The sequence below is a fragment of the Pagrus major genome, chromosome 15 (assembly GCF_040436345.1).
Source record: "Pagrus major chromosome 15, Pma_NU_1.0".
NCBI classification, from domain to species: domain Eukaryota; kingdom Metazoa; phylum Chordata; class Actinopteri; order Spariformes; family Sparidae; genus Pagrus; species Pagrus major.
This window is the reverse complement of record NC_133229.1, coordinates 27,900,967-28,043,073: the sequence shown is the minus strand read 5'-3', so window position 1 is coordinate 28,043,073 and position 142,107 is coordinate 27,900,967. Positions and strand designations below refer to the sequence as shown.

At 40.3% G+C, this 142,107-nt stretch overlaps 9 protein-coding genes across 13 annotated transcripts; 4 read left to right on the top strand and 5 right to left on the bottom strand.

The window, feature by feature from the left end:
- Positions 1-26,053: 26,053 nt before the first annotated feature.
- Positions 26,054-34,185, top strand: zc3h15 (zinc finger CCCH-type containing 15). Its single transcript, XM_073482169.1, has 11 exons — positions 26,054-26,269; positions 29,032-29,133; positions 29,487-29,589; positions 29,747-29,899; positions 30,162-30,253; positions 30,660-30,839; positions 31,428-31,508; positions 31,650-31,712; positions 31,822-31,941; positions 32,747-32,882; positions 33,028-34,185. The coding sequence occupies exons 1-11, from the start codon at positions 26,195-26,197 to the stop codon at positions 33,234-33,236; spliced, it is 1,314 nt and encodes a 437-aa protein (XP_073338270.1). The 5' UTR covers positions 26,054-26,194; the 3' UTR covers positions 33,237-34,185.
- Positions 34,186-34,835: 650 nt separating this feature from the next.
- On the bottom strand, positions 34,836-42,393 carry rbm45 (RNA binding motif protein 45). The gene is made up of 11 exons (XM_073482280.1): positions 42,067-42,393; positions 41,459-41,581; positions 40,909-41,035; positions 40,676-40,813; positions 39,104-39,274; positions 38,686-38,815; positions 37,892-37,985; positions 37,291-37,448; positions 36,956-37,031; positions 36,713-36,851; positions 34,836-35,409 (listed from the first exon to the last, which is right to left on the bottom strand). Exons 1-10 carry the CDS (start codon positions 42,340-42,342, stop codon positions 36,735-36,737), a joined length of 1,410 nt encoding a protein of 469 aa, XP_073338381.1. The 5' UTR covers positions 42,343-42,393; the 3' UTR covers positions 34,836-35,409; positions 36,713-36,734.
- Positions 42,394-45,187: 2,794 nt separating this feature from the next.
- On the top strand, positions 45,188-48,616 carry LOC141009883 (cytochrome c). The gene is made up of 3 exons (XM_073482618.1): positions 45,188-45,261; positions 46,851-47,025; positions 47,320-48,616. Exons 2-3 carry the CDS (start codon positions 46,857-46,859, stop codon positions 47,463-47,465), a joined length of 315 nt encoding a protein of 104 aa, XP_073338719.1. The 5' UTR covers positions 45,188-45,261; positions 46,851-46,856; the 3' UTR covers positions 47,466-48,616.
- Positions 48,617-72,598: 23,982 nt separating this feature from the next.
- LOC141009332 (gap junction alpha-5 protein-like) lies at positions 72,599-84,890 on the bottom strand. Its single transcript, XM_073481881.1, has 7 exons — positions 84,646-84,890; positions 80,221-80,365; positions 78,169-78,333; positions 77,694-77,984; positions 77,102-77,167; positions 76,858-77,006; positions 72,599-74,217 (listed from the first exon to the last, which is right to left on the bottom strand). Exons 2-7 carry the CDS (start codon positions 80,287-80,289, stop codon positions 73,731-73,733), a joined length of 1,227 nt encoding a protein of 408 aa, XP_073337982.1. The 5' UTR covers positions 80,290-80,365; positions 84,646-84,890; the 3' UTR covers positions 72,599-73,730.
- Positions 84,891-94,260: 9,370 nt separating this feature from the next.
- LOC141009052 (follistatin-related protein 1-like) lies at positions 94,261-99,754 on the top strand. The gene is made up of 10 exons (XM_073481461.1): positions 94,261-94,321; positions 94,961-95,035; positions 97,417-97,506; positions 98,287-98,416; positions 98,525-98,554; positions 98,660-98,790; positions 98,912-99,030; positions 99,199-99,311; positions 99,412-99,522; positions 99,639-99,754. The coding sequence occupies exons 1-10, from the start codon at positions 94,265-94,267 to the stop codon at positions 99,752-99,754; spliced, it is 972 nt and encodes a 323-aa protein (XP_073337562.1). The 5' UTR covers positions 94,261-94,264.
- A 1,125-nt stretch (positions 99,755-100,879) lies between these two features.
- On the bottom strand, positions 100,880-104,545 carry runx2a (RUNX family transcription factor 2a). The gene is made up of 6 exons (XM_073481997.1): positions 104,473-104,545; positions 102,281-102,474; positions 101,917-102,076; positions 101,636-101,740; positions 101,476-101,541; positions 100,880-101,226 (listed from the first exon to the last, which is right to left on the bottom strand). Exons 1-6 carry the CDS (start codon positions 104,519-104,521, stop codon positions 100,880-100,882), a joined length of 921 nt encoding a protein of 306 aa, XP_073338098.1. The 5' UTR covers positions 104,522-104,545.
- On the top strand, positions 103,032-120,536 carry supt3h (SPT3 homolog, SAGA and STAGA complex component). 2 transcript variants are annotated; one of them, XM_073481994.1, is made up of 12 exons: positions 103,032-103,067; positions 104,324-104,427; positions 106,924-107,008; positions 116,267-116,353; positions 116,510-116,606; positions 116,711-116,850; positions 116,953-117,028; positions 117,346-117,458; positions 117,558-117,662; positions 117,787-117,915; positions 118,059-118,148; positions 120,412-120,536. In XM_073481994.1, the coding sequence occupies exons 2-12, from the start codon at positions 104,336-104,338 to the stop codon at positions 120,451-120,453; spliced, it is 1,056 nt and encodes a 351-aa protein (XP_073338095.1). In that variant the 5' UTR covers positions 103,032-103,067; positions 104,324-104,335; the 3' UTR covers positions 120,454-120,536. The 2 variants fall into 2 exon arrangements, with proteins under 2 accessions (XP_073338095.1, XP_073338096.1); XM_073481995.1 differs by lacking the exon at positions 103,032-103,067 and adding an exon at positions 103,211-103,307.
- Positions 120,537-120,632: 96 nt separating this feature from the next.
- Positions 120,633-128,560, bottom strand: cdc5l (CDC5 cell division cycle 5-like (S. pombe)). Its single transcript, XM_073482124.1, has 19 exons — positions 128,358-128,560; positions 127,789-127,892; positions 127,453-127,614; positions 127,137-127,264; positions 126,797-126,896; positions 126,534-126,660; positions 126,341-126,432; positions 126,044-126,188; positions 125,758-125,949; positions 124,772-124,920; positions 124,508-124,679; positions 124,174-124,338; positions 123,971-124,051; positions 122,973-123,224; positions 122,759-122,866; positions 122,578-122,667; positions 122,336-122,467; positions 121,884-121,964; positions 120,633-121,031 (listed from the first exon to the last, which is right to left on the bottom strand). The coding sequence occupies exons 1-19, from the start codon at positions 128,400-128,402 to the stop codon at positions 120,918-120,920; spliced, it is 2,439 nt and encodes an 812-aa protein (XP_073338225.1). The 5' UTR covers positions 128,403-128,560; the 3' UTR covers positions 120,633-120,917.
- A 2,194-nt stretch (positions 128,561-130,754) lies between these two features.
- On the bottom strand, positions 130,755-138,935 carry napba (N-ethylmaleimide-sensitive factor attachment protein, beta a). 4 transcript variants are annotated; one of them, XM_073482236.1, is made up of 11 exons: positions 138,838-138,935; positions 136,392-136,394; positions 136,074-136,153; positions 135,484-135,600; positions 133,979-134,025; positions 133,808-133,885; positions 133,652-133,707; positions 132,376-132,460; positions 132,154-132,258; positions 131,559-131,627; positions 130,755-130,907 (listed from the first exon to the last, which is right to left on the bottom strand). In XM_073482236.1, the coding sequence occupies exons 1-11, from the start codon at positions 138,933-138,935 to the stop codon at positions 130,755-130,757; spliced, it is 891 nt and encodes a 296-aa protein (XP_073338337.1). The 4 variants fall into 4 exon arrangements, with proteins under 4 accessions (XP_073338337.1, XP_073338336.1, XP_073338340.1 ...); XM_073482235.1 differs by lacking the exon at positions 136,392-136,394; XM_073482239.1 differs by lacking the exons at positions 135,484-135,600; positions 136,392-136,394.
- Between the last annotated feature and the right edge of the window lie 3,172 nt (positions 138,936-142,107).

Genomic DNA, 142,107 nt, shown 5'->3' with positions numbered 1-142,107 from the left:
ACCCTAAAATGTTCCTTTTGTACCATCTTTCTGAGGACATCCGGCAAAGATGGAGCACCGAAACACACACACACTGATCCAAACACCTGCAGTTTGTTGTCTTTGGCCGCGCAGCCCTCGAGTTCGGTTCATATACATCCGCTCGTCTCATTTACCAGCAAACGAGAGCTTGTAAACAGCAGTGGAAACAACTCAGCAGCTTCTGTGCTAGAATGAAAAAAAAGTTCTGGTTAGCTGTCAGCTCGTTTTTCAGATTCTGGCAGCGGGGAGGAGGAGAGTTGTCTGCACTTCTTGCCATCATCTGCTGCTGAGGAAATAGCTGAATACGCATCAATTCAGGGTGTTTAAGCTGCTGTCTGTCAGGCGCCAACACCAATTTACGTTCAGTCATAAACTCCTGTGTTTTCTCTCTGTTGTTGTAGGTTTGCGTTATGTTTCCGCTGCTAACATCTGAGTTTGAATGTTATTGTTCTCAATCGCCCGATCAAACCCTCATAAAAGACACATTGTTCACATTCGACCACGTCTCTGCTTTCTTTTCGCTGTTTTTCTCTCCTTAAATTCACACAGCTGCCTTCACGGCCCACAACCAAAGATTTTCAATAGCACTTTTCAGAGTGAATTAATCCGACGACAGAACAGGGAGAACTTTCCTCCTCAGACACGACTGAGGCTGTTGTAAGTATTAAAAAGTACCTGTCACCTCCAACCTTCTCCGTGATCAATCATTTAAAACCCTCAATATACACGACAACACAGTCGGAGTCACTTAATTACTGATGCTAATTTTTTCAGATGAGACTATAGCAACGCCATCTCCTAAAAATGATAGTTTTATATATTAAATTATGTTATTAATGCGGTTTATAAAGCAGATAGCTCTGCTCTGTTTTGCCCTCGTGTCCCTGTGACTTCCTGTGGTGTGTCCTTGCTTTTTGGTTCCTGAGTCACTCTAATTATTTCTGGTTTGTACTTTTTGCTTTTTGGCTTGTATTTTGTTTTGCTTTTGTTCTCAGAGTTTTGTTTCCTGCCTTTTGTTGCTTCTACTTTGGATTTGAATTTTCAGCTTTTGTTATTAATGTTATCTCTTTTTGTTTAGCTGATAACCCCACGACAATACAGAGCTGAGGGGGAGAAGAGGAGTAAGAAGTGGTGAGTACAGAGTTCATTGAGAGGCTCAACTGAATTTAAACATACGGACGGTCGTTTGCTCGCTAGATAACGGTGAATAAACACTTGCACAAGTGCATGAAACAATAACGAATGATCCTGAAGTCAAACTCGTGAGGAACGCATTAACTTGGTTGAGGTCGGGGATAAATTGTGGTTTTGGTTTAATATTTCAGTCCACGATGACTTGAACTTCTCGACATGCCATGTTTTTTAACATTTAAGTGTTTTTCTAACCAAAGAATAATGATTTACATCTTTCATCAGATCGAAATGTCTTGTTTTCTTTCGACCTTCTCTCCTCTGTAGATCCAAAAATCAGCCAAGTTTTATTCAAGTGTTTTTAATCTTCGAATCTTCTTTACATTTCCGAAGTTTCCAGACTGAGCGGCTTCCTTCTCTCATTGACGCCTCAAGTACCTTCAGTTCTATAGAGGCCTTTCAAACAACAACTCAAGTAAAGTTTCTTCAGTATGTGCTAATCTCAACTACTTCCTGAAGAAGGACAAAGCTCCTATATCTGCCTTGATCCACCTCATCGTGATAATGGCTTTAAAGTAAAACTGAGACCAAGTTGGAGAAACTCAAACTTTTGAGTCGCCCCTGAAGTCCTTGTTTGTGAGAGAGCTTGAGGTAAACAGCTCCAGATGACTCACATGGACACACAAATAAAGGATAAAAACAAGAGGGGAGAGTCAAAGAAAAGAGGCCTGAGAGAGTGTTTGTGCAGGATGGTAGAAGGAAAGAGCAAGACGAGAGAGAAGAGATGGTGTCAGACAGAAAGGAAACAAGCAGAGGACCTGGCTTCACATGTCTGACGTCAGGAGGAAATACCGCTTATCCAAAACTAAAGTTTGGCCTCGGCAGAAGTGCTAACGCTGGAAGTTTTTTTAGCTCATGAGGTTTTTTTTCTCGGCTAAATGAATTATTGATATGAGGTCAAGTCAGCATGAGATTACACTAAGAGATGGTGGGGAATCTGTAAGCTTGAAACAGAATAGCAAAGCTACAGAGCGTATCAGATGTATGTTTGTGCTGGTGAGGAGGTGAAACTCTCTCCCCCTCTTCCCTTCGCTCCTCGAAAACACAAATTAAACTCTCCACGTTTCTACACGTTTTAACAGGATAAACATGATCCCAGACGGTAGAAAACCCGGCCACAGATACAGCCTGTGTTAGTGTGTGTGTTAGGGATAACTTGACTGACAAGGTCAGAGCAGAGTGTGTGTGTGTGTGTGTGTGATGCCATTGAAGAAGGTGTTTTGTAAAGATGAATATAAGCTCTTACATCTTTACAAAGCTGTCAGCTACCTGTCATTGTTGTGCTTTATTCAGCTTTAAAGTGGGAAGAATAAAAGTTTACAGTCATGCCAGCAGCACTGTGAGATCACAGGCTACTTCTGACATACTGGTGCTAAACAAAAAGCCTAAATACTGCAGAGCAGGTGTGTATTAGCATCTTAGTTGAGCCTGTTCTCATGCTAGCATTTGGCAATTATCACCAGTGTTCAGCAAGGTTAATAAAATACTCATTATGCATTACTTGTCAAAAAGTAATTACACTACATTAGCAATTACGATTACGATGTTTACTGTAATGTACAAAAATACAGAGGCGATTTCCAAATCTGACCCTAAATATCCGTTGCACTGAACACAAAGTTTAGCTGAAGCTGCTGAGAATTTCATTAGTTTATCAGGTATTTGGACAAATTAAAAATTTTAAACAACACACTTTATCCTCGAGCCCAACACGACAACATCAAATAGCTTTTTTTTTTGTCTGATGAAGAGTCCGAAGGTTGAATGTTTTTCAGTTTATTGTCACAAGAGACAAAAGAGAAGCAGATACTCACAATGACGCGGCCGTGTTTGGACATTTTGCTCGAAAAGGGGAAGTAAAAGATGAATTGTTACATTTTCAAACTAGTTAACCAAATAATCCTTCAGGTCTTAATTGCTTTTTTTGTAAAGCACTTCTGTGTTTGTATTTGAATATGCTCCTATTACTGTTTGCACTGTGGAATTTTAGAAAACAAATCTACAGATATCTGCTGCAGGCAATCAAACCCAGAAGACATCCACGAGTACCGAGCAGTGGTGTAACTTGTGTGTGCCCTCCAGCGAAATATTCTGCCTGAAAATTAAAAAAAAAACAGCTTAAATGCAAGAAGAAAATGTGGAAATGTGGATTGTAATGGATTTTTCAGCTGACAACAAAATGACCAGATCATCTCTGTTGTGTTTGTATTTCCTTATTTTCGATCCATCCTGAAATGAAGGAACTTGTTTTTCTGTGGATCCAAAACAACAAAATGAGTCACAAAGTTTTGAACCCAAAGTGTCTTTAAAGAGAGTTGTTCTTTTAAATCAAGCGCTCTTCACATGTCCACACCTCCCACGCCTGTTCGTTCACCTGCTGAGAGCTCCTAACAGGTGACGACAGCTCTGCAGCACCAGTGATTTACAAGGTTAACCTGTTAAGCCTGAGCGGAGCCCATATCGGGCTATTTTTTGAGCACCTTTGGTAACATATAAAATAAATATATAGTTTGGCACATGAGATATTTTAAATGACACAGATGGTGCCAAAGTGTGCCAAAGCTGTGTACTGAAACCTCTTTAATTTTGTTCTGATTCACTTTATTAGCGTCAAAGTTGGCAGAGGTAATGTTCAGATGTTTTGCAAGAGATTCGAAGCTGCAGCTGCATCATTCCTCAGGGGAGGAAACAAGAAAACGTAACATCGTCATTCCCTATGTCGCAAGAACATGTGAGAAACTCAGGAGGAGACACAAAAAATAAAGGCGAGTCCTTGACAGGTTAAGAGAGTTTATTAAATGCTTTTACCTCCAGGCCAGAGCCACAGACACTGTGAAGACTTCCTCGCAGCTCTGAGATGGTAAATATGAACCAGAAATACAGATTTCACATTCTGACACTCCAGCTTTGGTGTATCTGTCTTTATCGTGCTTTACATTATAATTAACTAAATTCTTTAAACACATTCATAATTTCTCTCTGTTCATTTCGTGTTTGCCGTCGATTATCCTGCACTTTAGTCATTTATGTATTCAGCTGAATCTGTCTGCAGGCCTGGAAAATTAATTTTCTTTTTCCATCCAGCCTGCTCTGCTTTCTGTGAGGAACATTGAATTTCATGGCCTCTTAGCGAACACTTAAAGGCATCGCACTCAGAATAAGTCCTCAATAGATTAATTTGATTTTTGCCGATGATTAAAACCATCTTTTGACAGATTTTCATAAACGTCCAATAACACCACTTCTAGGAGGAAATCAAGGAGCAAAGTTTCGAACGATGAATAACAAACTGTAAAAACATCTGAATGTACAAGTTCATGTTGGACACGATCTTTTGAAGAGATTGGGAATGAAACAGTTTTAAAAAATGTAATGTTGATGGTTTTATGTGTTTTAAAACAAATTCAAGAAACATCCTGACCAGTCCAATAACTTGAATATACAACAAAATTGTAGACGTTTTCCAGTTTTACCAAATGTAATGAAAAGATGAAACACAACATCAACCCTGGTAAAATTACAGATCAAAACAAATACAACTTGAAGTGGTTGTTGAGCTGTTCAGAGCCGTGTGTAACATTTGGTTGAAGCCTTTACTCGAGCTTCGTCAGACGTCTTTCTGGAGGCACTTTCAGAAACAACTGCTGCTGTTGTTCTTCTTGTTTCATAGACAATCACATCAGGTTGTAGTCATGCTGCTTCCTGCACGGGATAAGTTGTAATAACTGGACACAGGAGGTTTTTTTTAATTCCAACTAGATCTCGTGGCAGTCTGACCTGCTGAGTAACATCTGTCTCTACCCAGCGTGAGACATAAACCCTGAAACCAGAGCTGTTGGTGTTTCTAAAAGGCTTAAACAACAACAAAAAAAAAAAAGCAGGAGCTCAAAACGTAAATCTCAAACTAGGCTTGAAATAACAAAGACTGGAAATGTAACTTGGCACTATTAACAGGCCATTTATCGAGCGTTCGCATTCGGTCCCGGCTCTCTGCGGTTTTGACTGACGGCTGTAGAAATGATGGAGAAAGGAATGAGAAAACTCGCAGCTTGCCTCCTCCTCTCCCGGCGAGGGCCAAATAAATCATGCAGTCACAGTAAATGACACGAGCTTGTCATGAACTTGACTCCTGTTGGAGACTTTGCCTCCTGTCATGTGCATTTAATCTGATTTTTATTTGTATGTTGCTCTCTAACAGCAATGCAACAACCGAGCGAGTCACCACCAAGGGAGACGGCAACAATAATGCCTCCCTCCGGCTTTTGCTGTCACAGTATCGCCTCCCGTCGAGCGGTGCTGTTTCCACCTGCTTAAAATTCAAAAACATTGTGTCTTGACAAACCGGCCGCTTTTATTGAAGTGTTAATAAAATTCTGATCAATTTCTGTGTCTTGTTTTTGTTACTAGAGGAGGCCATGTACTCACCTGCATGTTATATTGTTCTCAAAGAGACCACAGTGTTTTAATATTTGGTCGACATTCAGTCCCACTCACAAAAAATACAATTTTATGAGTTATATTGTTGTTTTTTCCTTGTTAATATCTTTAATTTCATGAGTAAGTATTGCTCTAAAAATCCTGTGCAAGTGTTTTGATGCAGATGTTGATATATATATTTTTTAATAAATTCTCAGTTTTTAAAGTCCCCCTCCAGTGAAAAATGTGTTTTCTTCTCGTCCCTACAGTTAAATGTTTGAGCTCACTGATAATCTTATTTTATGGGCGTTATTTGTGACATCACAAATAGTTTGGAGGCTGATTCTGGTCCAATTTGCAACTTATACAGGTACGATGTGGAGACTTCACAGTAGACTTCCTGTGTCAAGAAGGAAAACTTATTTATGTTAATATTTATAGACATTTTAATGAGGTAGAAGGAGGATATTATGTGACTAATTATAACTTCTGTTTAAGCAGAAAAAAACACATTTGTTCCCAGCTGATTATTCATTTTTAAACGCCAAGAAGGGATCTTTAATATTTTATTTTCTAGCCCATGTATTAAAGAGTTACATGATACGATATAATCTATAGGCCCTTTGAGAAATGTTTCTTGGGCTCAGTGTCTCTGCATTTGGACTGTTTTCACATATATCCATTGTATGTTTGTGCAAGTGCCAATAAAAGAAAAACAAACAAACAAAAGCGACATACTGAACTGACTTTATATCATCGAACCTCTCAACGTATGAGCATTATTGCACTCAACATATTACACTGTATAGCTGGACTGCACTGAGTACCAGGTATTAATTGAGGCGCTATAGAAACTGCACATTGTTGACATAGTTAGTGTGAAGGCTGAGGATGCAAAACACCTTCACCTCGACTCCAAACTCACAATTAATGATCGACAACGTTTTGTACGTACAGTGTCTCTATGTTGGTGTTCAGTGTGTTGATAAAAACACTGATGTTTATGAGAAGAGATTCTCTAGAACGTTTTAATGTTTTGTTTTCATTCATGTAACTTGTATTTGAGATTTTTCTGATAAACCTGGAAAAGGAGGGAAAGCACGAGTCCAGAAGTAAAAGTTGACGGAGCTTCTGGATCCGATCAGTGAAGCCGGTGACCAGCAGGGGGCGACTCCTCTGGTTTCAAACATAAGTCAGATTGTATGTAAGCTTATGAGAAAATGACCCTACTTCTCACTTGATTTATTACCTTATTGGTCTCGGTCTCTAGTTTCAAGTCTTCTTCATCACAGCTTGATGTTCATTTTCTAACTTAATGTCCCCGTTTAGAGTCAAATAGACGATAAAGCAGGGTTTGATTTAGGGCATGGCCACGTTGTGATCGACAAGTTGGGTTCTCAGTCAGATCCAATCAGGATATCCTCTCCAGGCTCCACCCTCTCGTCTAAATATGGTCACTTCTGGCCCCCTAAAAACAAGATGGCGACGACCATAATGCCAAATTGAGGCTTCGCTAGGTACTCCACAAAACAAAGGGTGACATCGTGCTGAGTTTTATTGTTTGTGTCGCCGTTTAAAATTGAAACTCACCACAGTCGTCCTAAGATGTGTGTGTGTGTGTGTGTGTGTGTGTGTGTTCTGCTTGTGTCAGTGGATCTTTAGGACCTGTCCTCCCTCCATATGAGCCGAATTTATGGTCCATATTTTATCATATTTATCACACTCGTAACGCTACAACTAACCTCGGCTGACTTTGATAACTCTGCATGGTACTCATGACTAGGTGTGTGTGTGTGTGTGTGCGTGCATGTGTGTGTATGTGTGTGTGTGTGTAAGACTGAGTATGACTTTCAGAGCATCTGCTGGGTGCGGGCATGGCAGGGGGGCACAGGTGGTATATTGTTTGTACCCACGCACACACACACACTCACACACACACTGATGAAGCTCACAGATGCTGACCTTGTACGAGGCCAGGCTCCTGGACTGTCAGCACTTGTCACACACACACACACACACACACACACACACGCACACACACACGAGCACACACACACTAAAGATGAGGTGCCCATTTACTCAGGGCTTGTCAGAGGCTGCCATCCTTCCCAGTGGGGGTATATGTGCGCTGCCGGGGAGGGAGCGGGGTATCGAGGTGGGAGTATTGATGAATAATGCTGCAGGTAATGAGATGGGTGATGATGGGGACAGAAATGTGAGCAGCCAGGAACTTGTTTATATGTACTTTGCTGTCGGATAACTTCTTGAATTATTTGTGAAATTGGTAGAGAGATAAAAACTGCCGACTCACAGCAGGGTTACGATCCTTCAGGTGCTCTCAGATAAACACTGCATCGAGCACTGTGACAAAAAACCTCCGTATGTACAAATATATAAGTAGGCGTCCGAGAAGAAATCCAGGCATACACTATGATTTATCACCAGAATCCACTCCGGGAGATGAATGTGTATGCTGAAGCAAAAACAGTTTCTCCAAACTGCATTATAACTGTCACAGACGCTGTTCGACACAGAAATGCAGTTTTTTACTAGACACTGAATTCCTTCCACTTTGCAGCCTGCAGGTATTTCTTTTATCTACTTTTCCTGCTTATACACAATATTCTCTTTCAAAAAAACAGTGTGAGAGCTGTAAATGAGAGACAAAACACGCTCGTCGTCCGAAAAACTGGCTCCGTTCCAACATGCAGGACGTGAATCCCTGGAGATGAGTGCAGGTGATTCAACAGGTGAAGCGTCGGTCATGAAGTTAAGCATCCCTGACCAGTGCTGGTGAACAAAACCATTTAACAACTGTACAATCCACTTCAAATTGACTGCATGTGACAGATTTTACATCCATCCATCGATGCATTCATGCATGCATCCATCGATCCATCCATTATCTATAATCCACTTACCCTTTTGAGGGTGGCGGGAGGGCTGGAGCCGATCCCAGCTGTACCACGCAGCAGCCACTTTATTTACAGTTCCTTCTTACCACAGACCACGAGCAAAAAGTGGCACTAATTCCACTTCTCTTTTTCTTGTACGATATATAATTATATATATATATATATAATTCTTAGACCATATGAAACTCACTGTTACTTTGAGTAAACTTGTGCATTTCTCTGGTTTAAACATTGCTGGAAACATTTGGGATCATGTCAGCACACAACTCAACAAAATATATAACAAATGTCGTTTTTAGACGTTTTGATACAGAATTACAAGGTATTATATCTTTAACTGTATTCAGAGTTTGTGCAAAGTGATCCAGTAATGTATTTGACCTTTGCTTTTCCTGCACTGACACATTTGAATACAGACCAAGTAACTCGAGAAGTCCACTGGTTGCATTTGCATTGCCAAACGGCTCCCTGTGGTTTTGCGCCATGCTCCCTCGTCCGTCAACACCCACCGGCTGCGTTTTGAGTGCAGCACCGGGCAGCACTGCCGGACAGCTGGAGAGGCCGAGACCGAGCCGTTCCTGTGGTAATAACAGAATCACGGGCGATGGCAGGTATACATATGTGTTATAAACACAACAACAAACAGACAAAAGGTTAGCGTTTCCAACCAAGCTGTTGACTCCACGCCTGGCTCCGCCCGTTATATGGCTGAATTCGGCTGAATTGACACACTGTGCTCCGGCATCCGGCAAAAATAGAAGCCCTGGTATCAGACTGGACTGCCGGAGCTGCGACAGGGTAGTTACACAATGCAGCGGAGACACTCAAAGACACTTTACAGGTTAAAAAGCATAAACTAGAGTGAAACCTATAAGCTCGGCTTCCGTGGGGGATCGGAGACGGGCCGAACACGGATCCGGTGGGATTTGGGGGTAAACTGCCATTTACGAGCCACAACCAACTAATTCTGGATTGCAGCTTTAAAATGTGTTTGCATATATTTTGCCCAACTTTAATTTAAACCATTAACTTTTGTACTGAATGTGACTCTCTCCTGCCCTCTCCTTTGTACCCTGCTTCATTAAACTACATGTCGCTCCAACTGGACGCTGCGTCCCATCTGAAAGTCTCTTTATACAAGCGCGAGAGCAACTGACATTTTTATGACCCTCAGTATAAACCAGACATGTTAATTACACTCTTGGTTACAGGCGAGGTTCAAAATTACAGCGCATCAAGAGGAAAATGGCAGTAAAATTTGTCTTTGGCAGATAAATCAGTCAGGGTCAGATGAAGCTCTGTTTGACTCTAAAACATGGACGTTTGAGAAAAAACCGTCAGTCTTTGGGTTATATTAAAGTGTTATCATGGCCTGGTGTCAAAGAGGCTGCAGCTCGACACAAACCTGCTTCTCTGCCGTCAGGAAATTAACTCCAATTCTGTCTGACCAAATATTGATTTGCTGCCGTTCATGGTTTGGGGTTAAAGCACAGGTGATTTGGGCTTATAGTTATCAGTTAAGTCCAGTTAAATCAACTTTATTTATGTATCACCAGATCACAAATTTCTCTCAGAGCACTTAAAAATCTGTACAACCGACTCAGTGTCCCTAATAATCTTCATGCCTTTATTGGATGATTCTCCACCAGAAAGGGTCACGTGTCATGCCTAACCACACCTTAACTATAGTTAATCTGACATAAATTAAATCTTTCCTAAACCTTTCTCTTATTTTTACAATTTGTTATTATTCGTGTTTTTTTGCTGCCTGGGTCTTTTGTATTTTTCTGCTTCTTGGTTATATTGTAAATTAGTTCTCTAAATCAATGTGTTTCTGAGTTTGAAGCATCAAAATGTGACTTCCTGGAGAGTAATGGTTGGTTGTTGGTCAAAATTCATGAAATACTGAGGCTTCTGACACGAGCTGCCATCCCAAAGCCTCAGTATTTGATCTTGCTTAAAATTAAGGTTGAATATCTTCAGAAAAAAAACAACCTTTTAACCAGAAGACAAAATGCTAGAAACCTCCGTAGGGCAACAGAGGAGGGAGCCGTCTCCCAGAGGTCGATGTGGATCAGACAGAAGCAGCAGTATCAGAATTACAATATGAAGGAAATACAAAGTAAATTATGATTTAAAATAATGTAACATTAGGTTAATATTGAGTCCAGTAAGAAAACACATGTTTCCCTTCAGTTTATTTTGTCTTCTGATGTTGTGGGAGTTGCTCTATATTTCATCCAAGGTGTTGCTTTTCCACTAAAAAACAAGGAGGAACAGTTCACCTGGAAAATGTTGGCGAAATCGATGCAAAGCAACCGTTTTTAACCCAAAGTGCTCGTGTTGCTTAGTGATACATGCAGTAAATGTGGATATTTTATTTAAACAGGCTGCTGTTTATCTATTTTTTGAAGTGACTGATCTGCTGTTGGAACAGAATGAAATAGGCATTTATTTATTTATTTATTTATTTTTTACAGCTGGAGTGCTGGCAGCACAATGTGCCACAATAAACACTGAAAATGGATTTGGCAGGCTTTACTTCAATCATTACAATATGCGGCGATTGGTTCAGATATTGATCCAGCGGACCAGTTTCTAGATATAAAGCTGTGGGAGCTGCCCAGTGTAACCCTGCTGGCTGAAAGGGCTCTGCGGCTCTGATGGAGCAGCTGGAGGTGAAATATTTCAGTCAAGGGCAGTTTGCTTTATAAAGCACAATCCAAGACAACTGGATTTATGAAAAAAACATAAGCAAGAAGAGTCAAAAAAACAACCTAATGGATTTAATGCTTCTGTCTTCCTTTTGGCAGGACATTTGAACGTTTCTCTGCAGGAGGAATAATCAGCTGCTGCTCTGGGGACCTGCACTCACTTACATTTCTTTTAAAAACATAGAAAAACAACACTCCTGACATACCAACACGACAGAGCCATGTAATATTATTTCTCTGCGTGCCCAGGGTCATACTTTTCAACAGGAATGGTCCCCTGTCTGCACATATTGATATTGAAAGCTTGAGGAAAAAAAAGCCATCACAGTCCAACCTTGAGCTTCTGTAAAGGAAAAAAAAAGAAAAACACTCAGAACAAGATGAAACAGATAGAAATTGATTTTATGTACTATTGTGACTGCTTGGCCTCTCAATGTGAGACTTCTGCTGATATTACAAGTTCAGCTGGCCGCTGTGAATGAGAACAAAGTAAGAAGTGCTTAAGTCAGACTATTCAGCAAGTCGGTCTTAATTAACTTAATTATGATAAATAAAGACAGAAACACCAGGCTGTGTCTTGTATTTCATTCTGCATTTACATTACAAATAAAACACATAATTGTCATTGTATTATTTAAGTCTACAATGTACTCAGCACTATAAACTAGCGCTGTAAGGATTAATGCAATTAACAATGATTTTATTGTTGAATAAAGATGCTGAATGTCAAATTGTGAGGATTTCCTGTTTTTCTTTGTTGTACAATTACATGTTTTTCAGACTGGTTAGTCAGTCTCTGGTCGTGGGAGGCTATGATTGTGATTTTTTAATATTTTCTGACAAATTCAGACGAAATGATTAATCAGGTAATCATAAAAAAAATATTAGTCGATAAAGAAAATAACCATTATTTGCAGCTAAGACGAGTGTTCAGTGTGAAAGCTGTCTGCTGCGTTGGTATTTGTAAGGAGCTTTGTTGTCTGTGTGTGGGGGGGGAAAATGGTGTGAAATGTAATATGATGTATTTTATACCATGGCGATGGAAAATACTCATTTCTGAATGCCTGACAGGCGTCAATTAAGATCACATAGCGTGACATCTCAAGAAAATGGGCCTCATGCTGATCTAAATGGAAAAAAAATGACTCCAACACTTTTGTTGCCATGGCATTAACACGATAATACAGTGACAGAGAAAGTAGACAAACATTGTCATGTACAATCTCTGACTTCCTCCATGTCAGTAATGTGTTACTGGTATAAAGAGCAGCACTTTGTTTGTTTTTCACGAAGCAGCGACTTTTATTTTGAAACGGTCAGGTGCTGATGTGATGTGACGACTGTGTGGTGGTTCAGCACCACAGCTGTGCCTTTTTAAAACTTTCATTGCACACTTTCAGTAAAGGAAAATGACAGAAAATATTTGAAAGTATGCGTCAGATGTGTCAAGAATACAAAATGGGGATTATTGCTCTTTTGTTTTGTCCTTGTGGAGTTCCTGTGTTGGAAAGCATTTCCACTGTCTGCAGATATCTGCATCAAAATTTCAATCTGACAATCTATTTCTTTATGTTGCACCTCTGATTACCCGTGACAAGTGCGGCTGTCACACTGAGGTACTCAGCGACTGTGATCGCTCAGTCATTAGCAGCTGCAGCACTTACATGTCGGCTGATGATGGAAGTGACTGCTTCCCTCTTTGCGGCGGTTCAATTAGCAACATTTGCATTTTGCACCTACACCTGAAACACATCACTATGCGGTCGTCGTGCATTACAAAAAATCCTGCCATGTTCTGGTACGTCTGTTCTTTGCACCGGAGGGACACGTTACATATTCATGTGTGTTGAGAGACACATTAGCAGCTTTACCATCTCAGTAAGTGCTTTTAAATTGTGAGACGGAGCGCTCCTTTTAGTCATTTTTGACCTTGTGAGGAAATATTCTAAGCTTAAGGGGTCACAAGGATACACGAGTTAACACCTAACACAAACCATTCAACACCCTAGACATGAAGACCAGAGGGGTGTATGAAACACTTGCAGCAGCTGTGGGGAACACGACATGTGTGAAACAGCCAGGACCCCCAGGAGAAAGACTTGAAGAGGCTCGGGATGTCCCAGTCAAAATCTTTTGGCACCAGTCCTGATCCAAGTCCTTTAATATTGGGTGTCTTGAGTCTGATATTTATAGTGACCTGAATGTTGATTAGATATGTTTCAGACCAAGTATAAACCCACTGTGACGCGCCATCTTGGTTTTTTGGAGCCAGAAGTGACCGTATTAGGACGAGGTGATTGGTTCAGATTAGTGCTGAGGATGATGTCAAGAAGCTTTCCAATCGCCATCGATTAATCTGCCAATCCCCTTCCAACTTAATCGATCAGTCTTCTGGTCTCAAAAATGACGCAAAACAGTGAAAAATGTCCAAGATGAGGTCTTACAGTATATCCTGTTCAGTGTTGTATCAGGTTTTCTGAGTGACTCTCATCTTCCCATAGAAACTAGCATTAAGTACAGTATGTATCAAAGACCAAGACCTATCTCGAGTACTACAACACCAATCCTGTCGTCAATCAAAATTGCATGTTATTAGGTCCAGAGGAGTGGCTACAGAGTATATGTAAATATATAACTCACTCTGTCTTCGCCCTTCACACTCCTCCACGTGCCAAAACATTGACAGAAAGTTGAAAGCAAAAACCAAAAGAAAACATTGAAAAACTACCACTGGAAAGTACAGACATGAAGAAAAACACATCAGAAAACACAAATAACAAAATAAAATAAAATATTTTTTAATGTCTGTGTTTGATTTTTCAGAGGAACTTTTTTCCACAGCCAAAAAACTTTTTTCCAGTACCAGTGTTTCAGTGCCAATGTTTTTCTTTTTCAGTTCAGGTTTTTGTTTCCGATGCCAAATTTTCTTTGGCACTGACGATATTCAAGAGGTGTTGGGTGTGAATGCTGGTGGGATGGAGGACTGAGGCAGCAGCTTTAAAAAGTAGCTGGAAGCGTCGGGCTCAGGTGCTCACTGCACTGCATCACCAGCCCTGCATACAGGAGGTACGTGCCAAGAACAAAGACGGAGGCCAAGAAGGGCCGTCACAGTCGGTGTTCGAACTGAGTTTTGTCCTGAGTGAAAAAGGCAGACCCCTTTTTTCATTTTGAACGAAGTGGCACAGCAGGAGGGGGGAGCGGCAAAAAATTGCAGGGTCATCCGGCAGAAATGTTGAACCGGGCTCAATTTATGCCTCATTGTGCAGTGGCCAAGAAAATCACTCCAGTCAAATATGTGCATGTGCATATTTTTCCAGTTCTCTTGGTGAAACATAAAACAACTGAGTTTTAAAGTCCAGTTTCAGAGAATTAAAAAACCACTGTGCTGTGTTTTACTGTCTGAAAAATGCCTTCAAACTCATGGATCTGCTCCTCAAACAACACACACCACAGATGTAGACACTTCTGCTGCTGCTGCTGTTGTTGTTGTTGTTGTTGTTGTTGTTGTTGTGCCGGGCTGTTTCCGGTCCGAATGCTATCAGACACCCAAGTCTCTGGCTGCCTGTACTGATGTTCCTTCTGTGGTTGAGTCTGTTCAGGTTGACTATAGTTTGAATCGTCTAATTATCCTGGGGTCTTTTTTTGAAAATGTATAAATGCATGTTGGGTTCAGGTCAGTTTTCCATCGGTCCATTTTGGATGTGGTTCAAAATACCGGACCTGTTCAGGCCTCTACTACCTTCCAGTGACTGCACGCAACATGAGTTAGCATCAGCAACACAATTAGCTTTATTCCATTGTTTCCTATTGGAGTGACCTCACTGTTTCAATGCACCCAGCATACAGTACTGCCCTAACGTTAGCCAGCGTTAGCAACGTTAGCTATGTTAGCTTGTGCAACAAGCTGGCAACCCCTCGAGGTAGCAGACGATTCGAACAACAGCGATGTTGTGACCTGAATGCAATGAAAGGAGGTGAGATAAGACACATGTAGTGGCTGAATGATATCATTAACACCTTCAGGTAAAAGTACGTAAGTTGTTACTCCCCACCTCTAAAGATAACACACATTCTCTACTTGCTGTTGGCTATCTTATATGTCATTTCTAGTTGGAAACATCTTTGTTCTCTGTTTAAAAGGCACAAATGAAGGAAGGTAGGCTATCTTAGAAAACACTCCCATCTGTCACCTGAGTGGTTAAAGGCACATTGTTTGTTTACTTGACATAACACAATGAATGTTTATCAGAGTCAGCGTCCATTGCGTGGCATCCGACGCTCACATGCAGTCGAGACCGACTAAACAGAAAGTAGTAACTTTAATATCCACCCACCTGTGTTCTGTGATCGAATGGACTTTCAGTCTCCCTTCAATTTTCACCTCATCGGGGAGCTTGGACTGAAAACGTCTTTTTATCAGCTGTTTTGATGCAGCCTGCGAGCTTACACTAACAGAGGAGATTGTCACTCAGTAACACAAAGTGGCACACACACACACACACACACACACACAGATACAACTAGGTGAACACACACACACACACACACACACACTGAGAGAAACTGATACATGCATTCCCACATCCATTATACACACAATCAATGAAGAAGTACACGTTCTCATGCGCACAAAACACACACAAGAGAAGTGAACTGAAACACTCTCTCTCTCCTCACACACACACACACACACACACACACACACACACACACACACACACACACACAGCGTGCCATTGGGGGTTTGATCGCCCCTCTCTGTCAAATCAGTGCATTCCTTATTAACGGCCTTTTTCTTCTCTTCCCTTCTGTTTTCTCTATCTTCTTTTTTCCTCTCTTTTTTCCTCCCTCCCTTCTTGGCCTCCCTTTCCTCTCCTCCTCTCTCCTCCCCTCCTCTCCTCTCCTCTCCTCTCCTCTCCCTCCTCTCCCTCCCTCCCTCCCACTCCTCTGTCAGAGAGCAGATCTGCCTGAATAATTTCTTCCCCCTGGACCAGCTCTGCTCTTTAATTCATGAGCCAGAGCGCGAGAGAAAGTGTGTGTTTCTCTCTGTGTGTGTGTGTGAGAGAGAGGGAGTGTGATTGTGTCAGGGAACATGTGTGTGTGTATTTGTGTGTCAGCAAGTGAGGGAACAAAAAAGAGAGCTAGTGACAGAAAGTGTGACACCGCCTGCGTGTGTGTGTGTGTGTGTGTGTGTATAAGTGAGTTCAGATAAAATGTAATTGTGGTGTTTTGAGGCCTCTGCATCCCCACGTTTGCGAGTGTGTGTGTGTGTGTGTGCACATGCATGGCGACAGTACGTGTACCAGCAAGCATCTGTGCACGTGTGTGTGTGTGTGTGTGTGTGAGTGTGAGTGTGTGTGATCTTCTTCAACCACAGAACGTCTATTTTTAACTCCAGGATGAAACTGGCTCAGAGTCATATAGAACCGACTCCTCTGAATGAATCACTTGCTTCCATTCAACATTAAGCTCCTTCCACTTCTGCTCAGATGAATCATTTACTTTCTTCGCCACTCTCAGAATTAATCTTTTAGCGCCTTTCCCCAACATTTCCAAATTAATTATTTGGTTTATTTCCGTTGTTCTAAATTGAGCCATTTAGCTGATTGCAAATCTTAACTGAAACACTCAGATCATTAAAGCAGAGTTCATTTTAACTCTAATCAAAATAGTTTGAGCTGAGCGGCACGCTGTTCACACACAGGAACGTGACTGGACTCCAGAACAGGATCGTTCTCTTTTATTTATTCTAAGTTTAACCAACTAAGTTTTGTTTGAACTAACAGTTTATGAATGATCTTCCATGTTGCTTTAATACAAAAAAAAACAACAAAAAGATTATTAAAATGCGGACATGCCTGCGAGGCTCCGACAAGCTGTGAATGACAGCAGGTGAAATGTTCATCTGTATTGTTTTATTGGCAATAACAAGAGCCTCAGTCATGGATCTGAAGCTGATTTACAGGTTTCATTTCAAGCCGCAATAAATTTTTCTTTACTGTCTGTTAATATTTCAGAAACACAGTTTATTAAGTCCTTAAATCGTAACAATTTGCCGAGCAAACGTGACACGACTCTTAACTCTAATAGTGCTGAGCTTTACTGCCAGCAATCATCTGCTGGTAGGCGTGAAAAAAAAAGTGTATATATATATATATATATATATATATATATATAATTCTTGTGTGGATGTCTAATTTTAGAATGAAAGTCTTCATATTTTATTTAAGAGAAGTCTAATTATCAGTGGCAATAAAGTAATCTGTGAACACTGCTGTCATAATCTGACTCAGATTAGAATCAAACAGAAACACGAGTTTCTTATAGAAAGTCTAATTAGAGAAACTAAAATATTCCTTGTCGCCCTTTTCCCTCCTTACTGCAGCATTTTCTAAACACTTTCCATCTGCATAGGAGCTGCTCAGTAGTTTTTGGTGCATGATCCTTAACTGTGTCTTTTGCTATCAATAATGAAGGAGGGCTGCATTCAACAGTGAGACGACGTATACATTTTTAATGTGCAGACATTAAGTTATCTGTCATACATAATATAATCCAGAAGAGACTCTTATAGTCTTGATAAGTGGCTGATATGAGGGGATAGCTCTTTAATGAATGTTATCACATGTGAATTTTGGATTTATATATTTTTTCACCCAAGGGTGTCCAGTGCCTGCGTCCTAGACTTCCACTCTATTGAAATTCATCACTCAAACCCCACACATGCCTCCTGTGCCACCTCCAGTCGACAGTTTGTGACGACTGTTAGCAAAATATCACGTGCCAACATCGTAAAGATACAGACTAATAACCATTTATTTCACATGGATGGTCATAAATGAATCCAAATGGAGAAAGTAGTGTACCGTCAGTGCCGCCACTTAAAGGATAAGTTCACCCAAAAATGAAAATCCAGTCATTATCTTCTCACCAACATGCTGATGGAAAGTTATGTGAAGTTTCATAGTCAACAAAACATTTCTGGATCTTCACAGCAAAATAGCGTTGCAGCGTTCTCCTAAACACCTGAAGCATAGCTGGGGTTGGAAAAACATGCAAAAAACCCCCAAAACAACCGTAACAAAGAAAAAAAACATAAAACGGCTCCATACAGAAGCCCTGAGACCCCAAATTGAATTGAAAAGACATTGTTTACACTCTCGACTCAAAGATTTTGTCTTTAAATGTCATGTTGATAAAATTATTATGTGGAGAATTAATTCATCATTTTAAAAAAGAAATAGAAATACAAAGCTTGTAGAAAGGTGCTGAATAAAGAATCTCTTTTCCTTAAAAACAATATGATTGTGAGATAACAATCATAATTGAAATATATTGGGGTCCAATATGATTGTTTTGTTTGTGAGCCAATAGCTTAACGCCGTTGGTATCACATGGTATCTGTTTGGTCAGCGTCAAGAGAGGTAGTTGTCAGTTTGTGGGCAAAAAACATTAGCAAAGTTATCGTGAGCTAGCTCCCGGCAGCAAAGTTGACGTAAGCTGGTGTTAGCAATGTTGACATTAGCTAGGTAGCATAAGCAACGCTAATGTTTGCTAGCTTATGTAAGTAACGTTAACGTTTGTTTAACAGTTTAGTGGCTGATTGTCGTCAATAACATATTTTCAAATCAATTTGGGATCTGGAGGCCTCTGGAGACTTGGATTACGGCAGACACGCTGTATGGAGCCATTTTATGTCGTTTATTTCCGGTTGTTTTCATGGTGGTGAGTAGATAATGACTGAATGTTCATTTTTGGGTGAACTTATCCTTTAAATCTACCTGCTGTCTTTTGATTATCAGCTGACGGAGAGAACCAATTTGGATCACAGGAAGAATGATGTCAGACGTCTGGAACCAGGCTTATCATTCAGGGCCCTCCTCAGACTGTCTCCCTGCCCACTTCCTGCCACATTATGTGCAATCCCGAGCCAATTAGCCTGGAGTAGAAGCGGGTTGTAAAACCCTCCCACAGGGACGCCCAATCCCAGTGTCCACACTAACGGACTCACAGACTTTGAGGCCATTCCTGGTAAGTCTTTGAGGGTTTAAGGCTGCCCTGCTGTCAAATCATCAAAGTGCAAAAGGGCTCCCTCGCAGACATGTTGAGCTCTTTAAGGCCACTTTCCTTAAGTCTGCATTTCTGAAGACCTTGCCTGAGGGAATTACCCACAGTTCATAGCATTGTAATGTTAAACACGGGGTTACCATGGATGATGGCACTACTGAATATCTGATTAGAAAGAGAAACATTTTCATAATTATACTTAAGATCTGACATTTTTCTACTAGTACTGATTTTCTACTTCATTCCCTCACGTTGAGGTTTAAAGTTCAGGAGTTAAATTAATGATATTTTGATCATTTCACACGACCTTCATCAACAGATGGAGTTTGACGACGTTATCTTTGAATTGTAAATGTTCCAATTTCTGTTCAAGGACTCGTCAAAGATAATATGTTCCCGTGCCCAGAACAGTTACAAAATGTACCTCGTGGTGAGATTGTTTTCTGAACAACTCTTATGTTATCACGGCCTCCATTAACGCTCCCATTGATTCCAGTTATCTGCCAGTGCACCATCACCCTCCACTCCTCTCTGAGTGACTCGGAGCAGTTCAATTCAATCTTTATTGTCCCACGAGATGAATATGGTTTGCAGATGGAGTTAACAATAAAATAATGAAATAGAAGTGCACAATGAGAAAGCCTTGTGGGAATGCAATAAAATGAGGGAACACAAGTAAAATCACGAAAAGCAACCAACAGTTTTATGCCACACAGTCAGGCACGAGCTGATAAAAACCCTGCAGGGAGTCGATATCTGAATATACCGCAATAAAAAAACCCTCAGTCATCAGTGCTGCCGGTGCATCCACCAAAACGAATTGGTGGCAGCACTTATGACTGACAGTAATAAGGTTTACAAAAAGCTCTACTCAGTTGTGAGAAGGAGTCTGGACATTTTTTCTAGTGAGTGAATAATGGGACAGCTAGTTAAAGGGGAAAATCCTCCTGAGAACAGCTTAACATTGTTTAGAAACTCAAAAATATCTCTAATTCTTCTTATTTAGTGCAGCGCTTCTCTGTGGATAACTGTGGTTATTATTAGATGTTTCCACTGCAGATACACAACAAGTAAAAAGGGCCAGAAAAGAAGCACTTAATTCTTCTTAAACATAGGTTGAACATCCTGTCAGTCCCTCAGAAACGAATCTTTCAATTCAGTTTTGAGGAGTCAATTATTTATTTGGTGCTGTGTTTTTCTGTGGATATTTTTAGATATTTCCAGTGCAGATACAATGGTACAAAAAAAGTATAAAGGGCTGTGAATGCAGCACTTAATTCCTCTCAAACATCCACAGTAGGCTGTTCCTCAGCAACAAACACTTGAATTCAGTTGTGAGAAGGAGTTGGTACTTTTAAATGAATGACAAATATCACCGCTCTGCAAAGGTTTGGGTTCAAATCACTGCGTTACTGCTCTAACTTCTGTTACAAACATACCTACATTACATTAGTAACTTACGTCACATTATTTACAGTACATGATGTTACTTAACTACGGTGGTAAGTTAGAAGAGCTAACCGTTGACTTCTGAGACACTGGACACGAACAGCGGTCTCCTGAATGAAAGTCCTGTGTTTGCTTACTCCGACTGTCCATCCCCGACCTTCTCCTGAAAGACTTCTCACTCTTTAAGCTTGATACGTTGAATCTCTGCATAGATGCATGCCGTACGCCGTAGCCTGACGTGCACCTCCGCACAAATGTAACAGCATCACAGCGACGCTACGACTGTGATTAGTCCACTTGGTAGGATAACATTTTGCAATTTCTCCTCTGGTGCTAATACCAGGGATTGTGACCTGTAGTGTTCCCGGTAAACACACCACCCTCTTCAGCTGTTGCAGTATGAAAAAGTGTCTCTGGGCTAAAGAGAGCGGACGGGCCGGATGTTTTAAGGACGGCTGCCCGGTGGCAAACGGCACTTTGCTGAAACCGAGTCGTTCAAGCTCGGTATGTATGCATTCACTGCAGACACTCAGCCGGTCCACTCTGCATAGCCCAGAGACACAGATGTGAGCCGAAGGGTTTTATTAAGTTAAGTTAAATTAGCTGCTTGCATTTTCAACATATGGTTGTTTTTCTGACGAGGATATGGTAAAGATAGTTAAAGGAAATATCCTCCTGAGAACAGTATAGCCTGGAATATATCTCAAATTCTTGTTATTTGTTGCTGCGTTTGTCTGTGGATATTATTAGATATTTCCAGTGCAGATACAATGGTACAAATAAAGTAAAAAGGGGCACAAATGCAGAACTAAATTCCTCTAAAACATCAACAGTAGGCTAAACAGTCTGTTTTGGTGTCAGTCCCTCAGGATTATTGAGCAAAGCGCTCCTTTTCAGACTCTTCATTTTGCACACACTTTCAACCGTCACACAGGGAGAAAGAAATCCACCAAGAGAGGAGGAACACACAACAATCTCTCCGCCGACAGTACCCTCCAGGGACCCAGAGTACAATACATCCAGCAGACGAGTTGTGTTATCAGTAAAAGGATACGATTTTTCCCTTTTCTACGATGAAGAAAACGTGTTCTCTTGCTGTCACTATCACTGCCGCTCCCGCTATTGCTCATTACCTGAACATAAAACACAAAGCTAACTACAACAAGTTCACACCTGTTCTCTTCGGGGTTGTTTAGAAATGTAGGAAATCATCATCTAGAGTAAATGTAGACAAGACAGATTGAGGGGGGAAAGTGGGATTCACAGAAGAAGGAAAAAAAAGGGAAGAAATTACAACATCTTCAGCAGAAAATAACTCCTGGATTGGGAGAAGCATCACAGGCTGATGAGATCTCAGCGGTGTGCTGGGAAAAAGCCGCAGAGGTGATGGGAGGTCTGGGTCTTCATGCAGCGGTGTGCAGCCTCTCTCTCCCTCCACAGAGAAGTTTTCTCAGTCTGTGCTGATAGTTGCCTAGGTGGGCCGGCCTGGAGGCAATCTTTCCTGCCCTTTCCTTCGCCCCCGGTGTCGTGCAGCTGCTTGATGGGGAGCAACTGACAGCCGATGACCCGCTCAGCCGTCAGCAGTGCAGACAAGGTGCTGCTGCGTGTCCTTGGAAGCAGGAGGAGGCCGAGTCCGACTGAATACCAGGACACTTTCGATTACCAGCTCGTAAAAAACTGGGCTGTTACAGGCTGTGTGGTGTCAAGTTTTCTCTGATGTTGTGCTTTGCTAATTAAGAAGGAGGCGTTTTCTTTGCATCTGCATTCATGTGTGTGCGCTCGTGTTTGTGTGTGTGTGTGTGTGTGTGCATGACATGCGTGGCCTCTGCAGTAAGATCGATGTTCGTATGAATATGAAGGAGGCTGTTATAGGACAGAAATGGTCATGTAGCAGATATTGTGATTTATTAGACTGCCCTCAGAAGGAGAGAAAAAGAGGGAGTGGGAGCAAACAGAGAAAAAGTTTGCTCGAGGCAATATTACCCACCTCTGTTATCTTAAAATCCAGCCCTCAGCCGCATACACTCAAGAGTTGTGTCAATATAGGTTATTATATACAGACGCACGTATCCTTCAGCATGTAGGAGGGGCGCCATGCATGACAAATATGTTATAAATAAATATGTCCACATCAGATGAAATATAATAAAAGTCGCATCAGAGCGCGTGAGCAGGCGTAGAGACGGCAGAGAGCATGCAAACACACGACTTGTGATGACATGTTTGCAGCCAAGGACGCTGTTACTAGAGCAAACTCGTCGTCTCACTCTGGGACTCATTAAAGCGCACAACTAGTACTGTCATTATGTGGGCACCCAAACTGAGTAAATGTTGTCCCTTAAAACTAAGGCTCATTAAAACACACGAGAGTAAATGAGGAACCCAGAAGGAGCAGGCGTGTGTGACCCATTTTGGCTCGTGACTGCGCTGTGGTTCGCTGCACGACACACGAACGCACACCCTAAAAAGTGAACTGGCCGGCGAACTGAGACAGGATGTGGATGAAGGCCACACGTGTCAAATGTGCCAAATGAAATCACATTAGTAAGTTAAGTGAAATCTAATTCAATCAAGTTGAATCAGCAGCTGAAGCGGTAACACCACTGCTGGTTGGCTCTGCGCCCTGCAGCCACGACGCGATCGCACGCTTCTGGTTACAACAAAAAGGGGGTTTTCTCTTCTTAGCAGGAGATCAAACTCAAAGGACTGCAGCTCTGTTGTTGCAGAGGCTGTTGCTCTTCTTCATTTTCTGCTTTGCCCTAATTTACTCCCCAAAGCACTTAAGAGTTCAGAGAGAAACACAAGCTTCACATATAAGTCTGAAAATTTCATCCAATCCTCAGTAAGGGCAGTAAAAGTCAGACCAGGGGTGTCTTAATTGACCGGCGGTCTTTATAATCAAACTATTAAATGGAGGCAAAATGCTAATAAAACAGGCATATGCCCACTAGCCAGATGGTGGCTCTGTAACAACCTCTTTTATGCAGACAATTATAGACAATTATTTGTAAACCACCTATCGTAGAAACACATTTCTTTCCCTCATGATTTCTTTGTATGAACAACTGCACAAGGGAACCAGTTTCTGCAGCACACTGACTTTTTTTTAACAACATTTTTGTGTAAACTTCATCTCATCACCTTGGACTTTGCAATTTGCCATTAAGCTTCTCTGTCTCTCTCTCTTCCCATTAATGAAGCCATGATTTTGGACAGGCTTGTCTTAATCATGAGGTTGCTGCGGGTGCAAAGCTGCAGCACGAGTCTAACAAAAACTATTACTCGTTCACGTGATTTAAATGTTAATGAAACCTGGCAACACTTTCTGATTTTATCGTCTTATGTCTGCAGAAACAAACTGTAACGATCAGATACTCGTGACTCCACAGAGCTTTATAAAAACTGACATTTGAAGAAAACTGTTTAGTTGACATTCAATAAGATTTTTTCCAATATATACCGGAGAGTTCATTTTGATCCAGTTTACAATCAGGCGCTTTAAATCATCCAGTTGTTTCTGAGGAGCACGTTTCTTAATCTCGGTCACGTTTTGACATCAAATCTCTTCTCTCAGGATTTATGTTGGATTAATTTTGTTCATACTTGAACACTGAACTGTCCAGTTCCTCTGTCATCTGTTACTTCTCTCCTCAACTGGCAGATACTGCAACACTGCCACCTGGTGGTCAAATACCAAAACTGCAATGAAGAAGTTTTTCATTTTCATTTTTATCATCAGAAGCATTAAATAACTCTTCATTATAACTTTACCCATACCTCATATATTGCAATATTATTTTGGGAGTTACCTACTTAACCTATTTAACCATTCAGCTCGTCTCCTCAACCAACTCAAGATCCAATCAATCTTTAACATAAATAAATACCAAACTTGTTTCTTAATTTTCAAAGTTTTGCACCAGCCTGCTTCACTTTTCTGTGTGCGTTATGTTGTTGTAATATTTATCAGGATTATCTCCAGGATCGTTCTGTCTGTAAGATTTGTTAATTTCATCCATATGTGGTGTATAATACATGTCTTCTTTTCTTATTCTATGTTTTATTCTGTTTATTCTGATCCTATGCATAGTTGTCTGTATTTCATTTTTATGTTCGGGGCCACAGTGAGACTGGAGGCACATCCATGTGCTTCTGATGTGGATCCTGTAATAATCATAAACACTTCCCATGCCTTGTAAATTATTTTCCCAGTCCAACGCTGATGTACACCTCTATACACCTCCCAGTGTTGCATATGGGCTCTTCCAATTCTCTATTGGATACAAGGGGGACGGCTATGGAAAAGTTATATTTAAATAACAATCCAGTCTACTTCTCTCAAGAATTACAAATATAAACTCAGGACTTGCTTAATGAACTATACTTAACTATCTGAACCGACCATATATGACAACATTTGACCTTTCTCTAAGTACACACACCCTCATTGTGTTATTTTATTTGTTTTTTGTTATTGCTGTTTTATGTAGGCTACCTTATGCTTGCTTTTTGATCCTATGTTTACCCCTGCTTAGTTTTGTGGATCACATGACTATCGTATTTGTTTGTAATATGCATTAAGGTGAGATTCCTCATAATAAGCCTCTCGAGGGGTTTTCTATATCTCACCTGCACAATCAGCTTCTTTTCTTTTGTAGCTGCATCCCTGCTGTTTTGTTTTGCTGTGCAAAATAAATAAATATATGATATAAATATACTATTATGAATCAAAGTACAGAGGCATATATTTTAATATTGAGAATCCTTTTCTGGTATTGGTCATATATATGATTATTTCCCAGCAGCTTTTCACTTAAATCTATGATATTTCTTGTTACAAAAAAAATCTGTGATTGTTTGTGCTCTGTGTGACAGTATTATTGGCTTATTTATGTCTGTCTCGAGTAAGAGATTTTAACCTAAAATACACTTTTGTTGAGTTAAATGTTTACAAAATGCTAAGAAACAAAGTATTGTAGCGTAAATTAAATTAAATAAAAGTAGCAACGTAAATAGAGACATAGAAATTAAGGTCATTTCAGTGGGAAACACATTCAAACAAAATAAAAACGTACATATGTTTGTAAAAAATAAATGATTTATGAATATAAAACTCATAACACAAGGATTTCTTTGAGCCTATCCCAAAAAATAGATGTAGTTTTAATCTTTGTTCCAGCTGGTTTTCCTTAACTTGATAACTTCTATCTGTAAACTACAGTACCCGTCATGCATCTCGGGGCGCGTGATGACGTCACAGACCATCAACAACTCACATGTGGCCTAGCGCCGTTGCTGTGCCGCTGTGCTAGCAACAACTGGGTAATGTGGAGCTGAGTTCCCAGCCGAAACACCACATTGAAATAAATATATATTACTCGGCTATACGCGGTTTTTTTACACAGCTGTTCCTGAGCCAACATGCCTCCGAAGAAACCCGCCCAGCCCGCGGGGAATAAAAAAACTCAAGAGAAGAAAAAAGAGAAGATTATTGAGGTAAAACTAACACGAGTTAGCATGTCGGCGTTTAGCGTTAGCTGGCAAGCTAACGTACCGTTATCCGCACGCGCTGTAGGCTGGTAGGCTAATGCTAACCGGAGCTAACGCGGGTGCCAACGAGTTACACTGGCCTCTGGGCGCTTGTCAACGTTACCTAACTGTTCAGTAGCCACTGTGATTAATTTAGCTTCCTTCTGACTAAAACATTAATATCTGTAATTCAATTTTAAAGCGAGCCGAGCAGCTGTCAAGAAGCTAGCACAGTGCTAGCAGGGCCGTGCCGCCGCTCGGAGAGTTCATAATCCTTCTAGAAATTTTGATTTATGTCCCTGCAGCTAGCAGCTAAAACCAGGAGCCGCAACATAACATCTTCGTATTGTGTTGTATGATTTAGTTTGGTTGTTTTTTTAATGTATGAGCGGGCATCACGACGCGGAGCGATGGGCCTGCTAGCTGTTCCTGGTCGGCCCAGATCTGAGCCTGTTTCCATGACGAGCCGATAGAGAAGAAAAGTTAAACATTTATAAAGTTTATACGAGTGCTGTTAATACCGATGTTGACTCTGACAACCGGTAAACATCTTTATCTGTCTGTCAGTAGTCATTACCGGCTTGTTAGCGTTAGCCGCCTTTTGCTGTTGGACATACAGTCACATTATTGTACTGCAACGTGTTAATGTGCCAGATGGTTTGTTATCTTCTGAGTTAGTCCAAAGAGTTTATCTTCTGGTTATGTGACTCATCTGCCCTGAACATCAGAGTCACCTGTGTTAATTTCACAACAGGAAGTGTTTTTGTTGAGGGAGTTAGTGTGATGGCACTTTGTGTATCAACTAAGATGAACACTGAGTTGTTTCTGTGACTAATGTGTGATCCAAAGCCAACACTAGTATTAGAATAACAATACATCATACTTCTTTCCATACCACTGCAAATAGAAATAAAAGTCCTAGACACATACAAACAGACCCTTCTGGTGGACCAACATGGGACCTGACATCAGAAAAAAATACGCTTAGTGGTAAATTGAGAGATACAACTATGTTTTTGAGCCTGTTTCATTTGTACCATGAATTATACAGATGTTTGTCCACTTTAAAGATAATTCCTCAACTTTAAAAGTCAAGTAAGTGACGTTGTCTGGTTCAACGCTCACCAAAACCCATAGCTGAAACCCTGTAGAGTTGGTCCTGTACGTTAGCAGCTCATACAACTGATGAATCCTCCTTCCACATAACTGCAGCTGTCAATATGGACAGATTTATTGTTATTTTTGCCTTTTTAAATGCTTTTTGATGGCGTGTATTGAGCGAGACGATGTAGTTCACCGAGCGGTTTCACACAAAATGCATGATATTTTACTATCTTTACTACAAACTTAGACTATCTTACAAAATTATCTTTTTTAGTTGATGAACATTGTATTCAAACAGGATAAAAAATGTGTTAGTCTCTCCTCATTGACTACTGTACAGCTTTTTTTCCCGAAATTAGGACCCACGGGGAGCACCGGAAGGATGGGACTTAGCCTCTCTAAAGTCCAATAGAGCTAGACAATATGCAAAAACAAATCTTATTGTGATTATTTAGACAGATATATTTCTGTTTTGCTGGGTCTGTACCAAACAAGCCATGTTCCCTTCTGTCTGGAGAATATGACTTTCAGGATCTCTGTAGCATCGCAGTGGTTCATTCACAACAGCATGTCATATGTGACACGTTTTACCTTCATCAAAAATCGTAGCTCTTGTGATTAATATTTAGATTAATTGTTCAGCCCTAACCTCCATTGTTGTCCAGTAACTATTGAGAATTCATGTGCGCCACACGGTTGCACACGATGACATGTTAATCTGTGGCTGAATATAGTTCAATGAAAACACGTCGCCACACAACACCAGTGATCCTTCAGTTTAAACAGCAGTCTGTCTCTGAAAAGTCATCTTAATGTTAACACAGTGTGCGCTGGCAAATTTAGACCAGAGTCTGTCGATAGTTTTGCTAAATTAAAAACAGATCTGGAAACAATTCGTCTTGTATAATCATCAGCAGTGATTCCAGACAAATCCACCAGGGAAGGAGTTGTCACGTCTGATTTATTACAGCTCTCTCCTCCTAAACAGACTTGGACAATTGCTGAGACAGATTGTTGTTGACCCGGTGGTTGTAGACAGATTAAAGCAATGTAACATAATTAATCTTTCATGCTGTGCTTTTTTTTGCTCCTGGTGTGCTCAGAAAGTGTGTGAGCTTTGTGTTGCTGAAAGTTTCCCTGAAATCATTTATTAACCACTATCATGTCCACATGTTGGTGTTAATATAACCAATGAAAACAGCTGCATTATCTTTATTTTATGACTCCTATACATTGTGATAACCACAGTTTGTCACACTGGGGGAGCTGAGTCGACTAAAAGCCTGGCCGCAATCTGCGTCAAGACTGTAAGATCTGAATTTGAGGCATGTCAGAATGTGCAGTGAATGTCTGAATTGTAGCGCTGTGCTATAAAAATAATTGTGTAAGCAGAAACACAATCTCTCATGAAGTAAACTTTCATGCCTTCTCATGAAAATGCATCAAAAAGACGAGCAGCAGTTCAATCTGAACTTTTCCCAGTTTATCTCTTGTATTTTCTCAAAATAATTAACATAACGACTTGATTCATCTTGCAAAACCCCATAGCTCTGCTCCAGAAAGTTCTTCGTTATGCATTTTTGTTTTGTTGTTGGAAGTTAATTGTGTCTGACAATTTTTTCCAGGACAAGACATTTGGCTTGAAGAACAAGAAAGGGGCCAAGCAGCAAAAGTTCATCAAGAACGTCACCCAGCAAGTCAAATATGGACAACAAAGTGCCAAACAGGTTAGAAGGCAGCACTTGTTCTCAGTTGTTTCTCCACCAGGATGTCAAACATTCTTGTCTCTCTTCCTTACTGTCTCACCTTCTACTCTTTGTCTGATTCTACCAAATAATTATAAATGTCTGTTGTGAAAATTTCACATTTCTAAGAAACTAAAGAACAAGAAAATCTGATTATTGACTAGATTGTACCACCTGTCAGGAGGTTTTATCCACCTGGTTGTGTGACGCATATACTGCTCCATCTGCTCAGATATGTACAACTAATCACACTACGTATTTAAACCATTGTGAACTAATTTAATTGGATCAGATCATCTGTAAACACATGTAATTGACTGTGTTTGTGTTTGTAGGTTGCCCAGGGTGAGACCGGTAAGAAGACCGATAAGAAGAAAGAGTTGGACGAGCTCAACGAGCTGTTTAAACCTGTAGTCGCTGCCCAGAAAGTCAGCAAAGGTAACCAGCAACACCGTCTGTGAAAGTGACAGAAGATGAACTGATTGTAACTTTTCCATTCTTTTAGTTCTTGTGTTTTCCTTGTGTGTGTTCTTTTAAAATTGACCAGTGTACTAAAAAAGATAATCAATTGTTCCCTCTTCTCTCCTTTCTGCAGGTGTTGACCCAAAGTCAGTGCTGTGTGCGTTCTTCAAGCAGGGCCAGTGTACTAAAGGTGACAAGTGCAAGTTCAGCCACGATTTGTCAATGGAGAGGAAATGTGAGAAGAGAAGCGTCTACGTGGACGAAAGAGATGAAGACCTGGAGAAAGGTCAGTGTGTGGTGAAGGTTACTAGGATATATCATAATACAGCCTGAAACCTGAAATTCAGACTCCCTGCAAGCTCTAAGAGTCTCACACCCTGCTGATGAAGCCAAACTCCTCCTCACTAAATGCAGATTCACTGACTGCTAAGATGTTTTAGATCGATGCGTCTGCACCAGGAAGCACAGCTACAGTGTTAAACATTTGGTTTTATTTGTGGTAGAAGACTTTGTGTTAATGAACGTGTGGCCTGTTGTGTTGTGTTTAGACACCATGGACAACTGGGATGAAAAGAAGCTGGAGGAGGTGGTCAACAAAAAACACGGAGAGGCCGAGAAGAAGAAAGCCAAAACACAAATTGTAAGTCCACTCGGAGGATGAATAATGAAGACAGGCCACCGACTGATAATTGATAAAGAACTTTGTGAGGAACCCAAATTGGTTGTTGTTTTTCGGTGTTGACTGAAGAATCTTCAGGCAGAGCAAATAAGTCATTTTCTACACATGTATCAGAGGTAAATGAGATGAGAGAGGAATGTAGACGTCAAGAAGATGATGAAGAGACTGGGGAATAAAATCTACAAGGGCTTCCATGGACTAGGTTTGGGCTATAGTATATTTGTGTGTGTTTGTCCCCAAACATTTGGACCCACACGACACTCAAAATTCATCCAGCTGAAAACATTACTAATACAAGATGGTGTCTGTTTTCCCTGCTTCCTCTCTCTCTCACATTATCTTCTCTGTTGTGTCGTGTCTTCTGCAGGTGTGCAGGCACTTCCTGGACGCCATAGAGAATAATAAGTACGGCTGGTTCTGGGTGTGTCCAGGCTCCGACAACTGTATGTACCGACACGCCCTGCCGCCCGGCTTTGTACTGAAAAAAGACAAGAAGAAGGAGGAGAAAGAGGACGAAATCTCGCTGGAGGAACTGATAGAAAATGAGGTGAGGATGGATGCAGAGTCTCAGCTTTGTGATTTGTACTTAATAGATGCAGGAAAAAATACTTTGATCCAATTGTATTTCTGGGGGCTTGGATAGGATGTAAGTGAGGATGTTTCATCACTTAACTGATGTGCTAACAGTCTTCTTTCAGATTAACAGATTAAATGTGCTTCAGACATACACATTAACCAATACTACAATAAAATACAGTAAAACTATTGTAAGATTACTAAAACAGTTGGAGTTGGACAAGTTGTAAATGTTGTAAAATGCCCGTCCATACAGATGAACTGGAAACCCAAGAAAGATCATTGTTCAATAAATACCATATAAATAAATCAAACAATCAAGTGTGATGCAGCCAGATCCTCAGATATTATTGGACAGAAGGACCTCCACAGAGGCTACCAATAGGGCCTGATGTGAGACACTCCTTAAATACTCCATGTGACTGATGTTAGCCTGGAAGCTGTCGCTACTCTGCTCATCCTGATGTCTGTCTGTCTCTTCTCTGTTCATCCTGATGTCTGTCTGTCTCTTCTCTGTTCATCCTGATGTCTGTCTGTCTGTCTGTCTCTGTCCCTGCAGCGTGCTGCTCTGGGTGCTGATGTCACTCGGATCACCTTGGAGACTTTCCTGGCTTGGAAGAAGAGGAAAAGGCAGGAGAAGGTTGGAACATCTTCAGTCATTTCATTAGCATCTGTTTGTCACATGTTCCTGTGGAAATTACATCTTCTGATGATTCAGGACATGCAGTTGTTATTCCACAACTAAATCCTACATTTTCTACACTTTTAAATTGATTAATAGGTGGACAAAGCCAAAGAGGAGATGGAGAAGAAGAAGGCTGACTTCAAGGCTGGAAAAGCACTGGTGAGTCTCTTTTTATATTTCATATTTGTGTCTCATTTAACTGACAGCGTTTCCATAGCAGACATTTCCACAGTCACAGCAGCTCTAATTAAATCTCATGTATCTGCAGGTGAGCGGCCGTGAGGTGTTCGAGTTCCGTCCAGAGTTGGTCGACGACGACGATGCTGAAGCCGATGACACTCGATATGCCAACAACAATGATGATGATGAGGAAGAATATGAGGAAGAGGTAACACAGTCACAGATTCCTGAGACTCTGCTCTCTGTACAGATCCTACCCGCCTCCAGTCAATTTAATTTAGCTTTGTGTGACTTCATATTGATTTGCGCTCTGAGGTCCTCTCACCTGAAGAAAGATGTCTCAGCACAATAACTGCTCTCAGCATTGTTTGGTGTTGAATAGAGTTTGCATTGTTGGCACAAAATATCCACAGTATAAGAGTGTGTGATGCAGACTCAGTGTTTCCCTGAGTTATTTCTGTTTTGCTGTGAGGTCATTGTTGTCAGGCAGTTATCTGCAGGCATGAAGTACTCTGGAAAAAGGTTAACATTGATATGAAGTGTTGAAATAGTTTGAACACAGAGAACAATTAATGCATAACGAGTTTAATGCAGCAAGAAAACATTTCTCATTCATCTTAACTTAAACAAAATGTAGCTTTTTGTCCCTTAATTCCGAACTCCGGTTTCCCCAGTGGTTGTGAACATGGTACCGAACATCGATACTTCAAGTTATTGTGTCAAAGTTTAAAATTTCAATATCACTATTACTAAATATCCCCAAGAGACTTTCAGTAGATGTTCAGTGTGTATGTTATTAGAAGTCACAGGGTTTAACAACAGCACACTGGTACAATAAATCAAAAGCAAAAACAATCTACTTTTGTATTTTTGAAGCTGTTCATTCAATTGAGCTTTTTCCCACAACACACAGAGAAACTGTACCGGAGTTTACTCTCCCTGATTCTCTTCGTGTTATAACATCCGTCTTGTGTCAGACTCCTGTTAAACCTTACTCACAACTTTTATTTCAGATTAATACAACAGAAGTCCAGGACATAGACATATCCCGATTTGTTCCACAAGAAGTTGACCACACAGGCATTACCGTAGCAGCCACGGACCGATTCACATCTCGGAAGAAGACTCAGCCAAAAGGAACAGACGACGGTAAGAAAAACGAGTCGACGTCAACACTAGCCGATACATTTTGTTCAAATCATAATTTAAGATGACCTTAAAGAAAAACACTAAAGCACAGTATGAGAACTTTTGATGCACAAATATTAATAAAACATTTTCTTCGCCTCCACAGAGGAGCAGCTGAACGGGGCTTGCGGTGGCGCCGAGGCCAACGGGCTTTCGGGAGCGGAGGGAGGCGGGGAGGACGGAGAGGACGGGGAAGGGGATGACGACGACGAGGAGGAAGAGGAGGAGGAGGTACCGGTGGATGAGAACCTGTTCACGGGAGAAGATCTGGAGGAGCTCGACGAGGAGCTCAACACACTGGCGCTGGAGGACTGAGAGGGAGCGCGTGAGAGGGAGGGAGCGAGCGTGAGGTGGATGTAAGGACGGACTAAGTGACAAAGGGATGGACTGATGGATGCATGGAGCTAAACAACAAAGAGACCAGATGTTTGAACGATTTTAAAATTTCAGAGACTCCAGTAATAAAGCCTGATTATATCATGACATCACTGCCTGTCTCTGCCCCCTCTGTTTCTGTATCGCCCCTCTCACATGCCACCATGTCCTCGGCTTTCTGTCCATTGGGTGTCCAGATTTCCACAGCAAGTCCAATTAGGGTTAATCAGGGCCAGCTCCTCATGAATGTGTCAGAATTTCCATCACAAGAGAATCAGGCAGCGGTTGTTGCGCACTTGTTGTTGCATGACATCGAAACAGAAATTACTTTTTTAAATTAGGCTTGAAGTGCTTCTCGACATGATCAGTTGAATATTGAATTTGATTTGCAGAGTGAGACGATGGAAAGACTTCAAAATGAAAGCACTATACTCGTGAGATTGTACTGTGAGATAAGACTTAAATAAATGATCGATGGATGTTTGACAGAGCTGTTAAACTGTACAGGTTATGTGAAAAATGAACAGGAGTGATTCTGTTGTAAGAAACTGAATCTGTTCATCATCATCTTCATCAGCTCTCATACCAAAATCAAAGCTGTAGTTTGAGGATTGCACTTTCATCTTTCTGGGTTTTCCCCTCAGCAGGTCCATATCATTTATCTGAACTGAAAGCCCTGTTGAAAATTCTTGTGTTATGGAAATTTCATGTAACTTTTTGAAGGAAAAGTCCAGTCAAAGCCTCTAAGATGTCAACCCTGTTTCTCAGATCAGATTAGTGCTGTAATGAAGCCCCAGAGGGGAAACCAAAAGGTCCCATTATCAGCCCGGTATTGTAAATAATGTTCTCGAGTTGCCTCCTTAAGAAATAAAAAAATACTGTACATCCAGTGTGCGTCTCTTCTTTGATGACGAGTGACAACGGGGAAGGCGTGACATGTATTGATAATCTGAAGCTCCCCTCTCATTGTTCACAGCTCTAACTGCTATTCAGATTCTCTCTCGCAGTGCAGTTTTCCACCACGTGGGCAGCTCTATTCATCTAAAAACCCACCGGCTTAGCAGACTGGCAGAGTAGCAGTAAAGTATACAATATATTAAAGTCTTGGTGAGCAGTTGTCGATGTTGCTGAACCAGAACAAGTGAAGATTCAGATTTTTTAACCTGATCAATGAAAAAATGTTTCTCTAATTTGTGATTTGACAGACTTGTTATGTGTCTGATTTGACTCTGCATCTTCACAATTTGTTTCCCCTCAAACAAAAACTACTAGGTTTTCCCTTTAATACTATTTCCCAAATTTGTCCCAATCTTTATCCCACTTTTCTGTGTACAGATCAAAGTAAAACAGCAGAATGACTTTCAGAAAACAGACAAATAAGATTCAAAGATGAATTTTAAGCTATCGGGGAGCAACAAGGCCGGACAGCGCCCCTTGTAGATGTAACACCGATAACATCATGATGTGGAATGCTGAAAACCATAACTGTCAACGGTTATTTGTTAGGAAGCTTCAAATGAAGAGACGAGACAGGAAGAATGGTGTGTTCAAACTGATCTTTATTTTTACTGAGACAAAATAAAGTTCACATTTTGATAAATGCCTTCAAACTGAGCTCAACATTAACATACAGGGCATACTATGAGAGAAAAAAGGAACGAGAAAACAAATCCTGTTTTCTAGCTTATCAACAGCCTCCTGTACTTGAAGAAGAAAATGCTGCCAAACACCTGACCTACCATGTGAGATACTTTAACTTAAATGCTTTCATCAGTAGTATGTTGATGAATCATGGTGAACTACTGCTGTAGTTGTACATTGGTTAGTCCATCTGACACGAGCTAAAAGCAGTCTCAGGATTGAAAAATAAAATGCGTGAAAGAAGCGTGACACTGAGCACAGCTACACATACTCACATTGTCGTTCACAGACTATAATGATAAAGACTCCATTGTAGTAAGATGCTACTGTGGTTTTATGAGTGAGTCACAGCAAGGTCACTGGCCAGAGGTATGGTCAGACAGGTGTTAAAGGTCGTGTCAGAGGTCGGGAGACGGTCTTGATGTCGGTCGGTCTGTCAGGTCAGGTGTCATTGTGTCATGACAACAGTCGCCTAGGGAACAAGAAGCTGCAGTGTTATTCACAGGAAGAGAAACATCAGAAACTTGTTGACATCTTGTCAGCCTACGAAGAGCTTTCCTTAAAAATAGCAGAAACAGGTATACAGCAATGTGGAAGACTGCGGGCGGACATGTCAAGACGGGAGAAGCTCTCGCACACAGTCTACGCAGGTTTGCAAGTAAACCATGTTTGCTATTCTAGATTGTGTATTAAGGAATAACACACATTTATCACCCTCTAACAACAATGGTGCTACACTTGAGTATAATGGTGTACCACTGTACTATTATTATTAGTTAAGACCTGCTGCTAACGAGCTTTCTTTGTTTAACCTGTTCTCACCTCATTCTAGTCATGCCTCATGTTTTATATCATATATATGTGACACAAACAGAAAATGCACAGTGATTGTGAGTCAGTGTTCAGATATAGTTTCAAAAAGGATTTGGTAACACTTCATTTTACAGCTCCACAAATTTCATGGTAAGTAGGTGGAAATTACCAAGTAACATATATATAGTAACATTACAATTGTGCAGAACAGCTGCAGAAGTTGGGCAGAAACTAGCTGGATATTAAAGATGAAAAAAATCTTCTTAAAAACTGGATGATCAGCAGGAGTATGGAAACGCCACAAGGGGGAGACAAAAGTTTCATACTCCAGCTTTATGCAGAAACCAGTCAGACATTTCCTGGAAATTTATTAAAGAAATGACCCGCTATTTATTAACTGCTTGTTGTAAAGTAGCAGAAGATCATTATTAAATCATGTCGGGGTAAATTTCAATAAATATAAATCTGTTTAAATATATATACGTCCGTGTGGCAACAATAAACAGTTTGATGGGAGTGCTGTCTTTATTTTTCTTTTGTTTATTCACTACGAGAGGGATTCAGCACCCCGTACTCAAGCTTTATACACGAGTTGAGCGCGGTGTCTCTTATTTCAATAAATATAAATGAAATATATAATTTCAAACATGTTACTTGGTAATTACCACCTACTTACCGTGACATTTGCAGCCCTGTAAAATGAAGTGTTAGCCCACCTTTCATATGCTAAATTAAACTTGGTTGACTGTTTCGTTAATGTCTTTCCTGGGTGATCACTGGTTAGTTAACACGTCGACCTGAAGCATATTTTTCTACTCAACAATCGGAGAAATGTGCCTTTTCTGCTGTGTGTATTGTATTTATAGTATACAGTATATAATACATTGTTACCAAAATATTTTGGCACCCTATTGTCCAGTTATTAACACTGGTGTTCCCTGCAGCAGATATTTGGCACTTACCGGTCATTTTTGTCACGTGGTCCTAGTAGGTCCGGAGACGTTTGTGAGATTCCTCTCTGGGAGGATCAGCCAGCATCACCTTCATCTTTACTCCGTTGACGACCCGACCGTGGAGAAGCGCCAGGGCGTCTTCTGCACACTGAGAGGAGAGAGATAGGGGAAGATTAACAAACCAGGATGAAAGGGAAATTTATTGAGGGGGAAATACATGATTTGGTTTTAAATGCAGAAGTTCAGAGTCACCTGTTTGTCTGCATACTTCATGTATCCGACCTTCCTTCCAGGAACCAAATGGACCTCAATGAGGGAACCAAAGCGACTACAGAGACGGACAGAGACAACATTTAGTTGTAAAACAGGAACATTTGATGAAGCAGATCGTCTGGATCATCGTTTACACAGCAACATTACATCGAAGCTTGCAGTTTTCGGCAATTGAACCTCTGACCTTCTGGTACATGAACTATTATTTTCACCATATGCTCATTGTTTCATGCATTTTGTGACATTTATGGAAGAATGTATATTTACAATGTTATAATTAAGTAGAATTATGAGTCAACGCATGGGACATTTACCAGAAAACATCCTCCAGCACATCTGGGGGCAGCGGGGAGGGGCTGAACACAACAAACAAGCGCTCCTTCGCCTTGCTGTCGGGGGGAGCGAGCTTCTTCAGAGGGGGCAGGTTGACGTCTGTCTGAATCCGGGACATTGGGGCGATTGTGGAGAAGCCCTGGTGGATACCGACAAACACACCCAGGATCAGTGATTCAGCTAAAACATTTGGATTTGCTGTCCAAAACCAGTTGGTCAAATGTTGTTTTATCATTATGAACATCAGTTTCCAGGTTGGGCGTCTTCAATGTTGTGTAATTAGCTACTGTTATTACATTGATTATTTAATCTGTAAAGCGTTATAGGTGGCCTGAAGGAATAATTACCCAGGAGAGTAATTAACCTTAAGTTGTTATTTACAAGAAGAGTAGTTATGTTGATTACATCATCTCTCTAATATGTGACCACAGCAAGAAAAATGTAAATCTAGAACAACAGATCTCACAAACATAATTCTGATATTCTGCTGAATTATAATCAATTTGTGAAGAAAACAGTGGCTATAGCAAAAGTGGCATAATAAAGAGATAGAGAGGATCTGACACATCTTCATGTACTCACAGTGGGTTTCATTACTTGGCTGGTGGAGGGTCCGTTCCACACTGCAGACATCATCTGTGCTGCAACAAACTGCATCGCCATCCGACCTGCAGGACTGCACACAGAAACACACGGCCTGTTTCAAGCTGATCTTCAAAGCTTTATACCCATTCAGTTGTTGCTGTGTGACCAAATTACTTAAGGACTGGGCTGCATACAGACAGAACTGGAGACAGTCCATCACATTTCTAATTAAAACTACTTTGTGTCTCTCAGATTATTTTTAGGTCAGTTTAAACCTTGTAGGGTACTTTTACTTAGTATTTGTACACACACTAGTAAAGAAGAACTCAATTTGTGACAATGTGAAGTTACATGAGTGTAGAGATTCATAAACACTTTCTTTAACACAATGGTTCATGTAAGATAATCCTCCAAGTCTCAACTATGTGGTGCCAACAACCTTTACTGCTTCAGACTACGTGCTTCTTTGTTTACTACACAAAGACTTCCTGATTCTTTTCTTCTTCATCAGGGCTTCACACAGGGAGAACAACTACCCGGCCACTGTGGCCCACAGGGGGTAATAGTCACATTCAACCGTGAATTTTTAACAAATAGACCGTGACCCAGAAGACTTCTAGAGAAGGTTACTATTAATTACCAGTGGCATTTTGGTCCCAGTTTTTTAATTAATGTATGTATATATTAACTTTAAAGGGCATTTCTGCTTTGTGACCCTTCTGAAGTGTTTACTGGCTTTGTGTATTAAGTATACTGTACAGTCATGTGTGTGTGTGTGTGTGTGTGTGTACCTGCTGCGGTCCTCCCCGTCGTCAACAAAATTGACTGCCAGTCTGTTGCCAGGTGGGTATTCAAAGCCATTCAGCTTTTCTTTGGCGTAAAGCGCTGATCCAAGATTACTGTAGCGGATCAGAGCATGACCTGAGGGCAGAAAAACAGCCAGCAGGATGAGTTTCAAGCAGAATACTTCAAGTTTAAAGTCACATCAACATAGACTAGATGAATTACAATCTACAGTTAGAACTATTTTATTTATTTTGTGTTTCGTTGCCACAGGTGGAAAACATGTTGAAACAATCTCCTCTTCTTTAAATTAGGATATGAACATTTTTACAGTACTTAAATCTCAGCGAAGACGTCTCCTTTTCAGACAGCTGAGAAAAAGTTTCTCTGGATGAGTAAAGCTATACTTTGTGTTTAATCACTCACCTTTACTCATTCCATAAGCGTCTCTCTGCAGCTCGCAGTACTCCATGCCAGGAATGAGGTCAAATAGAGCAAATATCTGCTCCTGGGTAAGTGCAGCTCGCGTTGAGACCATCAGGCACCGCGTGAAGTCGCCCGAGCGGTAGTCCATGTTTTGGTAGCTGCCAGGGTCAGCTGTGGAGGGAAGACGGACACCAGGGTCAATAACAGAGACGACTGCAGCTAGGGATTCCCATCAGAGAGCTTCTAGAAGAGACTGTTTCTAGTTTAATCAAGTGTTTCTGTTAAGTGTCACTGAAAAAGAAAAATCCTAATAGAGACTGTGAGCCTCCTCATTCACCTCTTCAATCTAACCGGTTGTCTCTTCACCATTTATACACAAACATTTCCTTTATTGACATCCTGCACAAAACTAATAAATCCAGCTTTAAGTGCACAGTTGATTTGAATAACAATTAAGCAGGCTGACAGACATCTACTCTGATAACAATATACCTGCTTCCCTTTCTGGCAAGTCTCCTCTGAACTGCTCACCCTCCTGTCGGGTCGACATTCCTTCTCAATGACTGAGAAGTTACGACTGAGACTGAGAAGGAATGTCAATGAGCTTGTTCTCAGTACAAGTAAATGGCTTATCAACAGTGTCTTAAGCCACTTATCTTTATTAAAAAGTGTGACATGCATTAATTATATCTACGTTTACTTGCTAGCAGTCGTCTTCCCTGCCTTTGCTGGTGCATTGCTGTGTTTCTTGGCACGCTACTGCCACCTGTAGATCATTGGAATAACATGAAACTCCCCCGAAAACAGGGACCCATTCATGAAAACATTGCTCCATGGCACTACTAAATGTAAACAACTCCAGATTACATTTAAAACTAGCTACTGGTTACTTGTTCTGAACAGTCCTACAGCACATCAAAGGTTTGTAGTTAAATACTGATTCGACTTAAATGCTGGGGCCCAATCGTGGGCTTGAGATTAGGACTTCATATCCTGATACAGGTGATTTCATGAGGAGATAAAAAAGGTACATATCACTATAAAGAGCATTTTATATAAATTTAATGAATAAATAGATCAAATGATCACATGGAAGGGCCTTTTTCTTGATATATTTTGTCCTCCAAAAAACATATTTCACGATTGTCTTCGTTTATTTAGTAAATTTATGCAAATCTTCCTTTAAGGATGGAATAAAATATGAATTAATAAAATTAAAAAGGGGGTTAAGAAACACTTTTCAACTATAAATACGAACACAATAAATATAGGCCTTAAATTTTGAGGACGGTTCTACTTCTAATTTGCAAAGTACAGTTTTCTGGTCCGTGTCACATTCACTCCTCGATTGTTTTTATGCCACGCAGAAAAACACAAAACGTTGTCCAAATTACCAAAGAACTGGAGCCTAAGGGTGTGATTTGCAACACAACTAAATAAACAATAGAGCATAATATAAATCAATAGCTGTTTTTCTATGTCACAAGATATACACCGCCACATCACACAGCCCTGAATCCAGATAAAAAACAGAAAAGAAATACTGAATGAAGAAGTCAGAAAACTGCATACCCATAGGGAGAGCATACTGGTTCATCCCGTCGTTACCACCACCACCACCGCCCATGTAATCAACTCTGGCTTGTCCCCCGGAGTAGTCTTCTGTTGACGAAGCCTTGGTGCGAGGTTCAGCCAGGATGGCCCTGTAAGCTAATGACACCACCAACATCATCATCATCAACAACAGGACAGCTCTGAGTCAGTACATTTTCCTGCAGCAGTATAAGATTTGGACACTGGCTTACCTTTGTCACAGTTTTCTATAGCGATGGCAGCTTGAGAGGGTTTGTAGTATCTCACGTAGCCGAGTCCTTTACTTTCCCCTGTGGTCTTATTCTTGATGATCACGCAATATTCAATATCACCGTACTCCTGAAAGAGACAGACAGAGGCAACAGCCGGGAAATTACAGGATTTGTATTCTTCTTTCTAAACTGGTTATTTTGCATTACACGTTACTTACAACTGTTTAAAATAATCGGCAACTTTTTATGATATAATTGGAAAGTTTGAGCTAGTTTCAAGTCAGAAAAAAGTCAAAACTCTCCGATTCCAGCTTCTTAAATGTGAATAGCTTCTGGTTTCTTTCGTCCTCCATGACAGTAAACTGAAAATCTTTGGCTTGGGGAGAAAAAATGTCATTTGAGCATGTTATATTGGGCTTTGTAAACTCTGATAGACATTTTTCATCATTTTCTGGACCAAACAACTAATCGATTAGTTGGGAAAATAATCAATAGATTAATGGATAATGAAAATGGCTGTTGCTGTTAGTTGCAGCCTTAGTGAAATTACTTTGAATGTCTCTTTAAGGTCGTCCTCTGAGAAGGTTTTGGGGATCATGACAAAGATCCTGGTCAGCTCCTCGTCCTCAACGTCTCTGTGTCTTGTCGAAGATCGTGACTGAGCAATGAACACCTGCACAACCAAGAAGAGAAGGGGAAAAGGGTTACAAGTGCAGCCTAATAAAACAAACAGGATGTTGTTTCCTCAGTAGGGCGTAGTTTGAGAGGAAAGTGGAACAGCCTTGACAACTGAGACAAACATTTCTGGACAGACAAGACAGACAAGTTATTGAAGTGTTCATTTTCGTTTATTTCGGGCCCCAAATCAAAAGTAGTTTCACTTCAGCTGGACTGAAGCAGTAACAGACATATCAAATACTTCAGCACATGACCTACATGCAGTGCTGGACACCTTAGGAGTCTGTAAGACAATGTGTATTTTGTAATTAATGCGAACTAACCCTTTAAATACTGGAGTAGCTAACGTTAACGCCCCTTACGTAGCATGCTAGCAAGCTAACTAGTGAGCAGACCGAACGTCTTTTGTGTTTCGCCCGTGTAACTTAAACTTTAGAGATATTAACAGTAAACGTGATTAAACCTGTGAGTTAGTGGTACCTTAATGGGTTTGGTCCCCTCCATCAGCACTTTGCCGTGCATTTCCTCCATGGCCAAACAGGCCTGAGAGGACTTGGCGAACTTCACATAGCAGATTCCTTTGGACTCCTTTGTCTGCTTATCTTTGACCACCCAAACGCCCTGAATGTCCCCGAACACAGAGAAACTCTCCCGGAGTTCATCTTCGGTTATCGACCGACTGGTGACCGCGAAAAGCCGACTGTTTGGAGGGTCGTCGAGGTTCTCGGTCGCTTGTTTAGAGGGATACTCCTCCATCTTTGTTTTCTGCTCGACGGAGTACTGCCGGAAAGGCGTTTGTGCTGCCTTCAAGTGCTCGTCGGAATTTCCTGTTTCAATTTGGAACTTCGGGAATCGCAACTAAAAAAGAGGTAAAGACACCGAGATCCAAAGATGGCTACTTGTCGCGAAGCGTGAGTAAAAAAAATGTTTATAAGTCATTTGATATAATCTTTAAATGTGTTGACCACGAGTGTTTTGTGACTTAATGTAGTCTTGGCATAAATTAGTACGTTAATTGTGTTAATTCTTACAGTTGTGAATCTATCAGTGGACAGGAAGTAGATCGCAAAGACAGTGACCGATACTGCCACCTGCTGGACGGGAGGTGTAACTGCACCCCTGGGTGCTTACACAAGGATGCTGCAGAGAGCTTTTGCAACTCACCAGCTGTGCAGGAAGAAGTCACATCCTTTACTTAAGAAAAATACCAACATCATATTGTAAAAATGCTCTATTACAAGTAAAAATCCGTTTACGTAAGTCTGTACATACAATCAGAAAAATGTATCCTACTGAAAGTATTAAAAGCCAAAATAGTCAACGTAGAAATGACCCCTGTGACTGATATATTATTAGATATTATTTATTAAGATAACTATTACTCATGCATTAATACATAAGTGTCCATATTATTATGGATTTATCTGCTGACACCCTCACAACACTTTCCTTTTGTTCAACCGGTAGAAATTTTTAAATTGTTTAAAATTTATTAAAATAAATAAAAAACGATTAAAAGAAAAAGTAGCAAATCCTCATATTTAAGAAGATTGTTGTGTTCGCATGAAGAATTTGGGCCTAAATGATTTAAATGATTATCTAAATAGTTGCTTGTTAATCGATTGATTGACTAATGATTTCAGCTGTACTTGCACATGTTTTAATGTTTTGCTGTGCTAAAATCTTAATCTGTTAAGACCAAATTCATAAAAAAAAAAAATGTAGTGGATTAAAAAGTACAATATTTCCTTTGTGAAGTAGAAGTAATAGTAGGAGAAGAAAATACAATCAAGAAAAAGTATATCAAATGAGTAAATGTACTTAGTTACCATCCACCACTGTAACTCATGTTAAGATACAAAAATCTTTCTACATTTGTCATGAATGGTATGTTGAATTAAGTATGGGCTATTACGTTACTAACCCACATATAACACACACATAAGTCTGTCAGCTGATGTTATGGCGTCAGAGGCATGTGACTCTTTTGTCGGGTTGGGGTGAGGGTCTCAGGAATGATCTATAATTGTGCCACCATATCCTGTGTGCGTGTGTGTGTGTGGGTGTGTGCGCGCGTGTGTGTGGGTGTGTGGCTCTGTGTTATAGCAACTGCTGAGCAATCCTCTTGAGGACAAATGTTTAACCTCGATTCCAAAAGGTAAATAAAGACATAATTAAATAATTTGCAAACAAACTGTGTTTACGTGTGCCCCATCCTCAACTGTGAACGACTGAGCCTTTTTAGCATGCCCCTTTCATACCCAATCATAAAACTATCACCTGTTTACCTGTGAAATGTTCCAAACAGGTGTTTTTGAAACATTTCACAACTTTCACAGTCTTTTGTTGCCCTTGTCCCAAATTGTTTGAAACATGTTGTTAGAATCACTTTCATAATAAGTACATAGTTACAATAATTATTGAAGTTGATGAGGTAAAACTCTTAATATTGTCTTTGCACTTTTTTTTCGTCCCAACTTTTTTGGAGTCTCACAATGTCAGCATTTCCACTGTGTAACTAATATGTTGTATAGACCTGTGTTGAGCTATGTGATATTGCTGTTAATAGTCTTGTACCAGACAGAAATATTAGAGTTGTAGCGTACAGAAGATAAGTCTGACCAAGTCACCTCAACTGAACTCTGACCCAGAATGAAAACGTATGGAGCACTGTACTCTGAAGGTTGTTAATTATATTTTATCATTTGTCTTTATTAATAACATTAATAACGTGCGTGTGTCTTTTATCATGCAGAGCTTTGAGAAGTCTGCTCTAGAGTGGTAATGTATGTATAAACTTTTACTGTGTGATAGAGAATAGATCATATTTGACCTTGACTTCCTGTTTTTAAAAGGTTTGTTACAGAGAAGATTGGAAGTTTTCTGATGTTTTTTTTTTGTGAAATGTGAATTAATGAATTACTGTCTGGACTTGGCATCCTATTAATAATAATAATTTTTTTTAAAAATCATTCAACCACCACTAGAATAGCTTGGATGCCCAGCAACATGTGTGCCTAAACTTTTTTTTATTAAATAGCGCCAAAAATATTAAGATTTGTTGAGTTTTTCCTATATACCCAACATCTTGGAACTGTAATACAATGGATAAACTAAATTTTCTATATATCTAAAATGATAATGTAATTTGTCCATTTTGACAGTAAAGAAACGCACATTTTAAAGTCCTTATATAGCCTGTGCGCGCCTGCAGGTGCCTCTGTCGTCACAATGGAAGTTGGGGAATGCGACAAGTTGCGGGACCAGTTCCACTCCACTCTTTTCGCTTCCTTCACTGGACCCTTGTTCCATCCCTTACGGAACCAGCGACAACGGCAACATCGTGTCGCCATTTTTGATTTATCAGAGTTCATCTGAGCTTTGTCCCCTCAAAAAACCAGCTATTTATTTATTTCTAAAGTAAAACGAAGCACATGAAGTCGGGTAAGGAAGCGCCTCCTCATAGAAACGGGACGCGGCCGGATTGAAGTCACCGCGTCAGGATTCGGAGGATAGCGCCCGCCCGGCACGTGATTGGATGATGACGTCAAAAGCCGGTGCCTCTAAAGTGAAGTGACCTTCTTTACGACCGACAGAAACCGCTCACCGGCCGAGAGAAGCAGCCCTGCACCCGCACCCCGAGTGATTTTATCCCCGCTCCTTTTAACCAAAAAGGTAAGCTTTCGTGCTTCTCATTGAGGGGATGTATGAAATAAATTGTGGCTTTATTGGTCAAAAATGATGCTGAGTTAGAAGGAGGGAGATGCTCAACGGAAGATTCTAGTAACGTCGGCCGCCATGTTGGTGAATAGCTCGGTTTGCTCTCTTTACGTGCGTTCGTCGACGTAGCCCGTTATTTAAGTGTAATGCGGTGTGGTTTTTTAAAGGATTGTATAATTGTTGGAAAGATTTATATATACGCTCATAAGTCGTCCCTGTTATCCGCTTGATTCACCTGTTTAAGGTGATACCTCTGGCGCCGAGTGCGAGCTTCTCCTACGCCGACATTGAAGCATCCTTGACAACCTGGATGGGGTGACACATCTCCGGCTAGCCAGACCAAGCTAACCTAGCTCTGTGAGCTTTGCCCTTTCATATAGAAAATGTAAAAAAACAAACATATTAGTTGTCTGCTTTCAGTTTCTAGTGACAGTGCTGTGTGTCCTTGGTGCTTCCCTAGAAGGATGTGTAGCCCGCCATGTTAAAGGGCTGTGACATGTAAGCTAACTTAACCTTCCTCTTTACCTCAGATTGTGTGTATATATAAACATCTGTATGCCTTAAGTTATAGAGTGAGTTACATGTTATTATATAACTCCAAATCCACCTGCTGCAGTCCTTTTTAATTCACGATCGAGCGGCCTTTAGCTAATAAATGCGATAAGAAGTCATTGTTTGGTAGATAGTGTACCTAATTCAGATATGAGTGTTGTAAATCGCTCTTGATATGCCAGCTTTTCCCAGCTTTAAGTGTCACATTTGGCTGGTTGACAAGTGTCAGTCACGACCGAGGTCACGTCAGGACAGGACACACCGGCTGCGCTACAATCTGCAGCGTACCCCTTAAAAATGTTGCCTGGTGATTTATTAAAGCTGTATGTCAAACAACGAAACATCAGTATTATTGTTACAGCGGAGGTCAAGCTAATTAGTTAGCGTGTTAGTCGCGCATTGTAAAGGCTTCCTGGTTGGTATTATGAGGAAGGGAAACACCTGTCCGTCCTCTGCCACACTGGCACGTATCATTAACCCACCTTTAGCTAAGTACATCAATAGTAGCTCGTTTAAACTCACTGGCTTCCCTCTTCAGCAGCGACGTGTTAAAGCTATACCCTAATGGCGGGATACCGTTCAGATAAACCGCATTTACTGGACAAGCCTGGCAGCTCTTCTTGGTAAAGTAACCCGAGCTGAGGCTGGCTGTTATTAACTGTGATATAACGGGAGCGAGTGGAGGCTAAGCTAATGTGTTTTTTTTATTAAGGGGTGGTTTCCTGCGAAGGTATGTTGTTGGGTTTCCTTGAAATGACCTCGACAGCAGGGGAATGTCACTACTTGCCAGAATGCAATATAAAGAAAGCGGTGCAGAGAAAGTTGTGTCCTTACACGACCTTCACAAGATGGCGTCGGTCAGAGCAGAGCTGTGAATGAGCTTCCTGTCATAACTGTGGTGTCTATGAATAGAAAAACATCTTCCAGTGTGGATAGGATTATTACAATTTGCTGACTTTTTTTCTTTCTGTTCTCTTTTCCTTTTTCTTCAGCTGACTATGGGAGACATCGCCAAAGGAAAGAAGGCTTTCGTCCAGAAGTGTGCACAGTGCCACACGGTCGAGCAGGGCGGCAAGCACAAGGTGGGCCCCAACCTCTGGGGTCTGTTCGGACGCAAGACCGGGCAGGCGGAGGGCTACTCATACACAGACGCCAACAAGAGTAAAGGTCAGTTCGCTAGTGGTTGGATGCACAAGCGAAGAGTGTGTTCTGGGTAATAATGGGACATAACTGTAATATCTCCAGAAAAGCCACTTAGCTACTGAGCTAAATCCTTCATTTAAAACTAAAGTTGTGAATTAGCTTTCTGTCGATAATCTTTTCTGCACTAGTAACCTTATTGGTTTATAGAAAAGGCTTTTAAGAATTGCCTCTTAGTGTTAATCTTTAACAAAAACAATGATTCAATAATTTATCCTGCTTTCGTCATTATTTGATCATTTCATTTTTTTCTCTGCGCAGGTATTGTGTGGGGTGAAGACACCTTGATGGAGTACCTGGAGAACCCCAAGAAGTACATTCCTGGCACCAAAATGATCTTCGCTGGCATCAAGAAGAAGGGAGAGCGCGGGGACCTCATTGCATACCTTAAATCAGCGACATCATGAAGAAGTAGTCATGAAAATCAGAATATTTAATGTCATTTTATTGTTTTTGTTTATTTTTAGGCTTGCACATGCTTAACATGGTTTTATGTTTAGTCATTTGTACATAAGATTAATATATATTGTCCAAGGTTAGAGAAGTGGCACATCTTGTGAGCCAGTGAGTTCACAGCAAGTGTCACTTTCTCTTTTAATGTCAGGGTGCGAGCAATAGTTCAAGTGGCTTAACATAAAACCACAGTCCTTTTTTCGTTTTTTGTCAATCGGTACTTTGACTCTCATGAGAAGAACAACAAACAAATCACATCATTTAAAATGTATAAAGTGATAGGTTACCTGGCCTGTCACTCATTCTGTTTTCCATGACAACACTTGTCCTGTACTTTCTGCTTGGAGAGCCGCCCGCCATCAGCCTCATTTGTAATACTATGACGGTAAAAACATCTAGTATCAGTTACATCAGAGTGATAACGGTTGGAGAGCGTGGGACTTTTGGTGGTTAACTGGTGCTGATTATCAATCTACTGCCAGCTTTCATGACAGCTGGAGTTTCTAACCTTACAGGAAGTGACAGCGTTATTAACCTGCACTCCCTCTTATCTAACCCTGTGGTTAGAAACTCCCACTTGATGTGAATGCTCCTTAAATTTAACACACTAAATATTAAGTTAGTGAAGCAGCCCCTCTGAGCTCCTGTTTTTACCCCCTGCTGTCGTTAGACTCTGTACGAGTTTTTTAAACATTGTACAAAGTGTGACTCACTGTTATCTGCCTCTTTACAGCTAAGAATTGTGGGGTTTGAGTGCGTATTTAATGCCTGAAACCATCACCATGCTGAGATCTCTACAGTGTGAAATCGGCTGCAATTCAATCACCATGCCTAACAATGTTGTGGAGCTACTGTATTATAAAAAACCCATCGAGGGCACCATCTGGAGGGAAGGAAGACTTTGTTATTTACCTGGTTTCACAGGCCTGGAAGAGTGTCGTTTTAACTTATTTTACTACAATCTGAGACTGAATCTATACAATGTTTTGATGGGGCTGCTTGCTCTTGGTGCACATGAATAATATTATAATGTGGTAGCTATGTTGTGTAGTTGTGGGCAGGATGGATGATGGATCAATTAAAAGAAAACGTCCAAAAATATAAACCCGACTGGTTGTCTCTTCATTTTTTGTCTCCAAGTAACACTGCCTGATATTTTCTAGTCACAAGTGGATTAAATCATTCAGAACAATGATACTAAATGATAATTATTCTTTCACTTGGTGAAATAAAACTGGTATAAAGACTGGGTGTAAATGATTGAATTCCCTTCAAATGAAATTATTTAATTTGCTTCATTATATTTGATTTAACCATCTTTATTAAAACCATTTTCTTCAGACAAAACCAGACCGATTCTCCAATGATCTTTTTGCAGCTGTATTGAATTTTGACTGCTATATTAAAGGGAAAATGATCATTCTTATTAAATCTTTTCTAAAATCATTTACTGAAAGGAACAGTTCGCCCCAAAAATGAGAATTCAGTCATCACCTACTCACCCTCATGCTGATGGAAAGTGTAAAACAACAATAATAAAAGCATAAAATGGCTCCAAACAGCTCGTCCAGTATAATCCAAGTCTCCAGAAGCCCCAAATTGATTTAAAAAATATGTTTTTTACACCCTGTTTAAAGCTGGTATCTTTATCCGACTTTCCAACGGCTTGAAAGTGAGGAGATAATGTCTAAATGTTAATTTTTGGGTGAACTTATCCTCTAAAATGTCATACAAGAAGACCTTCACTGTCTTCTCTTTAGATCAAACCAGAGCAACTTCAATCTGGCTCCTGATTCTGGCATTGTGAGTGTGTTATCAGTGTAATGAGGCGAATGTAATCCTCTAATAACAAAATAGTAAACTCATTAAGATACTGTTTCAATAGACAAAACAACTTAGGGACTTAATTGTTTCCTGTTTAGAAGGCGTGGATCAGATTAGATTTCACCACAGCTCATGAAAACATCATTTTCTGTCCCTTCGTCCTGTGTTAATGGACGTCATGACTTCTGGCTGAGTTGGACTTAACTCCCCTCTGTGACAGCCACGCCTGCTCATATACAGCGTAATGTTATATAATCCTCCACTGCTCATGAGACCTTTCTAGGAACTGTGCCAGCTGAGGACAGCTCAGGTCCTGTCCCCTGTCACATTTCCTCCACCCGATCAAAGCTCAGTGTGCAGCAGGGACGTGACTGGATCAGTCCGGATCAGTCTTCAAACAAACTGCCTGACTACAGCGGGCCGCGTACATTTAGGTTATTTGTGCTGCTGGGCTGTAAACTCATTAAAATTATATGAGGAACAAGTTTGCGGAAAAACCATAATTAAGATAAACATCTGTTATGGAGCATTATGTTCCACCTAATTACATACTTTCATATGGAGGAAGCCATAAGTACAGTTGATTGTGTCTGTAAAGTAGCTCTGGTGATCACAATGGTTCTACATGTCTTCATCCTTATAAAATAGTCTGTATCTTTGTATAATATACAGAATATGAAGAAACACAGCAGCCTCAAGGACAGACTCACGAGGAGTTAGTAACACCTGGTGGTCAGAGTGGGTGTTATTATTATTAGAAAAAGCATTTTGTCACACTGACACTGTTGTAATGAAAGACTGAAGAACGTGGCTCTCGTAACCGGCACAGGAAATACGACCCAGAGGCAGTTTAGTTGACGTCATAGGCTGCACAAGCAAGGCGAGGGTCAACAGACAGCAGATGAGCAAAGGCAGTAGTAACGACAAGGTCACTAGATAACCAGGAAACAAAGGTGGGCCGACAGGAACGGGTGGACAGAGAGAGGGAGAGATCAGGTGAGCAACTGATATGCTTTAGTCAAATTCATTATATCAGGATAAAACCTCGTCGTATCATCTCATTTTACAAGGTGTTCCCAAACTATACACCTGCAACAACAGCTGGAAAACAAACCAAGTCAACGACAAAGGAGTCTTAAAGGGGACTGTTACGCTTTTTCGTTTTTTTCCCTGCACTTAAAAGTTCTTGAAAGTTAAAAAGGTCAAAGTCCGCACGAACTGAAGCTCCTCTGCTCCTGAAACGCCTCGTCGGCAGTCCCGCTTTTAATTCTGCGACTTTGTGACATCACACTACCTCATGGAGTCACACATTTGCATAATTTAAGGGCTCGTGGGTTGTTACTGATCCCCGGTGGTCCAGGTGGGTTTCTCACAATGCATGTTTGTGTTCACGGACAACAGCACAAATTATTCAAAGTCGTAAGTGCAATGATTACAAAACTAAAACATTTACCGTAAAATTATATATGCAATAAGAGAGACAGTAGGCAGCTATATAAGTCAGATAAGTAAGTGAGAAAATAGGAACGTTTTATGATATTTGTGATATATGTGTATTAACTAGAAAATCAATCAATAGATCAATAAATCACAGGTGAGAGCGCATTAAGATTGTGGAGCCAAGATTTGATAAATGATGTCATAAATGACAATGTCACTGCTATGTTAAAATAGCTCTTAATTATTGTTTGTAATTTATGGTGACATTTATACAGAGCAGCATAAGGCGAACGCACACACACACACACACACACACACACACACACACACACACTTACCCTAACTATAACCACTGCTTGTCCAACATTGAGCCTGACAAATACACTATTTATTATAATCACTAGTACTCTAATGTTGTTATTTAATCGCTGGTCTGACCTCTCAAGTGTTTTTAAAGGGGCGGGACCTTTAAGATTAGGACCAATCAAATTAGGATCTGACCTTCTGACCAGGGAAATGATTCCTTCATCAGCTGCTCGCTCCTCACTTGCGCACTTACAATGTCCGTCTGAGGACGCGACAAACGTGGTGAATCGTCAGCGACTGAACTGGGACACAAGCTACCTTCCCTGAGCGGTACATTTGGAAAACAGGGAATTTTTTGTCCCCAAGATTTGGATTTAATACTTTTTAGCCAAATAAGATAACCTTTTCTAACCTGAACTGAACACTAACCTCTCACACTGAGGCAAAAATCAACTGTTTTCCAATTGCTTTTGCCCCCTGATTGCACCAGCTGCCCCAAATGAAATGGTCATCAGGCTGAAATGTGTCCTGAAGGTAACCTAAGTCATAACCACACACACACACACACACACACACACACACACGCACAGAGCCAGCTGTAAATGAGGGTCTCCCTTATGAGTTATAAATACAGCTGACCCAGATATAGGGTTATGGATGACAAACAGGTGTGTGTGTTTGTGAGGAGACGTTGGATGTGACAGAGCCTCACCAGCTGGATTACTTTGTTGGTAAAGATGATACAGAGACCTTTAGTGTACACCTGAGGTCATGTGAGGCCTCATGAGGTCACAATATTGTTGTCAACTGCTTTGACTACAAACACAGACGTTAAATTATTTGTACTTGCGAGCTCCTGCATTGACATAATGTATTCCCTCGCCAGAAACCCAAACCTTAAAATCCCTATAATCTATATTTTTTATAATAAACAATCGACAGAGCTTATTTCAGGCATAAAACCAATTCAAAACATCCATTGACTTTGAGACGATGGAACCCGATATGCAAAAATGCTGACTGATTTCTGGGTTTTAGGACCACAAACCCCACCACCACAGTATGGGGTGCACTTGAAAAACTTATATTCCACGTGTATTTTATTAGTAAGTTTGGAATTACTTCCTTCGCTTCATGCACAAACCATGACCTAGTAAAAGAACTGGTGAACTTAAAACAACTTCTCATCCAGAATGCTGTAAACACACTGTATTCAGGTCATCCTCACTTTGAAGAAAGCAGCATGACTTCCGCATTATGTGTGATTAAACACATCACATCACAGGGTGCTCATAACGAGTTCGAAAAAAATTGTCAAACTCGCTTCAGGACATAGTTTTTATGATACCCACTTTATCATTTTTACAGCCTGTTGCACTTGTGACCATAAATAATGTTTTCTTTGGTTATGGCTTTACTTCTGTCAGCCTGGTGTTCATGTTTCATTCATGGTTTATTATCATAGACTGGTTGGTAGTGAGGATACTGGTGGACAACTACAACCTATATACTAATTTTAAAAAATAGAGCCACACCAAACCACATATGACCACAAACCAAATATGACAAAAACACCATAGTGTTTTTGTCATATGTGGTTTTGTCATACTGCTGTAATATATTCGGCCACAAGAGGGCACCCTCGTCCACACATATTTGTTAAGCATGAGTGACGTTTGCCATTGCATTTTTCCTTTCCAATAATCTTGTGCATTTTTGTTTCCTGTTTTAGTTATAACCTTTAATCTAAGCTTCTCCAAGTAGACTCTTCCATGACATTAATTTGACATGTTCATCTTTATATGCTTCATATACTGTCATTTCCTTTTCAGTTTCTATTGCCATTTTAAATGTAAGCTTTTTGCCATATTCCTTTTGACCTGTCATACAAATTGTCATATCACAATTTTAATTTGATGACTAGTTTCCCTTTTCTTTTAATCGTTTGAATATGGAATGACTATCCTAAAAGTAGAGCGAAATTATTATTTTATTTACCTTTTCTCTTGCCTTTTTACAATTATTGATATTAAAATGATTCCCTACATATAGGCTTATGTTGTTGATTTTTGGCATTGAACCCAATTGTAATTGATTCTAGCAAGTGATTTCACCAGCTGTGGAATATAAAACAACTGCCTGTTATATTATTTAATTCCACTGTCATTTAGGAAGTTATATAATGGTGGACTATTTTAGTTTATTCTGAATTAAAAAGCTGTAGTATCCCCTCTCAAACAGCAGGATTGTGGTGTAAACACTGCTGCCACAGATGGGAAAGAAGACAGTTAACCCCTCAGTGCTGCAGTTCTCAAACATTCCTGATGTATTCAGATGACCTTACTGGGAATTCTCCCATCAGCTCCACTTCCAAACTGGACATGTGCCATGGGAATCAAGCAAGACGTTTTTAAATATCTTGAGTGCCCTTTCTTGAATTATCCAGCATTTCTCAGCAGGCAACTGTCTTGATGTCTGTCTCTCCATCAGTAAAGGGCTCTCTTGTCTAGCTAGCAGCTACACCTCCTGAAGAACGTTAACTGCTTCCATTAGTGTTTAACATATATTTATTAAGTATTTTGAAAATCTCTGATCTACTTTTTTTTAAACTGTTACTGTACTCATTCAACTATATATTCTTTGAACATTAACAATGTCAGCTTGAGTGCGGCGGGAAAGTATTTCAGCTGTTTCACCTTATCCAAAGTTTGAAGAAAGCATCTCAAAATGTATAAAAAGTGTAAATTTGCAGCCTTTTTATTTTTATATTTTACAATTAACCTAAGTTGCATGTCTTCGGGTGGGAGGAAACCAGAGCACCTGGAGAGAACCCACGCAGACACGGGGAGAACATGCAAACTCCGCACAGAAAGGTCCAGAATCTGGAATCAAACCCAGGACCTTCTTGCTGTGAGGTAACAGTGCTAACCACTGTACCACCGTGACGCCCTATGTCAAGCCAATTCGTACATTTTGACATTTCAATTTTTATAGGGAGAGAGCAGAGACCCAACATTCCCCCATGAGCAAACACTTGGCGACAGCAGCAAGGAAAAACTGCCTTTAAAACGGCAGAAACCTTGAACAGAACCGGACTCTAGGTGGGCAGCCATCTGCCTTAAACGGTTGGGTTGAAAGAGAAAGAGGCAGGGGCAGGAACTGTCCGACCCTGCATGTTTTGGGGTGGGAGGAAGCCGGAGCACCCGGGGAGAACCCACGCAGACACGGGGAGAACATGCAAACTCCACACAGAAAGGTCCAAGAATCTGGAATCAAACCCAGGACCTTCTTACTGTGAGGTAACAGTGCTAACCACTGTACCACCGTGACGCCCTTTGTCAAACCAGTTTTGTTGAGATGGCGCCTAATTACAGACGTTATATCTCATGGCACTTTTTGAATATCCCCATGAGCATCACTGGACTCAGGGGGACAGAGGGGAGAGAGAGAGAGAGTAAGAGAAAGGAGGGAATAGGGGGATAGTAGGAGGGGGGAGGACGGGGTAGTAGGCACCAGCTGGGAATCGAATCCAGGACCTACTTGCTGTGTGGTATCAGTGCTAACAACTGCACCGCTGACAGCAGCAGCAGCTGAAATGGATTCTCTTTAGCAGCGAGGGCCTTTTGGTCTGCATAGCCTGATCCTGAGCCTCATTATTCTTCTGACCCTGACGAAAAGCTTTTCACATCGCTCCAACTTCTGGTTGGGTCTTCTACGCTACCTGAAACATAACCCTGATCCTCCAGAGAAACTGGGGCGGCGTGGACCTTCTTCTTCCAATATTTGCAAAAGCGGCTCCACCACGACGACTTTTTCTTGTGGACTTTGTCTCCAGTGGTCTTTGTCTCTGTGTCCCCGATGATTTTGGGTGATATGCTTACAGGTGTTTTTGCAGCAGCCACATCACAGGAAGCCTTCCCAAAGGAACCGTTCAAAATCTGCCTCATGTGTTCATCAGTAATGTCCAACTCCTTGGTAAATTTTGAAAGTAACTCTTGGGCGAGTGCCTCTTTCTCACATGATTGGCAAGAGGTGGTACTCCATATGTGCGAGCTACAGTATTGGGAAGCAGATCCTTGGAGGGGAAATGAAATCTCAGCTTCGTGCCCTTTCAACAAAACCTTCATCCCCTTTACAAAGCTGTCAGACAGCTTCTTCTGCACATCCATGCTATAAACACCTCTGCTCCATTCCTTCCGCTGCTGTTTAGTAAGGCCGTCAATGAATCCTTTGACTATGTTGTAGAGAGCACTGTTGTCCTCTAGGGAATCTTCAAGATGTCTGTCCTGTGCTGAATGTCTTGAGGTGGAGTCCGCGTACATGATCTGGTTTTTCACTTCAACTGGAGACTGGGAAGGTGCCTCCATCTTGGTGGAAGTGGGAAATGGAGATCCTGGTTTTGGCAAATTAGCATCGGTGTTGGATGACCCAATGACCTCACATACATGTCCTGGTGCCGGCAGCACCATAATGACTGTAGTGCCTTTAGCCATGCCTGTGACGTGTTCTGCTTTCTCAGCAGTCCAGATGTCCTCACTGGATCTGATTGAGAAAGTGTTGCACAGCTCTCTAGGAGATGCACAGCCGGATGTCAGGTTATTGCTGCCAGTCTCGACATTTTCATCCACATTTTGCTCAGCTCCCACATGAACCTCTGAAGGTTCAAGATGTCCATCCTGTCTGGAGGGTGCTGGTATCGAATCCACGTCTGTGACAAGGTCTTCCTCCATGACAGGAGACATCACATCACAATGCTCCACTGCTTGAAATGAGCTGATTGAGGCAGTATGAGACCTTTCGTCATGAAATGTAGAGTCACATGTCGAGTAGCTGCTTTCTGATACGTCATCCACATCCAAGCCTTGTTCATCAGTCACCTTTGTTCTTGGATGACGATTGAAAAAACACTTACATGCAGACTTAAACCCCTTAAAGATCTTTTTGCCCTTCCTTGGAGGAGATTTCTTATCTGCCTTCGGTGATTTTTTCAAATTAGAACTGCTGCTGGCTGATCCAGTGACCTCATCCACATGTTCTGCTCCTGACAGCACCATGGAGGGTTCAGGTGTTGCATCAATGTCTGTGACTGCTTCCTTACCAGTGATGGTGTCCCCACTGGAACTGATTGAGACAGTGGTAGACAGTTTTCTAGTAGGTGCAGAGTCAGACATCAGGTCGCTGCTGGCAGTGTCAACATTTTCATCAACATTTTGCTCAGCTCCCACATGAACCTCTGAAGGTTCAAGATGTCCATCCTGTCTGGAGGGTGCTGGTGTTGAATCCATGTCTGTGACAAGGTCTTCCTCCATGACAGCAGACCAGGCTGGCTGGCTGTTGTAGAAACACCTCCATGCAGATGTAAACCCCTTAAAGATTTTTTTTTCAAACCTTTGTCTATATTTCTTATCTTTCTTCACATATTTTTTCAAATAAGTGCCGTTTCTGGCTGGTCTGTCTCTGAAAAGGTCTTCAGGTCTGTCAGTTCCAGGTTCCTCTGTTGTATCCCCATCTCCTTGGTGCTCTGCAAACACTCGCCGGAGGTAAAAGAACTTCTGCGAGTGCTGCGCCACCTTTTGTCGGGTGCGACAGGCCCATTGACCCTCAGAGTCAGCCGTGTCGGAGTGTCCCTCAGACTCCCACCTGGAGATACGCTGCCCCAGCTCGTTGAGATTGTCAGCAGCTCTATCCAGTGTCATTGGGATGAGCATGTCGGCAACATCAGAGGTCACTGAGGTAGTCGAAGAACAAGAGGAGACAGAACGCTGACTTTTGCTGCTGGAGGGTCTGGAGGTTGATTCTGGCTGTCTTGTCCTGTCTGTGGAATGTTCTCCTGCTCTTTCCATTTTTTCTGGGTCCTGAGAGCTTTGTTTAATTTTTGTTTTCTTCTTATTTCCTTTCTGAATCTTCTTGCCTTTCATGCCGCTAATTTTCAGATGAAGTTGTAGTGGGTGAAAGTGACGATGAAGATGTCTTCTCTGTGTGAAGTTCTCTTACTGTGTTGAGATTTCAGTTCGAAGTCTAGGAGTGATATGAGGTTCACTGTGGAGATTCTCCCTCTAAAAAATCTGTAGAATGGAGCAGTGGTGATGCATGAAAGGACTTCTAAGGTTGTAGAGTTCTGTTCTGCTTTGATCTGTGCTTTGATCTCAATGTTCTAAAACACACACACAAACACATACACACACACACACACACACACACATACACACACACACACACACACACATACACACACACAGACAAAAGCAAAATAAACACAAAATAAAAGCAGGTAGATCCAAGTGAACTGGACGGGTTATGTCAATCAGATGGAGCTTTACTGTTAATTTACAGAATATAATGCAATAAAGTTCCCAAGCTGCCATCAAACTGCGGACGTCAAGTACACACCTAGGCCATGGGGACTTGTCCTTTGAAAGAACAGATATGATTCTTCACTGAAGTCACACAGTTTATTTAACGCTCCATTTTCTCACATGCTTCACATGTATATGCATAATTAAAAACACACGGCCCAGGGTCAAGAGGTGCAGAGTCAAATATGTACATATAGTATTTTCATTTCCAAAATAAGAAGCATTCCTGGCCTGACAGCAGCAGCAGCACATGTAACTTTGATTGTTTGTTCTTCTGCCTTTTCTGGTGGGTCCGGTAGTTCAGTTTTGTGGCGTTATGTCTGTTGTAGAGTTTAGTTTAGGTAATGTTTGGTTAGGGTAGAGGGAAGAGCCTGGTTTCGATGGTCCTGTAAGGGTTTGACCGAGGTGGCTTCCCTTTTGTTCTTTTTTGTCGCCCCATCAGTTTGTAGTTAGTTCGGGAGGCTTTGGGGTTAGTTAAGTTTAACTTTTGATGGTCATGTTCTGTCTGTTGAAATAATATTCTTCTATTTTAGACCTCTTGACTTGTGTGATTATGTTAGACCCCTGAATTCCACCAGATCCGTGTTCGGTCCGTCTCTGATAGGTTTCACTCTAGTCTATGTGTGTACTTCCACTGGCTCCACTGTGTTGCGTATCTACTCCGTTGCAGCTCTGGTAGTCCGGAGCCTTCCGTAGCAGATACGCAAGGCTCCTATTTCGGCCGGTTGCAGGAGCATCGTTAATGTTTTACTCGTCTTATTCTGTATTTTTCCCACAATTAAAAGTCAACAGCAGCTGACTAAATCAGCCTATTGTAGCAGATTGTTGTTGTAGCAAGAGGAGCAGAATGTTAGCAGAAAACTAGCAGCTACCTCTTCTGAAGAACATTAACTGCCTCCATTAATGTTTAACATATATATTTTTTTAAGTATTTTGAAAATCTCTGATCTACTGTTTTTTTTAACTGTAACTGTATTTATTCATCTATATATTCTTTGAACATAAACAATGTCCACTTGAGTGTGGCGGGAAAGTATTTCAGGGGTTTCACCTTATCCAAAGTTTGAAGAAAGCATCTCAAAATGTAAGTTTTAGTACATTTTAATTAAAGAGACATATTCAAATCAAATGCGAAACGCATATAAATAAAATTTTTCACATATGGCAATACTTGTCTTAAAAATGCATGACTAACCAACTCGCCAATTGGGTATGAATACCAAAATATAAATAGTTAAGGTAAAATATATATCTAACAAAGTTAAACATGATAATGATGAGCATAAAAGTATGAGCTATACTATCGCCCCATTAGGTACCGAGTGGTATTACAAGACAAGATTGTATTCACATTCTGTTGATAATTTTAGTTGGTTTGTGAATGTAATTGTAATTGAAATTGTTGCTATTAAATGATCTTGAGGTGAGATTGTTTTCTTAACACCATTATGCTGTTTGTCCTGCCCTGTGTAATGAACTCAGCTGCTTCGTGGGGACATCAGGTTTTCCAACATACCATCAGAACCAACACATACCTGACCAGACAGACAACACTAGATTAATTTGCAGCCAATTCATTTTTATTCTTATATTTTACAATTAACCTAAGTTGCATGTCTTCGGGTGGGAGGAAGCCAGAGCACCTGGAGAGAACCCATGCAGACACGGGGAGAACATGCAAACTCCGCACAGAAAGGTCCAAGAATCTGGAATCAAACCCAGGACCTTCTTACTGTGAGGTAACAGTGCTAACCACTGTACCACCGTGACGCCCTATGTCAAGCCAATTCGTACATTTTGACATTTCACTTTTTATAGGGAGACAGTAGAGACCCAACATTCCCCCATGAGCAAACACTTGGCGACAGCAGCAAGGAAAAACTGCCTTTAAAACGGCAGAAACCTTGAACAGAACCGGACTCTAGGTGGGCAGCCATCTGCCTTAATTGGTTGGGTTGAAAGAGAAAGAGGCAGGGGCAGGAATTGTCCTACCCTGCATGTCTTGGGGTGGGAGGAAGCCGGAGCACCCGGGGAGAACCCACGCAGACACGGGGAGAACATGCAAACTCCCCACAGAAAGGTCCAAGAATCTGGAATCAAACCCAGGACCTTCTTACTGTGAGGTAACAGTGCTAACCACTGTACCACCGTGACGCCCTATGTCAAGCCAATTCGTACATTTTGACATTTCACTTTTTATAGGGAGACAGTAGAGACCCAACATTCCCCCATGAGCAAGCACTTGGCGACAGCAGCAAGGAAAAACTGCCTTTAAAACGGCAGAAACCTTGAACAGAACCGGACTCTAGGTGGGCAGCCATCTGCCTTAAATGGTTGGGTTGAAAGAAAAAGAGGCAGGGGCAGGAATTGTCCTACCCTGCATGTCTTGTGGTGGGAGGAAGCCGGAGCACCCGGGGAGAACCCACGCAGACACGGGGAGAACATGCAAACTCCGCACAGAAAGGTCCAAGAATCTGGAATCAAACCCAGGACCTTCTTACTGTGAGGTAACAGTGCTAACCACTGTACCACCGTGACGCCCTATGTCAAGCCAATTCGTACATTTTGACATTTCACTTTTTATAGGGAGACAGTAGAGACCCAACATTCCCCCATGAGCAAGCACTTGGCGACAGCAGCAAGGAAAAACTGCCTTTAAAACGGCAGAAACCTTGAACAGAACCGGACTCTAGGTGGGCAGCCATCTGCCTTAAACGGTTGGGTTGAAAGAGAAAGAGGCAGGGGCAGGAATTGTCCTACCCTGCATGTCTTGGGGTGGGAGGAAGCCGGAGCACCCGGGGAGAACCCACGCAGACACGGGGAGAACATGCAAACTCCGCACAGAAAGGTCCAAGAATCTGGAATCAAACCCAGGACCTTCTTACTGTGAGGTAACAGTGCTAACCACTGTACCACCGTGACGCCCTATGTCAAGCCAATTCGTACATTTTGACATTTCACTTTTTATAGGGAGACAGTAGAGACCCAACATTCCCCCATGAGCAAGCACTTGGCGACAGCAGCAAGGAAAAACTGCCTTTAAAACGGCAGAAACCTTGAACAGAACCGGACTCTAGGTGGGCAGCCATCTGCCTTAAATGGTTGGGTTGAAAGAAAAAGAGGCAGGGGCAGGAATTGTCCTACCCTGCATGTCTTGTGGTGGGAGGAAGCCGGAGCACCCGGGGAGAACCCACGCAGACACGGGGAGAACATGCAAACTCCGCACAGAAAGGTCCAAGAATCTGGAATCAAACCCAGGACCTTCTTACTGTGAGGTAACAGTGCTAACCACTGTACCACCGTGACGCCCTATGTCAAGCCAATTCGTACATTTTGACATTTCACTTTTTATAGGGAGACAGTAGAGACCCAACATTCCCCCATGAGCAAGCACTTGGTGACAGCAGCAAGGAAAAACTGCCTTTAAAACGGCAGAAACCTTGAACAGAACCGGACTCTAGGTGGGCAGCCATCTGCCTTAAATGGTTGGGTTGAAAGAAAAAGAGGCAGGGGCAGGAATTGTCCTACCCTGCATGTCTTGTGGTGGGAGGAAGCCGGAGCACCCGGGGAGAACCCACGCAGACACGGGGAGAACATGCAAACTCCGCACAGAAAGGTCCAAGAATCTGGAATCAAACCCAGGACCTTCTTACTGTGAGGTAACAGTGCTAACCACTGTACCACCGTGACGCCCTTTGTCAAGCCAATTCGTACATTTTGACATTTCACTTTTTATAGGGAGACAGTAGAGACCCAACATTCCCCCATGAGCAAGCACTTGGTGACAGCAGCAAGGAAAAACTGCCTTTAAAACGGCAGAAACCTTGAACAGAACCGGACTCTAGGTGGGCAGCCATCTGCCTTAAATGGTTGGGTTGAAAGAAAAAGAGGCAGGGGCAGGAATTGTCCTACCCTGCATGTCTTGTGGTGGGAGGAAGCCGGAGCACCCGGGGAGAACCCACACAGACACGGGGAGAACATGCAAACTCCACACAGAAAGGTCCAAGAATCTGGAATCAAACCCAGGACCTTCTTACTGTGAGGTAACAGTGCTAACCACTGTACCACCGTGACGCCCTTTGTCCCCATGAGCATTACTGGGCTCAGGGGGACAGAGGGGAGAGAGAGAGAGAGTAAGAGAAAGGAGGGAATAGGGGGATAGTAGGAGGGGGGAGGACGGGGTAGTAGGCACCAGCTGGGAATCGAATCCAGGACCTACTTGCTGTGTGGTATCAGTGCTAACAACTGCACCGCTGACAGCAGCAGCAGCTGAAATGGATTCTCTTTAGTAGCGAGGGCCTTTTGGTCTGCATAGCCTGATCCTGAGTCTCATCATTCTTCTGACCCTGACGAAAACCTTTTCACATCGCTCCAACATTTGGGTGGATCTTCTACGCTACCTGAAACATAACCCAGATCCTCAAGAGAAACTGGTGGAAATGATGTGGTATCTTCATCGGTTTCTTCCAGAGGGGCGGCGTGGACCTTCGTCTTCCAACATTTGCAAAAGCAGCTCCACCACGACAACTTATTCTTGTTGACTTTGTCTCCAGTGGTCTTTGTCTCTGGTGGTCTTTGTCTCTGATCGCTGGTCTCTGACAGAAATGACTTGACCTCCTCAGTGATCTGAGTGTCCCTGATGATTTTGGGTGATATGCTTACAGGTGTTTTTGCAGCAGCCACATCACAGGAAGCCTTCCCAAAGGAACCGTTCAAAATCTGCCTCATGTGTTCGTCAGTAACGTCCAACTCCTTGGTAAACTTTGCAAGTAACTCCCGGGCGAGTGCCTCTTTCTCACGTGATTGGCAAGAGGTGGTACTCCATATGTGCGAGCTACAGTATTGGGAAGCAGATCCTTGGAGGGGTGAAGGCTCAGCTTCGAGCCCTTTCAACAAAACCTTCATCCCCTTGACAAAGCTGTTAGACAGCTTCTTCTGCACATCCATGCTATAAACACCTCTGCTCCATTCCTTCCGCTGCTGTTTAGTAAGGCCGTCAATGAATCCTTTGACTATGTTGTAGAGAGCACTGTTGTCCTCTAGGGAATCTTCAAGATGTCTGTCCTGTGCTGAATGTCTTGAGGTGGAGTCCGTGTACACGATCTGGTCTTTCACTTTAACTGGAGACTGGGAAGGTGCCTCCATCTTGGAGGAAGTGGGAAATGGAGATCCTGGTTTTGGCAAATTAGCATCGGTGCTGGATGACCCAATGACCTCACATACATGTCCTGGTGCCGGCAGCACCATAATGACTGTAGTACCTTTAGCCATGCCTGTGACGTGTTCTGCCTTCTCAGCAGTCCAGATGTCCTCACTGGACCTGAATGAGAAAGTGTTGTACAGCTCTCTAGGAGATGCACAGCTGGTTGTCAGGTTATTGCTGCCAGTCTCGACATTTCCATCCACATTTTGCTCAGCTCCCACATGAACCTCTGAAGGTTCAAGATGTCTGTCCTGTCTGGATGGTGCTGGTATTGAATCCATGCCTGTGACAAGGTCTTCCTCCATGACAGGAGACATCACATGACAATGCTCCGCTGTTTGAAATGAGCTGATTGAGGCAGTATGAGACCTTTCGTCATGAAATGTAGAGTCACATGTCGAGTAGCTGCTTTCTGATACGTCATCCACATCCAAGCCTTGTTCATCAGTCAACTTTGTTCTTGGATGACTATTGAAAAAACACTTACATGCAGACTTAAACCCCTTAAAGATCTTTTTGCCCATCCTTGGAGGAGATTTCTTAACTGCCTTCGGTGATTTTTTCAAATTAGAACCGCTGCTGGCTGATCCAGTGACCTCATCCACATGTTCTGCTTCTGACAGCACCATGGAGGATTCAGGTGTTGCATCAATGTCTGTGACTGCCTCCTTACCAGTTATGGTGTCCCCACTGGAACTGATTGAGACAGTGGTAGACAGCTTTCTAGTAGGTGCAGAGTCAGACGTCAGGTCGCTGCTGGCAGTGTCAACATTTTCATCCACATTTTGCTCAGCTCCCACATGAACCTCTGAAGGTTCAAGATGTCCATCCTGTCTGGAGGGTGCTGGTGTTGAATCCATGTCTGTGACAAGGTCTTCCTCCATGACAGGAGACATCACATGACAATGCTCCGCTGCTTGAGATGAGCTGATTGAGGCAGTATGAGACCTTTCGACATGAAATGTAGAGTCACATGTCGAGTAGCTGCTTTCTGATACGTCATCCACATCCAAGCCTTGTTCATCAGTCACCTTTGTTCTTGGATGACTATTGAAAAAACACTTACATGCAGACTTAAACCCCTTAAAGATCTTTTTGCCCATCCTTGGAGGAGATTTCTTATCTGCCTTTGGTGATTTTTTCAAATTAGAACCGCTGCTGGCTGATCCAGTGACCTCATCCACATGTTCTGCTCCTGACAGCACCATGGAGGGTTCAGGTGTTGCATCAATGTCTGTGACTGCCTCCTTACCAGTTATGGTGTCCTCACTGGAACTGATTGAGACAGTGGTAGACAGTTTTCTAGTAGGTGCAGAGTCAGACATCAGGTCGCTGCTGGCAGTGTCAACATTTTCATCCACATTTTGCTCAGCTCCCACATGAACCTCTGAAGGTTCAAGATGTCCATCCTGTCTGGAGGGTGCTGGTGTTGAATCCATGTCTGTGACAAGGTCTTCCTCCATGACAGGAGACATCACATGACAATGCTCCGCTGCTTGAAATGAGCTGATTGAGGCAGTATGAAACCTTTCGTCATGAAATGTAGAGTCACATGTCGAGTAGCTGCTTTCTGATACGTCATCCACATCCAAGCCTTGTTCATCAGTCAACTTTGTTCTTGGATGACTATTGAAAAAACACTTACATGCAGACTTAAACCCCTTAAAGATCTTTTTGCCCATTCTTGGAGGAGATTTCTTATCTGCCTTCGGTGATTTTTTCAAATTAGAACCGCTGCTGGCTGATCCAATGACCTCATCCATATGTTCTGCTCCTGACAGCACCATGGAGGGTTCAGGTGTTGCATCAATGTCTGTGACTGCCTCCTTACCAGTCATGGTGTCCTCACTGAAACTGATTGAGACAGTGGTAGACAGCTTTCTAGTAGGTGCAGAGTCAGACATCAGGTCGCTGCTGGCAGTGTCAACATTTTCATCCACATTTTCCTCAGCTCCCACATGAACCTCTGAAGGTTCAAGATGTCCATCCTGTCTGGAGGGTGCTGGTGTTGAATCCATGTCTGTGACAAGGTCTTCCTCCATGACAGGAGACATCACATGACAATGCTCCGCTGCTTGAAATGAGCTGATTGAGGCAGTATGAAACCTTTCGTCATGAAATGTAGAGTCACATGTCGAGTAGCTGCTTTCTGATACGTCATCCACATCCAAGCCTTGTTCATCAGTCAACTTTGTTCTTGGATGACTATTGAAAAAACACTTACATGCAGACTTAAACCCCTTAAAGATCTTTTTGCCCTTCCTTGGAGGAGATTTCTTATCTGCCTTTGGTGATTTTTTCAAATTAGAACCGCTGCTGGCTGATCCAATGACCTCATCCATATGTTCTGCTCCTGACAGCACCATGGAGGGTTCAGGTGTTGCATCAATGTCTGTGACTGCCTCCTTACCAGTGATGGTGTCCTCACTGAAACTGATTGAGACAGTGGTAGACAGTTTTCTAGTAGGTGCAGAGTCAGACATCAGGTCGCTGCTGGCAGTGTCAACATTTTCATCCACATTTTTCTCAGCTCCCACATGAACCTCTGAAGGTTCAAGATGTCCATCCTGTCTGGAGGGTGCTGGTATCGAATCCATGCCTGTGACAAGGTCTTCCTCCATGACAGGAGACGTCACATCACAATGCTCCACTGCTTGAAATGAGCTGACTGAGGCAGTATGAGACCTTTCGACATGAAATGTAGAGTCACATGTTGAGTAGCTGCTTTCTGATACGTCATCCACATCCAAGCCTTGTTCATCAGCCACTTTTGTTCTTGGATGACTATTGAAAAAACACTTCCATGCAGACTTAGACCCCTTAAAGATCTTTTTGCCCATTCTTGGAGGAGATTTCTTATCTGCCTTCGGTGATTTTTTCAAATTAGAACTGCTGTTGGCTGATCCAGTGACCTCATCCACATGTTCTGCTCCTGACAGCACCATGGAGGGTTCAGGTGTTGCATCAATGTCTGTGACTGCCTCCTTACCAGTTATGGTGTCCTCACTGGAACTGATTGAGACAATGGTAGACAACTTTCTAGTAGGTACAGAGTCAGACATCAGGTCGCTGCTGGCAGTGTCAACATTTTCATCCACATTTTCCTCAGCTCCCACATGAACCTCTGAAGGTTTAAGATGTCCATCCTGTCTGGAGGGTGCTGGTATCAAATCCATGCCTGTGACAAGGTCTTCCTCCATGACAGGAGACGTCACATCACAATGCTCCGCTGCTTGAAATGAGCTGATTGAGGCAGTATGAGATCTTTCGACATGAAATGTAGAGTCACATGTTGAGTAGCTGCTTTCTGATACGTCATCCACATCCAAGCCTTGTTCATCAGCCACGTTTGTTCTTAGATGACTATTGAAAAAACACTTCCATGCAGACTTAGACCCCTTAAAGAGCTTTTTGCCCTTCCTTGGAGGAGATTTCTTATCTGCCTTCGGTGATTTTTTCAAATTAGAACTGCTGTTGGCTGATCCAGTGACCTCATCCACATGTTCTGCTCCTGACAGCGCCATGGAGGGTTCAGGTGTTGCATCAATGTCTGTGACTGCCTCCTTACCAGTTATGGTGTCCTCACTGGAACTGATTGAGACAATGGTAGACAACTTTCTAGTAGGTACAGAGTCAGACATCAGGTCGCTGCTGGCAGTGTCAACATTTTCATCCACATTTTCCTCAGCTCCCACATGTACCTCTGAAGGTTTAAGATGTCCATCCTGTCTGGAGGGTGCTGGTGTTGAATCCATGCCTGTGACAAGGTCTTCCTCCATGACAGGAGACGTCACATCACAATGCTCCGCTGCTTGAGATGAGCTGATTGAGGCAGTATGAGATCTTTCGACATGAAATGTAGAGTCACATGTCGAGTAGCTGCTTTCTGATACGTCATCCACATCCAAGCCTTGTTCATCAGCCACGTTTGTTCTTAGATGACTATTGAAAAAACACTTCCATGCAGACTTAGACCCCTTAAAGAGCTTTCTGCCCATCCTTGGAGGAGATTTCTTATCTGCCTTCGGTGATTTTTTCAAATTAGAACTGCTGCTGGCTGATCCAGTGACCTCATCCACATGTTCTGCTCCTGACAGCACCATGGAGGGTTCAGGTGTTGCATCAATGTCTGTGACTGCCTTCTTACCAGTCATGGTGTCCTCACTGGAACTGATTGAGACAATGGTAGACAGCTTTCTAGTAGGTGCAGAGTCAGACGTCAGGTCGCTGCTGGCAGTGTCAACATTTTCATCCACATTTTGCTCAGCTCCCACATGAACCTCTGAAGGTTCAAAATGTCCATCCTGTCTGGAGGGTGCTGGTGTTGAATCCATTTCTGTGACAAGGTCTTCCTCCATGACAGGAGACATCACATCACAATGCTCCGCTGCTTGAAATGAGCTGATTGAGGCAGTATGAGACCTTTCGTCATGAAATGTAGAGTCACATGTCGAGTAGCTGCTTTCTGATACGTCATCCACATCCAAGCCTTGTTCATCAGTCACCTTTGTTCTTGGATGTCTATTGAAAAAACACTTCCATGCAGACTTAAACCCCTTAAAGATCTTTTTGCCCTTCCTTGGAGGAGATTTCTTATCTGCCTTCGGTGATTTTTTCAAATTAGAACCGCTGCTGGCTGATCCAATGACCTCATCCCCATGTTCTGCTCCTGACAGCACCATGGAGGGTTCAGGTGTTGCATCAATGTCTGTGACTGCCTCCTTACCAGTTATGGTGTCCTCACTGGAACTGATTGAGACAGTGGTAGACAGCTTTCTAGTAGGTACAGAGTCAGACGTCAGGTCGCTGCTGGCAGTGTCAACATTTTCATCAACATCTTGCTTAGCTCCCACATGAACCTCTGAAGGTTCAAAATGTCCATCCTGTCTGGAGGGTGCTGGTGTTGAATCCATGTCTGTGACAAGGTCTTCCTCCATGACAGCAGACCTCACTTGACAATGCTCCACCACATCCAAGCCATGTTCTTCAGGCACCTTTGTTCTTGGCTTCCTGTTGAAGAAACTCCTACATGCAGATGTAAACCCCTTAAAGAATTTTTTTTGAAACCTTTGTCCATATTTCTTATCTTTCATCACATGTTCTGTAGTGCCAGGCACTGTGGAATCCATGTTTCTGAAAAGGTCTTCGGGTCTGTCAGTTCCAGGTTCATCTGTTGTATCCCCATCTCCTTGGTGCTCGGCAAACACTCGGCGGAGGTAAAAAAACTTCTGCAAGTGCTGCGCCACCTTTTGTTGGGTGCGACAGGCCCGTTGACCCTCAGAGTCAGCCGTGTCGGAGTGTCCCTCAGACTCCCACCTGGTGATACGCTGCCCCAGCTCGTTGAGATTGTCAGCAGCTCTATCCAGTGTCATTGGGATGAGCACGTTGGCAACATCAGAGGTCACTGAGGTAGTCGAAGAACCAGAGGAGTCAGAACGCTGACTTTTGCTGCTGGAGGGTCTGGAGGTTGATTCTGGCTGTCTTGTCCTGTCTGTGGAATGTTCTCCTGCTCTTTCCATTTTTTCTGGGTCCTGAGAGCTTTGTTTAATGTTTGTTTTCTTCTTATTTCCTTCCTGAATCTTCTTGCCTTTCATGCCGCTAATTTTCAGATGAAGTTGTAGTGGGTGAAAGTGACGATGAAGATGTCTTCTCTATGTGAAGTTCTCTTACTGTGTTGAGATTTCAGTTCGAAGTCTAGGAGTGATATCAGGTTCACTGTGGAGATTCTCCCTCTATAAGCTCTGTAGAATGGAGCAGTGGTGATGCATGAAAGGACTTCTAAGGTTGTAGAGTTCTGTTCTGCTTTGATCTGTGCTTTGATCTGTGCTTTGATCTCAATGTTCTAAAACACACACACATACACACACACACACACACACACACACAAAATACAGTAAATGAAGCAGCACAACATCAAAATACTCACACATACACATAAAATACAGTAAATGAAGCAACACAACATAAAAATACTCACACATACACACAAAATACAGCACATGAAGTAACACAACATCAAAATATTCACACATACACTTAAAATACAGTACATGAAGCAACACAACATCAAAATATTCACTCATACACAGAGTGGCTAGGTCTGGGAGAGCTTTAGTCTCTCACCCACTGATAATAAATAACAAATGCTATTATAAATAATATTTAGCGCTCCATTGTCTCACATGCTTCACATGTATATGCACAATTAAAAACACACGGCTCAGGGTCAAAAGGAGCCTATTATCACAATCTCACTTGCAGAGTACATATAGTATATTTTCATTTCCCAAATAAGAAGCAAGCTGTTATTGCTTTTATTGTTTACTTCAGGATGAGACTAAATAAAGCCACTTACTTTTGTATCCAGCCATATGATACATTCATTGCAGGTGTCTATCTTTCTACACAAGTATCCTTATCTTACCTTACAGCCCCGTGCAATTTAAAATCCTCCTTCGTGTACACATACTTATCACTGTGGGTACTTTTCATGTCTCGCACTTGTATCGTTTCTCACCCCTGAATTCAACCAGATCCGTGTTCGGTCCGTCTAGGTTTCACTCTAGTTCATGTGCGTACTTCCACTGGCTCCGCTGCGTATCTACTATGTTGCAGCTCCGGCAGTCCGAACCCTTCTGTAGCAGATACGCCAGGCTTCTATTCCTTCCTGGATGCCGGAGCACCGTGCATCAATTCAGCTGAATTCAGCACAGAGCAGACAGGAAGTCAAACACTGTAACGGCAACATGACATCTGGTTAACTTTCATAATAAAACACTCCGTGTTGACGCCAGCACAAAAATGTAAAAAAAGAGACAAATCCAAGCGCTTCTTCTAATCCTTCGGTTGGGAACACTTACCTTTTGTCTGTTTGTTGTTGTGTCTATGACACATACATATAACTGTGGTTGCGTGTGACTCTGTAATTATCGTGGGAATTCTGCTCTCGCAACGCCATCTGCCCAGCAGTGGTGCGCCGTGCTGCCCTCAACATGCAGCTGGTGGGGACACTGCATCATCACCATGAAAAAAAATCAAATGTGGGTCTGGAAATTAGACTGTGATGAACTTGATTCATGGGAGGGTTAAATAAAGATCAGATTTCTTTTGCAGTTAGTACTGCATTATTTAAGCTGCTGTCTGTGCTCTACATCATAACCAATCCTGTCCTTTATACCTGTTTAAATATCTTTAAACAGTTCTGCTGGATGATCAGTTAATTTTTTCAAAGGCTGATCTCTCTAATGGCTAGATTTTACCAGATACCTGTCCGGTACGGCTCTGCTCCGTCACGGCAGCGGAGCTGATAGGTTTCACTCTAGTCTACGTGTTAACTTCCACTGGCTCCGCTGCGTTGCGTATCCGCTCCGTCCCAGCTCCGGCAGTCCAGACCTTTCCGGAGCAAATACGCAGAACTTCTACTTCTGCCGGATGCCGGAGCACGACACAGCAATTCAGCCGAATTCAGCACAGAGCAGACAGTAGGGTTGCCACCTTGGATTTGTGGAAAAAAGGGACACTAGGCAAGCTAGGGAATCTCACTAGGGTGGATGTACACCATCTGATAATCTTGATGAGTGTGATGTTTTTTCCTTCATACTTTGGAGAGATTTTCGTCAGACACAAAACGCATGTGGTGGAAAAATTGTCTCCCTGGATCGGCCATACCCATTCAAACTCCGAAAGTTTTGCCCAGTCAGGATTGTAAATAGTATATCGTTTTTTTCGTGCTGGTGGCTTGCATGTATTTGCTCCATCGTCTCTCCTCCCACTTCAAATGAAGACGCTAAAACTTCTTTGAGCATTGGATGGAGGTGCGCGCACGGTGCACCTCATCACGTGATTGGATGTATGACGTAGACGTAGACTCTGAACGGGAAGAAAACACAGACATTTTTGATGGGAACCTTTCTAGACTACAGAACAAGGGAAACCAAATTAAGGTTTTACATTTTCCCCCAAAAACGGGACAAATTGTGTCCCAGGAGGGATTTATATTTTCCCGGGACAGCTGATGAAAAAAGAGAACAATTCTGGGAAAAACGGGACGGGTGGCAACTGTAGCAGACAGGTCTGCAGATGGCAGACAGGAATGACTTTCGGTTCAAGCAAGGAGTGAGGAAATGACAAATAAGAGACATGAAAGTACCCAAAGTCATCCACCTTGCTCAATAACAGCAATCTCTCACCGTGTCTCAAACCAAGCATGACGTAGAACTTAATTAAATCTGGCTGGGAGTGAGACTCTGGGAGTGAGACTGTGTTGACTTGGCAGGTTTGTTGTTAAGGATACAACGGTGTGCATTGTTTAATTTAATGCAATTTGGACACACGACAGGTTCAATGTAAACAAATTTTAATAAACAGTAAACACTGCTGTGTTTAGCTCTCTGGCTTCATGGCTCTGCAGACTGAAACAGGCACACATGAGCCCTCTTATGTGACCTCAGCAGAAGCTAAACAAAATGGAGATCGTCACGGTGCATCAAACAAAAGCAGAAGGTAAAACAAGTCTTGATGAGTTGGGTGACGCGGTCGACACAGGTTTAATATTCTTCAGCGAGAACTGGAGGTGAGATTTTAAGTTTCTGTCGACAGTAGCATGCTAGCTAATGTTAGCCTCAAGGCTAGAATGTTTATTGTTGCTTTGCAGCACTGTCAGCTGCTCTCTCAGTGGTTTGGAGCAGAAAGTACTGATGCTATCATCCAGATTTTACATCGTAAATATCAAACATGACCTGGAGCGATGTAAGACATAAATATTTACAAACTTTGCTAAAGTTGATAAAAATCTTCAGAACAGTAGTCATGTGAAAACTCAGACCGCCAAACTGCTCCAGCTGCAAGAGGCTTGACCAGCATTTCTTTACAAGCCAGAAATCCATCTGATCAGCTTAGAGGCAGATTGTTGATCTTTAAGCTAATTTATCAGCCTGCCGTCGTAATAACAACTGATTGGGCCGAATCTGTACAGCGTCTGTCCATGTTGAAAAATGTTAACATGTCACAATAAGAAAAGCATCAGCGCAAATAAAATAAATGATGGCTGAATTTCATTCATCTGCTTCAGTGTCAGGGTCCTGGTATTGTTCATGCTCACTGACACGCTGTCATGGATGACTGGGCCATTGTTAATGTTTTACTCGTCTTATTCTGTATTTCTTTCCACAATTAAAAGTCAAATATCTGCTGTGAACAGCCCAGTCACCAGAGTGTAATGTTGATATTTGTCGATTTCTGCAAACTACAGATATGTTTAATGTGTACGCTTCCAATGTATCTTCTACAATAAGTGTGATATCACACTCAGGTTCATGTGTATGAGCTGACTTTAACGTCAGGAGGAGAAGGGAATCTTGATCATTGTAAGCGTGAAACCACTGGATATTTTTAACAAGTAGTTCAGACATTTTACAGCAGTGTTAAAAGGCAGAAAAGCAGATATCGGAACAATTTACAGCCGTGTTAGTGACAACAGAACCAGGTACATGTGCCAAAACATTATCTTTTCCTGACCTTAGCCAAGTTAAGTGTTTTTTCTTGGCTAAACCCAAACAAACCTTAAGCATAGCGTTGTCAAAGAAACATAAAGTTTCAAGATATAGGTGGTTTGCAGAAACTAAGATTTACAACATTTATTTTGGTGATTGGGTTGCTGTGAAAGACGAAGAGCTGTTGTAGGAGCTTCACAGCTGAGTCATGTTGGGTTCACTACAGATTAGCAGCTGGTGTCAAGTTTTCCAGACAGCATATGTATTTTGTGCCTCCTCGTGTCCTTAATCCTCCGTCCAGCCTGTGACACGAAAATCGATCTCAGTGCACCATTTTGAAGGATGTCTTGAGTCCCCTAAAATGCATCTCACGGACAGTGAAGGCTTGTAGGAGTGAGGATGCACAGTTGCTTCCTTTGCAGCGGCCTTTTCAGCACCGGTGACATAAAACAGGCGTGACCACAGCAACAAATTGCATTTTTTACTGACGTTTCACCTTTATATTTATATCACAAGTAAATATATAAGTTGTCGTTGACACTGTTATAATAATAAAATACAATACAAGAACATAACAATGGACAGATGACGCAGCTGTGACACGTCATATTGCTTTAAAATACAGATCCGAAGCACAGATGTCTCATTTTGTTGCCTCGTCTCCTCTCTCCTCGTGTCTCTTCCTCGCCTTCTCCGCTCGCATCTCTTGTGGGAGGACTAAGACGCGTAGAGAGGACGCAAGGAAAGGAATCAAGGATGTACAGATGGACAGATAATGGCTGCATGAACTGAAAAGAAAACTGATTCCACTTATAATGTCCATCGTATAAACAGAAGTCCAGTGTACAGACTCTAGCAGGGCTCGCATTGTTTTATCTGCAATGCTTTTTAAACATATGAAGCATTCACATTTTTTAACTGGAACATAAATATAAAAGTACAATAGAGGAAATCCAACAATTAAAAATGATCCTGATAATAGTGAGCCCCTAATAATGTGTGGAAAAACTTAAAACACACAACCTTCATATCAGATTGTAGAGACTGTAGTAGGCTTCAGTCTAGATGTGTTCATAGCCATAATATGAAATGACCGTAACAGAGTGCAGCAGAAACTCAAGTGACTACTGTGTCACAAAAACACAATTCAGGACATGTAGAGACATAAAACGAAGCTTTCAATAAAGTGAAAAACAGTAAAAACATGCTGGTAAGAACATCAAAACATTTGTGATTCATGTTCATGTCTGATGAAACAGGTGAACGAGAATCTGCGTTCAACTGGGCTTAAACAGGCGCTCAAACAAGCCCAAAGCAAGTTAGACTATACAGTAAAAAGGATAAACAAAACTGTCCACTGGTGCCGAGCGATAATAACAAAGTTCGGATGTTGTTACTTCAAGAATTTAACAGCAGCAACAGTTTAATTCGGCCAGTAAATCAGTGAGTTTAGGCTCAGTCCACAGGATGATCTTTGGTGGCTCGAGGAGTCAAAAAGTTCCCAACACCCCAAACGCTCTGTTAAATCAGAAGCTGTATCTGTATCATATATCAGATATGTTTGTTTAGTTTGTGTTTGAGTCGGGGCATCCGTTCTTTCTAAACAGCGAGGTCGTCTGCTCTCGTTCGGCTGCTCGTTCTGCTGGTTTTGCTGAGTCTTCGCTTGTCCTTCTGGCAGACATTCGGGCAAAGCAACAGCCGGTCAGTGTCGCCATTTTGGATCTGAGGGCAGCTGATCTCCCTGCTGCCAGGGCTGTAGCAGTTAGTGTCTGTCATCAGGTATCCGCCATCTTGGATCTCATTGTTACTAGTCTCCTGCCATCCGGGCGGGTAGCGGCTCATCTGAAGGAGGTTCACCTCCTCCACGGCGGCGGCCATTTTGTGCTTCTCCGTGGCCATGTTCTCTGAGTTTTGTTGGTTAGCCAGACGGTGGTTGGGGAAAGGAAGGGGCAGGAAGTGCGTGGAGCCGATCACACACTGGTTGAAGTCTGGAGGCGGTGTTGACGGCGGTGGAGGAGTCAGAGAGAGTTGTCGGGCCAGCGGGGCGTTAGCTGGATTGACGGCCTTTCTTCCGAAGAAGAACCGCCTGCAGCGAAGAGGTTCAGACACATGAACGATAAAATGTCACCAAAAAGAAGAAGATTAGTAAACATGATGTTTTAAACTGAACCATGTGCCCAAGAGAGAGCTTGTGAAACAATGTTTTGTCTGATTTAATCTTCAAAACTATTGAAGTCGGCCATTCATTCCCAGAAAAAGTGGGAAGTCACATTTCAGGCCTGCGGGGCGTTTTCTCGCACAGTTTGGCCTTTATGTTTAACTCCTGAAATGCTGAAGGCCTAAAATAGTTGTGGGACTCTCAGTGTGGGAACACAGAAGAGATTTTCTACAGGACTAATACAAAATGGATTAATACCCACATACACCACACAGCGCACACACAAATCCCTATTTTTCAATCCCACAACACCACAAGGGCATTTTCACTGACATTGTCTAAATAAAGAAACGCCCCAGTAATGTTTTACATTATTGGGGCGTATCATGTCATGGTTTGGGTTTTTAGTTTTCATGATTACCTGTTTTTTGTTTTTGTTTTTTCATGTGTCATTTTACTTTCCACTTCCTGTCTTTGTCTGTTTTTCCACCTTTTTCTCTGTACACCTGTGTTCGATTAGTTAATCATTCATTAAGTATTTAAGTCTGTATTTTCCCCTCACTCTCTGTTGGTTCATCTTTGTCACTTTTTACCTGTGTTTGCTGCCTGTGTCCGCTATTTTGGTTCATACGTAGTTTAGTTTTTGTTTGTTGATTACTCCTGTTTTGTTGGCAGCCTTTTGTTTTTGGATTCTGCTATTAAAAGCGTCACGTAAAGTGTCACATTTAATGCAAAGTTTTTCTGATCATGTTGAGTCAGTGTGAATAAATTAAATACATTAGTCTAATTCAGTTAAATAAATGCAGACGTATACATAAACCTTATGTGTTTTTTGTATTATTACATATAAAGTTAAGGGGGACTTCGACATAAACATAATGTGTTTTGATTTTAATACCAGTAGTTTTACTTGTATTTGAGCTATATTTGAGTAATGTACTGCAGATTTTCAGTACTTTTTTCACTACTGGTGTTTTCAAATCTTCATTATTCAAGTATTCAACATACAGTTAATGCATTTCAAATAGGCTACTGAGATTCCTGTAATAAATCACACATTAAGACATTTATACACATTGACTCAAGAAATGTGACCCTTTTATATTGAATGTGTTATAGAATTATATAGAGATATAATTAAAATACAAACTGTATATTTGAGAGAGTCAAAAACCCAAAGACTCTTCCTTTACGCTAATAAATGAAAGGAAAATAAAGAAAAACAGCAAATTCTTACATTTAACAAGCTGGAACAACCAAATGTTTGACTTTTCCGCTAAAAAAAATTACTAAAACAATTATTTGATAATCAAAATAGTTGGAAAAATGTATTTTCTTTACTTTCTTAAATTGGCCTGAGGAAGCAAGTGACAAACAAACATGACGCTTTCTCTCACACTGAGATCACACAGTAGCTTACTGCAACTTTTAGCCTATTAAACTGGCAGTAGACACATTTTCTTCTGCAACATATCATTATGAAGTAAATGTTGATTTCACAATGTAATGGATAAGGAATCATGAAACCATTTGCATTTGTATTGGGAGGTTAACTGATCCATTTTTAGTGGAGACTCGATGACTGAATAAACTCACGTTTTTACCCTCCTAAAACGGAAACGAGCCAGCTGTCTTGGTAACAGCGGCACAGTCAATAATACCACTTGGAAAACACCAGGGGGAACGTCGTCTGTTGCCACTTTAAATTAAACAATGGTAAAATTGATGCAGCAGAGCCGCGGCATCCCCAGCCTGTAGCACAGGCTTTCTGTTAGGTCTCCAAACCTAATCGAGAGGACCCTGATAACATCAACAGGTTTATCTTCACAGACTCGGCCCGAGCCACAGAGTACATTAAAGAAGTTCTCTCACAGGCTGAATAGTCCCTCTCACGATGGGTAAACGACTCGTATGTGTAAAATCAGTGGAGCTCCTCCTCGTGTAAAGATTGATTTCATCCATTTTAAAGGCAGCTTTTGGTTTTTATTTATTTCAACAGAGCTCTCAGATAAAAGCGTCATAATGTTGGGTTCTCAATTCAGTTATTTCCGGTTTTATTTTGTAGGTTTCTTCCTCATCGAATCACTTCCTTTCTAGGTGTTTTCCTGCCTTTTTTCCTGTTCACCTGCGTCTCATTTGTTAATTAGTCCCTGTGTATTTAAGCCTCTTACTCTTTGTCAGTTCTTCTGGTTTGCGTCTCGTGTCTTCAATCCTGCCTGTGCTCCCTGAGCCTCATCCTGGTTTGTACCACGTTCAGTTTTGTATTCCTCTTTAGTTTCAGCTAATGTTATTAAAGCTGGCTTTTTGTTTTTTTGCAGCACTTGTAATCCATCTAAACCGCATCCTGTGTTGGTTTTTGGTTCAGTACAAACAAGTTGTTTGTTCTTGAATGTCAGACCAGACGTTACAGATTTGGAAAACACCTGCAGTGATGTTGGGTCATTGTGGCCTGATCAAAGGGTTCAGCCACTGTTATGCTCCTTCAGACTCTTATGAATGTGTTCGAGAATAACACACACACACACACACACACACACACACACACACACACACACACACAGTTAGTACCTGCAGCAGTGTTTCCAGGCCAGGTGATGCAGCTCGAGCACACTGAGGGCCAGAGAAACAGCCGACACAGCCAGCATGAACACTATGAAGACATTTTTCTCTGTTGGTCTGGAGACGTAACAGTTCACCGGATGTGGACACGGCCAGGCCTGAGAGAAAGCGAGCGAGAATATGAATATATAGGACTTAATGTCATGTTTTATATGTAAAAACAATTAAAAATAATTTGCAGTTCTTGTTTTACCTTGCAGACATACAGAGGATGGAGGAAGATTCCATACAGGAAGTACTGGAGACACAGAAACACCACCTGTGTGGACGTCCAATCACAGACAGCTGCAGTCATTTACGGTATCATACAGTGGTGGAAACGGTGATGTCACACAGTCAAGTTGCATTGTGGGTTATGTAGGCGCCAGGGTAAGAAAAGGAAGAAGTATGTTTGTAATAAAAAAATGACCCGAACATGAGTCCAAAGCTGTTAAAGAGTGCAATGCTACACCCGTGGACTGCTTTTAAAAAGCTGGCGCCTACATTACCCACAATGCAATTTAGCAACGTAGTGACATCACTGGAGGCAGATTACATGCAGCTTCCTCTGGAGCCACAAAAGACTTTAATACATTTCTTTTTTTTCCACGTATGCAGTAGTTTTCCCAAAGACCTATAAACACACGTTAATAAGTTCGTGTTGTAAAGCTGTGTTCATTAATTTGTTGGTAAACTTGTAGGCAGAACAAGGCGCTGAGACTAAACCACACAATTCATGTGGAACAAAACCAAAACATTCAGCTAAAAGAGGCTGAAAAAGCCCCGACAGTAGGAGGAGAGTTCACCTCCATGATGCTCCGTATCAGGATACTCAGTACGTAGGTCTGCAGCAGCGCTCCCCTCAGACGCACTCGACCTGCTGATAGACCTTTCTCCTTCCCGTCATCCTTCTCTTCTTTCCTCCTCCGTTTCTCTACTTCTCCTCCTCCTTCACCTCCTCCTGGGTCGTCCTCTCTCCCTCCGCCCTCTCCTCCCTCCTCCTCTCTGCTCCTCCTCTTCTCCTCTCTGCGGACAGTGTGCATGGCGTGACCCATGTAGATCAGACTGGGAGTGGACACGAACACGATCTGGAGCACCTGGGAGGAGATCAGGTGAATCAGAGGCTAGTGACGCTCAGAATTAAAGGGCTATACCAACAGATTTGAGACATGATATCTCATCCAGGAGCCATGTTGTTGAGAAATAAAGTTGATCTTCACTTCTGAAATGAAAGGAGAACAATGGCTGCAAGTAAAGAAGCTAATAAACTGTATATATTACCCAGTATCGTATGTGTGCAATGGGGAAGGCTCGATCGTAACAAACGTTCTCGCAGCCGGGCTGTTCAGTGTCACAGTCGAAATCTTCCTGTTCATCTCCCCACGATGACTCGGCTGCAGTCCCGAGCACCAGGATACGGAAGATAAACAGGATGGTCAGCCACACCTGTGGAGCAAAAACACAAGGAATCAAACCCTCAGAAACAACACTGGAAATTTAGTAGATAACGTGTGGAAATAATGAAGTAATGAGTTTTTGTAATAAAAACGTGCGTGTAGATCTGCAGGAAGATGATCTGACTAATGTTTTTACTGATTTTACAGTTGATGGTCTCACCTGCAGATGTTGCTCAGGTGTCTTGTTTCAGTATGCAGGGATAATAAAGTTTAAATTAATGGTACAAATGGCTTAAAAGTAAATAAATGCATGATGAGGAATTATTTAGGGACTCTCGAGTATGATTTCAGGACACGATGAATAGTTATTGATGTTTTATTAGAGAGAGTTACGTTATTTTAGTTCATTTTGAGATTAATTGTAGCGTGATGAGGGCAACAAACTCAGTGCGCTCACATTTATTGTGCTTCGTGTGCTCCCTCAATGTTTCTTGTGACTCTGCAAAGCCAAACCTGTAGTTTTCCTCATCAGTTTTTGTTTCGTTTTGGTAATGTTGGCTTACGTTTTGTACTTTTCAGTATTTATTAAACAATGGGTCTCCCTTGTTTAATAAATACAGACGATTAGAGACGATTGCTGCTACAAAGGTATGTGAGGTATCAAGTTATCAGATAACAGTTGTTCATTGTGTATCTTACTGTTTCTAGTGTTGATTTTATCTTCCAGTCGCAGAGACTGTGGCTGGTGGAAGCCTCCAGTCGCTGGGAAAGTGTGGGAGTGAGTCCACCTGATGGAGATGTAGGTTTTTTGTTTGTTTTTGGCCTTTTCATGGCTTTATTGACAGGACAGCTGAGAGGCGACAGGAAATGGGATGAGATGCAGCAAAGGACCGCAGGTTGGACTTGAACCCTGGGCCACTGCAGCGAGGACAAAGCCTCTACATGGGTCGCACGCTCTGCCAACCGAGCTGTTTCCGCAGAACCACAGATATATTTCTTTATGTTGAAATTTTACATCTGTTTTGGTTCAGTTTTCTATTTCTCTCTTGTCATAACACTTAGGTTTAGGCAGAAAATCCACTTGGTTAGAGTTAAGAGAACATCATGCTTTGGCTTAAAATAGCCTTCCTGTTTTGGTCACAACAAAAAAAAAGTCTGGAAATGTCCCCAGGTCTCCTTTTTTTAAAAAAACACGCCACAAAAAATATAAAAACAGAACAGTAGCCGGCTTTGGTCGCCACAAAAACAGCTGGAAATATCATGTGTAGCGTGCAACGTGAACATGATATGCCACGTTTGGTACAAATGTCAATCCTCGACGTATCTTTGGTTTTGCAGGAACGTTAACTGCTAACGTTATATCCTGGGGACTGGGCTGTGCTCCAACAGTGCGTGGTTCGCTTTCCCTCCGCGGTACGATGTCTGTCCTCTCCTGTTCTGCTTTTTGAGCAGGCTGGCCACGGGCCAAAAGCAAACACCAATTGTACAGTGTTGTGTTGTGTTGTATTGTTAACATGCAAAATGGCACCAAGTTCCCTTAAGTGACTGACTTCCTGAAGTGTTACACTGCCCACTACGCTCCGATTACGACAAACAATGATTTGAATGATATTTTAAGAGCCTGTGAACTCAAAAAATGTAATTAAATAATATTTTATTTTATTTTATTTTAGCTAGAAACATCCAGTCGGCCAAATCAAACCTTTGGCAGCCTTGTTTTAGAGTTACACATTACCTACAGCCCCCGTGTCTCAGCTCAGATATTTACCACCTTTAAGGAATTACATGATGATTTCCTCAGCGGTTGTTCAATGCAAACAAACAGAGCGTGTTTATGTCTGTTTATCTTCTTCCAGCATGTGCGCAGGAAGTCAGACTGGTGCCGCGCTGGCTGGCACGCTGTGTGTACATGCGTGAGTGTGTTTGTGTGTCGTACCTTGCCAACTGAGGTAGAGTGCTCCTGTACTTCCTCCAGGAAGTTTCCCAGCAGGCTCCAGTCTGCCATGACTGATTACAAGCTCAGCGCAGATTTTTCAGCTCGTCCAGCGATTGTCTGTTAGCTCTGCAGGTTCACGATTCACCTGAGGAACAGAGAGCGCACGCAGGTTTAATGTCTGCAGCGGGGTCAGGGGTCGTCTGTTGAGTTTAGGCTTCTCGTGATCTCATTCATGGTTTATTTCCACAAAAGATTTTGAAAAAAGCTGCATGTATGAAGTGAATCGATGTACTCTAATACCAACTTTAAGAGCTTTGATTACATGTAACTTGTCCATCTAATTCTGTAACATAAGTTCGTAATGGAGTGTCACAATTAAAGCAAAGTTTTTCATTCAATTAATGTAATTAACACTAAAATTAAAAATAGAGTAAATATAGAGTAAAAATACTTAAAGTATCTGATATTAAAAGTAAATTAAACATATATACATGTTATTTACTGTATACTATGTGTCAATTATTATCATGGCAGATTTTTGGATTTGATATTCGTCATTTTTCTGATTAAAACTTTGCTACTTTGGCTCTGACACTGCATGCAATCTGCAAAGTAACTTAAGTAATCAAAAATATGTAGAGTAAAAGTACAATATTTGCCTCCAAAAAGTAGTGGAGTGGAAGTATAAAGTAGCAGAAAATGGAAATACTCGAGTTGAGAACAAGTACCTCAAAATTGTGATAAAAATAAAATTGTAACTAGTAATTTAATTCAGACATAATGTTTTTTGTGTGTGTATCCTCGTTCTTTTGTGTGTTCAAAACATTTTGGTGCATCCACTTTCTCTTCTGCCTCAGTGAGTTATTTCAACACATTCCCAGAATTCCTTTCAACAAAACTCAGAAGAACGTTTTTAGCAGAGGAAAAGCAAACAACCCGTCAAACACCATCAAATATACATCATCTTTTAACAGTTGTCTATTAAACTTTACATCTGAGACGTGTGATGAATATTCTGACGGATGGAAACCCAAATTTATTTCAGTTTTTTTTCACTAATTCACGGCAGATTTGTTTACAATTTGCATGAAGTTTGGTGGATGGAAGTGGATTAGTGTATACAGTTTGTGCTGGTTGTTACTCTAACATGACTTCTTGGTGTGGGATTGTGGTTTGCGTGCGTGTGTGTGTGTGTTGTCTTGTATTATCTTGACCTCTGTGACCCTCTCCCCACCAGGCCCACGACCCCATTAATAAAAATGTCCGTGCCCGTGTCTTAGTTTAGCTTCACTCTCGGTTCCCACACTCCCCGCCGTCTGTCTCTGGGGAAGGAAAAACTCAACGTGGACTGTAAACACACAGTCTGTCTCTGTCCCTCTCTGTCACTGTGGATATGAATAAGTACGTTTATGTGTGCAGTGTGTACTACTGGTTGTTTTAACTGTAGACTACTTAACAAGACTACTGTAGAAGTTTAAAGCACTTCCAAAAGGGTGTTCACCATATAAACAATATAGAAAAACAATGTTACAACTATGTTTCTGTTGTGTTCTGTCCTGAGAGAAAATGCTCGGTAAATGTCGCAGTAATCTGACCGGTACGTTCCAGTGATGTTCGTGTTTGGTATTTATGACGTAAAGGAATATTCCTCGAGTTATGACATACTGTAAGATGACTTCAAACAATTCTTTAAATACTTTTTTTTTTTTTAAATAACGCTTCTCTTGTTCTTCAGGGAAACTTTGACATGCAACATCTAATATTTGGTGCAGAAAAACACGATTTTCAATGCAAGAAACTGCCTTATTTAGTCTTTTGCGGCCCAGTCGCCTCAACATCTCTCACACCACTGGATACTTGTAAGGACACTTGGAGAAATTTTAATCTGTTTTTGTGGCGTCAAAACTGGGTGTTTTTTCTTTAAAGGAGACCTACAGAAGTTTTCATCCTCTGTTCTAGTGACCAAAACCAAACTTGTTATAGTTTTATGGGATTTGTTTGGACTATAAAGGTTGCACGTATTGATATTGCAGCACGTTCAAAAGTAAATACGACGTCATGTTGTGTCAATCATGTTTACACTGTGGCTCAGAAACTTTCAGCCGTCACAATTTTCTCCTAAACAGTTTGATTTTCTGCATTTTTGCGGATTCGTCGAAGGTGTTTAGAGGGTAGTGTGATAAAGCAGTGTGATAAAACAGACTAATCACAGGATGATTATTGACCAGGATCTTGACCAATATCTGCAGATCTAGGTGAAACTAGCAGGCACAACTGCCAAACTCTCCTTGCTCTTGTCTTGTTTTCAGGAGGCGGTGGACCCAACGTTTTTTATCGGATGACGGATTTAAAAACAGACTACGATAAAAACGGACTTGCTGTGCAAAGGCCTCAAAGTCTTGTAACTGCATTGCTTTGCTGTCAAACTTTCAAACATTCTTATTGCAGCGCTCAGTTTCGTTTCAGGTGATTCATTGTACAAATCGTCATAACAAGATGAAAAAGAGCAGATAAACCCACACATTTGGATGATTAAAGCTTTTAAAATCCTATCGGTCAGTCTCAGTCAGTCTCTTCCATTTGTTCAAATGTCCATTAAATACCCCTCCCTTCCTGTTTTTGTGAAACCCAAAGGCTTTGAACAAACCGTGTGTCTGTGTGTGTGTGTGGGTATGACTTAGGCCACCTTCATTTTAGACTCAAGTTAATCAGGAGGGCTGATGACACCGGGGACAAAAGCCGAGTCCCTCATTGAATAAAAAGCAGAGTTTAGGGTCAGTGGTCGAGGTTTGGGTTAGGATAAGTCTCTAGGAAAAGAATATAAGTCAATGTAATCTCCCCAAAAGTGACCCAAGTGTGTGTGTGTGTATTTATGTCTTTCACAAGTGCTCCCACCATCATTAATAACAATATTACTTCCTTGTATAGACTTTCGCCTGACCTTTGAATTCATGTGTGTGTGTATGCGCCCATTATCCAGCACTCAGTATTGTTCTGCATCCTGTCCTGATAACACACACACAGACACACAGACACACACACACACACACACACACACACTCCTCTGCTGGTTTACAGTAATAAATGAATGACCATTGACATCATTCAGACCTGAGGATGTTTTGACTTCGATATTAATCTTTCTTTATGACTTACACTATAAATATTCCACAAAGTATTAATAGGTCATCTTGATAAGAAGTGGTGAGAAAAAAAATTGAGACATTAATTAAAAGCAGGCAAGTCAATTCAGAAACAAAACCAATACATAAATCAAAAGTGTCCACCTTTTACTCCAAACTTGGACACAACCAGGAGGTTTGTAAGTTTGGGCTCAGTAAAGTTATAAACTAGCCAGAAGTTTGTTTTTTGAGTTATTTTGTTTATTTCGAGATGATGCATTTTAGAAAACAATTTTTTAAGCGAGTTTCATTGGAGAGTTAGAGGACGTATAGATGCTTCACTTAAAGATACTACAAGGAACATTTACCTGGTTATGAAACATTCTCAGTTTAATACTGATCCATCTCTGTGTTCAACATAAGCAAACGTGACCATCAGCGAGATCATCGGCTCTTTATGTAGAAACTAATATGGTTATGCCTGTCACCGGGTCTGATTCTTGCATATCTGAGTTGGATGAATAATGAAGTAAAAAAAAAATTTCATGGCGGAGTGCTGAGGATGATTGAAGACAGTTGACTTTCACCGTTTTCATTGTTTGTCCAAAGAGGCCGCCAGAATCAACAAAAAAGTTCCTTAGTTGCTTTAAAGTACTAATACCACACTGTACAAGTCTTGCATTCAAAACAATACTTAAGTATTATCAACCACATTGACTATCAAAAGTAAAAGTACTTGTTGCTGCAGTAAGTTGTTCTCTGTCATATGTGATGTGTTTAGATTAATATCACTGCTGCCATTGTATCATTTTACCTCCTTTATATACTGTTGGCTTGTTTAATCTGCAGCAGTGCATCTCAGTCTGTAAAAATCATCATATGTTTATAGCATCGCTGTGCTTTGAGAACCGTGTATCTATAAAAAGTCTTTATCTTTTTTACAGCTTTGCAACGGCGCATTTTCCAGCTTATCCAAGAGGATTTAAAATAGTTTATTTATCTTAAGAACCCATAAGGAACATTTAAATACATGATCAGTCACTAAAGCTGTCAGATACTTTGATAAAGAGTACAATAACTCCGCAGAGATGCATACATCTCAAATTTGTTCTTCACTACAGTACTTGTAAATGTACTTAGTTAAATTTCCCTGCTCGCTGTCTCAGAGGGATTTGAACTGTGATAGAAATCAAATTATGATCCTGACCCAAATAATTTTTAAAAAAAATAGCGATTTTAGCTGAAAATTACAGGAAGTCGTGTTACAGAATCCACCTGACGGACACACACACACACACTTTACCTGATTTAGGATACAGAAGCAGGAGATTGCAGTTGGCGTGAGAAAATCTTGATGAAGCCGTTAAAGTGGCCGCTAAACTCCTCTTCCTCCTCAGCAGGTACTGTTTAAGTGCCTTTGAGCACGGCACTTCTTCGCCTTCCGCCGGTCCTCAGCGGCCAGCAGCAGAAGATGTCCAGGTGTCTTCCAGTTGTTTAAAGTATTTATGTTGTACTCCAACTAAAGTCTTTAAATCTGAGATTCAGGCTCTGAGCAGAGAGTCAGACGCACAGAAGAGCAAATGTTTGAGCAGATTCTGAGTCGAGTTCGAGCAGTTGAGTTGTCAGTGAGAGTCGGTCCAGCAGCAGACAGATGACAGCAGTTTGTGTCCTGAGGACTGAACTGAAGTTCATGTGAGACTGAAATTTATACCAGCCTCCTCCTCCCTCCCTCCCTCCCTCTGTCCATCGTCTACATCTGCAGTTGAGGAAGTGGGCTTGGGGCCTGGCTGCCTGCTATTCAACTCTTAAGTATGTGCTTGTGAGCATTTGTGGTGTCTGGCATCTAAAGGAAGTCAGATATTGTATTAGGACACAATGGTCCAGCTCCCAGTCCATTCTTCTCTATACGTCTCTCTTTGTCCTTCTGTTTGGTCATTTTGCTGCTGCGACTGAGTGGAAAGTTACATTTAAAATCAACAGCAGTTTATACGTCCATCCACACACACAGTTTCATCTATATTTTGCAGAAATTTTAAGAATATTTCCAAAAAACGTCGGTGAGCAATTTAAGTTTCCATCGACTGCTGCTAGCCTGACAAATCTGCGAGCACATGTTTATTTGCTCAGCCTCAGGCAGATGCATCTCGCCACGCACGCACGACAGATTTCCCCGATTTGGAACGGGCCAATCACGATAGTTTATCCAATGTGGGTCACTGATCCAGATTTAAAAAGTCACAGGTTTCACTGCGCTGACGTCACTCACTCTGTCCTGTGCCTGGTACCAGGTGAAACAAGGCAAATATGAGACAAGATTGTTAATGTAATTTCATTGTCCTTGAGGAAGAATCTTTATTTTATCGCATACAATAATTACAGACACCCTGAGGGGCAGGTGAGAATTTTTTTTTTTCTGGTGATGGTTTTATAAGTCTGACCTAAATTATTTTCTCGCTTGTGTTAATGACTTTCGATCTGGTGGGAAAAGAAGTTTTGCCAGGATAATCTTTCTTAGTTCCTGTACGTGGTCTTGATGTTGAGGGAAACCGGAGCACCTCAAGAAAGCCTTCGTAAGCACTTGAGAGCTTGAAAACAGGCCAAGAACAAACCCCAACTTGCATGCGTCAATCAACGCTTAGTCACACGTTTCGATTGGTTGTAGGTTTATCCGATTGCATCCAGAGTTGCTTTGGTCTGCACTCGTTGATAACACCACTTGGCGATCCAAAATGAACAGAGAGGTTCTAGATACACACTTGCGAGTAAGTCTGTTGATGCCATGCTGACTTAAAGAAATGTCTTTTTGGGAAATATGCTTATTCTCACCATGAGTTAGCTGTTCAGTATAAGGCCACAGCTACTTAGCTTAGCATAAAGTAAAGAAATCAGAGACTGTTGTGCCTACATCTTTACAGAGACATGCCTCCACCACAACATCCCTGATCAAGCTGATGCACTCGACAGCAGGACGAGGAGACGTGGGCTCTGCTTGGTGCGTAAACACAGTCAAACTTGATGGACTATATTTCCCTGATGTCAGGCTTTTAATGTGAAGCTGCCGACCACGTTACCATCACCATCTTGTTGCTGTCGTTTACATTCACTATATGTTTATAGACTAAATAACTGTTTGTTTATGTGGCACGAGGGTGTAACAAACGTTCATCTTGTTACATAACCCTGTGTTGTATAATGACAAATAAATCACCTTGGATATATTCGCTACACTTTACTGAATATAAGAAGATGTACAGAAAAGGCTCTGGCAGTGTCCTCGTTATCAAAGCAGTCAGTCGCCTCAGTCCAGGCAGGCTCAGGAAATCCCCCGTCATGCAGCAAACACTCTTCCCACATAGTCACAAGCAAAGTGACTAAAAGTAGGTGAACTAGTCAACTGACTGTTACGTGGTTGATGTTGATGAGATAGTTTTTATGTGTTTAACTCGTCCCTCTTTGCATATTTGTGACCTTGTTGCTCCAGATACTAATGTCAGCTATAAGGGCCTTGTTAAATTCAGTGATTAGGCTACATGAAACTTATGTATGAGAGGCAAAATAATAAGACGGTAAACCTTTCTACCTGATGCCTAAACCCCTAAGTAGAGTTCTGGAAATAATACTGTAGGTTTGGGCTAAGCATCACAGGGTAGGGCATCTGAGAGACCACGTCTCAAATTCATCATGAGTAGATTTGCAAAGGGTTAATACAGAATTGTTTCAAGGCGATGAAGTGATTGATGGGCTTCATGGGTGAAATAGATTAGACTTAAGTGCGACTGTAATTACTACTGTACTGATGACAAGATCAAGACGAAGAGCGGCTGAGATTCTGGTACAATGTTTGGATTCCTGTGATAGTTAAGGTCCGACTCCTAACAGAGCTCGTCTTTGGCTCACCTCACAATATAACAAAAGATTCAATCAAAGTATCTGTTTCTTACTGAGGCCCTGAGAGGTCATTTATTTTTCACACATGGAAAATAAATTCTCCCCTCAAACATTTTCTCCTAAAAATGTTTTTTTCCACTTGGTTTCACAGATGAAAACAAAAATAGATGGGGAAATGTTTTATGAGCTTTTTCTCAGGGTAAAAATAAAATTGTCAGGGGGAATTTGTTTTTTTCATGTGTGAAGCTAAATGAGAAGATTTTTCAAATATAAAAAAAAAAACAACAACGAGGAAATTAGAAAGATTATTCGAGGAGAGGGTAAAATAAAAGAGACTGTGAAACCAAGTGAGGAAAAAGAAATCAAGTGAGAACCCTGGCAAAACCTTGTTTTCACCAAGTCTCATGTCATAAACTCAGGAGAGAAAAAAAAATTGTCCTCACTTGCCCCTCAGGGCTTCCGTAGGATTTGGGCTCTCACAATTTTATAATGATTTAATCACAAGGATCTGTTAATCACTGTCTGTTAATCAATGCAAATGTTTTGTCTCATCGCAGAGTCTACTGTCACACAGAAACAAATACACCTAATACCGATAATCAGAGCCCCTAATAATCGTCTACCCCTAGCTGGTAATGATGTGGGATGCCAGTGAGGGATCATGTCCTCAATCTGGTCGGTCAGTGCCTCTGCAGAGGAGTGGTGGGAACAATCGCAGTGTAATTTAGGCATCCCTCTTCAATAAAGAAGTGGTGCAATATGTCATCTAAATCACAGCAGACTCTCACTTGTCTTTACTCTTACAATTGATCATCACTGAAGGATGACGGGGGGTAAATATAGTGACAGGATTTTGCCTATAGCTTCTTCATTCAGCATGAAAAATTCGAGGAAGCTGCCAGAGAACTTGTGATAGTTTCAAGTGCGCTGATTTTTCCCTCCAGGCGTTGATCGGTTAGCGGGTTGCAGCGAAGAACAGAGTTCCTCTCGATTCATCTGAAACAGTGGTTACACCATGTGACGCTTGGTATGAATGGCAGTAAACAACAATACATGACCAGAAGCTCCAGTTTCTTTCAGCTGGGACGCTGTGAAGACATAAAAAGAATCATGTGTCAATCAGCTAATTTTTTTTGACAATACTTTTACTGATTGACCTCATCAACTTTATTTGTTAATGAAAACAAATCAGTCTGCGGTGCATTAGCTGTAACTTGATAAAATATTGTTTTCACATAGCAGCCAAACATCACAAACATGACTACTGTGGCACTCCCTCAGAGTTGGACAGTCAATTTATTATGCCTCCCTGCGTTGCACAGCGGGAAATTTAAACTATCAGAGGCTTAAAATGATCATATTTTGGGAAAAACTATACTAATACAAAAGACAGCACGACTTGAAGCCTGTTGAAATACTTTTCATGAAAACAGTTGAGGCCAAAATTCAAGCTCCACCTGCAAGACGCTTCAACTCTGACACACCAACTATAACTGGCTGGAAAGAGATCAGGTGAGACGTAGGATCCATGTCTCGCTGTCTTGATCGTGTCAACTTGTAAAAGAAGGAAGGGTCATTTTATCACTGAATCTCACTTTGGGGCCCGACTGTGGTGAAGTCTACGGGAGATGCACAGAGAAACACACAAAACCCCAACGTATCTACGTTGTATGACTTCTGATGAAGAAATGCCTCCAGAAAATGAAAGAACACGATTCAGAGAGTAGGTAAACAAATGATTTTTTGTATTGACGCATTGTTCATTCCTCAAGTTTGTGTAAGAAAGGCTGCTGTTTGTGCTGCTGGTGTTAGTGCAGTGTCATCAGCGTAAATCAGTCGGACCGGCCTCATACTAATTATTATCAGCCCTGTCAATCATTTGGGGGGGGGGGGATAAGTTAGTGGTTCACCTTCTCTCTCAAGTGTTTTCTTTCATTTTCTGGAGGCATTTCTTCATCAGAAGTTATACAATGTAGATTTGTTGGGTTTTAGAGTGGTCCTCCATCCATCTCCGATTGAAATCAACACAACTGGCACCGCAGTCTGTGAAGGAAAGACCCTTCCTTCTTTTTTAGGCACCTTGGATCATGTCTGAAAATATCATACATCGGAGAGAGGGCAAAATAATCATACAAATACAATAATTCTACATCTGGCATTGTTGGCACATCCTTTCTTGGCTGATTAGCTTGGCATGCTGTATTCTTATCAGCTCAGGGTAACTGATCTTCCACACCTCCATTTAACAGGTTTATTGGTAGCAGGTGATAGCATCATGATTGGATGTGAAAGAGGCATCCTCTAAAGGCTCAGTCCATCACTAGCAAGGTTCACCACTTTGTAAAAGGACTCAGGAACACCTCGTAAAGCCTTTGTCGGTGAACACAGTCTGCACATCATTTCATTCTGTTTGTATTCACGTTTCACACAGCTTCAATATAATGAAGTTGTTTGTGCAAATACATTGAGACAGTTGTGACCCGAGTGTTTGTTTCACTGCATTAAGACTGCTGTGGGTGGTTTAACAGTGAAGTGGTGGCATTCATTCGATACTTTGCCACATTTAATTCAAATGAACACATTTACCCCCTCAAGGTTCAATATGAAGAAAGAGAGCTGCAGATTCACATAAAGATAATTTGGGGTAAACTTATGACCTTTTCTTAAAGGGAAACTTTTAAACAACAATTTACTTGATAAAGAACTTGCTCCAAATAACTTTAGGTGATTTGAGCTTGTGCCAAACATCACAGCTAAACTTTGTGTGAACCCGTTTCTCTCATCCTGAGGTCAATTCGGAAAGCTTTGGTACACTAAACAAGTTGGCTTTATTTGTTCTTGTTTGTCAAACACACAGTCAGTAAAACAACTGCAGATTTTATATCAATTGACCCACTTATTTCGCAACAATTCAGGGATTTTTGTCCTTTTTCCTCTGGATCCGAGCAGTGATGTGGCATGATAACACAATACTGGTACTAATGCTGGGTCAAATTTGTGGCTCTTCTAAGATTCTGATACCAGTTCTGAACATTCAGTTGAATTCTTCATAATGTATTATATTATATGTTGGCCTATTATATAGTTTTTGTTTAGTCATTTATATTTAAAGAGATAACAGAGGATGTGTTTGTAAAAATCTGATTTTATACTTTCATCTTGTACATTGAACTCGTGCTTGTTTGTGAAGCATGGTGGTTTTTGCTGTAGAGTCACAAAACAATACCCAAAGTCATGTCGAAGTCATTTACCAAGTAAACAATCCCAACATTTACTTGCTCAAACTACAGGACAAAGAGGATTGGCTGCTTTTCTGTACAATGAATCCTTGAAGACAAGAAAAGTGGAAATTCTTCGCAAATTTTGTGACATTTTATACATTAAATAATTGATCAAAACATTATATGAGCATGGAGAATTGTATATTTTTTCAGCCGTAGGCCTGAAACACATCAGTGGGTGTGCATGTCCACAGGCATGCTTGTTGTTGTGGAAGCCCTGGACTCATAATGGATCATCTGTTGTTCTGAACCAGTCAGATTCAGCGATGTAGAGACACGAAGAGAGTGCGAGCAGACTTTTAGTTCCTGTCATCGACTCCTCTCCTGCTCTCACACCTCACATAAGTGTGTGTGCGTGTGCATTTCAGTGTGTCTTTGCACGTATCACACCTCTGTTATCATCTTGCACGAAGCTCAAGAGAAGAATGATAACATACCTTTCCTTAAAAGAGACCACACAGGCATTTGATGTGCACACACTCTGGCTGACCTCTCTGTCGTATTTTTAGGAAGCGCTCCCGCTGGTGTTACAGCGCACACCAGGCGGGTGGGTTTATCTGAACTTCTGACACACAGCTGACTGTCACGCCAGAGAGAGAGAGAAACTTTGAAGTTGAACTTTACAGAATTAAAATTAAATGGTGATTGATACACATTTACTTACCCTCAATAGAGACAGGACAAAGAGATCCTTTCTGTTGGTCATTAAAAGAGGATGTGAAGGATTATTATACTAAATATGGATTCCATGAACACCGCAGCACAGAGTCAGCTCTCCAAAGAGTGTTATGTAGAGGCCAAACTGCTTCTAGATGTCAGTGCAGCTGTTTGACGAGATTCTCCTCGATCACTTGGCACGGGTCGAGATTTCTGGGTTCGCCCATGATTGGTTTTGTTCTTGCATTATGCACAGACGCTTCACTGTTTCTGTCTGCAGTCCACACTTGCACTTACTTTATACTAAAATGTCCTCCTTTTATGATGATTTCTTTTTGCTGGATGATTATGAAAAACTTGAGCTGTGCTTTAGGAAGGGAAACTTTTTCATAGCAGATTTTCCTTGTCAAGCTTGGGAGAGAAGGCAGATTACTTTGTTTAAGACCAAGCTGCAAAATTATTTTTCATTTTGTAAGGAAATGAAATGTAATGAACTGTTTGACCGCTGCAGCTGTATTTTTGGTGTCTCATAAACCAATGAGGGTAGGGCACTCTAAATCATGTGGGTGCCGCAGGGGTCGGTTTTAGGTCCACTTCTTCTCCGTCTTTACTTGTCTCTTTTCACAGCTACGCAGATGATACCCTGCTCTCCCTCCCCCTCAATTCCCAACTTCAAGCCGATGTAACTCAACTACAAAACTGTCCCGTGCATATCGTTCTTCAGTTAAATGAGGACAAGATAATGATGATGACACGGTCCTAAGTTTTAGTTTCCTGTTTTATGTTGAAGGCCTCTCCTTGTGTGTCATGTTTTACATTCCACTTCCTGTCTTTGTCTTTTTCATGTTTCTGCGTGCACCTGTGTTTTATTCGTACATTAACACCTGTGTATTTAAGTCTGTGCTTTTCCTTCACTCTCTGTTGGTTCATTAGTGTTCCTGTGTTTGTTCCATGGCCCTCTGTTACCCCTTTTCGACCAAGGCGGTTCAGGTGCTGGTTCAGAGCCAGTGCCTACTCTGTAATCAAGCCAATAAATTGGAGCTGTATACATTGATTGAATGATGTGACTCTACTGTAGCTCTCATGTCTGTGGAAAAGCAGAGCAGTTTTTAAAAGGTTCACAGGCTGAACCAACTCTGAACCAGCACTTGCACCAGCCCAGAACCAGCACCTGTGTTCCTGCTTTGTTCCCTGTAGTTTTCTGGTTTGTCCAAAGGTTTTGTATAACTTTTGACTGTTTAATTAGTTAAATTTTTTCCAACCAACTCCAGGCTGCAATATTACCTGATTCTGTGTCAAATCCAATTTATAACAACTTGAAATTGTGGTTCATCTTGTAGTTGTGTGGTCCGTAAAGTTGTACTGAATTACATTCAGAGCACATTAACTGGCAGACAGAAAACCTGGTGTCAGGCAGCATTCTTACACTGTAAAGATCAAACTGCACGTACACATGCAACATGATGGCTCTGCCCTCTGCTGGTCACAGTGTGGTACTACACCACAGTGTCAAAACGTTTGAGAGTTTAAAGGAGCACTATGTAGTTTTTGGAGAAGAAAAACTCAGAGTTTTAATATTTAAAATGTATAATGAGGTAATTTACAAACTCAGAAATACTTATCTTTTCCATAACTGAATAAACAAGCTGCTAAAGTAAAATGTCCTCCCCAAAATTATATAGTGCACCTTTAAATCAGATTTATGTTGAACAAATGATTGAAATTGTCTCTTTTCTCAGTTGTCTCAGGTGAAATATAAATAATATGATGTTCAAACACCCAAAAGTCTTCAACAAGTGATGATAATAATTTCCCTCAGTGGCCCTGTTACATTCAAGTGCTCAGCACAGTAACAACATGGAAGCAGCAGCCAGCATTCATTTTATTATTTTCTCCTTGTCCTATGGTGACATGTCCAAATATCTTCTGTGGTAAAGGCCTAATGCAGCCTGAATCAAACACTCAGCTATGATTTTTTTTCTTCTGAACACAACTGCAAGTGTGTGCATGTCTTTAGACATTATTTTTAAAGTACTGGAAACTACATATTTTGGTATTTTTCTCTTTTTTTCCCCATGCAGTCACATAGGGACTTCCTTCTCTACAGATTTTGAATTAAGATGAGATTTGCAAAACTGCTGCATATGTTCATACTATTTATATCTTTATCATCTATATCATCTAAATGTGCAATGGTGTAAATATCTTTGGAGGTTTTGTTTTCCCATTTATGTTGTTCTTACTGCTTTTTTTAACTTATATTTTTTATATTTTCTACTTTCTAGTATTATAACTGTTGATGCTCTCTATTTCCCCTTTGCTGCTGTAATAATGCAAATTTCCCTGTTGTGGAACTAATAAAGGATTATCTTATCTTATCTTCTGGTTAAAGGCTGGCTAACTTGCATTTTGATGTTTCAGTACTTTATTTACTGAAAAACCAACCACAAAGGGCTGTTTTTGATTGTGAATAATTCCTTGTTGTTATGTGAGGCGTGTTGATTGTCTGTGTGGCCCAGAAGTATCCACTTCATTTCCAGATCCTTCTGGCAGCACAGTTTAAACATGTAGAAGTATGTCAAGAGGTTTTGTGCAGGAGGTCAAATGATTTCCTTTGTTGTTGAGCGTTTCAGTCAGAGCAGTAATAACTTCTCCTCCTCTCTCCTCTGGGCTGTCGAACGCTGCCTCAACATGTCAGCCGGTCGCGTGCCTTCATCGTATCGTGCTTCAAGAGGACAGCTCATGTGTGTGTTTGTGTGTGTTTCAGCTGCATGGAGGAGGAGGAGGAGGAGGAGGAGGAGGAGGGAGGTGGGCTGTGTGACTCTGGACAGCTGGCCTCCTTTCTCTCCTCCTCCTCCTCCTCCTGCTCCTGCTCCTCTTTCTTCTTCTAACTCAGATGTTGTTTCAGTGCAGAGCAGAGCAGACAGCTTCACCTCTGCTCAATGGATCCATACTGATAATCTGGATATTTGGATATGAATTTACCTCCTGACTGTTTTCAGGATTTCTTTGTCACTGCTGACTGACTGACTGCTGCTCAGACACTGTGGAGTGAATCTAAGGATACTGACTGACCTGTTCTTACAGGCTGTTTTAATGCTGATAACAGAGCAACGGCGTCTGGACAAACTGTGTTTGGACTGGCACAGAACGGTACGCTGCTTTAATTGATTTCTTAGTAGTAGTAGCAGCAGTCATTGTAGCATTAGTAGTAGTATCAGTAGTGATACTACAGTGGTTGTAATAGTAGCAGTCTGTGGTAAATGAGTAGTTTTACTGTTATAATTGTCATTTTTTTGCACAATATTGAGATAATTTAATGAATTTTTAACTAATGAATCCAATATTTTCTCTTTTCTTCTCTCTCCACCGCTCCTCTCATCTTTCTGACTCTCCTTTCACCTCTTCTCCTCTCCTCTCCTTTTCTCTCTCCTCCTCTCCTATCATCCCTTTGTTTTTCCTCTTTCTGACACTCCTAATTTCTTCTCCTCTTTCCTCTCCTCTCTTTTCTCCTCTCATCTGCTCCCTCTTATCATCTCTTGTCCTCCTCATGTCTCCTCTCTTCTCCTGTTGTCTCTTCTCCTCTCCTCATCCTCTCCTATCCCTGTCTTCTTTCTCTTGCCTTTTCTTCTCCTCTCTCTTTCGACTCCTCAATTCCTCTTCTACATCATTCGTCTCTCCTCTCCTCTCCCTCTCTCCTCCTCTCCTCTCCCTCTCTCCTCTCCTCTCCTCTCCTCTCCTCTCCTCTCCTCTCCTCTCCTCTCCTCTCCTCTCCTCTCCTCTCCTCTCCAGATGTTGACCGTCTCATTGCTCCTGCTGCCGTTGCTCCTCTCCTCTCCTCCTGTCTCCTCCTCTCCTCTGGCCAAGGTAAACTCACACTGTGACTCAATATTATCTTCACCTGTGAGATTGTGGTAATTACAGCGACTTACATAAGCATTACAATAGTCACTGCATTGTGTTTACATGAGTAATTCTAGTAAAGCAACGCAGTCCAGTGAGAATCACGTATCTCTAAAAAGTTTCATGTTTTCATCTTTGTGTTTATGTATTTTCCAGCTAATCCAGGATGGTTTTAAAAGAGTTTATTTAGCTGAAGAAGTAGCACAATTTTATCAACTCTGATCAACAGAAAGTGCCTCAAAATTTGTATAAAAATGGAAGTACAGTCCACCACTGCTGTTATTCCATCTCGTATTTCTGAGCAGCTACATTTGAATGAAAACAAGAGTATTAAGTGTAAACCAGACTGAACACATGACAAAGTATTTGGAAAAAAAACAAACAGGCAGTCTGGCTGAAAACACGAGACCGCTTGCAGGTACACGCGGTTGACTTCGGGGTTAAAATGTTAACAGTGATGACATTTACAATTTAGTTTACATTTTTCACTTTTCCTTCATTACAAGACGACTGTAAATCCATCAGAACAGTCACTCAGAGAAGACTGATGTTGACCTCTGGCTGCAGGAAAAGTGGCTAAATATTGAATACCTCCTGTACACACTACAGTGTGAGTGTGTGTGTGTGTGTGTGTGTGTGTGTGTGTGTGTGTGTGTGTGTGTGTGTCTGCTCAGACAGTGAGCAGGTCCTCAGGTATGTGTGTGATGAGGGCTGTCGGCGGCTCCAGCTGTAACTCTGGTTTAAACACAATCTGTAACCCGGAGCTTCCTCTGCAGCTGTTTTATCACCCGTCAGTCAAAAATGCACATCAAAGGAGGAACGTTTGTGTCGATTCATTCAAAATGTATTGCATAAACAAAGGTCAAACAATCTGACATGTAACAAAAATGAATAAATAAAGATATACTGTTTGTTTTTATCTGATGCTCTGACAGATATTGAAGTTTAAGCTCAGAAGTTCTTGTTGTTATTAACCACGATGGCACTGTGGCTTTAGAGACGGCAGAGACAGTCCGGCAGTTTGTTGGTCCGTCCTCCACTTTGGTCCAGACTGAAAAAAACAACAACTGTTGGATGGATTTGGTAAAACATTTGGTATAATGTGAATATGAAGATGGTGAGTGGGGGAGAAAAAGATGAATGAAAAGTGAGAGTGAAGGAGAAAGAGAGAGAATGAGTTGTTTTATATTCAAAACAAGGTCAGACATAAAAAACTGTAATTATACCAACAAACCACTGCAGTGTGTGTTTGTGTGTGTGTGTGTGTGTGTGTGTGTGTTTTGCTGCAGTCAGCTGGTTGTTAACAGCAGGTTTGCGGTGTAGCAGATGTCAGCTGGAGGCAACAGATGTATCTATTGTGTGTTTGTGTGTGTGTGTGTGTGTGTGTGTGTGTGTGTGTGTGTGTGTGTGTGTGTGTGTGTGTGGCCATTTTGAGTTTTAGACCCTCAGAGTGAAGACATTTATAGATAAATGTCAAAATATTTGGAAAGTGACGGCTGTTTGTCCAGTCTTGTCTGCTTCGGTTAGGGTCAGGCATGTAGTCATGAAGGTTTAGGTTAATGAAGTGTGTCAATGTGTGTGTGTGTGTGTGTGTGTGTGTGTGTGTGTGTGTGTTTGTGTGTGTGTGTGTGTGTGGTTTGCTGACCTGCAAGCACAGAGGAATGTGTGGAATATCAAGGTCAACATCTGTTTGGGAGAATCTTTGTTTCTAATTTGTTTACAGTCGAGTGTGTAACGTAATGTGTATGTTTGTGTGCAGTGTGTGCATGTCTGAGTGTGTTTTCAATCCTCGACTGAATTGTTTGTTGTTATGAAATCATGTAACTTCTAAACAGGAAGATAAATGTTGATTTATTCAGTTTTGTAGCTCATGGTCATGGTCATTCTCATGTCACTCCCCATCTCTCTCTCTCTCTCTCTCTCTCTCTCTCTCTCTCTCTCTCTCTCTCTCTCTTTCTCTCCCTAAACCATAAAAATAAATATTTTTGAAAAGTTTTCCTCCTCAGGCTGAAATAAAGATATATTGAAGGAAAACTCTTTATTTCTAAGAAAAATGGCTTTAAATAGTTAAATAGTTTTTGGCCTGTGTTCATATTGATCGTTGCTGAGCTCTGACTCTGTTAGACTTCTCCGCCGTCCAGCTGCCTTGATAATAAGTTTGTGTGTGTGCGTGCGTGTGTGTGTGTGTGTCGAGACCCATTGTCATTCAAAACAGCGTGTGTCTCTCCCAGTGGGATGTCAGAGGTCACCATCTGCAGTCTGAAACACACACACATACTCACACACACTATATTACACAGAAATACCTTGAAAACGTGATACATTTCTCTCTGTGTGTTTCTCAGGATGAGTCGGTGTGTGCCAGGACTCACTGTGGTGCAGGTCGAGAGTGTGTATCCAATGACAGAGGAGAACCAGTCTGTCGCTGTTTACAGGTAAAGTTATTGAAAATCTTGTTTTAACACTTAAACTGACAGAAGTTGGCGTTTAGCACAAAGTACCGATATGATAAAGTGCAGCTTGACAGATCTGGAAGCTGTGGACTTGTTAGTAAAGTCTGTAAGTGGAAATATTCATGTAAATCGTTCAAGCCCATTTACATTTCACTGTTTGTGCCACACAACAGCTGTAACAGTTGCTACTGATTACTAATTACTAAACTCAAAAGGACTAAAATCAAATATATGAAAAAAAAGTATGTGTTAAAATCCAGCGTTAAGCGATTTTAGATTTTGAAATCTAAATGATTTGGTCAAATTGTGTCATCGCAGCACAATGAACAACAAAAATAAAGTAGTGTAGAGAACATACCAGAAACAAAGGTAGAAGAAAGACTAGTTTGAGAAGTGATTAAGGGAAACAGTACTTTCAGTAGGCCTACTTAAAATGTTTCTGCATGTGCCTATTTTCAAAGTAAATATTCTTTATATACATAAAAAGTGTGTTAGTCTTTGTTGCAGAGAAATAAAGGACAGCACTCCTTTATTTTTCCACTACACGAGGGATTCAGCGCCACCTCATAAAACACAGAAAAACACTGATTGACCTAAAAACACATAAGTTGTCAGTAGACAGGTAGTGAGTCTAGCTAAAAAACAAGCAAAGGTTTCACTTTAATTGATGTTTGACCTCTCACTGGGCCCTGCAGCGTCGTCTTAAATCATCCTGCAGGCCGTTCTTGTTAAACTCGTGTTGACCCTCGTGTCTCTCTGCAGCGGTGCGATGAGACGGAGCACTGGGTGTGTGGCAGCAACGGCAAGTCCTACAGAAACCACTGTGAGCTGCACAGAGACGCCTGCGTCACACACACCAAGATACATGCAGAGCACAGAGGACACTGTCAGGGTCAGTGCACACACACACACCATCATACACACCATCATACACACTCCTTAAGTACAGTTAAAGCCTAAATGTGATCTGTAACGTCGGTCTGTGTGTTTGTATTTGCAGAGAAACCAACAAAGACAGATGTGAGCCCCAGTAAGTCTGCAGCTTATTCAAATTTAAATGATCGGTGTATGACTTTGAACTTGCAGGGACACTTTATCAACTGTTTCTGTTTGCTCCTGTGTTTGTGTTGCGTAGTCGTGTGCTTCCTGTCTGATCGTGATTGGCTGAGAGAGAGAGTGATCCAGTGGGTTCAGGAGGAGGTCGGATCCGACAACCTGACCTCGAATGTGTCGTCAACTAATGAGATTCTGCAAACGTACTTTAAGGTCACAGTTTTTAACTTCCTCTCACAGACGTCACTTTTTATCTGTCCACGAAACCACTAACCACGAGATAAATACCTATAAATGTTGTGAAAATAAAGAAGATTGCGTTTGCGTGTTTCAGATGTACGATGACGGGGATTCAGAGCTCGACTCCAAAGAGTTCCTGAACTTCCTGAAACATAATGAAACAGCCCTCAACCTCACGTACTCCGATACTCTGGAGACGAACTTGCTGCTGAGGTATAAAAACATTCTTAGACTAACAAAAATATAGTCAGTTATCAAGAACTGTACGCAAAGTCTGAACTGCACATTTGATTTGCTTTGATTTTCTCAACAAAATTGAGCATATTGTAATTAAATCATTAGTTAATGTGAGACGTCGCTTACTCTCTCTGCGTGTCTCAGGTCTCTGTGTGTTGATGCTTTGATCGAGCTGTCGGATGAAAACGCAGACTGGAAGCTGAGTTTAACTGAGTTCGTCAACTGTATGACGCCCACCTACCATCCATATGAGAGAAGTAATGACACTCACAGACATTAAAAATATATAAATCCAGTCTGCTTTGTTTTTTTGTGTCTGTCCATTTATCTGCATGTTTTCTTGTGTGTGTGATGAAGAGTGTGCTCTGGAGGACGAGGTGTTCGAGGACGGAGCTGAGACTCAGATGGAGTGTAACAAGTGTGTGTGTGCCTGTGGAAACTGGGTCTGCACCGCTCTCACCTGCACCGGTGAGGATTTATATATTTCTTCCCCCTTTTGTCAGGGATTATAGGCTTTTCTTTCCCATCAGCTGGTGTTTTTTTGTTTTTTTTTCATCTTTGTAACATGATAATTTGTCTTTCAGGAGAGCACCAGGTCGAGGAGGATGTTGAGGAAGGAGCAGAAGAGGAAGAAATGACAGAGGAGGAGTGGAGCAGGAGGGTGGCTGAACTCAACGCGTTACAGGAGCAGAGTCACTGAACTGCTGCGACTTTGAAGGGTAAATACATTCTATTATATATTATTCTGCTTAAAATGTAATAAGATTGATTTACTCATTACTCAAAGAGGAAAGTATTCTCACCACATTATGTAGAAAGATTTAGACAACAATGACACAGGTTAATAAAGATATTTTTACATTTAAACAGAGTAATCTTGAAATAAACAGTCCAGTTTGGACTTTCCTTATCATCTGATAATTACTTTTTAAATTAATAAATCAAGCAAACTAAACAGTTATTGTGATTGATTCCTTTCTTAAACTATTTTAAGTATTTTATAAATGCACAACAAAATGTTTCAGCCCTGAAAAAAATGTTTAATATGCTTTGAAAAGTGGTCTGCAGTAATATAAACTTAACATGACTCCAAGTTTAATGTTTAAAACATACAAAACTAACAGTGCGTTCATTTAGAGTCGAGCTATGAGAACAGTGTTTCCTTTTCTCTCTTCTGTACCTCAAAATACCTCTTACCTGTTCCAGCAGGAGACCTTCGCCATGGAGACCTGAGGTCACACCCACTGCTCCCACACCAGCCAATCAGCAGCTGTGTTTTCTTGAACTGGGTTAACAGGAGCTTCTCATTACAAACCCATAAAGTTTTCATACAGAGAATATTTTTATAGTTAACAACATCAAGCATAAATCTGTTTTACAGTATATTTTTATACATCTGTATGCAACATATTCAAATACAAGATTGTTTGCCATCTCAATTTTTTTATGGACTGTATACGTGTGATTCTGGCAGGGTTTATTATTATTATTTTTTTTTTTACACACATGTTGCTCAAACAGTTTATTGTTTATCAAATAAATTGTCAAATTCTGAAAGACTTTAATGGAAAAACAGAAGACTGATACATGCGTTTCATTGGGTTATTAATTTATTGTACACACAGTATTATTAAATAATAGTAAAACTAATAAAACATTGCGTAAATATTTTTATAACAGTATAATTGCACTCAGAAGTTACAGTTGACGAAAAACAAAATTTAAAAAACAAACCATTTATGTTTACTGGTGGGTGAAAGGATGAAAAAATATTTAAAATTTCCAAATCTCATTAAAAAAATCATATTTTAATTGCATCCAATCATCAGTAAGGCCTCCAGACAGGCTCCTCCCCTCTGAGAGAGAGACACGCCCCTTCTATATAATTGCTCAGCGCTGCGATGACGTTGCGGTCCTCCCCCGCGGTTTGGAGCGGTTGGTTCGGTCCGTAGTTGTAGTAGCTGCCCGGCTGGAATGGACCACTGTGGCTCAGCGGAGGTGGAGGGGGAGGAGAAGACAGGTAGGAGCTGTACGGGGAGGGCTGGGTGGAGTAGGTGAGGGTAGGCAGGTGGTGCATTCTGGGATTTGGAGGGAAGGAGGAAGTCAGAGAGGTCACCTGACCCAGGAAGGACGGCTCACTGGTCCAGAGAGAGGACGAGAAGGATCTACAATCTGTAAGAGGGATGACGTCAGTCTTTTTTATTTTTATTTTATTTTTACAGACGTGTTGGTTTTCATTTTTTTTATTTTGGGTTGGTTAATTTTTTTTCAATAAATTGTTGCTATTATCAATTTTCCATTTTCTTTGGTACTACTAGATATTCACTCAAGTACTGTAGTAAGATGTTGTAGTATTTCCCGGTTATGCCACTTCTCACAACCTGATTTAAAACAAAAGATTTAACGTCCCTCCTCTCATACCTGATGATGCAGAGCTGCTGCTGGATGACCTGAACACTCCTGACTTCACCTCCTTCTGCCTCTGTCCTGAGAGAGAGACAGAGAAGAAGAAGAAAGTCATTCTGACTGACAGTTTGGATTAAACCATCGTGTTTGATCAAAGTCTCTGGTGTGAACTCACGTCTTGGCAGCCGCTGACCATCCACCGTCACCTTGATGGCTCTGTGTAAGGTGGCGATCTGAGGCGGCGACGTCAGCACGTTGATGGAAATTGTGAAACTCTTACCTAAAAAAAAACAAAACAGCAAAGTAGGCTAAGTGAATAAACTTAATAAATAAAATAAACTAAATAAACTTTAATATTATTGCCTGAGAACAGGATAACATGCTTTATATCTGTGTGAGAAGGACATTTAAGTTACAGATGATGATGAGGCTGCTGTCTTTTCTTCGTCTACCAACCTCTGCCGCTGCGACCTATGAAGCGGAGGTCATTAAAGTGGGCGTAGCCTTGCTTCATGGTTGCTGTGGCGTTGCGTAGCTCAGCGCTGCTGTTGTCTTCGTTGCCAGCCATCACCGTGACAACGACGCCGTCTGGCACGTCGTTGCCCAGGGCGACCACCTGGAGGATGGAGGATGGTTAGGACAGGAGTATCGCTCTGGAATAAGGGATGTCCCACTGACATTTTATGACCTTTGACATTATGAACTGAAGCCAGTCTTGTCTTGATAGATAGATAGATAGATAGATAGATAGATAGATAGATAGATAGATAGATAGATAGATAGATAGGAGGGTGGTTCAATGGGTGGATAATTTCCTCACAGTGAAGGCTCTCGGCAGGGTTTTGTTACACCTCCAGTGCTTTGGCAGGCTGCTGCAGAGGAAGTTGGGGCTGTCCGTCTGAACCAGGCCTCTGGGTGGCGCTGTGCTGCGCTGGTGGAGGAGAGCCCTCACCTCCTGGTCTTCCAGTTGGTGGTTGGTGGGCGATGGTGCTGGCCGACGCTTCACCACAGGATCTGAGAGGAAACAACACAGATACCTTTGTTGTCTTTTGACTTTTGTTTTTCTCTCTCCTGATCTTGGCCATATCATTTTTTTTTTTTTTTTTGCTGATAACTCATGTAGCAAACAAAGCCTGTATACAAACCTACAACACAAATTAATTAATTTTAAAAAAATACCTGCATTTACACACTAGTCAGGCAAATGACTTTAATCCAGCAATAAACAAAGCATACAGGTGGGAGTAGAGAAAGAGAAGGAAGCATCTTTTAGTCTGCATTTTATATAAAACTCAAAGTTTGTCAAATAAACCAAGTTTAAGTTACGTTACACATAAAAACAACCTGTTTCTCTGTGATTGTTTCACAAATAACTCTGTCTGCCTCTATCCTTCTTCCACTCGATATTTCCCTAAAAATAAAACCAAGTTTTTTAAAGAAACTATTAGTGAGAGGACTTTTTTTAAGCAGAAACAGTAGAAAACTACAACAACCGAGCTCCCGCGCTTCCTGGTTCTATTACGTCATCAAACCGCGCCGATAATCGCACCAAACATAAAAGTGTCAACAGTCGCAGCAGCAGCAGCAGCGTTTTCTGATCGACTTCGGTGAGGATTTTAAATGATTTCGGAGCAGTTTCTGGTCCTCTGTTCCTCCTCTCCTCCTCCTCGTGTCCGTGTTTTCCTCCTCACTCTCTCCTGCTTTGTGTTTTATTCACCGCAGTGTTTGAATAGGAGGGAACTGCGCTGCATTATCATTCAGATTTTACTGGCGGACAGGAAGTTGCTGCGGTCGCACCACCTGTCCCCTCCTGTGTTTACGTGTGTCTGTGTCTCTGTGTTTGGACGGTGGGTTCATTTGCCTCAAATCTGTTCTGCTATCTTGTTATTTTAAGCTCTTTTAAGCTCAGCTTTTCTTCTGTGCTGCATAGCTGGCTAGTTTTGTTCTGGTTAAATGATCCCAAAGTGCTCATTACACACTACATTTAACAGTGACTGTCTTTTGTTGACATTCACCTTTGTGTCTGTGTGGGAGAGAGAAGAGGTTTTTATTTGTATTTCACCTCTTTAAAGCTTTTAAAGTCAGAGATGCGACACATTAAATCTACACTAATCAGTTTATAAGGTAGAAACAAGCTAAAACTAATGCATTCCTGCTAGAAAATCTACCTTCATGGGGATTAAAAAGTTCAGTTTTTACTAAATAATGACATACAGTTAATTAGCACTTTAAACGACAGCCTCCAAAACAGTTTAATCAACACCTAAAAACAGTTTAGACATGACAACAAAGAGCAGATTCACAGCATCGACAAACAGCATGATTTGAAACATAAAAACACAAAAGAATAAAAAATGTTTAATGCAAGACTTAGACACCCTGAGTGAACTGAAGATAATAAAGCAACATCTAAATATATTCCTGTGAACTAAACACTGTTGCAGCACCATTGCTGACAGTTTAACAGGTGTCAAATAGTTGTGTAGCCTTTTTGTTGTCGGCTGTGCTGCTGGAAGAAAAGTTTCTTCAGAGGTCAGATGTTGATCTTGACATTCACTGACATTAGTGATCAAAATGAGCCTCAGCTAGTAGCAGACTGTCTGTAAAATATGCAAGTGTTTGGTGGATTTGCTTTCCTCACCAGCCACATAACAAAACAAAACAAAACAAACGATGGTAATCAAGTGAGTGAAATTTGAGCGTTCACTAACCACAAAGTCTGCAGCCTGGAAACTACACATGATGTCTCCTTAGACAGAATGGATAATGTCGTTTGACGGTGAGCTAAAACGTTTCTTCAGTTATTTTGATTCATTTGTTTTTGTTTTTGTATATTTCTTTTTTCCCCTGTTCGTGTCTGCAGGTGGTTGTGGTTATGAGCAGTCCCATGGCTGGCTCTGCCGCCTCCAGTTCCAAAGACCGTCCAGTTTCCAGGACCAGTTTCATCCCAGAGCTACAGAGCATGATGTAAGACACACACACACACACACACACACACAGAAAGAGACTCACCCCAGTACAGCATCGGGCTGCTGCTGCTGAACAGACTGTTTGAAGCCATAGAAACCTGTTTAACAAATGACAGAGACACAAATGATCACGCTTTGTAAACTGCTACCAGAAAAAACAAAACCAAAACACAGATATCTTAAAACAGTCCTCAGCCCTTCATTTCGTTAAAGTATTTTATGTATAATATATAGCATTGTAAAAAGTTTTGTGTTGTTTATTTACTTTCTAAAGTAAAAACTTATGTTGGAAAGTTAAGACAATCTTAACATCAAATAAAATAAAAGGAGAACATTCCCTTGCTGACATTGTTAAGGCATTTTAAATGAAATAGACATGTATTAAGTATAAATTATTACAATAACATTATCCCTTAATACCAATCAAGGCACATTTAAGATCATCTCCAGAGTTTCAGTTCACTTCATAACAACAACAAAGATTTATGACTAATTGATGACACAAATACAGCTGTGCTGTCCTTAACAATCACACAAACACTTAAGCAGCAGACAATTAAACAGTCTCACAAAAAGGTGATTAACATGAAGTGTAGCTGAAGTTAAAAGCCACTTTGCCTTTGAACAGTCTTTGCAGTAGAGCTGAATTGATTTGTCAGTTATTGAATGAGTCAATACATTTTTCGTCATTCTCTGACATTTTATAAACTAAAATATTGCATATTTTAACAGAAGAATAATGTAGATTTCCTAAAATCAGAGACAGAACAACTTTGCCTATTCTAACTCCAAAATTTAGCTTATAGAAAAATCTTAATGGAAATATTTATGCATACTTTTTAACTATAGCAAAAGATCTGACTATTTGTACCTCCAGAAAGACCCACGCTGATCATTTTCCTGTCGCTAATTAAATCTTTTTGTGGGTTTTTCAAAAGAAACCACATTTGTGATGTGGCATCTATGAATCGGTGTGTGTGAGTGTGTGTGTTTTGGGGTACTCACCTTGTGATGTGTGTGGGCTGCAGACAGAGAGAGAGATGGTGTTGGTGGTCAGAGAGGCTGAAACCAACTAAACCCCAAAACCTAAAACCAACACTCAGCCTGACGCCAACCTCCGAACCTGAGGCCAACCTGCCCACAACCCCAAACCAGAGCCATTCTTACCTGTTTGATGGACAGCTGCAAACAGCCAATTATAGCCCAGATAAGGGCAAGAGTGTGGGTCAGTGAGGGGGGCTGTGTGATGTTTGTATGTGACAGAGAAAGAATAGATGAAAGACGGAGGGAACGAGAAGAAACGAGAGATGGAAAGAGCTGCAGGATGTGGCTTCAGCTCAGTCTGCCATCATGGAAGTGGCTTCTCTGGATGCAAATTGAGGTTTGACCATATTGAAGTCAAAGTGTGTGTTTGTGTGTGTGGCCTGTCGACCTCAGTGTGTGTGTGTGTGTGTGTCATGGCGGGGGAGAGACACAGAGACATTTATATGTGTATACGTTTACATTTGCAAGACCTTTTCATTTGGACAGCGACTTGTTGTCTACTGTTTTATTTCTTGACATGTGACATGATAAAGTGACATTGATTGTTTTTTTTAAATTTCAATGTACGTGCACTCCTGTTTTGGACGGAAATAAAATACTCATGTATTTAACTTTATCTGGGTATCGGAATACCTTCATTTTCAATACCAAAATTACTAAACATGTTTTTCAACAAATTGTAGAGGACAATTTTAACAAATGATGGGCCTGAATGTTGTCTGAACACAAGCAGCTCTTCTGAATTTGTCAACAAGGGTATGCTATTACCATATAATCTGTAAAAGATCATTCCCTTGTTGTGTAAAACAAAACGTACGGAAGTTTAATTTAATTCTGGTGCACTGATAACAATTTCTTCAAAAGTGATTTGAGAGCAAACTTCTATAATCTGCCACCGCAGAGTGCTGATCTGGGTACTGATTAAGTTATTCCTTAGTGCTGTTGTCTGTTCTATTGCACTGTGAATATAACTGGCTCTCTGTTGTCACACTACAGTGGATTCATCAGAAAGTCATCAGTCTAATTTTCTTCAAGATTGTCCGTGTCACACTGTTTTTCGCTCAGTTTAATTCTGTTGAGTGCTGAAGCCTGTCAGCCTTATAAAAACTGTTATATTTAAACTGTCTGTTGTTGAGGTTTTGTCACATTTATGCAGCAGAAACAGCAGCTTGATGAGAATAAACAGAAAAAAAGGAGTGAGCAAGAGTGATAAAATGAGCAGTGACAGCTGAGTCATCAACAGAAAATAATAATTAGAGTGATGTCACAGTACTGAACTAGTGGATTGAACAGTGATCTCAAAACTGGTGCAAAATCAGAACAGCAGATAAATGTTTGAAGAACTAACAGCTCATCTAGTCTAGATGTATTTCAGTGTTTAGAGGATTCACTTGAATCTCTGCATCACTTTGATTCATGTTTTGCATCTTTGTGTGTGTTTGTGCATCAGGTTTGCTCTGGGAGACGCTCGCCGGCCTCTGCTGGAGACGGCAGCTCTGGTGGAGGACATCGTGCACACACAGCTCATCACTATGGTAACATAAATACGGTGTAGTTGTGTACAGACACTTAACTTTCTCTCATTAAACAAAATAGAAATCACAAATTTTAATTTATTTTTTTGATGTGTGAAACCAAGAGAAAACAATAGTTTTGTCAGGAGAAAACATCTTTTGGGGGGAATGGCTCAGTTTCTAAGTGTTTTTGTAATACTCATTTTGACCACAAGAGGACATCTCTGTTCTAAATGTGACTTAAAAGCATTCATGTCATGAGTGGAATATAAAAATGAGCCTTCTCCACAATTTTCTTTTCTCCACACATGAAATAAAAAGATGTTTACTCATGAAAATTTCATTTTCACTTGGTTTCACACATAAAAAATGTTTTTTTTCTGAAAGATTTTTTTTCTTCTCAATTTCCAATTTCACTCATGAAATAAAACTTTTTTTTTCTCCTGAAAAATGTTTTTCACTCAGTTTCACACATGAAAAAAATTCTCCTGAAATAATTTTTATTCACTTGATTTGACAAAGAAAAAAAAGATTTTTCTCCTGAAAATTTCATGAAGATTTATTTTCACTTGGTTTGACAATTTTTCTCCTGAAATTTTGAAAAAGATTATTTTTTTCTCCTGAAATTTTGAAAAAGATTTTTTCTTTCTCCTTAAATTTTGAAAAAAAGTTTCTCCTGAAATATTTTTTCCTGTTTCACACGTGAAAAAATTCTCCTGAAAGAGTTTTATGTACTCGGTTTGACAAAAGCAAGCAATTTTGTCTAGTGACAAAAGCGAAAAACATTTTTTCTTCTGAATTTTTTTTCCCCAGTTTCACGCGTGAAAAAAACAAATGCTCCCGAAAGATTCTTTCTCAATTTCAAACATGAACTTAATTCTCCTGAAAGAGTTTCGTTCACTCGGTTTAACAAAAGAAAGCAGTTTTGTCTAGTGGCGAAAGCGAGTAAAACAATTTTTTCACTCAGTTTCACTCAGACCATAAAAAAATTCTGATGATTTATTTTCACTTGGTTTGACAAAATGTTTTTCCTGAAATTTTGAAAAAGATTTTTCTTTCTCCTTAAATTTTGAAAAAAAAAAAGTTTCTCCTGAAATATTTTTTATTTACTTTGTTTGACAAAAGAAAACAATTTTGTCTAGTGACAAAAGCGAAAAACATTTTTTCACTCAGTTTCGACCATGAAAAAATTCTGATGACGATTTTTTTCCCCTCGGTTTGACAAAATGTTTCTCCTGAAATTTTGGAAAAAAACGAAAGATTCTTTTTCAATTTCAAACATGAACTTAATTCTCCTGAAAGAGTTTCGTTCACTCGGTTTGACAAAAGAAAAGAATTTTGTCTAGTGACAAAAGCGAGTAAAACAATTTTTTCACTCAGTTTCGACCGTAAAAAAATTCTGATTAAGATTTTTTTCCCCTTGGTTTGACAAAATGTTTTTCCTGAAATTTTGAAAAAGATTTTTCTTTCTCCTTAAATTTTGAAAAAAAAGTTTCTCCTGAAATATTTTTTATTTACTTTGTTTGACAAAAGAAAACAATTTTGTGTAGTGACAAAAGCGAGTAAAACAATTTTTTCACTCAGTTTCGACCATGAAAAAATTCTGATGAAATTATTTTTTCACTCGATTTGACATTTTTTTCTCCTGAAATTTTGAAAAACATGTTTTCTTCTGAACTTTTTTTCCCAGTTTCACACGTGAAAAAAACAAATGCTCCCAAAAGATTCTTTCTCAATTTCAAACATGAACATAATTCTCCTGAAAGAGTTTCATTCACTCGGTTTGACAAAAGAAAACAATTTTGTGTACTGACAAAAGCGAGTAAAACAATTTTTTCACTCAGTTTCGACCGTAAAAAAATCTCATGACGATTTTTTTTCCCTTGGTTTGACAAAATGTTTCTCCTGAAATTTTGGAAAAAAACATTTTTTCTTCTGAATTTTTTTTCCAGTTTCACACATGAAAAAAATTCTCCTGAAATATTTTTTATTTACTTTGTTTGACAAAAGAAAGCAATTTTGTCTAGTGACAAAAGCGAGTATAACAATTTTTCACTCAGTTTCGACCATAAAAAAATTCTGATGAAGATTTCTTTTCCCTTGGTTTGACAAAATGTTTCTCCTGAAAATTTGAAAAAGTTTTTTTTTTTTTTTTCTTAAATTTTGAAAAAAGTTTCTCCTGAAATATTTTTTCCTGTTTCACACATGAAAAAATTCTCCTGAAAGAGTTTCGTTCACTCGGTTTGACAAAAGCAAGCAGTTTTGTCTAGTGACAAAAGCGAGTAAAACAATTTTTTCACTCAGTTTCGACCATGAAAAAATTCTGATGAAATTATTTTTTCACTCGATTTGACATTTTTTTCTCCTGAAATTTTGAAAAACATTTTTTCTTCTGAACTTTTTTTCCCAGTTTCACACGTGGAAAAAAACAAATGCTCCCAAAAGATTCTTTTTCAATTTCAAACATGAAAAAAATTCTCCTGAAAGAGTTTCATTCACTCGGTTTGACAAAAGAAAGCAGTTTTGTCTTGTGGTAAAAGCGAGTAAAACAATTTTTTCACTCAGTTTCACTCAGACCATAAAAAAATTCTGATTAAGATTTTTTTTCCCCTTGGTTTGACAAAATGTTTTTCCTGAAATTTTGAAAAAGATTTTTCTTTCTCAAATTTTGAAAAAAAAAAGTTTCTCCTGAAATATTTTTTATTTATTTTGTTTGACAAAAGAAAACAATTTTGTGTAGTGACAAAAGCGAAAAACATTTTTTCACTCAGTTTCGACCATAAAAAAATTCTGATGAAGATTTTTTTCCCCTCAGTTTGACAAAATGTTTCTCCTGAAATTTTGGAAAAAAACATTTCTTCTTCTGAATTTTTTTTCCAGTTTCACACGTGAAAAAATTCTCCTGAAATGTTTTTTATTTACTTTGTTTGACAAAAGAAAACAATTTTGTCTAGTGACAAAAGTGAAAAACATCTTTTCACTCAGTTTCGACCATGAAAAAATTCTGATGAAGATTTTTTTCCCCTCGGTTTGACAAAATGTTTCTCCTGAAATTTTGGAAAAAAACATTTTTTTTTCCCAGTTTCACACGTGAAAAAAACAACCGAAAGATTCTTTCTCAATTTCAAACATGAACATAATTCTCCTGAAAGAGTTTCATTCACTTGGTTTGACATAAGCAAGCAATTTTGTCTAGTGACAAAAGCGAGTAAAACAATTTTTTCACTCAGTTTCAAACCGTAAAAAAATTCTGATGAAATTATTTTTTCACTCGATTTGACATTTTTTTCTCCTGAAATTTTGAAAAACATTTTTTCTTCTGAACTTTTTCCCCAGTTTCACACGTGAAAAAAACAAATGCTCCCAAAAGATTCTTTTTCAATTTCAAACATGAAAAAAATTCTTCTGAAAAAGTTTTATTCACTCGGTTTGATGAAAGCAAGCAGTTTTGTCTAGTGACAAAAGCGAGTAAAACAATTTTTTCACTCAGTTTCAAAACGTAAAAAAATTCTGATGTTTTTTTTTCCCTTGGTTTGACAAAATGTTTCTCCTTAAATTTTGAAAAAAAAAGTTTCTCCTGAAATATTTGTTATTTACTTGGTTTGACAAAAGAAAACAATTTTGTGTAGTGACAAAAGCGAAAAACATTTTTTCACTCAGTTTCGACCATAAAAAAATTCTGATGAAGATTTTTTTCCCCCTCAGTTTGGCAATGTTTCTCCTGAAATTTTGGAAAAAAAATTTTTTTCTTCTGAATTTTTTTTCCCAGTTTCACACGTGAAAAAAACAAATGCTCCCGAAAGATTCTTTTTCAATTTCAAACATGAACTTAATTCTCCTGAAAGAGTTTCATTCACTCGGTTTGACAAAAGAAAGCAATTTTGTCTAGTGACAAAAGCGAGTAAAACAATTTTTTCACTCAGACCATAAAAAAATTCTGATGAAGATTTTTTTTCCCTTGGTTGACAAAATGTTTCTCCTTAATTTTGAAAAAGATTTTTTTTTCTCCTTAAATTTTGAAAAAGATTTTTCTTTCTCCTTAAATTTTGAAAAAAAAAAAGTTTCTCCTGAAATATTTTTTCCAGTTTCACACGTGAAAAAAATCTCCGGAAAGGTTTTTTATTTACTTTGTTTGACAAAAGAAAACAATTTTGTGTAGTGACAAAAGCGAAAAACATTTTTTCACTTAGTTTCGACCATAAAAAAATTCTGATGATTTATTTTCACTTGGTTTGACAAATTTTTTTCTCCTGAAATTTTGAAAAAGATTTTTTTTCTCCTGAAATTTGGAGGAAAAAAAGTTTCTCCTGAAATATTTTTTCCAGTTTCACACGTGAAAAACTTCTGAAATGTTTTTTGTTTACTTTGTTTGACAAAAGAAAATAATTTTGTCTAGTGACAAAAGCGAAAAACATTTTTTCACTTAGTTTCGACCATAAAAAAATTCTGATGATTTATTTTCACTTGGTTTGACAAATTTTTTTCTCCTGAAATTTTGAAAGATTTTTTTTCTCCTGAAATTTTGAAAAAAAAGTTTCTCCTGAAATATTTTTTATTCACTCGATTTGACAAAAGAAAGCAATTTTGTCTAGTGACAAAAGCGAGTAAAACAATTTTTTCACTTAGTTTCGACCAATAAAAATTCTGATGATTTATTTTCACTTGGTTTGACAAAATGTTTCTCCTGAAATTTTGAAAAAAAATTTTTTTTTTCTTAAATTTTGAAAAAAGTTTCTCCTGAAATATTTTTTCCAGTTTCACACGTGAAAAAAATCTCCTGAAATGTTTTTTGTTTACTTTGTTTGACAAAAGAAAACAATTTTGTCTAGTGACAAAAGCGAAAAACATTTTTTCACTCAGTTTCGACCATAAAAAAATTCTGATGAAGATTTTTTTTCACTCAGTTTGAAATTTTTTTTCTCCTGAAATTTTGAAAAAAACGATTTTTCTTCTGAAATTTTTTTTTCCAGTTTCACATGTGAAAAAAACAAATGCTCCCAAAAGATTCTTTTTCAATTTCAAACATGAAAATAATTCTCCTGAAAGAGTTTTGTTCACTCGGTTTGACAAAAGAAAGCAATTTTGTCTAGTGACAAAAGCGAAAAACATTTTTTCACTTAGTTTCGACCATAAAAAAATTCTGATGATTTATTTTCACATGGTTTGACAAATTTTTTTCTCCTGAAATTTTGAAAAAGATTTTTTTTCTCCTGAAATTTTGAAAAAAAAGTTTCTCCTGAAATATTTTTTATTCACTCGATTTGACAAAAGAAAGCAATTTTGTCTAGTGACAAAAGCGAGTAAAACAATTTTTTCACTTAGTTTCGACCAATAAAAATTCTGATGATTTATTTTCACTTGGTTTGACAAAATGTTTCTCCTGAAATTTTGAAAAAAAAAAATGTTTTTCTTAAATTTTGAAAAAAGTTTCTCCTGAAATATTTTTTCCAGTTTCACACGTGAAAAAAATCTCCTGAAATGTTTTTTGTTTACTTTGTTTGACAAAAGAAAACAATTTTGTCTAGTGACAAAAGCGAAAAACATTTTTTCACTCAGTTTCGACCATAAAAAAATTCTGATGAAGATTTTTTTTCACTCAGTTTGACATTTTTTCTCTCCTGAAATTTTGAAAAAAACGATTTTTCTTCTGAAATTTTTTTTTCCAGTTTCACACGTGAAAAAAACAAATGCTCCCAAAAGATTCTTTCTCAATTTCAAACATGAACATAATTCTCCTGAAAGAGTTTCATTCACTCGGTTTGACAAAAGAAAGCAATTTTGTCTAGTGGTAAAAGCGAGTAAAACAATTTTTTCACTCAGTTTCGACTACAAAAAAATTCTGCTGAAATTATTTTTTCACTCAGTTTGACAATTTTTTTCTCCTGAAATTTTGAAAAAGATTTTTTTTCTCCTGAAAATTTCATGAAGATTTATTTTCACTTGGTTTGACAATTGTTCTCCTGAAATTTTGAAAAAGATTTTTCTTTCTCCTTAAATTTTGAAAAAAAGTTTCTCCTGAAATAATTTTTCCTGTTTCACATGTGAAAAAATTCTCCTGAAAGAGTTTTATGTACTCGGTTTGACAAAAGCAAGCAATTTTGTCTAGTGACAAAAGCGAGTAAAACAATTTTTTCACTCAGTTTTGACCGTAAAAAAAATTCTGATGAAATTATTTTTTCACTCGATTTGACAAAATGTTTCTCCTGAAATTTTGGGAAAAAACAATTTTTTTTCCCAGTTTCACACGTGAAAAAAACAAATGCTCCCGAAAGATTCTTTTTCAATTTCAAACATGAAAAAAATTCTCCTGAAAAAGTTTTATTCACTCGGTTTGATGAAAGCAAGCAGTTTTGTCTAGTGGCAAAAGCGAGTAAAACCATTTTTTCACTCAGTTTCACTCAGACCATAAAAAAATTCTGATTAAGATTTTTTTCCCTTGGTTTGACAAAATGTTTCTCCTGAAATTTTGAAAAAGATTTTTTTTCTCCTGAAATTTTGAAAAAGATTTTTCTTTTTCCTTAAATTTGGAAAAAAAAAGTTTCTCCTGAAAGATTTTTTTCCAGTTTCACACGTGAAAAAAATTCTCCTGAAATAATTTTTATTCACTCGGTTTGACAAAAGAAAACAATTTTGTCTAGTGAAAAACGCGAAAAACATTTTTTCACTCAGTTTCCACCATAAAAAAATTCTGGCGAAGATGTTTTTTTTACTCAGTTTGACAATTTTTTTCTCCTGAAATTTTGAAAAAAACGATTTTTCTTCTGAATTTTTTTTCCCAGTTTCACACGTGAAAAAAATTCTCCTGAAATATTTTTTATTCACTCGGTTTGACAAAAGAAAACAATTGTGTCTAGGGACAAAATCGAGTAAAACATTTTTAAAAGAATTTTTTTATGGTCGAAACTGAGTGAAAAAAATGTTCACTCGCTTTTGTCATTTGACAAAATTGTTTTCATTTGCCAAATTGAGTGAATAAAAAATATTTCAGGAGAAACTTTTTTTTTTCAAAATTTCAGGAGAAAAATCATGTCAAACTGAGTGAAAAAATTGTTTTACTCGCGTTTGTCACTAGGCAAAATTGCTTTCTTTTGTCAAACCGAGTGAATAAAACAGGAGAATTATTTTCATGTTTGAAATTTAAAAAAAAAATCTTTCGAGAGCATTTGTTTTTTTCACGTGTGAAACTGGAAAAAAAATTTCAGAAGAATTTTTTTTTTTAATTTCAGGAGAAAAATGTTGTCAAACCGAGGGAAAAAAATCTTCATCAGAATTTTTTATGGTCGAAACTGAGTGAAAAAATGTTTTTTGCGTTTTTCACTTGACAAAATTGCTTTCTTTAGTCAAACCGAGTGAATGAAACTGTTAAGGTGCGTTCACACCGGACCTTTCATTTTTGTTGCTGGCGACAAGTTTACATATTAAGTCGATGCAAACGAGTGACTAAGCGATTAATCACTCAGCCGAAAAATCGCTGGGGCTCCGAGCGACAGCGACCGAGTGACGGAGCGAAAAAGCGCTCAATCGCTCCCAAGTCTCTGGCCGTCAGTCGCTTGTCGCTCAGCACTGATTGGCTGCCGTAATCTATGTGTAACTATGACAACTACTAAAACCATGGAAACGTAATACAACTCCACCGGTCCGGAAGAGCAAAGCTGGGCCGTTGTCAGCCGCGTATACCGTTGAAAACGGTTGGCGTCCAGACGCAGCTCCTGGAATAGCCGGTGGTATTCACCGAGATCAGTGTGCATCTTGAGTATGTTGTGGACCCAAAACCGACAATGCTTGGTTGTACGGTGCTTGTGGGACTTCCGCAACAGGTAAACGGCGGCAACAGGTACAATGTCAGCCATGCTGGACCAATACAAACGGGAAGAAATGAGCGCCTCCGAGCGACGTGAAATTCACTGGAATCGCTTGAATGACGTCATCAGAGCGATCTGTTGAATTGTGCCGACGAGCGACTGCAGCTGAGTGACAGAGCAATTTTTTTTGGAGGGACACAAGCGACAGCAACAAAAATAAAAAGTCCGGTGTGAACGCACCTTTAGAGGAGAATTATTTTCATGTTTGAAATTGAAAAAGAATCTTTCTGGAGCATTTGTTTTTTTCACGTGTGAAACTGGGAAAAAAAATCAGAAGAAAAAATGGTTTTTTTCCATAATTTCAGGAGAAACAATTTGTCAAACGAGTGAAAAAAAATCTTCATCAGAATGTTTCCATGGTCGAAACTGAGTGAAAGATTTTTGTACTCGCGTTTGTCACTAGGCAAAACTTTCTTTTGTCAAACCGAGTGAATTAAAAACTCTTTCAGGAGAATTTTTTCACGTGTGAAACCGGAAAAGAAATTTCAGAAGAAAAAATGTCTTTTTCCAAAATTTCAGGAGAAAAAATTTGTCAAATGAGTGATAAAATAATTTCATTATAATTTCAGGAGAATTAGTTTCATGTTTGAAATTGAAAAAGAATCTGTCGGGAGCATATGTTTTTTTCACATGTGAAACTGGAAAAAAAAATTTCAGAAGAAAAATATTTTTTTTCAAAATTTCAGTAGAACAAAATTGTCAAACCAAGTGAAAAAATAATTTCAGCAGAATTTTTTAATGGTCGAAACTGAGTGAAAAAATTGTTTTACTCACTTTTGTCACTAGACAAAACTTTCTTTTGTGAAACCGAGTGAATAAAACTTTTAAAGGAGAATTATTTCCGTGTTTAAAATTGGAAAAAAATCTTTCGGGAGCATTTGTTTTTTTCACATGTGAAACTGGAAAAAACATTTCAGAAGAATTTTTTTCTTTTAAAATTTCAGGAGAAAAATGTGAAAACTGAGTGAAAAAATGTTTTTCGCGTTTTTCACTTGACAAAACTGCTTTCTTTTGTCAAACTGAGTGAAGAAAACTTTTTCAGGAGAATTATTTTCACATGTGAAACTGGAAAAAAAATTCAGAAGAAAAAAATTTTTCCCCCAAAATTTCAGGAGAAAAAAATTGAGTGAAAAAATAATTTCGTCAGAATTTGAAAAAACAAAACAAAGGAGAGAAAACAACTTCTTGAACAACTTAAGATCAGCCTTAGAAAATGGATCACCAGAAAAAAAACACAAGACACAACTCTTATCACCAAGAAGGATAATTTATTCTCAGTGTGCAGATTGAAGGACTAAAATCCAACTGTTCAACAGGACTTCATGTTGCTATATATGTGATCCTTGTATTTCTGATCCTTAAAATGATGTTAACTGAAGTTTAACTAATGCTGTATGATGACTGGTTTATTCATCAGCTGCATCAGGCCTGCGAGGGGGCGGCTCTACGTGGCTCGAGGGTCATTTCAGCAGAGGACATCCTGTTTCTGATGAGGAGGGACAAGGTGAACAAAACACACACAAAACAAGCTGACAAACACACTTTGGATACACAAAATGTGATTTCAGGAAGGATTTTTATTGATTTAAAAATGAATAAATCCTAAAATTCCATTCATTCTCTTCCTTTTTTACTCTTTATGTCAATGTCTCTTGACCAGAGGAAAGTGGCGAGGCTATTGAAATATCTCCAGTTTAGAGATTATAAATCCAAACTACTCAAAACTGTGGAGGATGACGACACACAGCAAGACACGGGTATACACACACACACACACACATCCAAGACAAAGATCAAAATGCTCATTAAATCTCCGTGAAACCAAATAACAGGATAATATGAACATATGAATATGGTGCAGGTGCTGCTGGCGTTGCTGGTGGTAACCAGCGGAGGCAGCGGTTGGCCCAGGATTTTCTGGTGTGGATGGATCAGACCGGCGACCTCCTGTCATTGGCTGAGCGGCAGGAAGTAGACCCTGTCAAACAAGAGCGGATGGAGGTCAGAGGTCGTCATGATGCAATGATTTTACAGTAAATTCAAGTTTTTAAAGACTGAATATGATGAAGATGATTATAATTAATTGTGTCCGTGCATCATCAGCGTTTGGAGCGTCAGACTCGAGCTATGGACCCGGCTCAATACGCCGAGTTCTGTGAGAGTCGACAGCTCAGCTTTGGTAAGATTTGATTAAGTAATTAAGTCTTTATTCATCCAAATGTTAGGAAGTTTGGAAAACCACAGAAATGCAGTTTCTAGAGTTGTTTTCCTTCACAACTGGACTCTATGGCTTGTGTAGTAGCCACGAATCTTCCACCATCTTCCTGCTGTTAACTCCAAATTAACAAATATAATTAATTTATTAATGATGCAAGATAATTTGACTTTTTTATGAAGAAAAGTCAAAATTTCTGGCATGTTTTTGTCCTTTTTTACTTGCTAATAAACTCAATTATCAAACTTGTTATTGAATAATTTTCTGTTTTCTGTTTCCAGCTAAGAAAGCGTCAAAGTTTCGGGACTGGCTCGACTGCAGCAGTTTGGAGCAGAAACCAAACAGCATCGCCATGGAGATCCTGTCGTACCTGGCTTACGAGACTGTTGCCCAGGTAACCTGACGAGTTACGATGTCTCAGTCTACTTTATATGTGTGTGATAATAACTTTTATTAAATCTGTCTCCTGTTTCTCTCTGTGATTCTTCTCCAGATTGTAGATTTGTCTCTGTTGGTGAAGCAGGAAATGGCAGCGAAGACGAATCCCATCAGTCATGTGATCTCTGCCAGCTACATCCACTACAACACTCACACAGAGGTACACACACAGACACACACACACAAATGTAATTTTCTTACATTTGGTTTTCATCACTTAAAGCTGCACAAGTTATGTTTGAGGTAAATAATTAACACCTGTCCTCCATCTTTCTGACCACCAGGTAAAGAAGGATCCAGACTCACCTGAAGCCACTCCCCCTTCTACACCAGGCTCCTCCCACTCCTCGAAGCCCCTCCTACAGGGTAACGGCAGTCTGGACGGCCGGGCGAGACAGAGGAAGCGCAAAAAGGTGTGTGCTTAGTCTGCAGCCTTCTTACCTGTATTCTCACCTTGATCTGAGTTTAACTTTACAGTGTCTACTCAATCTATTATCCACAGAAACAACACTGAAAACTCGACCTTGTTGTATTAACACAGAATAATTTGTTTCAGAGCTGTCCGGCTGCAGTCGAACCTCCCAGCGGAGCCATCCAGCCCTGTCACATCAGAGAGGCTATCAGAAGATACAACTACAGACACACAGTATGTACAACCACAACACTGAACATGACATTTACACACGACATGTCTGTATTCTTCACATCAAGGATTGATTTAGAGTATTTTCTTGTTGTCCACACACTGAAATGTGCTAACTCCAGTAACATTTTGAACTTTCTCAGGCAAAACTCAAATATTTTGAGAGAAAAAAAATGTTCACTCGCTTTTGTCACTAGACAAAATTGTTTTCATTTGTCAAATTGAATGAATAAAAAATATTTCAGGAGAAACTTTTTTTTTCAAAATTTCAGGAGAAAAATTTTGTCAAACCAAGTGAAAAAAAATCTTCATCAGAATTTTTTTATGCTCGAAACTGAGTGAAAAAATTGTTATACTCGCTTTTACCACTAGACAAAATTGCTTTCTTTTGTCAAACCGAGTGAATGAAATTCTTTCAGGAGAATTATGTTCATGTTTGAAATTGAAAAAGAATCTTTCGGGAGCATTTGTTTCTTTCACATGTGAAACTGGGAAAAAAATTTCAAAGACAAATCTTTTTTTTCAAAATTTCAGGAAAAAAAATTGTCAAACCGAGTGAAAAAATAATTTCATCAGAATTTTTTTATGGTCGAAACTGAGTGAAAAAATGTTTTTCGCGTTTGTCCCTAGACACAATTGTTTTCTTTTGTCAAACAGAGTTAATAAAAAATATTTCAGGAGAAACTTTTTTCAAAATTTAAGGAGAAACATTTTGTCAAACCAAGCGAAAAAAAATCTTCATCAGAATTGTTTTATGGTCGAAACTGAGTGAAAAAATGTTTTTCGCTTTTGTCAATAGACAAAACTGCTTTCTTTTGTCAAACGGAGTGAATAAAACTCTCAGGAGAAGTTTTTCACGTGTGAAACGAGTGAGTGAAAAAACAATTTCATCAGAATTTCAGGAGAAAATTTTTGTCAAACTGAGTGAAAAAATTACTTTCGTTGTTTTTTCCACAGGAAACCAAGTGAAAAAAATTCTGAAAAAAGAAAAAAACAATCTTTTGGAAAGCTTTTTCACTTGACATTTTGGCTTCACACGTGAAAAAAACATTCTGAATTTTTTTAGTGTCGAGTGAAAAAATAAAATTTGAGTAGAACTTTTTCTTTTTGTTTCAATTTGCGAAGTGAAAGAGATTTTGTTTACATGTAAACAAAGTTTACTAGAACTTTTGTCTTTTCATGTGTGAAGCCAAGTGAAAAAAATGTTTCTCAGTAAAAATCTTTTAGTTTTAATTTGTGAAAAAATGTTTTTCAGGAGGACAAAACATTTTTGTTTGTTTGAAAACTTGTGGAGCCAAATAAAGTAAAAATTGTAGATTTTTTTTTCATGTGTTAAAAAATTCAGGAGAACTTTTTTTTTCATGTGTGAAACCAAATTCAAAACATTTTGAGACTTTTTTTGGTTTTTCCGCATGAAGCCAAGTAAAAAAAAATTATGAAAAAAAAAAAAAATCTTCTGGAAAAACATTTTTCACTTGGTTTTCACACTAGAAAAAAATGTTTTTTTAGTCCCCTGAAATGTTTTTTTAATTTGCTTCACACGAATTTTTTTTTTTTTCACTTGGCTTCACACATGATGCCAAAATGACGGTGAAGACAGAAATTCTCCTGAATTTCATGTTTGAAGCCAAGTGAAGAAATTAAATTCTGGTAGAAGTGTTTTGTGTTTAAATTTTTAAGTGCCAAATGAAGAAAAAAATTAGATTTTGTTTTCCATGTGTAAAAACTGAAATTGCTTGATCCAAATGAAGAAAAACAAAGTAGGAGAACTTCTGTTTGTGGAAAAACATTTTTCACTCCGTTTCACACATGAAAAACAAATCCCTGAAATATTTTTTTCACTTCGCTTCACACGGGACAAAAACATTCTCTTTAAATTATATTTGGCTTCTTTAATTTTCATGTGTGAAGCAAAGTGAAAAATGTTTTTCAGTTAAAATATTTTTTAGTTTGTTTCAATTTGTTAAGCCAAGTGAAAAAAAAAACATTCTGAAAAACAAAAAAAATCTTCTGGAAAAACATTTTTTTTCACATGGCTTCACATGAAAACAAATATCACATTTTCACAGATGAGAATTTGTGGAAAAAAGGTTTTGCCACTAAGTTCAAGTCATACACTCAGGAGAGAAAACAATTTAGATCAGACTTAGAAAATGAATCACTACACAAAAACAATTCTTACCCCTCAGTTTCTCTAAGATCCCTCTAAAAACAGGCCGGTACAAAATTGTATTTTTAAAATCAGTCCACCTCTTTTCTCTCTCAGCGCGCTTATTCGAGAAGTGGGATGGCCTTCCTCACCTGTTGAAGATGCAACACATTCTCACAAGTACCTGCACAAACACGTTTTTTTGTTCTATTGTTGTAATAAAGATTTTTCACTAAGCTTGAGTTTGTATTTCTGACTGAATGTTTCTGTCTGATTTATTAAAATCTTCTGGGTTATCTGACAGTTTTCACCTCGTCCAAACAAACACTTGCTACAACTTTGTCATTGTTGAAAAGAAACTTTATTGGTCACTAATACAGAAACACAAGGGACTACTGAGCATGCTCAAAACTCAGCTTGTGACACCATAGCAACATGAGCACACGGAGGCGGGGCTTGACTCTGGAATTGCTGCGAACATGAAAAATGACAGAAAAATTCAATGCGACGAATCGGAGGGGGCGATAAACTGGTTTGTGTTCCTCGCAGCAGCTGTTAGCTTGATTTCAACGTCTCCATGAGGAGGATTTGAATGTAGCATGAATGTGTGATTTGTGTGCTGCTCAGTATTTCTGAGCACTGTTGATCAGCGCCTCTCTCTCCATCAGCAGCTCTCCGTATCGCTGCTGAAGCTCTCTCTCTCTCTCCATCTGCCTCTCCACGTCCTCCCGCAGGGCCTAAAACACACAGACACAAATATGAAACTCTTCCTGACAACACTGAGAAGCAGAGATGGTGCTAACTGGCTGAGGCCGGACAGTGTAATCTGGTTTTAATGATATTTTGGTTTCTTGGTCTTCCAAATATTTAACCCTCATATTTAAAAATAAATACTACAGAGATGCAATGAATGATCATTTTATTAATGAACTGTTTCGTCTGTAATAAGTCAGCAACTTGGAAAGTTTCCAAAGGGTGAAGTCTTTAAAGTGCTTGTTCTGTGTGACCAACAGACCCGAGTGATTACATTTAAAGTGATTTTTCACATGTGAGAAGCTGGAACTATTACTACTCAATATTCATAATTATTGTGATATAAAAAAATGAAATTCTGATATCATGTTAATCATACACATGATAATATCATCTGAGAAATCAAGCCAAGATGTTCGGCCTTGTACATCTTTTGTTCACGAGTATATCTGGTTTCCTTTTCACTAGTAATTGACTGGTATAGTTACAGACTCTCTCCACCTCCCTGTACCTGTATTTTGAGGGTAACTTATTTACCAATAAAAGAGACAAAACAAGATTTGCACAGATTTGATTGTGAGAATTTTGTCCCCCTATTTTATAAAGATATTGCGATAACATTGTTATCATAATTTTGTTTGGCCACGATGGTCCTGTGCTGAAAATCTGATATCGTGACGTTAAGATGTTTATCTCAATAAATGGGTTTGAGTAATAAATCATCAAAATTGACAAATAGATTTGACTAATTGTGAGCGTTGAGGTCAATATGTGAGTGTGATCACTGATGCTGAGGACGTTAGAAATGATCATACGTGTGTCAGGAATGTATTTACCTCTTGTCTCCTGGGGATGGCCATATCCTCTTGTTTCTTCAGCTGATCGAAGGTCTGCAGCTCTGTAGCCGACTGCTCCACCTGGTGGACACCATGAGTATGACAACATTATTACAAAAATAAATTAATAAAAAACTCATTTACTAGAAAAACACCACTTTAATCCAGTCTGCATGGAAACCGACTGCTAAGTAGGTAGTTCATCAAGTTCACTCCATTCTAGGTCAAAATGTAATGTTTTACAGGCGGATGTTTTAAATCTAATTCCTCACTGATCATCTCTGTAAAATTATGAATGAAACAAGCAGTAATATCTGTGGTGGAGGAAAAAAACTGCAACAAATCCCTTCTGATTAAATGTGTTTATACACTCCATTACACTAAAAGGAAAGAATTAAACAGGAAGTGATGTTTTTAATGTTGCAGTGAGACTCCTGCCAGATGTTCAGTACCTGTTCCCAGAGTTCACCGTGCTGCTTCAGGAGCCCCAGCGCTCTGGACTGAAACCCTCCCAGCAGGATTTTGAGCTTCTTCTCCAGTTTAGCTGCTTTCCGGGCCTCTGCTGTCATGTGACCACGGTTCACCTGGAGGGAGACAGACGTCAAGTGTGTACATGTAGCTCTTTTGAAGTGGAAAAATGAGTAACTTAGGGTCAGGTTCTGTTAGTTTTCTGTGTGTCTGTGTTGTTTCTTACATCTAGTTTTTTCTCCAGGCTTTCGATACGGTCTTTCTTTGATGCCAGGTTAGCTCTGGTGTACCTGTTCTGAGCAGGAAGATATAAAACCTGCAGAGAGAAAGAAGCAGACCAGATGAATTAACAGCTCTTGAAGAAACATTTCATGTGAGGATGATGGTCACTAAAGACGTTTAATTACCTGTCCGTAGCACTCCTCCCACACCTGGCTGTAGGCCTCCATGCTGAGATCACCGTGACCCATTCCTCCCTTCACCACCTCCATTTCTGCTGCCAGTACTGCCTTTGCCTGTTTAATAACACACCACCTCATTAATCAGAACCACTGCCTATAAACAGTACATCTACATATGTAACACGTTTGAAAACAGCAACGTTGTCGATGTGTGTGTTACCTGCTCCATCTCCTCTGTGCTGACTGGCTTGTAAGAGTGTGATTCCAGGTAAGCTATATGTGAAGCGTTGTTTGATGTAGAGGTAGGGCCTCTGCTTTTGCCGCGCTGCAGCGCACTGGCTGCGTTGGCCGACGGGTGGTGCAGGCAGTCGTGGTGCAGCATGGTGATCATTTCCTGTTTGATCAGCTCCTCGGCCAGCTGGAGGTCCATCAGTGGCTCCATGGAGGTGGGGCGTAGGACGGACTCGTTTACCTGCAGAGACGGACGGTAACAAGCTGTTAACATCATTCAATAAAAGAACTCATATTCATATTAATCACCTTCCTGGATTGATCCAACACAACATCAATCATAAAACAAATATGACGTTGAAGAGTGTCCTTAAAGTTATGAGTAAAAATGGTGTTACTGTTGGGGCTGACTCGAATGCCTTGAAGCTTCTACCATTGACAAATACATTTTCTAAAGCAGAAGCAGCTACTCCAAAACAGATACGAAAGAGTGATAAAGAGAAAGAAATTAGGCTCCTCTGTGGTATCTACTTGGTCTCAAAATCTGCGTACTTAACCAGGTGAGTTCACGTAACATGAGCGCACAGAGCTGTATTTAATTTCTGCTGCACGTGTACAAATGAGGACCCACGGGCACTGGGTTGTGATAGCTCAAGCTCGAATCTGCCTACGCATGAGCAACAGCTTTACTGAAGATGATTAAGTCTCTAGAGTTGGACTGGAATAGACAGCAGCTGATGTCTTCCTCCATCTCTCATTAGACTCATAATACAGTAAAAGCAAAGAACAAGGACGCCTCAAAGCTTCGAATATTAGCGAGGAAATGCTCACTGAAGCGTCAAAGCCCCAAAATAGTATTTATTACAGCACTACAAACATACAAAACTTATTTTTTAATATTTAAAAACATTGATATATAGACACCGTGCGGTTGTATTTTTGTCAAAAGGTCAGTTAACATCAACGTCTTCATCAGACTCTTGTTACCTCTGTGGGTCGAGGGAGATCCCTCTGAACAGCCGTGTGTCGCAGCTTCAGCTCCTTCTCTCTCTCTGCATCTCGTACAGCCTGACACACACATACAAACACACACACTTTATTTAAATAAGAGGTATACACACAATGTCACAATACAGTTGGGCAATTTAGATGAGGTTATGCACTCAGGAAAATCCTGTTATCCGTCTTACCTGCTTGCGTGCCTCCACTTCTGCCGCGTCCTCCGTGAATCCCGTCTCTGACTCCGTTTCTTCGAGCTCTTTCTCAGCGTTTTCGGGAAGAACGATCTCAAAGTCGTTCTTGGGAACAGGAAGCGACAGCAGGCCCTGCCTCAGCTGCTGCAGGCTTTCTCTTTGCTGTGTGTGAGGAGAGAGAGACAGCAGTTAATATAGTGTTAACCTCATTAGTCTCAATTAGATGACATTTTATTTTACCTGCCTTAGTTAGTAATATTTGCAAAATACAACATGCTGTGTGATGTTAATGTTTACATTCCATATTTTCAGACGGGAGTTGTATATTCACCATGTGTTTAGCAAATGCAGGGTCAGCCAACTGCTCCTCGCTGTTAATATTCAGTTTGTCTCTCAGCGGCGTGCGGCCGGGGGTCAAACCCGGGGTCACGGCCCCGCGTGGAGTCAACCCTCCTCCAGCCTGAGGAGTCATACCATCCTGGCTCTGACTCCCTCCAGGTGTTCTGTTCCAGATGACATGAATGTTAACATGAACACCTGGTTTGTCTCACAAATCCACAGTCTTAGATCAGTATACATGTGACAGCATTGTTACCTGAATGGTGTGCTGAGAACAGTGTTGGGTGTTTGTATCTGCTGCCGCTGAGGAGTCACTCCGCTGAAGTCGCTCTCGTGCAGCGGAGTGTTGAGGCCTCCCTTCAGAGGAGTGTCGATGTTGGTCAAAGCCATCAGGTTCTGGGCTTCCTGGAAATAAAGACAGACACAGGTAGTAAATATTTAACACAGAAAGTTTCTTAGTATCTAAAGATCTGTATGTAGTGTTTTGTCATATTTCAGACAGCTTATCAATTAGACGATTGAAAGAAAATTGATTGCCAACTATTTTGATGATCGATTAATAGTTAAAGTAATTTTGGAAGCAAAAATGTGAAACATTTAAATGTGAGGATTTGCTACGTTCCTTTGTCATTTGTGATAGTAAACAAAGAGTCTTTGGTTTTTGGACTGTTGGTTGAACAAAAGAAGCAATTTTAAGAAATCACCCTGGACTCTGGGATAAGCAATTTTTCCATTTTTTTAACATGTTATAGACAAAATGATTACTTGATTAATCAGGAAAATAAACTACTGAATACTTGTTAATGAAAATAATCGCTGGTTCTGAAAAAATATTCCTGAAAAACTACACAAAAACACAATTTTGAAGAAAGAAAACTCTGAAACTGAGCGGCCACAAAGGCATTATTTAAAGTATATGCTGTACATTTTGTGTTATGCATGGTGGCCAAGTTATATACTGATAGTGTGAGTCTGTAATAAGCCTGTATGAGCTGTGCATACTTTCATCTAGCTTACATTGTGGCTCAAACAAATTCACACCAACCATTACTGATAAACTACAATGATATTATGTAGTGAATAAAAGAAATACTTGAATCCAAAATATCCCCTGTAAGTGCTGTTTACCTGTGTAAATAAACTTTAAATTGAGAATCTAAAGACTTCTGTGTTTTCTATATGAAGTGCTCGTATAATCACTGTGTGTGTTTACAGTACCGACATGTTCAGTGTGACTGTTACCTGCAGTATCCTGTCCTGAACAGCTGGGGTGCGTGGGGTCCGTAGCCCCGTTGCCATGGTGTTGGTGACGCTGTACTCTGACAGGAGGGCCGAGGAGGCCGAGTTACCACTCTCGCTCTCCTCAGCGGCTTGACGGGCGACCTCGCTGGCGACGCCCAGTTTGACGACTTCCTCCAGCTCAGCATCACTGATCTATGACGGACGTTAAATCAAATATTAATAAATACATGATCTGGTAAAAGAGGATTAATTAAAAATGGTACAGGCGTTGGTGTGTTGTGGTTACCTGTGGTGCAGGTAAAACCAGTTTGGAACGTTTCTTGGTGAACTCAGCCACTCCGCTGGTCTGCAGGATGGCAGAAGGGAGGTCGCTCTCTTTCTTCTTCTTGATCTTCTGTTTGTCTTTCTTCCTCTCCCTCTCCTCTTGCTCACTACATGCAAACAAAACAAAAAAGAATAAAGAAAATCAGTCCATTGGTTGTGTTTAACTGTAATGTCTTTCTTTTGCATTTACTGTACTGTATCAGTGGAAGCCATCTGTGTGTGTGTGTGTATATATAAAACAGTGTTTAATGTCACTGACCTGCGTAGTTCTCCATCCAAGTGCTGCTGTCTGAGTCGTTTGAAGTTTGGCTCCAGAGGGACGTACTGCTCCATGCTGGTGTCATAGAAACCCTTAAAGTAAACAAAATGTAACAATTAATAATTTACACTGAGGCCAAATGTTGTCAGTGAGCATCCTGTTTAAATAGATGAAAACAGGCGACGGTGTTTACCGATGCGGGTTTCTTTTCGAAGGGAATTTCAGCGTTGTAGTCGACTCCTCTCTTCTTCTTCCTCTTCTTCTGAACATCGATTCCAGCCGCTCTCAGCTCTCTACGCTTCTGCAGAGCCGCCAACCGTCTGCAGCACAAAGGGAAGAATACTCGATTATGTTTACTCTTCAGACTTGTGAGCAATTTCATAGACATGCTAAGAAGTTACAACTAAGAACATCAGCATGAAAAATTACCAGATTGTTTATGATTGTTTATCTAACCTGGCTTCCTCCAGCTGTTTCTCTCTGGCCTTCCTCTTGGCTTTCTTGCCCTGGGTGTTGGCCAGTCGAGCCCTGGCCTCTGACAGCATCTCCAACTCATCTACAGATAGTGAGACAGACGGACAGAATTGATTTATTTTGTGAGGACACGTATGATGCTTTTCAGTTAAAATCCTAAAGCCACAAAGATGAAACTTGGATTAGATTTATTGGAAATTACACGACTGTCGATATTACAGGGATCAGGGTGTATTCTGTTCCTTAGGATAGATTAAAGTTCAAATAAAAGTTTCTGGAAAATATTGGTCTTTACATCATTGTCCTAAGTGTGTTGATGTACCTTCGTCCATGTCCACAGGGTCGGGTCTGGCTGGCTTAGTTTCAGGATTCGGGTCGATCTCTCCTGGTTTTAACTTCCTGGGGTCGTCTCCCACTTCTTCCTCATTGTCTCTTTGCGCTGCCTTGTCTCTAAATACACACAAACACAGATACAAATACACATTAATTATGAACAACAAGCATTAAACACTTAATTGAAGTCCTCCAGACACTGTATTAAAAATTAAGGTCAAAGGTCTGTTCTGAACTTTTAATAACTTAATAATGTTAGAGCATGTGTTGTGTATAAATGTGATTTAAATCATGTAAAATCGTACAGCAGGTATTCGTAGTGCTCCAGACACTGGGCAGCAGTGCGTCCTATGATAGGAGCAATGGTCCTCCACTGAGTGGGCATCAGCTTGGCCAGATGAAGCAGCTTCTCCTCCTCTTCTCTGGACCATTCTGTTTTCTTGATGCTGGGGTCCAACCACTCGTACCTGCAGACAGACACAACAGACCACAGTTCAGCGGAAGAAAATAGGCACAGAGAGAAGATACACAACAAACACAGCCAGCTACACACACAAAAATCCCAAATTTCCATCCTATGGGACTTTAATGAAGGTGTCCCCAAGTACAGGACTGTTACTATGGACAACTTCAAGACTCACCATCTGGCTTTACACTGTTTGGCAGACTTTCGGTGAAGCAGGGAGGCGATACGAGACCACTGGTTTTTCCCATATTTCATCACCGCTGCCTTGAGGATCTCATCCTGGATAATTTAGCAGATATGAAAGGACACAGACAGAAACACAGAACAGACTCATCAATATTACATCACCGCAGCATTGATCCAATCACATCGTTCAATCAGACGTAGCGTCCATAAACACTAATGATCAAGAGCAGATGTGTTTCACTGCAACCACAAGACAATCCCACTGCTGTCAGTCTCAACTAGTCTAACTTATCGTTAGCTCACTTGCTAACATTTGCAAAGTCTGTGCAAAAAATGCTTGCTAATAACGTAGCCGCATTTACTAACAAGCTATGTTATTATTTACACAACTTTCACACAATCTGTAGCTAAACTCTCTCGACATTGCTGGCAGCAGGATAAATAAACCAAACTTGCTAAGCGGGCTAATTCCCAGCTAGCTTCATGCTAACTCGGACTCATTGGTCTACTAATAGTGGTTAGCAACATGCTAACGCAACTAGCCATGTAAACACGTACCTCGGTGTTGCGCCAGACGCCTCCTTTTATCATAATTCGCGGCATCTTTGCGGCTCGTTGTTGTCTCCTCCTTCAGTTGAAGTGTTGTGACTGATTCTCAGCCAGTTGTGAAGATATTTACACTCAAACAAAAAGCCAACACACAGAGAAATGCGAGGGAGGCACGAACGTGCACCAAACCGGAAACTGGTGTCGCAGAATACAACAGGTCCGCCGCAATGCATTGTGGGTATTATTCTACAAGTGTTGTGAGGAAATCTGTTCCCCAGACGATTGGTGTGTCTCCTTGATCAAAACTCGAACCAATATTGATCCCTGTATCAAATTAATCGTTTTTTTTGCGATGTTTAAACGAAACCTGACCTTACCCTGAACCCACGCACCCATTAACTACCTCAAACTACAGAGAATCGGCTCCGGGGACACTATTTGAAGGGGGGGAACATATTTCGACGTAACACCTGCGAACATGAAATGTTACTCAGTGTTTTTATTTGTTTTCAAGCTTTTAAAATGCTTTAATTGTTTTGGTGAATTATAAGTAAAAAGGTCGATTCAAAAAATAAAATCAGTAGCTAGAGTGATTGCAAAATAATAACATAATTAAAAGAAATAACATAAATAGTTAATAGTTTAATAATGACATACACTACTGGTTATGAGACAAACCTTTACAACCTGGCATATTATGTATTACCCAGTTATTTAATTGTCACAATGGCCAGTTATAACCTCCAGTAGCATGTCAGCAGTTCAATTTTGGTAAATATTGTTTATTAGCCTACTGTAATTTTCAATAATGAGCATCAGTGCATCTCTAGTACTGTTATTCAACCTTGTTTATTATATGCAATAGCCCCATCTTGTGGTTGTAGGACATACCTGCACTTGCTAATACATTTTCTGAGACCTACGCAGTCTAAAAAAGGCTGAGTACATTGAATATTTAGACCAAAGATGGGGAACTGCACTCACATGCACTCCATACAAAAGCAATCACATGTTAGTGATCAGAGTTTCTGGAAGGAATGAACATTTTAAGCAAATTCTTAAATACTTTAGACATTTTTTCTATTAGAAAACTGTTTTAATCACTGACATAATCTATGTCTGATACAAATCAGAGCAGGCTACATCAGGAACAGCTTAATTAAACACCAAGTAACTTAAATGATAAACTAAATAACACAAATAATGACTTTTTGTCGCTATTCAACAACTGGCAACAAAATCCAACACATACCGAGGCTGCTAAGTGACTAAAATGTATAAATATCAGCTTGTGTACAATATCTTTACATATTTTTTAAGTTATAAATGCTTGTATTTTAATAGAAAATAAATTTTCTCATACCAGCATTTTGTATTTTGATAAGCAAGTATTTGTAATTTGTAACAAGATCGGCACTTAATCGATCAGTCGCTATCATCCCCAGCTTTTAGTATCCCACAACTCTCTATCATCATCATCACGACCTGCTAGTTGTTGCATTAAACAAAGTACTAAATGCATCAATAATACTCCAGGAAGCAGTCAGATATCTGGAGCGATGACGTTTTTATTTCAACTCGGTATCTGAGGTACATATTTACTGATTTCACACAAATGATACCAGGCTACATGTATGTTGTTCACACGTTAGCACGACACGGAGAACACTTACATCAACATGACAACAGACATGCACAAACGAGGCAGAGACGGGAGTGAGCGCTGGTGGCTGACTGCACCGACCAACAAAGAACCAACCAATCACAAAGGGCGATATTACTGACTCGGAGGGGTGAGGAGAGGACGAGGGGGGAGAGAGAGACGAGGGCGGACAGATGAGGAGAGGAAGTGAAGGAGAATAAAAGAGGAGAGGAGAGGGGCTAATACCTAAAATATTAAGACAAGTCGTAACACTGAGCACCATAATAAACAATAAATAATATTCTCAGTATTGACAATAAATATTCATAATCTCATAAATAACATTAGTATCCCTTTTCATTAACATATATCCTTAAATCTGATATGAGCTGCACACTTTCCCGTCAAATTATGATTTACTTTACTGCAGTGGACACACACACACACACTCACTCTCTCACACACTCTCTCTCTCTCTCTCTCTCACACACACACACTTTTTATTTCCATTCTTTCTCTTTAAGTACAAGTCAGTCCAGTGTTACGAGAGCAATACTGCAGGAACAGGGACACGGGGTCGTTTAAAGGTGATGCTTAGCTAGTTGGGGGTCACATGCAGATTGATATGTACAACTGTAAACTCCCTCAGTCCCGCCCTCCCTCTCTTTTACCCCCACTTTCTTATCTTATCTTTCGTCTCTCTTTTGTTTTCTTCCCTCTCCCCTTGTCTCCCTCCCTTGTCTCCCCCTTCTCTACTTTTTTCTCTATTTCAGGTCCCCAGCGTCTCCCTGGATGGTCTTTTTGATGCGCAGCAGCATCGTGGTCAACCACTGGTCCAGACGAGACACCGAGTCGAAATCCTTGACGGCCTCTGTGAACGCCTCGCTGTTCTGCTCCTCGTGGGCATCTAGGAGTTTCTGTGGCAACGAAACACGTGACTTAGGGACCTATTTTTAATCTTAATCAATACCACCTCAGGGTCCTGACTCCCACTGTGAGGTGAGGTGATACAGAAGCTGCTCCTGTCACCATGTGTGGAAGTGTCATAAAGAAAAGAGGCAGCTGGTGAATTTACCCCCAGGGGATCTAAAATAATGCAATTATCATGTTGTTGTTGATTATATTTTGCATTATTGTTTTAAATACACAAAGGAACAAGTAACTTAAGTTATCAAATACATTTAGTGGGGTAGAAAAAAAAAATGAACTTCATTCCACATCAACTAACAAAAATGAATAAGACATTTCTTGCTTTTTGTGAAATCAAAGTCATCATATTGATGCTGCGCTATCTTAATTTGTGTTTTATTTATTTTTTATGTGGTTGTAATGTTGATATGGAGACGAGCAAGACTAGCCACCACTTTGTGGAAGCTAATGTGAATCCAATAAAGAATCACGAATAAGCAACATTATTTTTAATGTAACTGAAATTCAAACAGATAACAGCAGCAAACACAATATGTATGCACACGCAGAAGGTCATATAATAAAAATATCTTTACGAAACACCTTTTTCGATATATTGAAGTGTTAGCTTGTTTAGTTTGAAGAAAAAAAGAGATTACCTTTAACAGTTTGAGCTCTCTGGAGTCTGAGAAGGCTGGAAACATCTCCTCGTACTTCTCTATGGCCAACTGAAACACACACACACAAATTAATTCATGTTACATTTACAAACAAGGTCACCACACAAGACTTTAAGGTATTTAAAGCTATTACTAAGCATCACATTACAGGTCAATGATGTGACTTTTGTCCATATGCTTTATCCATAAATTCAGAAGTACTGAATTTAAAAATAAGCTTATACACTTCTGTTTTTTGATGTTCGGGTCTAAAATTCTCAATCTTCAATAAAACACCCTACGAACTATGTATATGAACTATCGTACCGTGAATAAAAGTAATATAATACCATTGATTTCATTATTATAATTAATTTGGGGAATCATGTCAGTCAAGTCAGCTCGCTGAAGCATCACGGTTGTCTAAACACAATACAAAAACTTGTAGCAAAGCACAAGAATTTAATATCTCTCTCTGATATATCATGCATGCATCGTATCCATGCGTGTAACTGGCTGTCTGACAGTCTGTGTACACGTTCAGCAGTGTGTGTGTGTGTGTGTGTGTGTGTGTGTGTGTGTGTGTGTGTGTTACCTTGGCGTTCAGTTCGTCCACTATGAAGTGACACAGTGAAGCCTTGAAGAAATACTCTTTGGCGTTGTACTTCAACAGAGGATTGTCCATGGTGCTCATAGCAACCTGAAACACACACAAGTGCAGATAAACACACACAGTTACTGACCTTTAAGGCGGCACGTGATCAAGGGACATTGTCTTCATTTTCATCACCATGTACAGGTGTTACTCGTCCGTTACCTGTTCATAGATTTCAATAGCTTTCTGGTACTGCTCCAGCTGAGCGCTGTAGTGTCCGACCTTCAGGAGACATTTGTTGGCTGAGCTGAAACACAAAAACACACACACACACACACACACACACACACACACACACACACACACACACACACACACGAGTATAAGTGTATTATTATTGTCTCCACCATTATGCTCACCACCTGAATGTAATAAGAGGAACATTTACCAGACTGAGCTCTCATACACGAGTCTGATGTAGATGATGTATGACTCGACTGTGAAGGCCACCAGACTGTGCCCTCATATAAATCTATAGGAGTGGGAGTGAGCACTTTATCTCATTTTAGCGCACTGTCAGCATCTAATTATGGTGCAAAACAGCTGAGCACAAGTTAGCTACATAGAGAAAATATACAGTATATATGTATGTACATGCATGATGATATATTGTACAGGCACAGGGCTGCAACTAATGATTATGTTGTCATTATTGATCAATTTTCCAATTTTTTCTTGATTCCTTGATTCATTTTTAGTTTAGAAAATGTCATGAAATAGCACATTGATTATTATTTTTGTCCAACACCCTAAGATATTAAATGATATTAGAAATGTAATAAATGAAAAAGAAAAGCAGAAAATGTTTGACATGTTCGCTTAAAACTTGACTCAAACAACTGAAAGATTATCCAAATGTTCTGACGACAGACCGATTGATTAATCGACAAATCGTGTCAAATATATTCATGTATGCGTGTATTTGGCGTGTAACTAAGTACATTTACTCAAATGCTGCACTTAAGTACAATTTTAAGGTATTTCTACTTCACTGGCGTACTGGTATTTCCATTTTCTGATACTTGATACTTCAACTTCAACACATACTTTTAACTCACAACATGTATTTGATCATTTTAGTAACCAGCTACTTTGCAGATCGCAGAGCAAAAATTGCACATTTTTTCTATTATTGTATCAACAATCGGATAAAAAAACACTGAATATCTGATCTGATAAATATAAATAAATAATATATATGTAAATATACGTAGAATTTGCTTTTACTTGTACTTTTTTACACTTAAATAAATTTATTGCCAGAAAATTGACAACTTAAGTACATCTAATATCAGATACTTTAAGACTTTTACTCAAGTACTATGCACATGGATGACTCTCACATTTACCAAAGTTATATTTGAACACAATATCTTTACTTTTATTCAAGTATAACTTGTGGTTACTTCTTTACTGCAGTATTAAACAGCACACGTACCTGTTGGATTCTTCTCCCTTGTAGTAGTCTGCTGCCTGCTCATAGTGGGCGATGGCCTGAAAACAAAACATGTTTGTCAGCACATAAAATATTTATTTATATTGAAATTAACAACAAATTGAATTTACAATGAATATTCCGCCCCCCCTCACGCACCTTCTCAATATCAACCAGCTCAGCCTCATAAATCTCCGCTATAGTGATGTGATGTTTGGCTGCGATGGTAAACCGACCCTGTAACACACACACACACACACACATACAGGGTGTTTCTCAGAGATAAGGATGGTCGTCACAGAGCAGATGAATGGTTGAAGCAGAGCTTACCATGTCAGTGTAGATGTCGATGGCCTGATTTAAACAGTTGATGGCCTCTGGAGGCAGACAGAGAAGAACGTAAGCAGCGATGTTATGAACACAAGAAAGAAAGTGTCTGCTGCAGCCTTCTGAGTCTGATCAGTCAAATTAAAACTCTCTCTGCTTCCTCCCCCCTGTGACTGCTAACCTGCTAACCCACAGTATTTTATTAAGCTCATCACAGGGAGGCAGGAGAGCTGTTGCAGCATAACCCAGATATCAATTTCCTCGAATGAACCAGGGACCCATTTTAATCTTCCAACAAAACTACCTGAGGGTCCAGACTCTGGCTGTGGAGGGAAGTTATACAGAGGCTTTTCCCTTTTCATCATGTGTGGTCTGCCAAGTGCCACGATTATGAAGAAAAAGAGGCAGCTAAACACCAGCGATGGAAGAAGTACTCTTTTATCTAATTAAAAGTAGCAATACAGCTACTGAAGCTCCTCTCTCCCGCAGAAAACACTGCTCCTGAAACGCCTCGTCAGCGGTCCCGCCTTAAATTCAGTGACTTTGCGACACTACGTCGCCAAGTCACACATTTGCGTAATTTGCTGCATAGCGGTTAGTTTGGCACGTAACGATTGATTTGGCACAGCTGCTGTTGAGCATTGCTGGCTCAGGCGTGCGTCAGCTGACCAATCAGAGCAGACTGAGTATTCAGGAGGAGGGGCCTTAAAGAGACAGGAGCTGAAACAGAGCGTTTTCAGACAGGATGAGAAAACTGATGTGTTTTTTGAGCATTAAAGCACGTAAACCTATTCTAGTACTAACCAAAAATACAATTACAAACCCGAATATGAGCATTATATGTCTCCTTTAAGCATAACTAATGTCAGGAGCAAACCTGAGGACCAATGAAACTTGCAAAGACCCAACACAGAACACATGAAGACTGATTTCTGCCAACATACGAATATGTTTTTAGTCTTAATGACTGTACAACTCTGTAAATACAGAGGAAGGACAGCAGAATGAATAAAAAGTAGACCAAAATTCATCAATAAACTATAAGCCTTGCTCATTTATGCTGCAATCTGTGTGAAAAAGATGAAGAAACGGAGGATAGAAGGCAAATTTGGAAAAAAAATGATGGATTGGGAGACATGACAGTGAACTCAGCAGAGAGAGCTGGAGGTGATTTAAGTGAATTTATCTCAACAGAAACGACTGATATCGGTTTAATCAATGATTTAATTGAAAGACAAACAGATAAATTCCTTAAACAACACATCAACTAGTTTATATAGTCTTAGCAAAAAAGGTGACGCCTGATTCTGAAGCCTTTTTTCTTACATAACAAAGTGATGAAAAGACATATAGACGACATCTCCTGTTCAAAAATGAAATGTTAGTTTGTTGGAGGAACTGTGACAGAACCGAGCTGCACACGTACTGGAATACTAAGTCAACTATCTGTGTGTGTGTGTTTGTATGTTTGCATGTGTGTGTTTGTTAGACACACACACGGCGCTCACCCTGTGGGTCGGCCTTCTTGTAGGCGTTGCCGGCGTCGACGAAGCTGGTGGCGGAGTCCAGTTTGTTCTGCAGCTGCATGTGGAGCCGAGCTGCCTGACAGAACGCATTCCCCGCGGCTACACACACACACACACACACACACACACATGCAGAGTCACAGTTTAAATGAATGCACTAAAATACGAGAAGGCAATTTTTAAAATTTGCACCCTCGCCAAACTACGTGACTGTGTTCATGATTCAGGCTGTCGACACACATCAGGCGGCAGAACCATCAAACACATCTGAACAGCTAAGTTCTGCTCAGCAGCAGCTATTATTGGATCCCGGAGAGCACACGCTGGGATCTGCAGCCATGTTTGTCTCACTTGTTTGTCCATTCTGTCCTGAATTTTCATATCTGAGTCCTGTGTTCGTGTACGTTCAAAAAGCTCTTACTGCTGCGCAGGCTGGTGAATCATTTACAGCCCGTTAAAACATTCAATTAACTGTGTGTGTCTGTGTTGGTGTTTGTGTGGGAGTTTGTTTATTTGTGCTCTGATTCAGGTGTATATGTTTTTTGTCTTTATGATGTGTGTGTGTCACGTACCACTCCAGTTCTTTGCCATCTTAAACATGTTGGCTGCTCTGGCGTACATTTCACAGGCATCCTCCACCTTATGGTTTCCTCTGTAACACACAGAAAAAAGGCAAAGACACACAAAATGAATCATTTCCTTTCCTTTTTTCTGAGCTCATGACGTTGTGATGCATTTATAAGATTAAAAAAAAGCTTAATTTCACTGAGCATTCATCTTCATTTTGCAAACTGTCACTCCGCATATTTTAACCTAGCATGCGGTGCAGTCCAGCTGAAGGACGTCACGGGGGAGGGCAGCTGAGGATACGTTCACCCTGCAGGTGAAACCCTCTAAAATCTAATATTTTACCTCCTGTGAGACACAAATCTGATTTAGTAAGGCTCACATGCACCTTAGTTTTATACTTAAACCACGTTCGATTCTTATCTAGCCTATATCTGTGGCCATGTGACTGCAGCATGAACTAGTTCACACAGTGTTTACATCACTCTCCATGTGACGGAGCTCTGTGTGTGTCTGGTGAAGGAGAAACTGTAGACCGAGTGAGGTTACAAACTGGGATCTGTTGTATGCAATTGCACAACAGAGATGTGCATTTTTTATTTGTTTTAATAGAATTTTATCTGTTAAAAGTTTTTTGCAGCCATTGCTGTAGCCATAAAGTTAATGACTAGCTCTTTGTGCGTTTGGAGATGTGGTCAAAGGACGTTTATTTCCTCTGTTTTGTAGTTTAAAATAACTTATAACATATCTTTTAAAAATTAATGTCACATGATTTCTACATGTGTGTTTCTGCACCAGGCATCGCAGCGACAGTATCATGTGTGAAGTAAAATATTATGATTCCTACAAATAAAATGAAAAAATCTCTTAAAACATCATCAGAATTGAAATCGACAGAGAAGTGCTGCTGAAATGACCCCGGCTGAGTTTAATTCATCTCTTAACTCGGGGCTGAGGCTCATTAAAAAAACATGCTGCTGGTACCAGGAGGGGAGAACAGATGTGACCCATTTCAGTTCTCGGGCCTGATTGCAGCATTTATTATTATGTAATTCATCAATAACATTGATTTTATATCAGGAAGATGTAAAACGTGTTATAAAATCTTTTACAACAAAGGTTAAGTGCTGCAAACCAACAGTACACACCTTCATCTAATTGTACACTGAAGTCAGATATGTGTGTATTGATCACTTGTGATTTATGCCTTTAGTTTTCCCATTTTATTTCATCGGGGACATTTTTTGAATATTATCCAAGTATTTGGCATTCCCTGGAAATATGAATATATTATTGTATATATTTTATGTGGGTTGTGGCTGATTTATAAGCATTTCACTGCCGGTACGGCCACAGCGTGTTGATGTAGCACCGTATGTCTATTGTGCGCTGTGGTTTTATGATCCTGACGATTGAAAGCTGGAGCCTGTGTTTTAATTACACATGTAAAAGGCCAACGAGGGGCACGAGTTGAAAAAGCAATGTGTTGGTGAAGATTCTCAGTCATCCAGCTCGTGGTTACTCTGAGTGGTGAATCGTAGGCAACTGGACTTGTTTTAGTTTCTTGAAGATGTTTCACCTCCCATCCAAGACGCTTCTTTAAAGTCCAGTTGCCTAAGATAAATAACTTAGGAGCAGTAGAGATAAACTCTGTGCAGCACTTCGATTTCTGTACTGGAACTGTGTTAAACTGCATCGTCACTGTTACTAAATGAAATTGAAATAAAAGTCCCTGGTTTTGGACCGTTTGTTGGACGGAAGAAGCAAATCGAAGACGACACTTTGGGGCTCTGGGAGGCTGCGACAAGCATTTTTCATGATTCATTCACATTTTATGGACTAAAACATTAATGACTGGCAGATTGATCAATAATGAAAATAATCTTTGGTTTCTGCCATATGCACTACATGCAACATTCAAAACACAGGTGCGTAAAATATCAGGTATTACCACTCAACATAATGACTGTCGGTCTGTAGATGCTGGAGCTCCCTCATCGGCCTAATGCATCTCTCAGGATGAGCAGCCATCGATCAATAGCCTCAGGCAGTCAGTCAATTGATCAATCAGCTGAATAATCTATCTATCTATCTATCTATCTATCTATCTATCTATCTATCTTATATTCCAGTGTTTCCATTTTACTTGTAAACATCCGCCCCTCCCACACACGCACACGGAAAGAAAAAAAAGAAAAAACAGCCCCCGCATCACCACATCACCACCGACTGGTTCCCCGCACACCGTCCCCGCCTCCCTGCACCTCTCCTCGGCCTCACGCTCTGTACCACCCCGCTCTCCCCCCTCCCCTCCCCTCCTCTCTCTCTCTCTCTCTCCCGCAGCACATTAACATTTCTCTTGCGTGACAGGCCACGACACGCAGGCCACAGCATCTGCGATGACAGCTCAGATTTTTTTTTGTGTGTGTGCGTGTGTGATACGACATAAAGATGCTGTGATGAGACATTAGGACACAATGTCACCGTGACAGCTGCAGCTCCTGCAGGGATGTAGAGGAACATTAAAGGAAACAGGCTTTAAAATATGAAGATAAATGCTTTGATGAGGCCTCTGAGCTCATTGTTCAGCACCACGGGGACGCATCAGGCTTATTATAAGGTTATTATAAGAGTATTTTAATGATTTTCACGGTGGTCGACAGGCTGTGCGGGGCCCTGCGTGCAGGAATCCCCCCCCCCCCCCCCTCCCCGCACACACACACACACACACACCAAAATGACATGGAGGTAAACAGAGACATCCTTTACCCGAACATCCCTCCGAGGAAGGATCCGGACGCTTTGACCTTCTTGTCTGCTTCAGCCATCAGCTGCATGGCCTCCTTCTCTTTGCCGGAGTTGTCCATGGCGAGCTGGGTCTGCCGCTGGCGGAGCGATGCGAGGAAAACGGGCCCGATGTTCCGCAGTGGACGGAGAGGAGAGGAGAGCAGAGGAGGAGAGAGGAGGCGAGAGGAGGAGGGAGACGTCTCTGCTGGTGCTGATGCTGAGGGGGCTGCAGCTCTTCTTCTACGGAGAGAGAGGGAGGTCATTTACGGCGCGGTGCTGCCATCTGGTGGAGAGAAGAAAGGCTGCAGACAGCAGGTTATCACCTCTTAGCCTCCAGGACTGTGGAAGTACGTTTCTTAAAATCAGCTTTAAAACAACCGCACCTCTTTCTCAAAACATAATTACTATTGATTACTGTGTATGGTGGCCCCAAGGGTCAAAAGACAACAACATTTCAAACACAACATTCTGGAAAACGCACAGACAATTCAAGAAACACAACATTTAATAAACACAACGAAACATCGTGAAATGTCGTTTTTTCTAAAATGTCGTTGTGTGTGGTGGCCCCAAGGGTCAAAACACAACAAAATATGACAACACGCAACATTTTGGAAAATGCAAAGACACTTCAAGAAACACAACAACATTTAATAAACACAATAATATTTTATAAACCACAACAAAACTTCACAAAATGTGAAATGTCACATTTTCTAAAATGTTGTTGTGTTTTGTGAAATGTTGATTACTGTTATATGTATGTGTGTATGGTGGCCCCAAGGGTCAAATCACAACAAAATTTAACAACACACAACATTTTGGAAAACGCCGAGACAATTCAAGAAACACAACAACATTTAATAAACAACAACATTTCACAAAACACAACAACATTTTATAAACCACAACAAAACTTCACGAAATGTGAAATGTCGTACTTTCTGAAATGTTGATTACTGTTATATGTATGTGTGTATGGTGGCCCAAAGGGTCAAAACACAACAAACTTTAACACACAAGATTTCACAAAACACAATATTTTGGGAAACGCAAAGACAATTCAAGAAACACAACAACATTTAATAAACACGACATTTCACAAAACACAACAACATTTCATAAACCACAACAAAACTTCAAATGTTGTTGTGTTTTGTAAAATGTTTTTATTTTTCCTGAAATGTTGTGTCGTGTGAAACAATGCTGCTGTGTTTCAACCCTCAGTGCTACCGTACATCACAAAAAAATTGGGTCCAATAATTCACCATTACACCACTAGGTGTCATATATTGTAGCTTTAACATAATTTTACATTTTTGTTGTATATTTTAATTTTCTACATTTTAATTTTTACATACTTTTGTTTCTTATCATTATTTTTTAAAACATTTTTCTTATAATTTCTCTGTGCTGTGACATTTCTATTCTAGAGGAAGCAACTGTAACATCACACGATCCCCTCAGGAATCAATAAAGTATTTCTGATTCATTTAATGATCACTGTGAACACGTGCTGACAGAAACTATTCCTTCTTTATAAAATTACAAAACTTTTCTCCTTCCTCCTTAAATTTCCAGCTAGTTTCCCTCTTCACACTGAAAACTACAAGCGAGGCTTTGTGTTTATTTTTTATTTCCCAGTGCTTCATGTTTACAAAGGTGATTGATTCACTCATCTGGCCACTTGGAGGCAGCAGAGCCCCACAACAGTCTGAAACACACCACACACACGTCCAACATATTAACACCTCCCAGCAGCAGTTACAACACAGCAGCATGCGCCTGTCAGAGGTGTCGCTCGTAGAGAGAAGCCAACAGAGAATTATCATCGTACTCTGCAGTTTCTTTCTCTCTGCACTATGGAGCGTTTCAGCAATTTTCAGCTCATTATTTTGGTTTTCTGGCTCACAGCTCAACTGTTTTCATTCACCACCTCTCCACAGCGAGCAGCACCTGTTCTTGCCAACCTTGAGAGCTCCTTGAGATAAGGCTGATTTCTAACCCAAAGCCCAGTCTGGTGATTCTCCACCTTAAGGAAATTGCGTTTCAGAGACCTTGTTTCCCTCATTCTGGTATCTTCTTGAGGTACACTGCAACAGCATTTTTCTGTTAAATACTTTTAATTTTATTTTAAATTCTTAGGAAAGAAGAAAGGAGAATAATTCGCTCCATCAGTGTGAATTTGTGTGAATCTTTGGCAATAAAAATGGCATTTAAATCTTTAAATCTTTAAATGTTTTGAAATATGAGTATTTTCTTTTCTTCTCCATCTCTCACTCACCGAGAAGAACGAGGTGCAACTTCACAGCACACTACCACCAGGCTGTACAGTGCCAGAGATTGTTGCTGTTGTGGAGAAAAAGGTGTGAAAAATGAATCATGACTCAGGAGAATACAGGAGAATTGCGACCCTTTGGAGGAAACCGGGAGAGGATGATGAAAAACAGGACTCTCCCTGATAATCAGTACGTGTACATCACCTGGTCAATGTCTGCTGAAGTCCAGAGTGTTGGGTGGTTGTTGAAGTGGTTCTCAAACTTTGACACATCAAGGACCCTTTAAACTGACACTAATCAGACAAAAGACCCACGTTTGATTCAGTCCAAGGATCCCCCGTGACAGAAACATTTTGTCTTTTGCTCATGAAAGGAATTATAGTGAAGATAAATCAACTATCCAACTCAGACCTGAGAATCACTGCTCTACATGTACATTCGATTTAGATTTCCTCTCATTTTAAACACATTTTTGGACTCTACCTTGACGTATTTGGTATCTTTGAGCATGTTCTCCCAACTTCAACATGTAATAATAGACCCGAAGAAGGTTTATTTGAAGTTAACCCAAAAGGCCAGAGAACATTTCTTTTGCAAGCCATTTTTGTGACGCCTGACTGGCCTGTGTTTATTTAGTTTTCCCCACCCTCTACCAGGAGTCAGCATCAAGTGCCATGCATCATTTGATTCAGTAGAAACTTAAGCTTCAGTCTGGCTCATTTAACCTCCCGATTATACATTTGCTTTGCCTGAGAGTGGATAAATTTACCAGAATTATTAAAAATGGCAGTCAAAATTTGGTGTTTTACTGTGAACTCAGACAGAACCTCAGGAAATGTAATACTTTTTGTTTTATTTAAAAGATGTAATCCTATATTACTGACCAAAAATATATTAGAGAGAAATATATGATTCATTGAAGGTCCATTGCCGTTGGCCCAGAGGAAGAAACTCTGTGTGTTGACTTGACAAA

Coding starts and splice junctions, on each gene's coding strand:
- zc3h15 (XM_073482169.1), top strand. CDS start 26,195: ATGCCTCCGAAGAAACCCGCCCAGCCCGCGGGGAATAAAAAAACTCAA. Junction 30,840..31,427: donor AGGAACTGATAGAAAATGAG/GTGAGGATGGAT, acceptor CTGTCCCTGCAG/CGTGCTGCTCTGGGTGCTGA. Junction 31,942..32,746: donor AGGAAGAATATGAGGAAGAG/GTAACACAGTCA, acceptor CTTTTATTTCAG/ATTAATACAACAGAAGTCCA.
- rbm45 (XM_073482280.1), bottom strand. CDS start 42,342: ATGGAGGAGTATCCCTCTAAACAAGCGACCGAGAACCTCGACGACCCT. Junction 41,036..41,458: donor ACCTTAAAGAGACATTCAAA/GTAATTTCACTA, acceptor TGTCTCTTTCAG/GAGTACGGTGATATTGAATA. Junction 40,814..40,908: donor TATAGAAAACTGTGACAAAG/GTAAGCCAGTGT, acceptor TGGTGTCATTAG/CTTACAGGGCCATCCTGGCT.
- LOC141009883 (XM_073482618.1), top strand. CDS start 46,857: ATGGGAGACATCGCCAAAGGAAAGAAGGCTTTCGTCCAGAAGTGTGCA. Junction 47,026..47,319: donor AGACGCCAACAAGAGTAAAG/GTCAGTTCGCTA, acceptor TTCTCTGCGCAG/GTATTGTGTGGGGTGAAGAC.
- LOC141009332 (XM_073481881.1), bottom strand. CDS start 80,289: ATGGCAGACTGGAGCCTGCTGGGAAACTTCCTGGAGGAAGTACAGGAG. Junction 77,985..78,168: donor TTGCACACATACGATACTGG/GTAATATATACA, acceptor ATCTCCTCCCAG/GTGCTCCAGATCGTGTTCGT. Junction 77,007..77,101: donor ATCCTCTGTATGTCTGCAAG/GTAAAACAAGAA, acceptor GCTTTCTCTCAG/GCCTGGCCGTGTCCACATCC.
- LOC141009052 (XM_073481461.1), top strand. CDS start 94,265: ATGCTGATAACAGAGCAACGGCGTCTGGACAAACTGTGTTTGGACTGG. Junction 95,036..97,416: donor CCTCCTCTCCTCTGGCCAAG/GTAAACTCACAC, acceptor TGTGTTTCTCAG/GATGAGTCGGTGTGTGCCAG. Junction 97,507..98,286: donor CAGTCTGTCGCTGTTTACAG/GTAAAGTTATTG, acceptor GTCTCTCTGCAG/CGGTGCGATGAGACGGAGCA.
- supt3h (XM_073481994.1), top strand. CDS start 104,336: ATGAGCAGTCCCATGGCTGGCTCTGCCGCCTCCAGTTCCAAAGACCGT. Junction 104,428..106,923: donor CCAGAGCTACAGAGCATGAT/GTAAGACACACA, acceptor TTTGTGCATCAG/GTTTGCTCTGGGAGACGCTC. Junction 117,663..117,786: donor ACTACAACACTCACACAGAG/GTACACACACAG, acceptor TCTGACCACCAG/GTAAAGAAGGATCCAGACTC.
- runx2a (XM_073481997.1), bottom strand. CDS start 104,521: ATGGCTTCAAACAGTCTGTTCAGCAGCAGCAGCCCGATGCTGTACTGG. Junction 102,475..104,472: donor CAGCCCGATGCTGTACTGGG/GTGAGTCTCTTT, acceptor GTTTCCTCTCAG/ATCCTGTGGTGAAGCGTCGG. Junction 101,542..101,635: donor TGGTCAGCGGCTGCCAAGAC/GTGAGTTCACAC, acceptor TCTCTCTCTCAG/GACAGAGGCAGAAGGAGGTG.
- cdc5l (XM_073482124.1), bottom strand. CDS start 128,402: ATGCCGCGAATTATGATAAAAGGAGGCGTCTGGCGCAACACCGAG. Junction 127,893..128,357: donor GCGTCTGGCGCAACACCGAG/GTACGTGTTTAC, acceptor TAAATTATCCAG/GATGAGATCCTCAAGGCAGC. Junction 124,680..124,771: donor GTTCTCAGCACACCATTCAG/GTAACAATGCTG, acceptor CATCTGGAACAG/AACACCTGGAGGGAGTCAGA.
- napba (XM_073482236.1), bottom strand. CDS start 138,935: ATGGACAACTCCGGCAAAGAGAAGGAGGCCATGCAGCTGATGGCTGAA. Junction 133,886..133,978: donor TCGACATCTACACTGACATG/GTAAGCTCTGCT, acceptor TGTGTGTTACAG/GGTCGGTTTACCATCGCAGC. Junction 132,259..132,375: donor CTATTGAAATCTATGAACAG/GTAACGGACGAG, acceptor TGTGTGTTTCAG/GTTGCTATGAGCACCATGGA.